The following is a 121,896-nucleotide window of genomic DNA, read 5'->3' as shown; positions in this document are numbered from 1 at the left end:
CCTAGGTTATCTCTTTGCTCTTCACCCAGCCCACAGGTTTGGTGTTTAGATCAGGGGTGTCCAAAATGTGGCCCGGGGGCCATTTGTGGCCCTTTGACTGAGTTTTTGTGGCCCCCCAACAGCAGTCTGAGAATGATAGAGATTTGGCCCATCCAAATTGTCTTTACTTTTAAATCATGGTGAAATTACGACCAACATCATGCTATAATAATGGAAAAAGTTAGGTATAGCTGAAATATTTGTGTTTTCATAAGCAAGTTTGTTTAATAACCACATTCACCCAGAGATTTTTACTGTCCAAAATCAGCTTTTATTTAATTTTCTGAATTTGGCTAAATATGCAGGTGGAAAGCATTTTCACTTGGATAAACTTGACTTGGTTACTTGTAACAAATTAAGTTTTGCATTTCTGAATTTATTCACATGGCACTAGTGACTCAGGGAAGAAGTGGAAATTTACAGAATATCTGTAACTATCATGACATGTTGACAATTTGAACAAATATGTAAAAAATATAGAGCTCTGGAAAAAATGAAGAGCCTACTGCACTGAACCCCATTGAAAACCTGGTTATTCCACCGTATATTGGATCTGAACTCTTCCTGAGGTAAAACATCAGTATTGTTGTTTCCAAATGAATATGAACTTGTTTTCTTTGCATTATTTGTGCTCTTTTTCGTTACTCTGACCTTTTCTCGTTTTCTGCTAATAAATACTACATTTTTGCTTGGAATTTCGGAGACATGTTGTCAGTAGTTCATAGAGTAAGAGAACAATGTTCATTTTACTCAAATATATACCTATAAAAAGTAAAATGAGAGAAACTGATCATTTTAAATGGTCTCTTTATGTTTTACAGAGCTGTTTATTTTAAGAAAAGTTACATACTGAACCTTTAAGTTTGACAAATGACCAAAAACACTTAGTTTTTCATGGCATTGTTCCCCACCAAACAGCTTTTACTGGATATGAACGACTTCATACCAGCAGAGTGTTTTTATGTTTTCTTCCCCTCTGGTATGAATAATCAGTCAATCTTGGCAGGTGGTTTTTTGGTAAACACCAAATCCTCAACACCTGTTGCCAGAAGCTTTTTCAGCCTGGCTCTGAGCAGCTTTGTTTCAACTGAAACGTCGTCCCAGAGAGCAGTGAGACATAAATAACCAACTGTGCCACGGATGGGCGTTATTCCCCGACAGAAGCTGCACACAACAACCAGACAACTGCAGGAATTCCCAGAGGTGCAGCTCATCTCCAAAGACATGTTTCACGCTCCCGCCGCACCCCGTCCGAGGAAGAGGTCGAAACCAGGAGAGGACAGTGTCTCCAGGCGTGAAGAAGCGACGTTCCAGGATGTTAGAATATTCCTGGTAGAGCGGAAAATGGGCCGCAGCCGGAGAAGCTTTCTGACCCAGCTGGCCAGGTCAAAGGGCTTTGTTGTGGAAGACATTCTCAGGTTGGAAAAAAAAAAGATTTTATTGTTCATGTTGGGCCCTAAAAGCTTTTTCTTAGAGTGATGCTTTTCTAAAAAGGTTCTGATGGATTTCCATGGCATTTCCTAACCTTGAAGAAATAATTTAAAGGCCTCCTTCAGTCGGTCCAGCAGGCAGGCTTATGGAGATGCTAAATTAGGGCTTATCTTTTGTCACAAGCTTCTGCTTTTGTGTCGTTTTTATCTAATTAGCCAGTCACAGCGCCACTGATGCCTCATGAAGATCTAATTATGAAGGATTATGGAATCATGGTGCATTATGATATTCTCACTGTATGATAACCTTGAGCAAAACTACGGCATTATCACAGAAATTACAAAAACCCCTCATAATTCTCTACAGATATTTATATTTTTCTAATATAAACCTCCAAGAGGATTAGAAAAAAAAAGACTTTTCTCAGAATTTTGACTTTTTTTCTTTAAATTTTGACTTTAATCTCAAAATTTACTGTTTTCTTCAGAATTGTTATTTATTTTTATTCAAACTTTTTACCTAAAATTCAGACTTTTTTTGGGTCATAATTTGGACATTTTCTAAAAATTCAGACTTTTTTTTCTCAGAATTTAAATTTTTTTATTCAAACTTTCTCAGAATTTTGGCTTTTTTTTTTTTCTAAAAATTGACTATTTTCACACTATTTAGATTTTTTTTCTCGGAATTTTGACTTTTTAAAATAAAAGTTATGAGTTTGTTTTTCTCAAACTTTTCCTGTCAAGTAAAGTCAAAATTTTGAGTAAAAACTTTGACTACTAAGACTCTTTTTTTTCTCCGATGGCCCTAATTGTCTTCCGTATAAACCTCAGTGAGTATTTAAATGCTGAATTTAGTAATTATGAGAAATGCTTGAAGCAGTGAATATTTGAGAAAAACTCAAAAGCAAAAGAAATGCCACTCTAGTGTATTAACATAAGCACTTTTACTATCCCGATAAAGTGCATTTCTTTACAGACATGAAATCTTAAACTGACCCACGATTATTGGATTTTGACAGATTAAAAAATAAAAATGTAACAGCATGTTTACAAATATTTACAGAAAGCCATGTGAGCTGGTGCAGCTTTTTTTAGCCTTATATTAGTCGCCATATCACAACAGGAGCTCGCTGACTTCCTGCTTTCTGCAGAGGGAAGAAAAGAAGCAGAAAGGTAGACAGACACGAGTCTGAGAGAAATACCAAAAATAGAGACGAAAATCTGCATGTCTGTCTAAAAACAGAAGAACTGGGAGGGGAAAGAAAGGCCTTTATTCAGAGTAAAAACCTTAATATTCATAATAAAGAGCTTCCTGAGTTTAAACTTTGTAATGCAGAGAACTGCAATCACATTAAACACATTTTACATTAAGTCTGAGTTATTAAAGGAAACAATCCAATTTTCCTTCCTTTCTACAAATCAATAACAGATGTGATTATCTTTTTTTCTTCATTACTTTGGGATGAAATGTGCATTATCCCCATTACATTTGGAGCTTTGCTCTTTTTCAACCACAGAAAAACTCTGAAACTTTGCATGTAAAGAACTTTAAAGCAAAAGTTGCATCTGGTTTGAAAGTGCAGCTGGTTAAAACTTTGATATATTTTCATAGAGCCGTAACACTTTGCTCAAAAAGAAAGTAGAAATTGACTCGACCATCTGCAGATTGCTGGCAGTAAGAAAACAGCACAACAGAGGTAACAAAGCGCAAAAAAAAAACTTTTTTAATGACTTTGGTAACACATTTTTATGCCAAGTCACACTTAAGAACAAAAGCTTTGTGTGCCTGCTCCTTGGAGCGATGAATCCTCCATTGTGTGGTAATTATGGGAGCAGCATGCCCCGTTTGTTTCTTCCGTCTCTGAATGAAAGTGTCTTCAAATCACAGACTGTGAGCGCAGCAGAAGTCCTCTGCTTGAAATCAGCCGCGTTTCAGAGTCGCTTTCCTTTGAGGCTGGTTGATACTCTGGATGCAGCCACCTCGCTTTTTTAAAATATCGACAGTTTTGTAAAGCCGACACTTCAGGTTTTAGCTTTCGCAGCTTCGCTTTCATTTAAGAGGGAGGGGATAAAAATGAATGAAAATGGGCTCAGTTAAAGCGTCCAGACATTTATACAGTGCTACATTAAAAGTGCATGTGTGAGTAAGAGATTGTTTGAACACGTTTCTTAGCGTTCCTGCCAGCCTGGCCGTGGCAGCATTCCCAGAAACACAGCTTGAGCGTTCCTACGGTTACACTTGGCTTGACACACTCGTCTGAAACCAACGACAGGAAGTGGAGCCCGCCTGCCTCAAACTGACATTAATCCTGCAAGCTCACCAAACTGATATCAGCTGCAGTTTGATAGCAGCACCTCCCATGTCTGGTCCTGTGCGCGTTGCAGGCAGACAGCCTGGAGCATATGGCCTGACACGCTCGCAGACTCCAGCAGCAGACACACACGTCTCCCCGCTGGTCTGGCTTTCAGGTCCGATGCACATGAACGTCCGTCCAAATATCGACATGTTTTTCCTGGTTGACTGATAGGCTGCTTCAGAAATGGGAGTAACCCAAATGTTCACACATGCTGTTTTGGTGTCATGTGCCAGCAGTCGTACTAAACTAAAACAATAAGAAGAATTCACATTTTGCTACTAATTTGAGATAATCTGTGTATTTATATTCTATGTATTGTCTTTATTATTATTATTATTGTTGTTTTTCAAAATGAAAAAGTTTTTTTTTTTTTTCACATTTTCTGGACTAAAAATACTTTTTGTGTCAGCCAACATAAAAGATATGGCACCACCACACACGGATGGTGAGGCTGAATCTGTGAAGCCTGTTGCTCTACGGATGTAGACAGATTTCTTTCTTTCTAGGATTAAAAAAACCTTTTTACCTGGAACATACAGTATTTATAACCCTTCTATGTTGGTCTCAGGTCCAGTAGGTCGACTTCCTGACTGACACATTAAGACTCTCTGTATTTATCCTAACAAATTTTATTTATTCAAGTTGGTGGTTAACATCAGTCCAGCAGCTTCTGCCCCTATACATTAAATAAAATACAATAAATAACCCTAAGCAAACTACAGAGCGATAGCTTCAGTTAGCACCAGTTAAACAGCTAGAATGGACATTAATAACAGCTAAAAATGTTTACAAAACATAGCAAAATTACTGAAGAAACTGTGTTTTATTAAATTTGTCTAAAATATATGTTAAAATATAATACTGGTCAAGAAAACACAGTAACATGTACCACAGTTGCAGACCAACAGAAAAAAGGGGGAGGAGCTGTCAGTTACCGGTTGCTATGGTAACCACCAACTGTCAGAGCAGCAGGACAAAACTTAAAACAGCTTGTTTACCAAACAAAATAAATTCAAGGGAAAATTTTTTGACGAATTTCACATCTATAATACTGTATTGTAAAAATAAAACCCTGTTATGTCAAATGGATGTATGTTTACTTGCTGTAAAACAGAAATAATGCCGTTAACAGAAGGAGAAAACAGATTTCTTCCAACATAAAGATTATCTGGAAATGGATTTTGCTCCAGGATTATGGAATAATAATTTAAATATTGAATTTATATAAAAGCAACCTTTTGAGCTTTACCTCATGTCACAATGTCATTCCCTTATCAAAAATATACCTGGAAAGTTTGAGAAATGTGTGTGTGAGAAATTATTTAGTCACCATGGCAACCATTCAGCTGTTCAAAATGCCTGGTTGGACCTAGCCCCGCCTTCAAGACGCAGCTCCTCCTCTGAACTTCAGTTTCCAAGCTTCTGAGCTTCCGACTCAGCTCCTACAGACTAGCCAGCCACAATTAGCAAACTTCTCTGAGTAACACTGGTTAAAACATGGTTAAAGGGTTAACAGAGGAGCCATGTTGTTTTGACTTCCTGAAGGCAGAGTTTTTAAACAGAGATCCAATGTCAAGGTTTTACATTTCTTTGAAGTAATTTTTGATAAATGAAACATTTATAAGAGCTGAATGTAACAGTCACTTGATTCTGCCATAAATGACGTCTTAATGAGGTGTTTGTGCTATTTGATTTAGGCACTTTCTTTCAAATATTAAAAAATGCTCTATAAAAAAATCCATAACGAGCCAGTTTTTTTGTGAATTTTTAGTTACATTCTACAGAAAAATTTATGAATTTGCGAATACTGAACCGTGAACATATTAAGTTCCTCTGTATCTCTTGGATTCGCTCATGGCAATGAATAAAACTATTATCTACAAGCATAACCACAATTAAGAGAGAAAACTTATTTAAATTAATGATATTGTGCCTGGGCTGCACAGTGGCACAGTTGGTAGAGCTGTTGCCTTGCAGCAAGAAGGTTCTGGGTTCGATTCCCAGCCCCGGTCTTTCTGCATGGAGTTTGTATGTTCTCCCTGTGCATGCATGGATACTCCAGTTTCCTCCCGCAGTCCAAAAACATGAGGTTAATTGGTCTCTCCAAATTGCCCCTACATTATTCAAAATCCTACTCGTTTAAATAGTTGGAACATGCAAACCAGATTGTACACTGAAATAAGTCTTGAGACAAATCTAATGTAAGGAGACCTAGATTAGTCACTTCATTAGGAAATAAATTGCAGCTTCTACTGCTCTTAAATGGAGCCGTTAGCCAGACTCTCACCAGCTACTTCCTACTGTTTCTCTTTTATGATTCAATTCCTTTGGCGAGGCATCAAAGCAAGTGTAATGGAGAAAATTAAGTAATAATCCCATGTTGATTTATTAGTATTAACATTTACGGTACTTACAGTGAGTCTCATAAGATGAAGGGGATTATGTACAATAGAAAATAGGTGAAATTAGTCCGGGATGTAGTCTTTTTTTTTTTAGCCAACTATTGATTTTAGCTGTTAAGTTGTCAACATAATGCGTGACATACAGGGACACGGTGCTTTGCCACTATTTGTCAACACTACGGCAACTAGATATCAAGGCAAGGAAAAAGTTTTAAGAAGGAAAAATAACAAGGGAGGTATGCTTGCTCTACTTTGACAACCTGAAAATGTAGGTGTGATGAGGAATTCGGTGTGTTTCGGTTCCGCTCAGTTACAAAATAAAAAATAAAAATGGTGACCTACACACCAACTCTGACAGATTATCAGTAAAGCAGGTGCGGAGCGCCCTGAGAGAACCCACGCATGCACACGGAGAACATGCAATCAGTAATACTTTTATAACAAATTTATATCAGTAATGATTTCCAGCCGTTCAAATAGAAAGAAAGATAAACGTTATTTTCATGTTTATTCCGTGTTTTACTGAAAAAAGAGGAAAAAAGTGGATCAACAATCAACAAAGAAAGTTATTGCTTTGAAGCATCATGGGGCTTTAAAGAGATATAGCTTAATATTATCTACATATGATTAATAATAAATGTCTTTGAGCACATTGTGCGAAAGAGGAAGGAAATATCATAGAACTATAAAGGGCCCAAAGCAGGAACTTGTGGTACACTTGAGGCAAAAGAAATGGAAGAAGACCTAAACTGCAGAAAAGGATTATTGAGTCTAATATGAAGACAAACCTCCACCTTATCAAAACTCAGCAAAATATTTTAGAGACTCTTAAAAGAGCTTTAAAACTAGCCATGCTGAAGATAATCAAGAAATGTTGAACTAATCAAAAACAATTTCCAAAATCTGACCAATAAACAAACATTTTGAGATTTTAATAAATTCGACTACTTCAGGAAAAATAGTTGATTGTTGATCAGAAAGAGGATTAGCTTTGGTAAAATCAAGGCGCAGCCTAAAGTCTCTCCAATTACTCCGGGGGGTCAGAAGAGAGGAGGAGGAGGCTCATGCTTGGGGTAATTATGCATGACTGAACGCCTTGATTGGGTGCGGCACTTGAAACAGATCAGAATCAGGAAGCAGGAAAAAAAAGTCTCGTGAGATGAAGAGGGCAGCGGTTCAATAACTTCAAAACCAAAGTATGAAGGGATTCACTGAGCTGATTCTTATTTACCCAGAGTGGATCTCCCAAACAACGCACACAAAGACCTGAACTGCATTTAAAAAGTATTCTTTCACTCTGCTGAGACCATGATGGAGATACACTTGGTGTTAAAATGAGGAAAATATGCTATAACTAACAATATGTGATCAATGTTCCATTTGCAGATTGACTTATAGCGACTTATTCATCATGTATGAAATTATTGACGTATTTCTTACTGAAAAGTTACTTGTAAATTAGATTTGTCTTATTTCAAGTGTATTAATATTTTTACACTAGAAACCAGACCAAAAAGTACTTGGTAAGATTTAGTGTTTTTGCAGTGTACCTTAAGGAAGTCATGGGCCAAATCTGATCCAAAGTTTTTAACTCCTTCAGATGAAATGTTTTTATTCTTTTGTAATTTAATAAGTTTTCCTCCAGTCAGAGGGTAGACCCATTTAAATCAAAACTAACAACAGCTATGTCATTCTGGTAAACAAGATAATCATGTGTTTTTGTCCGATGTGCACACGGGGTTCTGGTGGTGCTTATGCAGAGGATCATGTTGAAATTAATGCTTTCATTTAGCATGTTGTTCCCAGTGATACTGATACCGACCATCCGGATAATGATGACGTCGATATCAAAAGAGGCGCCGTCTGGGGTGGTGTGTTTGGTTCTGTGGGAGCGAGCTAAGTAAGAGTGATGATAGATCATTGAACCCAACTGGGTTATACTGGGACCAACCCAGTCAACTCAGTGTGTGTGAGAGAAGCTGTGTCCTTTGTTTTTATTGCTGGGTCAAGAATATCAAATTAATGGGATTTTTTTGAAAAACAAAAAAGAAACATAAACACCTGGTAAAATAAACTAGTTTTGAGTTATAATTAAGAACATTTCAGAAACTTTTTGTCTTCATTTTGACTTTAATAGCTTAAACTTGAGTGTTTTTTGTAATATTTGTTTATATTGAGGCTAATTTTCTAGTCTGGCTCAAATTTGTGTTGAGGTCAAAACACATCATATTATTTTCCACATCAGCTAAAATTAAAGGGGAGGTTTTATTCAAAATCAACTTATATCATGTTTTAAAGTCTGTCCCTTGTCAAAAACACACCTGGAGTGTCGTTTCCCCACTCAGCTCCTCCAGTCTAGCGGCAGCAGCAATTAGCAAACATCTGCTGAGCTTAGCATACAAACGACTTCTGAGTCCAGCTACATTAATAATGGTTACAAACAGTATCATGGAGAAGTATTGTGAGGCAGAGTGTTGGAAAGACGAGGTGATTCTTAAAGGGACACAGGTCTAAACTTCCAGTCGTCAGATTACAAAGTCAAACTTATTTTAAGTTATTCTTGACGTTTACAGCATTTTTATCACAACTGACTTGACTGTGCTATAAAATGTCATTATGTGCCTGGAAAATAATACAGCCACTCTGGAGGATTGGACTTGGCCATCCCTTACCTATGGACTTTTAACAGTTTGGGTTTTTTGTTGATCTCCAACCAGTTGTTATGATGTTATAACTTTAAAGGATTTTATGCAGAATGTTTTTAGCATCTGAAATGACATGTAGAGAACCTGAAGAAGCTCTGACTGAATTTGTTCCTCTCTTCACAGCGATGCGGTCACCCATGTGGTGTCGGAGGACAGCCAGTCGTCTTCTCTCTGGGCGTGGCTTAAAAGTCACTCGTTGTCGGATCTTTCCACAGTAAACGTGCTTGACATCAGCTGGTTCACCGACAGCATGAGAGAGCGAAGACCTGTTCCCGTGGAAACCAAACACCTCATTCAGGTTAGTCTAGGCCAGAGGTTCCCAAACTGTGGGGCGCGCCCCCTAGGGGGGGCGCCGTGTCATTGCAGGGGGGGCGCGGGAAGCCGTCTGGATGAAAAAACAAAACAAAACATGAACACTGTATGCGCTGGGTTTTTACCTTATAATGGCCAACTCTCTGTTATTCCTATGTCAATTTGATACAGTAGAGGCTTCCACACTTCCCATATCTGTGACCTCTGTCACTTTTATCAGCAGTTAAAACTGTTTAATCCGTTGTTAACATGTTGTAACCTGTTTTTCCGAGCCGCCTTTAAACGCAACATGAGCGCTACGACGCTCGCGCTGGGTTTCCACCTGTGAAGGAGACCTGCTGCTGCTGGGCGGAGCTACGTAGGTTTGTGTTAGAATCACGGCAGCAAACCAGCAAAACGCAAAGAACTTTTCACAGTTTTTCCCTCCAAACTAACCGACTGAGTTGAGTAAAGATGTTGGATGCAGGTAATGTTAGCTAAAGGATGACTAGCTAATATCAATACAGAACCTTAAGCTTAACAAGTACCTTGTAGGCTACCGATGTTGGTGTCTATTTTCAGCTACGTACATTCATTTTGTCCCCAAAAAAGTCGATTTCCTCCCCCCCCCGTCACACGCGTCGTTTCAACCATACAGCCATTTGTAATCCATAGGGGGGGGTGCAGAAAATGTTTGGAAACCACTGGGGGGGCGCAGAAGAAAAAGTTTGGGAACCACTGGTCTAGGCCAATCATGCACAACTAAACAAATGATTACAGGTTACAAATTAACTAAATTTTTTAAAGTTAGAGCTCCATTGTCTTGTTCAGTTATTGTAAATAAGAATTTGTTCTTAAAGTGTAACTATCTCCCTTGTGAAAGCATAACCTCACCCCCTGAAAAATGTCAGCAAAGTGGGCGGAGCAAACAGACACTGAGGGATGTGGTCACGTCTGGGGACGCGATACAAAAGAATCACTGTTGCTTACTTATAAACTTTGTCGCTTTATTTAGCGACTTTCCGGAAACCTCTCATGACTTTTCACACTCACTATTCAAACTCCTGACTCGCCGTGTCTGAGGTAAGGCTGGGCAATAAATCATTAACAATCTGCATCAGGATAAATGCATCATATGTCTGATAAAATGTTAAATAATTTCACTGATCTAGAACTAGATCTAGAACCCTGATCTAGAACTGCACAGCATTCTGGGAGATGTAGGCAGAGGAACGGCTTTAGCCTCTCAACCGTAACAGCTAGCTAAACTCTTTGGTTACTTAGCAACTCACTCGCTCTTTGGTTACTTAGCAACTCATTCACACTGGTTACCTAGCAACTCACTTGCTCTTTGGTTACTTAGCAACTCACTCACTCTGGTTACCTAGCAACTCACTCACTCTTTGGTTACTTAGCAACTCACTCACTCTGGTTACCTAGCAACTCACTCACTCATTGGTTACTTAGCAACTCACTCGCTCTGGTTACCTAGCAACTCACTCACTCTTTGGTTACTTAGCAACTCACTCACTCTTTGGTTACTTAGCAACTCACTCACTCTGGTTACCTAGCAACTCACTCACTCTTTGGATACTTAGCAACAAGCTGTTGAGTAACTTGTGCATTAGCAGTTTAAAGTTTCAGCAGCATGCCTCATAACTGCTCAAAAATAGAAAAATAATGGCGTGGAGAAAAGAGAAAATGAGTCCAACAGCTTGAGAAGAAACTGCAAATGAAACAGGAAAGGTCACGTCACCAGTTTTTCCAAACATCTTCACCTTGGTCGTGTTTGTGTGCTAAAAAGTGTATCCCTGAACTCTTTTGCAAGTCCGGCATGTAGCGAATAGATTTTTTCAGCTATCTAACCTCAGGTTGAACTTGTAACGTTCAATATTGTGGAAGATTATCAGCTTTGCTGAACGTATTCCTCCTGTCTTTGAAGGAACTTTCTTACAAGGCCAAACAGAATCTGTCATAATCTTTTCACAGCGCTGATGATCTGTTACTACTTTACACCACATAGATCTCTTAATCAGAAGACTTCTGGTTTCCAGTTAACATCATGTTGTTTGATAATTATGTATGCTGACTCACTTTTAAGACAGTTTTGACATTTAGCAAGCAGATTAATATATGAATCATTCAAAAGATGCTGAAGTTTGATGCCTAGCTCCAGATGTCTCTGCTCAGTACTCATCTCTTCTCTGATAGTAAAAAATAAAAAACAAACATCCTCCAGATTGTGTGGGAGTGTCAAATGAACCCATCAGCTGTATGTCAGGGCTCATAGCAGCCCACTAACAGACACACATGGATGTATATATATCCATATTTTCATGGCTGCTCAGTGTTTTCTCTCCTGAATGGCAGCAGCAGAGCCTGGGAGCCGATCAGGCCCTCATACATAACACTCAAGCGTTGCCAGTTTGACAGCCATGATGTTTTCTCTGTGTAGCCTGCTTGGACAGTAATGAGAAAATAATACAGCGCAGATTCTTTATATTCTTTGGCGGTGAGTTGGGGGTGTCAGGAGAGTTGTTCCCATTCGTCCTTAAAATGGACACCAGCAGAAAGTATTCACAGTGTTTCATTTCTCTACATTTTGATATGTTACAGCATTATTCCGAATTGAGATAAATCAGTGTCTTCTGCACTTAAATCCTTAAAAGGTATAATTTACTCAGATAAATATGGAAAACCAAGAAATCACATTAATATAAGCATTTACAGACGTTGTTTATCTACTTTGTTGATCCACCTTTAAATCTGAATCACCTACCTTTAGCTAGTTTAAGCCATTCTTCTTTGCACCAATATGATGTTTGAATGACCTAAATAACAGATTAAAAACAATACATGTCTTTATTGTTGACCTTATATGTGTATTTGTTCATCAATTTAGCTACAAAAACAAGTTTTTAATTTAAAATGTTGGTTATTTTGTTGGTATGTGGTTTGATTAAAATGCAATTAATTCCAATTCATTGATTAGACGCTTCAATTTACTCAGTTAAAACATTTAATCGAGTACCACGGTTAATTTCTATCGAGCTGTATGACTAGAATTTATTCAGATTAACTGGATTTATTTAATCTGAATCTAGCCTGAATTGGAATCTATGTAAATTGGAGTTGAATTAAACTGGTTTGTCATGTAAACTGTCCTGACATCAATTTGTTGTGGAGATATTGCATTTAAAGAGGCAGTCTTATGTAAAATTGACTTTTTGAGTTTCACATGGTGTTATAATGTTTTTCCCTCATCCAAAAAAGAAAAACAAACGAAAAACACAGAGTGCTGCTTTAATCCTTTCATGCATGTTAGAGAAATCTTTTAATCTCCATGGCAACCATTCACCTGTGCAAAACACCTGGTTGGACTTAGCTCCGCCTTCAAGACGCAGCTCCTCCTCTGAGCTTCAGTTTCCAAACTCCGCCTCCCCCACTGAGATCCTTCAGACTAGCCAGCACCAATTAGTAAACAACTGTTGGAGCTGAGCTCATTATAAGAGCTGCTTATCAGTGAAATGCTGCTAAAAATGTTATTAAAGGGTTAATAGAGGAGCCGTGTTGTGATGACTTCCTGAAGTTGGAGTTTCAGAAAGAGCAGGCGTTTTAAAGAGACTAAAGCTCAACTTCAAGGCATTAAATTACAAAGTCAAATTTCTTTTAAGTCATATTTTATATATACAACAACTGAAGGTGACATAGTTACTTGGTTGAGCTATAAAATGGGAATATGTGCCTGGAAAATACATATTACTGTCCCTTTAAAGTCAAGGACATTTCTGGTATTAAATCTGCTGAATTGGGATATTTTCTTTTCTTCTTTGGCTGATTAAGTGGAAACTGTGTCAAGATCCACAAATTCCTCATTTGAAAAGAATGAAAATGGAAAAACGACCCAGAGAGGAATTGAGTGTGTGAGGATGTGTGTGCTGAGGAATAGGTGCAGGGCCAAAACAGGAAGTGGAATCTCATGGACCTTTGCCCTGATTGGTGGCCTTCGTTAACCCGCTCATTTGGCCGTGTGACGGGCTGCAGCGCGGCAGGAGCTACAAGCCTGGATCGTCTCGACGGTTCCAATGCGAACACGAGACTGTGTGAGATGTAGCAAAGCTTATGTTGGCCTTTCATCTCAGCATATGGTGAGTGTGGAGCAGCGAAGCCCCGGTGTGCAGACTGTACACATTAGATTAGTTACATCTAAGTCACAGGGTAGAGGTGAAGAGGACGCTGGAGGGAAGCCCAGTGGGGGATGTGCTACCTCTGCGCTCTGGCTTCCTCCCTCTTGTACAATATGGCTGCATAATAACTGAGCCCAGATGGGGAACCAACCTCAGCATGCTGAGGCACCGAGGCTTTTCTCCATGGAGCCACAATGCCATATTACATTAAACCAACTGCAGTTAAGGTGGAATAGCAAAGGAGAATCCCCTCCTGTTGGGTTTTAAGGAAACACAGACGGGAAATAATGAGGGCAGTTTTAGTTTTGGCTGCCAGGGAAAAAATTTGGCGTGATATAAATTCAGAGATGTTATTTTTCAGGAGGGAAAAGAGGAAGAGTCCTAGGGGAGAATAAACGCTGATCATGTTTGAATCCAGCCCAGTGTGTGATGTGATAAATCATTTTGTCATCTATTAAACACAACACTTTCCTCTCTGAATTGATTCCTGGATGAGGGTTGTCTTTCCAACAGAACAAAAGGATTTACTTTTAATGTTTTTCAGCCTCTTTATCTTCCAGAATCACACTGTAGTTAGTTCAGTGTGAATAAAAGCATCCCCACAGAATCATATTGCCTCCACCGTGCTTCACAGGTAGGAAAGTGAATTTAGTATGCAGGTCAAAACATTTATTTTGGTCTCAAACCTCCTGCATAAAACCCTGATTGTCCTGTCAATGCTGTCGTGTTTGGTGATATTTGCGATGTATGGAAAAGACATTTTGTCTCAGTAGAAACAAATGTTTGTAGACATTGAATTTATAACACTAATTTTTATTTATCCTGTGCAGTTATGCACATGATTTTACTTTAAATTAACAAGCAAAAATTTCCCCTTCAGAAATTTGACTGCAAATGTGGCCTTTTGGTGATAAAGTCCAAACAATCAGCATTAGAGCGAGTTGAACAGATTGCAGCCAGTCAAAATACTCTGATCTGATCATGTGACAAAGTGCTAGCTGGTTAGCACAGCTAACGGCTAAAGGGCTTCTTTACGGTTCTTTTAAATGGCAGAGATGCAGTACTGAGATAAAATGGTGAATTTGGTTGCTGCATTAGGATTGTTATGTTTTAAATTGTTAAATTGAAGAAAAAGTTTCTAAAGTAAAATGCACAGCTGTCATTGACATGACAGGAGGTTTTTGCTAGTGAATTTAAAGTAAAAAAAAGTCATGCATAGCTGCACAGGATAAAAAATTGGTGTCTATTAAGACTTTGTTTCTCCCATAAAGCAGGAGCACAAAGTGGACAAGACAGATTAATAAATGAACAAACTAAAATGTTGTTGTTTTCTGGAGAACCACAGAAAACAACAGGATTTTAAAAAGTCTAAGCAAATAAAAAGAGAAATAATCAACAAACAATCGAATACGAATTTCTGCAGCTCCTCCAGAGTCACCTCGGGCCTCCTGGCTCCTTACTTCCCCAGCCTGGTAGGTTTGGAAATGTGCTCTGAAGGTTGTGATATTATTTTATAACTCCATCCACACATTATATTGCTAATTGGATGACTTTTGAAAGCAGTTTGATTTTATTTCAGGGTGAAAGCGGTCGTATATTTTGAATGCTGAACTTTCTTTCACATTTGTCCTTTCACATTTTGCCCTGCTTTGCGTTTGTCTACCACATATAATTACAATAAAAAGAAGCCATGAATATCTCTCCACCCACATCTACGGATGATTGTCACAGCACGCCATGTTACATTTTATGATGTGTAATTGTCTCCACGAATATTAAAAATTACTTTGGTAATCCGTTTGCAGCTTATTTCACAAACGTGGAGCGTTTTATTCGTGGAATGAAAAGGCAATTTACAGGAAGAAAATTGGATGATGACAAGCAGATTTGTAATGCCACGGGTTAGGTAGTGTAATGGATTTGGATGCCACCAGACTGTGAGATGAGTGTCATTAGCCTGTTGCCCCGGAGACACATAGTCATAAAAATAACTTCTCCAAGGCAAATGGCTGCATTTAGATGTAATTGAATTTGAACTCTTGGCTGTGGGCTCATCAGAAAGTGACCTTACACACTTTTACACATTCAGACCATCGGTGGTTTGGACTCAGAGGAAAATATGACCATGGGTTTGAGCGTGAATGAGTTTGTGACTCTGGTTATTTATGTTTTTACATTTTCTTTGTAAACAGGACATCCTGCCAGAGGCTCCTAAGGCCGCTTCCGTGAACAAGGTTTCACAATACGCCTGCCAGAGACGGACAACCATAGAAAACAACAACAGGATTTTCACAGTAAGAAACACTTAGTGGCTGCCCTGCTTTGCGATGTAAAACGCTCCTCTAATCTGTTCTGCTCTAATTGGATAGCTGGCTTGCCTCACTCACCAGCAGACTGACACAAAAAAACATTAACCTCCGAATGAGCAGCATCTGCAGCCGCGACGTGCCGGAGGCAGAGCAGCTGACATGCCGGTGATCCCTGCCACAGGGGGGCAGACATGGACACGCCCTGCAGCCCTGCCGCCGTATCAATCTCCTGTCTTGTCAATGGGAGCGATGGGTCTGTCTCTCTGCCATCTGTGGGTTTAGGATCACAGGAAGGGGAAAATCAGCAGTAGAAGAAGGGGTGACTCAGGTTTATTAAGTTAAAGCTGCAGGGTGTGACTTTCTTGTGGTATGAGATGGATATCTGTGAAAAAACTCAAACCCCTTTGCCTTCTCCCAGTGCTAACTGGAAACAACCAGTCAGAGCCAGGAGGAGGGTCTTAGCGCTGTCAATCAAACTCTGTGTGGTGCTGCTCATCCCCTCTTATAGCTCTCTGCTGCAGAGTAAAACAGTAAAAGTACTTCACTACTGTTCATATATTTGAAAAATCAACTTTTCAGAAATACAAAATCTTACCAAGTATTTTTTGTCTAGTTCCTTAATATACTTGACATTAGACAAAACTAACTTTTAAGTAAATAATTCCTGAATATCCTCCTGACTACCAGTAGTTCATTTTTGTCCTCTGTAGAAGACATTTCTAAACTTGAATATCTCCCACCCCCTGCATTCTACTGAATTAATTCCTTTTGGCATCTGGAGAGGACATTTAGGGCTTTTCAATGATACCACATGTGAAGGGGTGGGACTTTTGTACGTACCTTTTTCTAATTCATAAAAATGGCATTCAACAGTAATAACACATTTTATGGGAAGAGACAAAGTAAGTGCATAAAACCTTTTATTACCTTACAAAGACTGTGGGATCTAAAAAAAAAAGGTGATTTTTGCTGGTAGTCAGGAATATTGATGAAGAAGTACTTGTTCCACTGGTAGATTATTTTATTTATGTCACAGTCGTTACCTAGCAACACTGGCTAAGCCATGATCTGTTGCCTAGCAACCCAGTTCTAGTTCCACCGGCAGAATATTTCACTTACATTTTTTCCATGTTATAAATTAATTTATATTCCAATAGAACTAGTACTTTTTCATCAATATTAAGGATTTACTTACTCTCAAAAAGCCTATGTTACTGAAAAATTACTTATTGTTTTGTTGTATTTCAAGTTTACTAACTAGACCAAGAATATTTGATAAGATTTTTTTAGTGTTTGTAGTGCTTTAACATTTATCTTTCTGAGAACTTTTTATTTTTACTCCCTACATTTTAAAATAAATATCTGTACTTTCTACTCCTTATATTTTCACATAGCACTGAAAAAGATAATGATAGAAAAAATCCACCGCTCACACAAAAGCTGTGTTATAGTGTCAGTCATTCACCATTCAGCTGGATGAAACCACAGCAAAGCAGAAGGAAAACACACTGCGGCAGGAGAAAACAGAATCAATGGAGACTTTAACCTGAATAATGTTGCAAACAACAGAGGAAAACATTCAGAGAAGCAAAACATTCCCCATCTGTTGCCTTATTTTAAAAATCCTTCCATTTGTTGGCTCAAAGAGCTATTAGGGACGAATTCTCTGTCTTGTGCAGTTGAAATGATAAGTATTTTGTAAAATTTCTATACGAATACAGTGCAAAAGAGAAAAAAATAATACATTTTGCATAACTAGAACTTTTTATTTATTTTAGACTTATTGAAAGTCATTTTTTATTCTTGAAGGTGAAAATTACATTTTACTTTTTGTACCCCCAAACTTGTACTTTTTCACTTTTACTTGAGTAAAACCTGTACTTGTACCTTCACTAGAATATTTTTCAAGTATCTGTACTTCTACTTAAGTGGAAAATGTGAGTACTGTTGACACCTCTGGCTCTCAGCCAGTCATGAGTGCTAAGGCTAGTTAGCATGATAGATAAACAGTTTTCCTGCAACAGTAAGTTGTTTCTCCACCATTAGCACATTTAGCAGCGCATTCATGACTTTGATTGACAGCGCTAAGCCCCTCCTCCTGACTCTGATAGGTTGTTTTCAGGTGCAAGTCTTCAGACGGCAATAGCAGCTCAGGGAAGAGGTGGAGGAGGTCGATCTTTTCCCAGATTATCTGTCTCATATTAAACATTCACAACATAATGACAGTTTTAATAGATATCTTAAAAAAAGCATATTTTTTTAAATCAAAGTTGCATACCGTAGCTTTAAGAGTTGGTGAGCGGGAAAGGAAAAGGGAAAGGATGTTGCATTTATGATGATAATTAACAGCAGCTGCAGGTGGTGAACGAAACATTAGTAGAGGAAAAAGGAAACAAGCTGGTGTCAGCATGTGGTCAATGTATTTCCCTGGTGAGGAATAATTGACTTGTATGCTGATCATTTAATCACGTTCCTTTCCACTTAGATTAAATACTAAATTAAAATGTATTTCAAACAAATAATTCAAAAACTCGACACCTGTCTGGCATAACATTATGACTAGTTTGGTTGTATACTGGTTCTTTGTTTGGTGTTAAAACATTCCTGACTCTCTGAGGGAAGGACTATTTTCATAACTTTGGCCAAAAATGATAAAGAATCAACAATTAAAAAAATAGAGATATAATTAAAAATGCAGGTGTTAGTGGTTTTTCAGCGTTTTCATGGAATAATTGCTTTGAATTAACACAACAGAATGACACGAAAAACACCAGTAATAAATATTTTATCTTTTTTTCTGGTCATTAGGTTAGAAACTATATAGTTTTTCCACAAAAAAATGGATCCATCCTCTTTTTGCAAAATAAAAAAGTAATAATAATATAAATATCTTGATTATAAAACTTTAAAACAGAAGGGAAATCATGTTTAAAAATAAAACTGCATCACATTTCCTATTATAGATATTTATCTAAAATTCTAAGTTTTTAAAAATATGCAACATTTGCAGCTCTAGATGTGCCTTATTTTGCTGGACGAGAGTAAAAGTGTTGCAGATTTCTGGGTTAGTCCTACAGACACTCTCAGCAGTAAAATCTGGGGGTTTCTCACGTTAAGTCAGAAACCCTGAAACTGGTCGTTGTGCTCCTCAAACTCTTCCTGAACTCTTTTTGCCATGTGGTAGAACAGACTTCAGGAAATATCGTCTCCATCAAAGGCTTGTATGGTCTGCCCCAATGCTTAAATCATTTATAAAGCACTATAAAAACAGCTATTAACTGCACCAAAATGCTGTACTGTATTCATGAAGACCTTGGTTATTCTTGTGCTATAACACTTTTTTTCTTCCACTCAACTTTCCATTGATATTCCCACTTTGAAAAGCCAGACTTGTTGTGCTTACCCTTAATGAATGTCTGCTGGATTACTCGTGAGTTTATCTGTAAGCCATCATCATTAAAATTCCAAGAAATAAAGGCCTGAAATATTTTTATATATTATGCAGATTTATCTTGTGAATCTACATAATATATGAGTTTTTGAAACAAATGACAAACTTCATCTCAACATTCTAATTTTCGGAGCTGCACTTGTCCTTGCAGTGAACTCCTCCTCCTCCGTGTAGGAATCCAGCTTTTTGCTTTGTTGTTCTTATTTTGCATTTTGTTGCATCTTTCAAGCAATCTCGCCGATTTATTTTTGCCTCTGATTATGAAGATGGGAATCTTCTGTGTGTAATAAGGTGAACCAACTGCCAACTCCAAGTTTGCGCTTGTGTGGGAGCACGGAGACCCCTTGATGAGTTTTTGTAAGACCTATTAAGCACTGCTTATGAGGGCCTGTGAGGCATCTGCTTCATAATGAGTCTTTACTTCCCAGAGAGGCTAAATGTTCATATTCTTGGCACACGTGCCACGCTGCTTGCCCACGTGTTTTTGCATGTGTGTATTAAAACTCTTTCAGACTCTCACACGTGTTTGTCCACATGGACGGGCAGGTGCAGATGTGCACACCATCAACACGTTCTCACCTGAGGGAGGCTGCTGTTCAAGTTCTGATCCACGGTTTCTTTCCACGGCATTAACTCCATAATTAGCAATCCCCCTCCGTTTTCCTATCCCCATGATTAACTCATTATCTCCGCATAAAGCCACACGGAAGGAGAGTTTCTGATTAGAAAGGTTGTTCTAGCTGTGGACCTGAGAAAACTACAGGTAAAACACTTCACCAGGGCAGAAAAAAGCAATTACTTTGACTAGCCAAGTCAGACAGGAGTAGGAAAAAGAAAGTGTTGCATTGCTCTTTGACTGTAAACCAAATCCCTGCTTAGAAATTATTGCTAGCCAACCACCCAGGAGAACTGTGATAGGATCGTGTGATAATGCTAATGAGGAGAAACCAATTGATCCATATTGATGATCCTGAATCTGCTTCACTGCCTGCTTGGTTACACAATATCTCTACTAAATGTGCCTTCCCTGCTATACTTGCATTTAGTTTTCTGCATATTTGTTGAAATACTCACTACACCTAGTTGCTTAACTGCATCCCTTACACCAATGGGGTCAAACACCTTTTCATTTTGGGCAATATCAAAAATCTGAGTGTCCTTATATGGCCAGTTGTACCAGGATGTGCTGATAAAACACATTAAACTGCTAAAAATATGAACAAATATCTCTTCAATACCATTCAGTAGCTGTTTTTTTAATGTTGAACATCTTTTGACACCGATCAGTCCATCAAGGATCTTCTGATTGTTTTTGCAGTTTTTCGCAATCAAAATCACAGAGGCAGCAGTCACTTAAGTGGCTTACAATATTTCACATTTCACACACCTAAGTTGGATTTAATTAGGACTTTATGAGAGATAAATAAAATTTGCGCACAATCGTGGCAAGGAAGGAAAATGAGACATAGTTTTCAAAATCTGTTGCAAATCAAAATCTGAAAAGTGGCTCAAATTTATATTTAGCTTATTTTCCTCTGACATGCTAAATATGTTCCTCTATACATTTCAGCTTCACAAGTTGCATTTTCTTTCAAATATTGAAGAAAAATCCACCAATCGGCACATTTTCCATGACGAATTTTGAGTTATGTACCGAAGAAAAATCTGCAAATGTGGTGTAGGTCCACTATACAGACCATTTATTAAAAGCAAGAAAATGCTTTAACATATAAAATATATGAAACGTAGCATAGCCTCTCAAATTGTACTGAGTTAAATGGACATATTAAATTTTAGATAATGAATAAATGATTAAGTTATTAAGAACCTAGGGTTTTTCACAATTTTGAAATGATTTTTTTTCCTGTCTTGTTGCTCTGTTTTTAATTTGCTGATATTTTTCCTTGACATCATTCAACACTATTTCCCAGCAGTTGTGAGTCACGGTTATGAATGGCATCTCCACAAATAAGCAGCGAGTCAGTGGGAGAACTGTGAATGTGGATGTTATCACTAAATGCAATCTCGTGGCGAAAAGCGAGACTGTGTGGACTGAATTTGTGTTCTGTGTCTCAAGGTTCGCTCTTTTCATAAACTAAACGCCGACTTTTGTGAAACTGACCCGAAAGGAGAGAAGGAAGTTACAATCGGTTGTCTCCCTGGGCAGCCGAGTCAATTTCCTCTCTGACTGATTTCCTTTTACCTTTACACTTTTCAAACTTTACTTTCCCCTCCTATTTCTGCACTTATTTGTCTCTAATTGAGACTGTTAGTCCCTCTCCCAATCATGTGTTGAATCAACTCGACTTTTTTCCATGTTCTGCTCTGGTTGTGGCAACGTCTCTTAGCCTAGTAGCTGATTTATTGTAAAAGCCACTTCTGGTCCTAAAATGAAAAAAGCCCTTAATTATAAATCACTCAACTCAACCCCCCCCCACCCCCCCAAAAAAACAAAACAAAACAAAACAAAAAAAAAACAATTGGGTAGGTGGAAAAAAGTCCAAGCTGTTGAAGCACAGAAGGAAAATTCATGAATAAAATCGATTTTAACTCTTTTCATGGATGAAACTAAAATGTGTTAAGATGGAAAAACACATTTTCTTGATACAAGGAAAAGATTTTAATGTCTTTGTATATAGATGAATTCATAAAAATGATATAGGAACCATTAGAGAGAGAAAAACTCAGCAACAATTTATGGCTTGAGGGGTTGAGAGGCGCATCCGGCGGAGTGGGGTTTTCTGGTGTAAGAGCAGGAAGTAGGTGGTGCAGAGAGGTGTCAGGAACACCAGGAGAGAGAGGATGAGCATCATCCCAGCAACACCCTCTTCCAGCCGAGGCGTCAATCACACACTGGCAGCGAGCGGCCCGCCATTCCACAACCATGCACTATTGTTTTATTCATCCCTGCTTCCTCTGCCTCCCCTCCCGCCTCTCCTTTACACCCATATTACTTCTCTTTTCCCTTTTGTTGTTTCCAGTAGCATCTTCCTTCAAAATTCTTCCTCTCATTGTTCTGCTTCTCTCCACACTGTGTCTACACACACACACACGCACGCACGCACGCACGCACGCACGCACGCACGCACGCACACACACGCACACACACACACGAGTCAATCACCAACCTATGTTTTTCCTGCTCACCCTCGAGTCGACTGCTGTCATCACTTCACCACATGCTGGACGTAAGGAAACACAGAAACTGATGTTTGTTTCCTGGCTGATTGATGTGTAGTATGGGCAAAACTTTTCTCAAATGGCAAAACACACGCGCATGCACAAACACACACACACACACACACACACACACACACACACACACACACACACACACACACACACACACACACACGAGTCAATCACCAACCTATGTTTTTCCTGCTCACCCTCGAGTCGACTGCTGTCATCACTTCACCACATGCTGGACGTAAGGAAACACAGAAACTGATGTTTGTTTCCTGGCTGATTGATGTGTAGTATGGGCAAAACTTTTCTCAAATGGCAAAACACACGCGCATGCACACGCACACACACACACACACACACACACACACACACACACGCACACACACACACACACACACACACACACACATACATATATATATATATATATATATCAACCTGGTTCTGTATGAAAAAACATTTGTCCCAAAATCTTGTACTTGTGTTTTCAACTGATTAACTGGTAATTGGCAAAAGCAACTGTCAAGTGTTTTCTTTTCTTTTATGTTGCCGTGGAAGAATTTTATCGCATTATTTATTTTGCAAAATTGTTTTATTTTCAACATTGAAGAGTTTTCCACCAAGAACTGCCTGTTAACGGTTGAATCTTAATTGAACTTAAGTCTCGTATTTGACTAGACCTCTCCAAATCCTACCTTTTTTTATTTTTATTTTTTTTGTTTCATTCAGTGATGGATTTTCTAAATGCTTAGGATTTAAAGGGGATGTATTATGTACAATTCATATTTTGTTTATTTTTGTGTTTCCATTTGTGTTTCTACTGCTTCTAAAAACAACTGAACAAGCATTAAAAAACACTCAACTGTTTTTTGGCAAGAAGTTAATATTTTTTGGTGTCTGGAAAACATTACGTCAAAGTTTGCAGGCACTGCCCGTTACCTAGCAACCCATTGGAGTTCCAGCATGTTTGGTCAGCTGGCCTTACCACTGATGGTACAATGGCTGCTGGAAAAGACAAGTGTTTTGTCATACAACCAATAAGAACCATCAAGATTCTTATTGGTTGTGCAGGAGGCACTACTTCTGCTTCTCAAAGGTGTATGGTTGTATGATTGCGTGAGTAGAAGATGATTTGGGTGTGCCAGGCGGATTTAAATTGGATTCAAAGTGATAAGAGACCCTTAAAAAGCTCAACCTGAAAGAAACTCAAAGCTGGCAGAACTGAGCAGATTAAAATCTAACTATCTTAGACTGATTTTATGCAAAAAATGTGACAAACATATTTTATAGTGCATAGAAGCATAGTGGGTCACATTTGAAGACTCATCACTTGTGGTTTTATCTGCGCTTTTAGTAAAACACAGCATGACACTTCATAGTTATCTCCAACAATGAAACATGTATATAACCTTTGCCAATCTGGGTCAACTTGGGTCCCTCATTCTGTGTAGAGTTTTACAAAACACACCAAGGCCTGCAGAGCTTTTATAGATTTTTGCTTGGTGTGAAATGCAGGAGGCAGTTTGAGCTCTGTCCTAGATTAATCAATATTGCAGCTGTCACTTTATGGCTCCAGCTAATTAGGCACACATCATCACAAGACATGATCCACAGGAGCAGGTGACGTGTAAAAGGGCCAAGGAGGCTTAAAAGGGCTCCTCCTGGTGGCCGTTGATCAGATTTTATAAGACTCATTTAGGTTAGGAACTTGTTTAAGATTTACTAGTGAGCTGGAAGAAGGATGTAAAATGAGCTGGCATAATTATTTTTGCTGTTAAACATCAACAACAATAGAAGTACATAAGGTCCAGAATCAAATCCATCTGTTCTCTGTTATTCCCCCCTCATGCATTGAAGCAGAGAGAAAAAAACAAAAACGTTCTTGAAGGCATGTCCATTATAAGTTGGTGGTGGGGGGTAAATGGCTGCACTATATCAATGTCCCCACACGCTGAGCCTCCCTGCCTACCTTATCTCCTCATTAATCAGATAAACGCATATGCAGGGTGTAGCCTGGAGCACGAACACCGCAGAACTGCTGCAGCAGCATGACAGCTGACAAAATGGCAAAGATCGAATGCCTGTATGCAGTTCCATTTTTCTACAGGTTAAGCAATTACATGGGAATGTTGGGTTGTTTTCTCTGCTCCATTAATTTAAAAAAGCTTAAGGGTCACCAAGGCTTAATTACTCCAATTAATTTTTCCTCAGTAATATAAAAGAAAGTTTTATATCAAGAGCTCCTTGGAAAATTTTCTTGACAAGAGTTAAAACAGCTATTGGCTCATGCAGCTCGTTAAAAGCATGACTGTGTTATTTGTTTTCTACTAAAACCTTTTGTGTGAAACACTGGAGATCACAAACAAAACAATGTAAACTATAGTCCCTGTTAACTAATGCCGGGGTAATATAGACAGGCTGAAGGCTTGTCTGACGGATTAGTGTTGGTTTTTCCACCAAATCTCACAGATTTTGAGAAAAGATCTTAAGCTTTTCTGGTTTAAGAGCTTAAGATCAGTTATTTTATAAATGTAATCAATTTAAGGTCTTAATCTGAACTTTGAGCAAAAACAGTTTTATGGGAAAATTAAAAATGCACGGGACCAAAAACTGAGCCTTGTGGAACACCGTAGTTTAATTCCTGTAAAAAGTCCTCTATTGGTTATGAGAGTGGGACATTTTGGGGCAGATTGAAGAATTTTATAGATTAGATTAGGGTTGGGACATCGTAATTTCTACTTCAGCCAACAGCTTGAATACCTAAATGTGCGTAAATGTTTGTAAGTGTAATTTTATGTTTCCTTTCTCTGTACAATACTGTGCAGATTGTTACATATTCAAAAACAACTAAATAAGTAAAAAATATTACTAAAAAGTAATATTTTTAGTAATATGTAAGAAAAAGGGCCAAAGGCTTCACTGAAGCTGTTCTGAAGTTTTTGTCCCGTTCATGTTGCAAAAATGTTTAAGATCAGTAGAGATTAATCTGTTGATCATATATTTTGAGAGTTTTATTTAAAAATCTCAAGTGATAATTATCCAGAAACACGATGGCATGGAATGTTTTATTTTTCATGGTGAAAAAAATGCCAAACTTCCCAACCTTTATTTTTTCCCTGAAAGTGTCTCAGCAGGTTGATGTGTTTATGTCTAACATGCATATTTCTTCACACTCTGTCAAAAAAGTTTAAAAAATGAACAGAATCTGCCACCCGACAGCAGCAATTAAAAACGTTTGACAGGTAAACCACTGGTTTATTACTTTGTTTACTTGGGCTGCATTATGATTATGGCTCCTAATGAAGATATAGGCTGCAGTACTTATGGAAAATCTTTGCTAATCCGCTCAGTCCATGTGTGCATGTGGCATCTGGAGTAGAGAAAACGTTTGTGCAACAGATGCAAAGTGTTGTCGGCTCGGCTGGAAACATCTCCTATGTGACATCAGGTTATGCTGTTAAGTTGGAAAACATTACACTGAAAATATTTAATTTATAAAAAAAAAGCGAGAAATTAGCATACTAGATCATCTTTTGCGTTTGAAAATGACCCAATTACTGTGTTGTACTTGCTGTTTGGGATGCAAGGTGCTCACAGCACAGCCCTCCACAGCACCAGTCAGCCGTAAAACCTATTGAGTAACAAGCTTGAATTTCCTATTTGTTGCACGCTGAGAGGAGAGCCCAGATGTTTGTGTGTGTGCGTGATGTAAAGGGTCGTTTTCTCCCCATGTGCAGCAGTAAACGGGTCAGCGCCTCTCAGGGGTGAGCCGGGCTGAAGGCCGCAGGTCTGCGCTGGACCACGGGCGCCGCAGTGACCTCACATTTCAGCTTGGCTGGAGGAGAGGAAAAGCAGACGTAAATATGCTAAAGGCCGAGTTCGTGGCCTGAATTTCACTCTCTTCAACTTTAGTCCTCATGTAGCAGCAGCCACTATTTTTCATTCAGGCGAAGTGCGCCGGTGGAATGGTTCAGCTGGCTGTTATTTTATAGATTTGTTTCTTTATCCAGTCTTATTAACATTCCCTAATCATATATTTTGTAAGCTGGCTTTCCTTTTGCTAACCTCAGTGTCCAGAATGGAGGAAACTAAATACCCAAACATATAAGACCTGATACTCACTCCTACAACAAATACATTGTTAACACAATACATGTAATATTTCAATGAAAGTGAATGGAATGATTTTGTGCAGTTTTCAACTGCAGTTCAAGAATTATTCAAATTTGTCTAATTATTAGTACTGATATTACAGTACAACAAGTAGAACCACATTCTGAGATCAAACCAGCTTTTATTTAATTTATTAAACTATAGAAAGTGTTTTCAAAGAAACTGATTTTATAACTGAGAACAAATCTGCAATATGAAAACTGCCCGCCTTTCTTTTGTGTAAAATCCTTTTAAAGTTGTGGCTCTACGATGAATTACATAAAAAACAATAAAATAAGACTGTTTTATTTGCTTGTTTTTGTAGTTTTCAACTGAAATGCATTACACAAGGTAAAAAAAGTGATTTTAGATGAATCAACATAAGTATGTGGTGAAACATAGCAACATGTTCTTACAAATTAAATTAATTAAAGACTGTTTAATAAAGCTGTTTTTATCAAATCAAAATGTTAAACAGGTTTCCTAAACATAATGTTGCAAAGTTACAATTATTTTAATTTGATACCAGACACATACACACAACTGGAAGTACAGTTTTATGAATAAACTGAATCACAATTTTAAATAATGATTGAATGAACTTAATTTTCTTTCACTGTGATGTGGTCTAGTCAAATAAAGCATCAGCAGCCAGCTCCAGGTTCTTCTGGAGGATTTTATTGTTTAATAATTTTGTTTTCTGACGTCTATCCTGAGCAAAATAAATTTTAATGTTTTTATTTTAAACCAATCTAACAACACATCTACACTTCATTAGACCATACCATGGCAGAACAGGTCAAACCAAACAACAAAATCTAAACAAAGTAACAGAAATGAGATTATTAATCTAATTTACAAACAGGTCTGCATAATAAATGATCTGCAAAATAAAACATGTAATACAGAGCAACTCAAAAGGTTAAAGAAAACGATACAAAACAAAAAGAAACCCCTCCATTTGGTAGAACCCGGTGACGCAATCAGTGACGTCATCACATATGAATTTAAACAGGAAGTGCTGGACCGGTCCCTCCCAGACACCAGCTCAGGTTTTAGCATCTGAATGTTCAAACAGTGGTGAGTAAAAAGAAAAAATTATATAATTTACCACAAAAAGAAATATTCACATTTATCTAATGCTAGTGTTGGGCAAATGAAGCCTCGTGAAGCAATGAAGCTTCCAACCCTTTGCTTTGCAAAAGGTTCATTACTCAAAGCTTCATTCATCACTAACTAGTGACATCTGCTGGTGAAACTCTAACAGTCTTGTCACTCAGTTGGATCATACTTCCAAAAACTACTAAATGCAATATTGTCACAAAGTTTTCATAAAACTCATGTTTGGTAACGGGAGAATCAATGAAACCATATTTGTCATATGTTTTAATTATTAAAATTTAAGCTTTCCTTCGAAGTGACACTAAAAGTTGGTCCCCACCGTCTGTGAAAGCGAAGCGTTTATAGCTGGTGAGGCACAGACTTAATTATAATCGGATTTACAAATCTAGACCCCCTGCATGTTGTTGTTTACATGCGTACAATGCTGAAGGGCAAAATGACTATTCTTTAACATGTAATGCTTAGCTGCGCCGCAGAATAATTCCGTTATCTCAAACTTAGACATGTAGATATTATTAACTTTGTGCTGTGCTTAACAGCAAAGGGAGAAACCTTAAAGTGCGACTCAAAACCTCGTCTTTCTCGCTCTCTGTATCAGCGCAGCTACTGTATGGCTAGTTCGCTGTTACCATCTCTTACTCTGCAGTTGTGGAGTCACAATATCTGGGATCATGAGCGCCCCCAGCGATGAGGCACGAGAACTGCCTGCCTCACCTCGAGTCTGTTCTCTGCCGTTTCTGACCGCTCCTCAGCACACGGAACACGTTACACACAGTTAGTGACAATAAAAACACAGTACATTAAATACATAAGCTAAATTATGGAAAATCAGTTCATACATTAAATGTTTTTAACCATTTTATTGCTCGCGTGCAGACAGGAGGAGCATGCTCTCATAGAATGGCAACCGGTGCAGTTAGCGAGAGGTTGCGCAATCCTAGGTGAGGCTCAGCTCACTGCTGCCTCACCGGCTTCGCTTCAAAGCATTTGAATGGGAAAATGCGAAAAATCTGCAATTTTGAAGAATGAAATAATCAGATTTGGTTAAATTAAATGAAAAATAAGTACTTTATAAAATGATTTTATAAAGATAGCTGATATTATTTTTCCATGATCGCACGTCACTGCTTATGATTTATGCAGCGCTATTATATTACTGACGATCAGACAGACATCTTCTCCCGCTCAGAGGAAACCACTGCGCATGTCTGGAGCTCCGCGTGGGGACGTTTTGTTCTGAGCCACTAACAATAAACCCTAAAAATAAATTGTTGGAGGGAACGGAACAACCACACACTAACCTGATTTTCAAAAATGAGCAATTTGAGAGGAGACACACGTTTCTGTTAAAATGATGCATTAGAATCACTGCAGTGTGCAGATGGAGCAAATTATAACCTTCTGTTCAAACCCTTTATTGCTTTTTCTTCTTCTTCTTGGACATGAAGGCAGCAGGATATTAATATCTTGACTTTATGTCCATCTCCAACGCTTTTTTTGTTGTTCTATATTTAGCAGGTGTCTTTTCCTGGAAATTGCTGACTATTAGGAATAATTAATAACTCCAAGAATTTTCTCATAGCTCCTTTTTTCATGTTTTTTTTCAGTTTGTGCTTATGTTTTAAAATTGAATTAACCATCTAGAGGTGCATGACATGTTGGTCTTTACCTCGTCTGCACTCTTTGGTCTAGTGTTTTATCTTTTTCTTTAGAATACTCCAAAGATTTTCTGTAGGCTTTGGTTGGGCCATTTGGCTGACTAATTAAGAAAAGTGAGGCACATAGCCATTAATGTCCTTCCACTGGCTTCCTGTAGCTCAGAGAATAGACTTTAAAATACTTTTAGCTTATAAATCACTAAACGGCTTAGCAATAAAATGCATTAAAGATCTGCTGTTGTTGTACCAACATTTCAGACCAATTGGGTCTTCTGGTTCTGGTCTGCTTTGCACCACAACCAGAACCAAACATGAAGATGCAGCATTCAGTTTCTACGCACCACAAATCTGGAATATACTTTCAGAAAACTATAGAAACTGAGTACCTTTAAATCTGTTTCTTTAAACAGCCCGAGTTCTTAAAACAACCACCCAGCTGTTTTTTTTGGTAACAAGTTTCTGTTTTTTAGTGTCTGTAAAAAGAGCCGTTTCAAAAACCTCCAGAATGTAGCATCACAAATCAACCATTACTTAGCAACCCCAGAGAAGAACTTTCCGTCGCCCGGAAAGTTCTGCCCGTTAGTAATAATTCAATAAGTCCAACCTGTTCTTTCATTAAATCATTTTGCTTCACCTTAGAGACGTTTCTCATTGTCCAGCTGCATGTGCTGGACAATGGCTGCTGGAAAAGACAATGTTTTGTTGTTGACTTGCCATTCAGAAACTACTCTTGTTGGCTGTGCAGGAGGCTCCACTTTTGCTTTTCAAAGATGCACGGTTGTGTAATTGTTCATCATTTTCATGTGCGAGTGTAAACTTTGAGGCGGGGGGGCGTGGCCAGTTCTTCTTATTTGGATTTAAAGTGACAAACTCCCTGAAACAGCTCAAAACAGGCAGAACTGACCAGACTAAAATCATTATCTATGAATAATTTTGTGTAAAAAAAGGTAATGAACATATTTGTTATTGACCACAGATCTATCCTGACCTGTTCACGAAAGCATAATAGGTCACCTTTAAAACTCGTTGTTATCCTGTAAAATGTGAATGCATTACCATCACATTGCTAATGTTAACATTTCATGTTAACATTAGATTCTACCTTTGGAAAAAAAGAAGGTAATATCACCAAAGAGCCTCTTACAAACGTGGAAAAAGACTGGAAACCGTCTCCTGTATCTGTGTGTGTATGTAGGTGCGCGTGTGTGTGTGTGTGTGTGTGTGTGTGTATGCGGGTGTGTGTGTGGTCATCCAAGAGAAAAGCGACATGCAGAAGGTCCTAGACGGGGACACTGATGGAGAAAAGACAGACTGAAGACAGAGAAGTGAAATGGAGCGTGCAGTTATCTCTGTCTGGTTTTCCTTTATGGTTGAGTGAAGAGAATCCTCACCTGGCATATTTTTTGCGCGACGTCATTTTCTCTCCTTCTCTTATCGGCCCCTCTCCTTTTAAAGCTTCACAATGGTTAATATGTCGTATCTTACGGAGGGAGGAAAAAGCTGCTCCTCTCTCCTACATTTTCCTGCAGCCTGCCTTAACCTGTCCTTGCCTTCATCCCTTTAGGATGCGTTTGAAGTTCTGGCGGAAAACTACGAATTCAATGAGATTGAGGGGCGGTGCTTGGCCTTCAGGAGGGCGGCCTCCGTCCTGAAGAGTCTTCCCTGGGCCGTGCGGAGTGTCGGGGCCACGCAGGACCTGCCATGCCTGGGTGAACACACTAAGGCTGTGATGAAGGTAAGACCCAAGAGGCTTGCTTCTCCATGTTATCTGGGCTTTGATACAGACACTTTCTCATCTAACAGCACAGCAGGAAATAATTGGCCAGTGGAAGGAATATGTAAATGTTTTTTTTTGAGAATTTAAAAAACAAGTGTGACATGCATTTGTATTTGAAGCTGCAGTATATAATTTTTATTAAAAATACATGTTTTTTTACATGTTCTGGTTCTGCTCTGCATCCCTGGACCCAGAACCAAACATGGAAAAGCAGCATTCAGCTTCAATGCATCAGAAATCTGGAACAAACTTCCAGAAAACTGCTAAACAGCCGAAACACTGAGTTCCTTTAAATCAAAGCTGTTTGGAGTTGTTTTTAAAACATAATCCATGAAACATTAATCAACCTTCTGATGTGCAACGATGGTAAAACGTCTCAGTTGTTGTCTGTGTGTTTTATGACTTTGTGTTTTTATGTTTTTCTGATTTAAAGCTCTTTGAAATAACTTATTACTGAATCTATGCAATAAAATTTGGTTTGATTATGATGTTTGTTGAAACTGTTATCATTGTGTGACAGTATGGTATGCTGGAGATGATCTGTGAAAAGCTCCTCTGCTTTCTCCCAGTGCTCCCATTGCTAACTAGAAACAACCAATCACAGCCAGGAGGCGGGTCTTAGTGCTGTCCATCACAGTCTTGTCTGGCATTGCTCATCCATAGCCTGTTGTTTGCATAACCACTGGAGAAGTTGGATAAACGGTTCTCCTGTTTCTCCTCAATTAGCACATTTGGCAGTGCGTACATGAGATTAATTGGCAGCGCTGAGACCCGCCTTCTGGCTCTGATTGGTTATTTTTGGTTGGGAGCGGAGCATTTCTTCAGACAGCAACAGCATCTCACGAAGGAGCTGGAGGAGATCAATCTTTTTCACAGATTATCTGTCTCATAACAAACCGTCAAGACATTGTGCAAATATGTAAAAAAACAACATTTTCTTTAGTTTCATGCTGCAGTTTAACTCGTCAGTACTTTGGCGCCACACCTACTTCAAATCAAATGACATCTGTGTCAAACGTTTGTGCAGCAGAAATTTTCATAGATATCATTTTTAAGATACTAATCAATGTTTATGTAGCTCAGTTGATTGGCACCATGTTTTGTTTGATTTTGCAGCTGTAGAGTGGCTGGCTGACCTTTGACCTCTGGAAACATTTATTAGTAAAATGATAGGAGCACAAAGAAAACATTTTGTTGCACAAACATCTGACACCAATTTCATTGAATTTGAAGAAGGTCGGGGCAGGTAGCTTCACTCAGGTTCACTGTTTTTGGTGGGATAGTTCTGTTTTAACGCCCTAAAAAGGCACAAGGTGTAATAAATACATGCACACAAAAACTACTAACCACTTGATGTCGGTAGAAATAAATGCTTTTTTTTTATATAAAAAGAACCAACACAGGGAAGCTTTAAGCTTCCTCTGTCTTTGTGATGTTATTTATTCACATATTCTCTATCAAACCTCTCAGATCTTCAGAAAACAGAGGCTAATTACATGCACATAGTTTTCTTAGTTTGTACTGAATTAGATTTTTTTAACCCTTTCCCTTTTCAGCCAGGGTTTGTGATGAAATGAGTAAGATTATTCTGTCAGTGAAGTGTAGAAAGGATCCTTTTTATGAGCTCCGGTCCATAAATGTTATTTGAGAATAACATTAATTGAAAATATCAGCCGCTCAGAGTAAGATATTCTCCTCTGTTTAGTTTCTTTGCTAATTTGGTGTCAGGAATCAAATCCGAAGGAAAAGAGCAGAGAGTGGTCAGTGGTTTTGCTAATGCGTGTAATTCAATCAGTGGTGATGAAGGACCCACAGGAACAGTTGTTTTTGTGGTAAAATGTGACCTTGAGTGTGTTTTTAATAATTCATTAGAAGAAGAAAACCATGATTTTAGTTTTAAACCTCATCTGACTCCTGCATCACTATTCGATCAATTATTACATTAATATAGATGTTTAATAGTGTAATATTAAACTAAAATCATTCCTTTACTGACACACTGATTGAAATTATTTTTTTTAACCTACTTATGGTTTTCTCTGATAAATTAAAGGGAATTTTTTTTTTGGTTTTTCTTAATTTTCCTTTCAGTTGTAAGTATTTTTAACAAATTTGATCTGTTTGGTCACATATGAATGTTTCAGATCGTAAGAAAAATTTAATATCAAACAAAAATAATGAGATTAAATTTAAACTGGAGGTTTAAGATGATGACATAAAACAAATCCTAAATCTGTGTGAAAGAACCAAACGTCTTAAAAACAGCTCTGCATGATCACAGATCACAGAAATGCTTCTCTGTGTTGAAAATTTATTGAGGATTCAGAGTTGATTGCACAAGGTCAAGTCACTGTACTCACAATGTCCCAGAGAAGGAGCAACAGTCATTCAGTGACGTAAAACAAAACCACAGAGCGGCTATGAAAAACGTGGGGAGGGGAGCCGTGGGTTAGACACCATGAAGGCCGAACCGCGCTCCGTCTCTGCCTCGTGTTGACCTTGATCGCTGCTGCCGCTCGGACTGCTTTGTTAAAGTCATCCAGACTGTTGACGTGCAAGGCAGCCTGCGCTGAAGCGAGTCAGTCTGTGTCAAAGCGCCGTCTCTCACAGTGCAGCCGGCTTCTGGTTTTGGCCTTCTGAACCGAACTGACACCTCATTTCAAGTATTCGGAGCTTTCTTTAATCCTAACACCATCTTTGTTTGCAGCACAAAGTAAACCACACAGGCAACAGAAGGAGAACTTAGTTTATGGAGGGGCCTAGCCAGCCTGCAGGCCTGAATCATAAAGAAAAACTGGTAAAAGGCAAAAGAAGAAACAAAACCTAAAAGATTTAGAGCTTTTCTGTGCAGAAATGTGGTTCTGGGGACCAATTAAAAGTGCTGTTTTGTCTCGTTTGACCATAAAATGTAGCAATTTGACATTTTGAAATTAAATCTGCTTAATCGAAACATGTGAATTTTGAAGAAATTGTTGATTAAAAAGGATGAGGTGGTTTTTTTGGTCGTATCGAAATCGGTTAATTTCACAAAACTGCAATGGAAACACTTTTTTTGGATCACACCAGTCACATGCTCAACAACCAGATGTTACTATTGGTGCAAACCAAGAAGAGAACAGGATGAACAGGTTGATGGTGCGGCATGTTTTTAATGATTTACTACGTGAACAGACTTATTCTCATATGATTTTAATTGCATATCTAATGGAAACATCACAGAATATTGACAACATTTTGAGCATATTTGTGATGGAAACATGCCACTGCTGTGGTTATCAGCCTTGGTACTCAGGGAACGTTGTTCTGTGTTTTTGTTTAACATAATGATTGAGTTACTTCCTCAGAATGCCATTAAGTTTTCCAGAAACCTGATAATCACCAGTCAGGAGTGTGCTGCAGAGAAACTCCTAACCATTCTGCTCATCAATTTCAAACATTGTTTTATCTTTTCTGAATTTCTAGTTTCAGAAATGTTTCATTTCTTTGTAATTGAGCAATTTTAAAACAAATCGGATCTCCAAAAATTCAATTCAGTTTATTTGTGTAGAGCTCGTTCACAACAAATGTCATGTCAAAGTGTATAAGGGAAATACATTGACTTCATTATAAATTCAGCGTATAGAATTACACAGTAGAGGACATGTATAAACCGCTTTCTGTGTGAAAGAAGGCAGAAATAAAATGAAGAATAATTGACTGAGTGAAAGTGCAGCTGTCCTCTTGGTTGCCACACAGTCTGTTGAGTTTCTTGCTCTGTAAAATGAATACCAACACAGTAATTACAGTCATTTGGGCCCAAATTGCTGCACGGGTTGGACAGTTGAGGATGGAAAAGGCTACACATAAACCACACACAGAAAGATGAAAACATGCAGAGATGACAAGCACACAAAGCCAATCGATGGTGTTCATCCTTGGAGGAAGAGGAGAAGTCATTTCAGGGCTGATCCATACAGATCCAAACACATAAATCACAAAATCTTTACTATTTGTACTCCATATGTTTATTTGGTTAATGAAAGCGGAACACATTCAGAGCTGGTTAGATTTGTTGCCAAACAAAGTAAAGTGTAAAAATATAAAAACATGATATAGACGACGTTTAAAGCCACAAATAAAAACGTATGAGAGATAAATTTACATAAAAACAGTTAAACCGGTGCAGGTGGGGTCTGGACTGCAGGGACGGCTCGTAATGAGTGTTGAACAAAAATATTTATGGCCCCATTTGGACGTTTCATAAACAAGGTGCAATTATTGGGGCCCCCACTGTTAATATTTCTTGCCAACAGGACAGAACTCAGTTTCATGCTGTAAAATTTCACAAATATTCCTCTTTGCACAAAATATCTTAGATCATCAAGAGTTTTGGGTTATTTTCTGAACTTTGCTCGTCACCGTTTCCTTCCTGCCATCCCAAACAAATTTGCTAAATAGAGATTAGATCTGATATTTGGGAATTTAGTCAAGAAGCTCTTTTCTTCTTGACTAAATTCAAGGTGTACAGACAGATGTACACCTTCTGAGTGAACATCTGTCTTTCCCATGTTGAAGAAAGACAACATGGAAACAGTCATTACTTGCTAATTAATTTTTTAAAGGAGCAAAGTAAAATTGTAAGAATGCTTCAAGGATTTTAAAAAAAATTAACATTTACATATTTTTAAGACAGCATTGACTGAGTTGCAAGTTTGACATTTACATCAAAATAGTAAAACTAGTCAACCGTCAACATAACAGGGATGTCCAGCTTAGAAACCAGCACTGTTGGCTACAAAACTCTGAAATACCTTTTAACTCTAACAGGGAGACTTTAAGCCCAGAGAACCCAGAGGGTTGCTAAGCAAGGTGCAAAATAAGAAAAGGCAGTTCAGCCTTGTTCAGGGAAAAATGGTGGTAAACGCCAAACAAAAAGCAACTCAAGGACCGAAAGTCACAGCAATGTGTAAAGAAAGCATTTACAAAGGAGGGGAGTTTAACCCAGCAGAGCTTGAATGAACATGTTCTAGGAATCAAACATCAGTCAAGAGGATTTCAAAAATATAATCTGAACAAGATTTTTCCCTATAAAGAAAGATCCAGTCTAACTTTCAGCGTTTTTATTACCGTATTTTTCGGACTGTAAGCCGCTACTTTTTTCCCTCGCTTTGAACCATGTGGCTTGTAGCCCGGTGCGGCTTTTCTGTGGATTTTTCTTCAACCACCAGGGGGCTCTTTAGCAGCAAGTGAATCATTGGAAGTCAAAATTAGAAATCAAAGAAGAACGCGCTAATTTTACATTTAGAACAAACACATGCTAGCAGCAGACACGACTGAGAATATTTGACAGAAAGTGCCTAAATCAAATAGCTCAAACACCTCATTAGGATGTTTAACCAGTATTGCTCAGAGAAGTTGCTCCTGACCTCATAGTTCCAGCAGGTGTTTGCTAACTGCAGCTGGCTAGTCTGTAGGAGCTTAGTAAGAACTGAGTCGGACAGGGACAGGATTATTATTTTTAGTTTTTATTTTTTGTGGAGGGCCCCTGTCTGTCAAGGGCCCTTGGAGTTGTCATAATTAACCCCTCCCCCCCAAACGGGGCCCCTGGTAAGGTGCACTCTGTAGTCTGGAAAATATGGCAAATGTCCAGTAATTATTCTGACTTAAAAGTATCCTCTGTCTCCCTGCAGCATAAAAACACCAAAGTTTTACATGTACAACAGGACAAGGTTTGAGCTTTGATTTAAAGGAACTGATGTTTTGCAGTTTTCTGGAATTTAAAGCCTTCCTAGTAAAATTTAGCTTAGTAAAATTTGGTGTTATCTACTTAACTATGCAGTACATAGTTATTAAAATGTCATCAGTAAAAATGGAAAAGAAAACAGGATTTGAATGTTGATCGCTATGCTGCTAGCACTTAGCTTTCGTCAACAACATAAATATAGTGGCGCAACATGAATAATCACCCAGCCGTAACACGATCTGCTAAATAATAAAACATAGTTTAGTGAGGCAGGTAATTTTCCTCGAAATTTTAATAATCGAGGTACTTGAATCATTTCAGGAATCGGTACAGTTGCAGATTCTTATAGCAAAAAGAAGCTCAGTGTACATGAAAGGTAACTGTTACAATGAACCAGTTTTACTGAAGTTAGTGTAATCAAATGTATTGGACAGACCAACGAAAGAAGAGGAGTGATGCTTCTTCCTGTACTAATTATGCTACAGTTTCATTTCATAACATTCACTCAAATATTCTGAAAGTAAAGGTTAAAATTTTCTTCATTTCTTTGTGTGACCTGAAGCTGTTCCAGCAAAAAGTAAATTCATTTTAAGGCGTCTTTTAAAATAACTTTCCAGGGGTGTCAGTAAATGTGCTGTACAGTTTTGTTTAAAGCTTATTTATAAACTCTCCCCAGCACACATGGATCACACCGCAGGAGAAAACAGACAAATGTTTGTTTGAGTGGAAAAAGTCTGCTAAAGCTACTTCATCCTCTCACTTTGTCAAGCTCAGGTCAGAAATCATGGCAGCTTGTCAGGGAAAGTTTGCGTGGAGAGAGCGCAGAGTCCCTGCAGATGAAAAAGTTAAAAAAGGGCAATCCAACTTTCTGACACGTTAAACCTAACATCGTCACAGCGGGTCTAAGAGCAAGCCTCCAGATCTGTCAGAGCTGTCAGCGCTGAGGCAGAATTATAAAACAAAGTAACATAAATGTGCCGCGGAGACCAAATTAGACAGTCTGCGGATGACCTCTCGTCTTTGTTGTTTGCGCGCGACGCAGACACCCACCTCACTCCGAGCTCTGCGCTCCCAGTGTTGTCTCTTTGAACGGATTGCAGCGCAAAAACAGGAGAAATGACATGAAAAACAAAGTGAAGCCGAACGGAGTTAAAACAGAGAAAAACAAAATGCTTGATGTGGCTGTGAACATCAGAGTGACACCATCAGCGGCGACTGAGCTCCTCGCTGACAACTGGGCATCCAAAGTGGGGAGAGGACATAAGCATAGCGACATAAAAACGAGGTGGCGCTGAGGGAAGCGTGGGGATGAATGTGTGCGAGGCAGAAGCTGCGCGTGTGAAGGAGCATATCTCTCCTGGAGCAGGAAGTGTGGTGAAGCATTATCCTCCCGTTTGAGGTTGGCCTTAGCTGGAGGCTTGAAAAGCAGAGGTGGACGGTTGGATGCTTCGCTGAGCAGTGAAGGCTGCTGCACACTGCTCTGTACTCACAGCCTCGACCTTTGGATCAATAGTTCATCCATGCTGGTTGCCTTTCCTTTATGCTCAAGCTTAAAATGAGCACTAAACCCTGCAGAATTGAAAAACATATCAATCTCAAAGCTTTTTTTTTAAACTAGCCAGGTAACTGCCACTTGGTTCACACAATGGAGACGTTTAAAATGGAAGTGCAGACGATTTCATTTAGAGCAAATAATGGAGTCTGGGGAAAAAACCCGTCACTCTGGGCGTTTAATGATTGTCATTAAAGCTGGTGTTAATCCCAGGTTTCATGGCAACAAAGATGTTATTTCTGGGAACAAAATGGAAATGACGACACCTGAGTTAAGTGGAAATGGTTTGCAAATGAGCAGCAATTTGAGGGCATTTGCTGACAGCAGACAGAAAACAGAAACCTATGAAATCAGCGCTTTTCTCTCTAATCTCATTTGCTTTTATGTTTCACAGGAGATCCTTCAATATGGCCGCTCGTTTGAGGTCGAGAAAATACTCTCTGATGAAAGGTGTCAGACTCTCAAGGTTGGTAAATGAAAACCAACTTCAGTCAGTCATCTTTTCCCGTCATTTAAATCGCACCTCCTTCCCCGACAGCTGTTCACGAGCGTGTTTGGGGTTGGACCTAAAACAGCCGAGAAGTGGTACCGCAGAGGGTTTCGCTCATTCAGCGACGTTCTGGCGCAGCCCGACATTCATCTGAACCGGATGCAGCAAAGTGGTACGTCAAAATTTTCCCCCGTCTTCAGAAAACCACTTGGCAAATTGTAGAGCAGGGAATTCAATCCGAGCTTGCTTCAAAAAACACTCAGCAGCCTAATCGTTAAATTTCCACAGTGTCTGTATCTCAATTAAACTTTAAGAGGTTTATACAGAGGCATTCACACGTTTTGATCTTACACTGCAATCCTCTGCCTGTTGAAGGTTTCCTCTGATGAACATGGAGCAGTTTAGTGTGATCATAAGTCTGCATTTATGTTCAACCCCTTTCACTTTAGTACCTCTAAGTAAAATCCAGGGCAATTTAAAACAATATCCAAAACTTTGAACACCCCATAAAGTTGTGTTCAATCCATCATCTAAATATGGACCAATTGCAAACAAGACATATTTAGTGATTGATTTAGTTAAAATAATTTGACTGATTTAGTTAAATTTAGTGCAGCTCAGCGTTGTGTGTTCCTGTCGGTGTATGAAATGGAACAGGAACCAGGTCTGGGTTGACCGTCTTTTATTTTGCAGTGAGCACTCTGCACAGTCCGGTCCAAAACGCCTCTATTTGCAAGAAAATAACATCCAACATAAAGAAAAATTAGTCAAATAATAATAAAAAAAACCAAACCAAGACAAAACCACCACAACTGCATGAAATCAAGCTAACTTAACTCACAGCTATATAACTGCAGCACAGGAACTCCTATTAGCTTGCTTTGCATTGAAATAAAGTCTTATTTCGGCTCATATAGACCATACAACTTTCCACGGTAAAAAGAAAAAGACGTCATTCAGCCACCGGTATAAATATATAACTTATGAAATGTAAATGTTTAACATCTGGACCGACAGTGTGCCGCTGTTCTGTCAGATCAGCATATGTTGTCAGATAGTCGTACGCTTAGCTCAGACATGCATACGCAGTCATTACCATATGATTTTATTTAATCATCAACATAGAATCATGATGTAGATCATCATACACTTAACAATTGTATGGCATCCTGACTTAGCGGTTAATGAGTTTTACACAGGCCTGTGTTGTAGTTGACTGCAGCTGCAGCCAGACCTGCTTTAAATACACTTTGAAACCACAACGCATGTATATCTATCTAGTTACCATATTATGTCATGTTATAAACAATTTAATGACTTATTTTCGTCATAACTTGCTGCGTATGCTGAACTGACAACTCCTCTGAGGTCGGTCTTCTTAATGCGGATGCGCTGGCATGGTACTCACTGCATGTTTGCTATCGTGACAGCATATGGCTATCTGACAGAACACCGGTCTTTCCCATAGACATAATATAAGGATAGACCCTCATGGACCGCTCTCGCCTATTGTCGCTGACGAGATTTAGGCCGGCCATCTTGGAGCGGTACTCCACTCCACTCAGTGTTATGTGTTTAGCAGCACAATGACGTATCAGCGGATTTAATCGATCATAACACACTTTTTTGTTTCTGTAAACCATATTCAAACATCTATCAAAGCAACATTTATAAACAATTGTATTTTTAAGTATGTTTTTAATACATAGTTCATCATATTTAAATATGCTTAGTGGCTATAACAATAGAATAGGAATGGAATATTCTGATATCGATGTATGAAGAGCATATTACAAAGCACACAGCCGTTCATAATGTATTTAATAAATTATTTAGTAATATCAATACATATTTATATAACTATATAAACAAATATAAATAATGATTAATACTGAATAATATATATTGGATACATGTTTATATATATATATATATATATATATATATATATATATATATATATATATATATATATATATATATATGGAAACCAAGCTGAAGTTGGTTTCCATTTCTATCTTCCAATAGCTAAAGGGCGATTCCACTTAATTTTTCACTACCTTCCGTATATTTAATCGACTCTAGTTTAAAAACTACTACACCTAGAGACTTGAAACTTGGACTGGATTATTCTCCGCTTCAAGCTGAATGAATACCATGTTTGGGATTTGTGAAACTTCAATAAAGTTTGATTATCACCATTTTTTGCATCTCTTTCATACTAGAACTGCTCTAATTAAAAAATTAGAGCAGTACTAAATTATTCTGCTCTAACAGCAGAATATTTACAACCATGATTGTGATTTGTGAAACCTTTTTCTGATTTGTGAAACCTTAATAAAGTTCGATTTTTACCATTTTTGTTGAACTCTTTCATACTAGAACTTCTCTACTTAAAAAACTACGACATCTAGACACTTCAAACTTGGGCTAGATTACTCTCTTCAAGAAGAATCTCTATAACCATGTTTGGGATCTAATTCCAACGCTACAACACCTAGACACTTCAAACCTGAATCAGATTATTATCAATTAAAAGCAGAATATTTAAAACCATGTTTGGGATTCGTGAAACCTTTTTCTGATTTGTGAAACTTCAATAAAAGTTGATTTCAGACGTTTTCTGAATCTTGGTCACATGAGAGCCACTCCAGCTCTAAAACTACAACACCTAGAGTCTTCAAACCTGGACTATATTATTCTGCTCCAATAGTAGAATATTTTAATCCAGGTTTGGGATTTGTGAAACCTTTGTGTGATTTGTGAAACTTCAATAAAGATCAGTTTACTATTCATACATGTTCCATGCGGTTTTTTTCAAATTCAATTATAATTCAAAACCACTTTAATGAACCACTTTAACCACTTTAACCAATGGGAAATTAAAAGTTGTTGTAACTCATTAATTCTTCAACGAGTTATTGTCGATCATGCTGGCTGTTGGAAGGAAAGAACCTTTGCAGGGGTCTGTTAAGTGAAGTGAAGTTTCACAAATCAGAAAAATGTTTCACAAATCCCAAACATGGTTCTAATTATTCTGTTCTTAGTTGAGAATAATCCAGTTGAAGTTTGGAGAGTCTAGCTGTCGTAGGTTTGGAAATGGAGCAGTTCTCGTGTGACCAAGATTAAAAAAGTGGTGAAATCACCCTTTTTTAAAGTTTCACAAATCAGAAAAAAGTTTCACAAATACTAAACATGGTTTTAAATATCCAGCTTGAAGAGGAGAATAATCTGGTACAGGTTTGAAGAGTCTGGGAGTTGTATTTTTTTAATTAGAGTAGATCTAGTGTTATCCAGATGCCAAAAAATGGAGAAAATCGAACTTTATTGAGTTTTCAAAAATCAGAAAAAGGTTTCACAAATCCCAAACACGGTTATAAATATTCTGCTATTGGAGCAGAATAATCTAGTCCAGGTTTGAAGTGTCTAGGAGTTGTATTTTTTTAATTAGAGCAGTTGTAGTATGAAAGAGATGCCAAAAAATGGTGGTAATCGAACTTTATTGAGTTTTTACAAATCAGAAAAAGGTTTCACAAATCCCAAACACGGTTTTAAATATTCTGCTATTGAAGCAGAATAATCTAGTCCAGGTTCGAAGTGTCTAAGTATTGTAGAATTTAAACTACAGACGATTATTGATGCGGAAGATAGTGAACAATTAAGTCGCCCTTTAGTTATTGGAAGCTGGAAATGGAAACCAACTTCAGCGAGCGACGTAAACGTCATACGCTGTGACGTCAGCTCCAAAGCTCTACTGAGATCCTAGCAGTGTCTGAACTGGTAACTTATTTACATATTGTAAATAAATCATATGTGGGGATTTATTGACCACAGCTTCATTTTTATAATACTATCATGAAAGATAAGAGTACCGTCTTTGTGCTGACAAGAAAACAACCTGCTGAATAATATTAATCAATCACTAATCATTTTTGTCTAGATTAATGTCAAGTTGTCAAAACAAAGACATTTTCAAAAATGTCAACTTTGTATTAAAAGTGTCATGATTTACCGAATGACGCTTTATGACAACAGTCATAAATATTCATGAAGGCTTATTCATGTTCATGACAGGTGTTTATGACGGTGTCATGTCAGTCTTATTCACCCGCCTTCAAATAAAGTGTTACCGGCTGGGTTTATGTAGCATTTGATTTTTAACAAAATATTTATACCTGTATTTCATAAAAATAATCGTTGACTTTCGGCATTTATTTTGAATTATGTTGGTCCTGTTTACAACTATGATTTTCATGTTCAAAAGCATTTTTTATGTCCCATCTTATAGTATAATAACTGAACAAAATTATTTATTTGACTTCAAAGATTAGAGTTAAGACTGCTTTACATTTAATTTATATGTTGAAAATTTGTATAGTAAAATGCAATAAATTAGTTGTGATGTACAGAAGATAAACATTAGCAAACTCAAGAATATGTTGAGTTCTTAATATATAATAGTAAAGGTTAGTTGTAAAAACTAGATGACACGTCAATTTATGGTCTTAAATTGCAAAATAAAGTCTGCAAATTGATTGTAGAATGGTTTCATTTTTACATCACTTTGCATGAGGTCAAACTAAGTGTTTTGTGTTCTACAACTACATTTCCTGTGGACTTAGAATTAAATTTTGTTTCAAAATAATGTTAAGAATATATTAAATACATTAAATGTAATATATTTTACACTATAATTAACATATGGTATAGAATACAGACTTCAATGGTTTGGAGGACAAAAGTATTTGGAAAAGTCCAATGTTTTTTTTTTTTAAGTTTGTGAATAAATCACAAAAGACAGAGTAAACAGAGAGAGAATTTCAGTTTTGGGTTAACAAAATATTGGTAAATTTGACATAAAAACTGTTAAATTATGGAAAATATTTTGAGGGAAATTCTGAAAAAAAAAGTATATAAAAATACAGTAAATGTCCTGGTAATTCTCTGCCAGGATATTTTCAGTGTTTTTTTTACAGAATTTCCATCAGAAGTTTCCCGTAATTTAACAGTATTTTATTTCAATTTTTCCATTAAAAAACAAGGAAATGTCCTGGTAATTTTCTGCCAATACATTTTCTTGTTTTTTACGGAATTTCAACAGAATTATTCCATAATTTAACAGTTTTTTTCCCCTTAATTTAAAATATACAAACTGTTAAATTATGGCCCACCACCACCACCACCACCACCACTTCAGGCCACATTTCCCATATTCTCAAACTCAAAGCTTGATATGTATGGGGCAACGTGACAGTTCATCTGACTGACTACATAAACTAAAAGCTGGATCATAGACATTTTTAATAAGCATATTTGTGAGCCTGCCTCTTTTTATTAAATTGAAATTAATTTTAGATTTTTGTGTTACTTTTTTCAGGTTAACTTGGAAAGTGAGTTGTTATTATTACAGGTTAGTTTTCTAAACTACAAAAAGTAGCTGTTAGGGAAGCTCAAAACTGAAAAATTGAACTGATATTGATATCCGATAGTAACACTGCTGTTATGCCAGATTTACCAGTACTTTATTTCGTCAATTTTTTTTATATGATTACTCGATTAATCGTAAGAATAATCGATAGATTATGCTATTACTAAAATATTTGTTTACAATAGCCCTAAATATATAAATAAAATAGCATTTATAGGGGGATCGGGATCGCCCCAACCCTCTTCGACCCCTCACATCTACCTCTACATTGAGTGGGGGCTAGTGTACCATGAGAGGTACACTAGCCCCCCCTCAATGGGGCTAGTGTACCTCTCATTGAGGGGGGGCTAGTGTACCTAGCCCCCCCTCAATGAGGTGGGCTAGGTACACTATGTACATCTCATAGTGTACCATGAGAGGTACACTAGCCCCCCCTCAATGTCTCTCCTTCGCCCCCCTCCTTCTACAGCCAGACCTCCTACCCCTTTTTGCAATACGCCGTCCGTCCGCCCCCCCCCCAGCACTCAATGGTACACTAGATCGCCCCCCACCCTCTTCGACCCCTCACATCTACCTCTACATTGAGGGGGGCTAGTGTACCTCTAATGGTACACTAGCCCCTCCTCTACATTGAGGGGGGCTAGTGTACCTCTCATGGTACACTAGCCCCCCCTCTACATTGAGGGGGGCCTAGTGTACCTCTCATGGTACACTAGCCCCTCCTCTACATTGAGGGGGGCCTAGTGTACCTCTCATGGTACACTAGCCCCCCCTCTACATTGAGGGGGGGCTAGTGTACCTCTCATGGTACACTAGCCCCTCCTCTACATTGAGGGGGGGCTAGTGTACCTAGCCCCCCCTCAATGAGGTGGGCTAGGTACACTATGTACATCTCATAGTGTACCATGAGAGGTACACTAGCCCCCCCTCAATGTCTCTCCTTCGCCACCCTCCTTCTACAGCCAGACCTCCTCCCCCTTTTTGCAATACGCCGTCCGTCCGCCTCCCACCACTCAATGGTACACTAGATCGCCCCCCCACCCTCTTCAACCCCTCACATCTACCTCTACATTGAGGGGGGCTAGTGTACCTCTAATGGTACACTAGCCCCCCCTCTACATTGAGGGGGGGCTAGTGTACCTCTCATGGTACACTAGCCCCTCCTCTACATTGAGGGGGGGCTAGTGTACCTCTCATGGTACACTAGCCCCCCCTCAATGTCTCTCCTTCGTTCCCTCCTTCTTCGCTTACCTCTAAGGATACGTCAGTCCCGCTCCTTCTCTCCTTCTTCTTCGAACCTCTTCTAGCCTTCCAGTCCTCCACCGTTCCCTCGGCCTCCCATTCTGACTCTTCGGTACATCCTACCCACCTTGCTCTGACTGTAACAATGGATGACTAAAGGTTTCCGGTATTCTCAGATTGAAAACTTGTACGCACTCTTAAAGCCATAATCATCCGCTCTGGTAGGTTGCGAAGTTCTGCTGAGGAAACGCATCCAGTTTTGACACTTCTGACACGGTGTCACTCTGTTGGTGAGAAAAAATCCTGAAAACACCATTAGACATGAGGACTCAGAGGTCTGTCGTGAGTCGGAGACAGGTCCTGCTCAGACATCTGTCCAGACTCATAAACTGGTCCTAACTCAGACATCTGTCCAGACTCTGAGACAGGTCCTGACTCTGAGACGGGTCCTGACTCTGAGACAGGTTCCTGACTTTGAGACAGGTTCCTGACTTTGAGACGGGTCCTCACTCGGAGGTGGGTCCTGACTCAAGGCAGGTCCTGACTCTCAGACAGGTCCTAACTCTGAGACAGGTCCTGACTCTGAGGCGGGTCCTGACTCTGAGGCGGGTCCTGACTCTGAGGCGGGTCCTGACTCTGAGGCGGGTCCTGACTCTGAGGCGGGTCCTGACTCTGAGACTGGTCCTGACTCTGAGACGGGTCCTGACTCTGAGACGGGTCCTGACTCTGAGACGGGTCCTGACTCTGAGACGGGTCCTGTCTCGGAGGCGGGTCCTGTCTCGTAGACTGGTCCTGTCTCTGAGGCGGGTCCTGTCTCTGAGGCGGGTCCTGACTCGTAGACGGGTCCTGACTCTGAGGCGGGTCCTGACTCTGAGGCGGGTCCTGACTCTGAGGCGGGTCCTGACTCTGAGACTGGTCCTGACTCTGAGGCGGGTCCTGACTCTGAGACTGGTCCTGACTCTGAGACTGGTCCTGACTCTGAGACGGGTCCTGACTCTGAGACGGGTCCTGACTCTGAGACGGGTCCTGACTCTGAGACGGGTCCTGTCTCGGAGGCGGGTCCTGTCTCGTAGACTGGTCCTGACTCTGAGGCGGGTCCTGTCTCTGAGGCGGGTCCTGACTCGTAGACTGGTCCTGACTCTGAGGCGGGTCCTGACTCTGAGGCGGGTCCTGACTCTGAGGCGGGTCCTGACTCTGAGGCGGGTCCTGACTCTGAGGCGGGTCCTGACTCTGAGACGGGTCCTGACTCTGAGGCGGGTCCTGACTCTGAGGCGGGTCCTGACTCTGAGACGGGTCCTGACTCTGAGACGGGTCCTGACTCTGAGACGGGTCCTGTCTCGTAGACTGGTCCTGACTCTGAGGCGGGTCCTGACTCATAGACTGGTCCTGACTCTGAGACTGGTCCTGTCTCATAGACTGGTCCTGACTCTGAGGCGGGTCCTGACTCTGAGGCGGGTCCTGACTCTGAGGCGGCTCCCGACTCTGAGGCGGGTCCCGACTCTGAGACGGGTCCTGACGCTGACACGGGTCCTGACTCTGAGACGGCTCCCGACTCTGAGGCGGGTCCCGACTCTGAGACGGGTCCTGTCTCAGAGGTCTGTCCCGACTCTGAGACGGGTCCCGACTCTGAGACGGGTCCTGTCTCCGAGGTGTGTCCTGAATTGGAGACGGGTCCTGAATCGGAGACCGGTCCTGACTCCTCCGAGTCAGTACTGATCTCTGGGTTGACCAAATTTACAGGCCCAGCTAAGGGTGGACCAAACTCAACGTTTGGTTCACTCTTGGCGGGTTCTTGCCTCTCCTCTTCGTCAGAATCTTCTCCACCACACGCAGCCTTTTTGATGAGCCCCCATGCCTTTTGTAGAAAGGTGTCTCGGAGATTGATTATCCGCGGTCTTGCCAGGGTTCTTCTGAAGCACTCTACAACCTTGTGAATCACAATTGGGTTGTTGCTTTTGATCATTTTGAAGAGCAGTTCTCTAACTACATCTTCATTGCCACAGAGAAGCTGTAAGATGTCTCTGCAGACTTTTTTTTGCATTTTCTCAAAAAACACAAAATCGATGTCTTTGACTTCTTTCCATATTTCTGGAGCAAGCTTTCTCTGGACCGGTTCAGTGTCCTTCTGTTTGTAAGCCCCATAGCTAGATCTGTTACTGGACTTGTAAATCAATCTCCACAGGATCTTTTGCACCATGACTCTCCTTTCATCTTCTGTTCCTCGCCTGAAGCCCATCCTGTTTGCGTCCCTCAAAAATTGTTCTGGGTCCATGGTTGCCTGAGTATAATCTTCACTCAGGCAGTTTTCATCTGCGTACAAGTCCTCGGTAGGAAAGAACGTCTTTCGGAGCTTTCTTTTTGTGGACGTTAACATCTTCTTTGGGCGAACGGGATTCTCCAGGTGCTTTTTGAATTTCTCCACGATGACTTCGTGTCCTTCTGGATAATCCAGCAGTGCGATTAAATGCAGTCCACTGGCAAAGTGGAATGCATCTCTCGCTACACTTTGGAAAATCCTTTCAGCAAGCTCCTCTGACAACTCAGAGAGTACGTCCACATTTAAATCTCCAGTTTTTCGCAATAGCAAAATCAAAATTTTGCTGTGTTGCTCCTCAAACGTGGGTGGGACAAGATGCAGAGTTGGTTCATCTGCAACCTTCTCAATGACCTCCCACAGAAGTTCGCTGAGAAACTTCCTCTTTTTATAATCTGGGCTTCTTTGGCCAGGATGGACTTTGTTGGAGAATGTCTTTTTGACTTTCGTCCAAAAAGAGTCCTTAGGCCTCACGTCCATTTGCCTCTGTGGACTTTCGTCAGTCATTTTTATTGTGGTGAGCTAAAACGTTCAAACGAATCTTGTGTCGACTGATTTGTGGCAACTGATCAGAGAATTAACTGATCAGTTGGTTATGTCATGGTCTCTATGACATCATAAAGTCATCCTCAGAAGGGCCTCATGACACAGACATCATTTGAAGTCATGCTGATGACATCATTGTCAGAAGCATGGCAACTGTTGCTAAGGGTAAAAATAGCACGCAGTGAGCATGCGCTATGAAAAAAAATTAATCTGTGTGCACTAAATGCATTATTCCCACAAGTCTGAACTGGCAGTGATGTGCGCAGCTTAACAGGAGGAGTCAGGGAACCATTGGACCCTCCACTTTACCGCCCTACCCATTTTTATTTGTTATTTGGGTTCCATCTCCTAACAGGCATAGAGCAAAGTGTCAATGGAACCACAACACGACCTGGTGGGCCGGTCTATCAGTCTTGTGATGCCCACTGGTGTGTGCCCACAAAAGTGAAAAAAGAGCATACATTTCTTTAAATGTGTATGGGATTATGATAAGAAGATATTTTATTTGTTAACAGGGGTTAAAGATGATGGGTGCAGTAACGGTGTTTCACCAGTAGGTGGTGTATTGGGACTCTGAGCTGCCTGTTGCTCTGCCGTTTCTCATAAGCTGAGAGAAATTGGAGTAACACAAACTGCGTCTCCCGTGTGCTCATTTACTTGAGGTGAGAATAACCCTAAAGTTTATTTTAACTAAGTACTTTTATTATTTGGTACTGTTCAATGATTGTTTAAGGAAATGTAATGTGTTAAAAGATATTATACGAGTTTTGTTGTGTTTCGGAGCCAGCAGCGGCTAGAGGAAGTAACTAGATGCTAGTTGGTTAGCAGACACTGTAGCGGTGGGAAAGAGCAGGCTACTAGGTGCAACCATAGACATTAATACAGGGGTCCCCAAACTGTTTCCTGTGAGGGCCACATAACTTTTCCTTTCTCTGCTGGGAGGCCAGAGTCAGTTTGTAACAAAAAAAGTGTGACGATTGCAGGAGTGCCTAAATGTAAAAATGTATTGTTTTCCAGAAAGCACAACCAAATACCCCTCTCTTGGTTCTTCACAGAAAAAATCCAGGAAATAAATAATAACACTATTAATGAAATAAATACCGTATTTTCCGGGCTATAAGCTGCAGACATCTCTGCCGCTCCAGGTTTTCCACAACGATGCAGCAGCATCAGAGGGGGCGGACAGCCAACATTTGAGTCATAACGGGTCAATTGAATATCACATTTGTTACGGTTGAAAAAGAAAAAGTTGCCAAGTTCAGATTTAACTGAACTGATTGCGGTAGTTTACGAACGGTAGCTGTAGCAGTAAAAGTGCTGATCCTTCGTGTCTGCTACTAGCATGGGCTAAATGAAAATAGGGGCTTCTTTCTTCATCTTTAGATTTCAACGGCAGCTTGCATCCATTATTGTTGCACTACTGCCATCTATTGGATCCTAATATCTATACCTCAAATTCTCATAATGATCCCAGTATTATAAATAAAACACTGAAAAATCTTCTTTTTCCCCTCAATGTGATTTAACTGATCAACAACATTCTCAAATTTCAATTCCCTATTAAAACCTAATTCTGTTTTAATAGGCGCTTTCTTCTTTTATTTCCAATTTTGACTTCCTATGATTCACTTCTTGCTAAAGAGCCCCCTGGTGGTTGAAGAAACCACCAACGCGGAGGCGGGCCGGATCCGGCCCGCGGACCGTAGTTTGGGGACCACTGCCTTAAACTCACAGAGCAACCTCACTGATATGCAGCAAGGTTCAAAATGTTTTTATAAAATATATATTGGTATGTAGAGATCACAGAGGACTGAAAAGTGATTTTTGGGGATAATGTGCTGAGCTGGAGCAAATAAATCCGGTAGAAATCATCAAAATGTTTTTGTTCTTGTCATGTTTAAGTGTTTAAATGCACATTTTAAATTTAGGTAAAGATGATATGAGTAAAAATCTAAATGCAGTGTTTGAAAAAATTAAATAATAATAAAAGTAATTTATTAGGAAAATGTAACCAGAAATAACTGGCTTATGGAATATTTTTGCTCATTATTTTTCTTCTTTAAAGATTTATTTTTAATTCAGTCCCACCTGCTTAAGGAAAAGCCAAACCATCCATCCATTTTCTTACACCCTTGTCCCTTAGGGGGGTCAAGAGGGTTGCTAGTGCCGATCTCCAGCTAACGTTCAGGATGAGAGGTGGACAGATCGCCAGGGCAGCACAGAGACACACAACCATCCACACACACACCTAGGGACAATTTAGACAGGCCAATTAACCTGACAGTCATATTTTTGGTCTGTGGGAGGAAACCAGAGTACCCAGAGAAAACCCACACATGCACAGGGAGAAGATGCAAAGTCCATGCAGAAAGACCCAGGCTGGGAATTGAACCCAGAACCTTCTTGCTGCAAGGCAGCAGCTCTACCAACTGTGCCACTGTGCAGCCTGGAAAAGCCAAACCAATCAAATTTAAATCTGGGCTTTAACTAGGCCACTTCAAATCCTTTTTTTTTTTCATCCATTCAATATCAGACCATCTATTGTGCTTTTGATCAAGTGAGTGTTTGAATTTCTACTTTATGTTAGATTTATGCCAGATGTAACGAGATGCACACCTTTTATTCAGAACTCAGACGAACGGATTTAAGTTTTAAAGTCGTTTTATTTGAGATTATTAAGCATCACATATCAGAACTTTTCTTTGTCACCACATGATTCCCCAGAACAAACGTCCTCTTCACAAAGCCCAAGTTTGGTCATTCTTGGACAAAGAATAAAGAATAACGAGAGGGAGGCAGAGGAGGTGGAGGAGGACACTCGTATGTTTTGCAAAAAAAAGTCAAAATAAAAACTATTCTCTACTCCTAATCTCCCACAAACTCACTCCCACATGCATGTGAATACAGAACACTGTAAACCTGAAAACTGAATATTTGTGAGTAAGAGACACAAAGAAAACCAGGTATAAATGTTTCCATGTGGCTCTAGGAGCATCAGGCCAACTCTGTTGGGCCCTTCCCAAAAAGCTTTGGGAATGGCCTAGTCAAAGTACAGTTTCTTTTTTACATCCCCTAAAGATGGCTATGTAAACTTTTTAGATTATCAAGTGAAGATTCTTTTGTTAACTTATAAAGTTTTAAGTGGGTTAGCCTCCCTTATCTTCGGGACCTTTTAAGTTTCCGGTCTGTGTCCAGAACTTTACGATCAAATAATCAGTTATTACTGACAGTTCCTCAGACTCGACTTAAGAGGAAAGCAGATCGAGCTTTTTCTGTTGCTGCTCCTGTTTGCTGCCTTCTGTTTTACATGTTTGAACTTAAATGAACTCTTACTAATGATGTTAGTATTTATTCCCATTACTAGTCAGATTAATTATTTTTATTTTAACAGCCAATCAGAGATGGAATCTGGGACAGAAACAATGTCACATTAGGCAGCCAATAATAAAAAAAGTTGTTTATTTTGTCAGGCAGAGAGATAATGAATTGATTTATATACGACAATACATAGAAATATAACATGTGAATATTTACTGTAAACTAAATGAATTTAAAAGTAAAAAAAAACCTAAACAAAAATATATAGATTATAAAAATCTGATAAATAAGTTGAAATCAAATCATTTCCAAAGCATAAAAAAGTATTCAGTTTAAAGATGATCAACAAAGACGGAGATCAAACTGAACATATTCTAATAATAAAAGCTTTAATAAATAATAATAAAAAAACATATTTGAAGATTTTGGGACCTCCTACATAAGATTAGATTTAGATTTGGCAAGAGTTAGTCATGTTTAAAAGATTTGGTTCAAGTAATTGAACGTGTGTGAGAGGACAGATCTGAGGCTCTAGATGGTGATGGCTGTTGGAAGGAAAGATCTTTTGCAGGGGTCTAAGTGAAGTTTCACAAATCACAAACATGGTTATAAATATTCTGCTATCAGAGCAGAATAATCTAGTCCAGGTTTGGAGAGTCTAGGAGTTGTGTTTTTTTTTAATGAGAGCAGTTCTAGTATGAAAGAGGTGCCAAAAATGGTGAAAATCGAACTTTATTGAGTTTTCACAAATCAGAAAAAGGTTTCACAAATCCCAAACATGGTTATAAATATTCTTCTATTAGAGCAGAATAATCTAGTCCAGGTTTGAAGTGTCTAGGACAGGGGTCACCAACTCCAGTCCTCGAGGGCCACCATCCTGTAACTTTTAGATGCATCTCTGCTCAAACACACCTGGATCAAATAAACTGCTCGTTTCCAGCCTATTGCAGAGATGAATGAATGCTGGTGAGGGAATTCAGACGGTTTAGAGCAGAGGTGAATCTAAAAGTTGCAGGATGGCAGCCCTTGAGGACTGGAGTTGGTGACCCCTGGTCTAGGAGTTGTAGTTTTTTAATTAGAGCAGTTCTAGTAATGAAGGAGGTGCCAAAAATTGTGAAAATCTAACTTTATTGAGTTTTCACAAATCAGGAAAAGGTTTCACAAATCACAAACAAGGTTTTAAATATTCAGCTTGAAGAAGAGAATAATCCAGTCCAAGTTTCAAGTGTCTAGGTGTTGTAGTTTAGTTTTTAAACTAGAGTTGATTAAAGATGCGGAAAGTAGTGAAAAATTAAGTGGAATCGCCCTTTAGCTATTGGAAGCTGGAATTGGAAACCAACTTCAGCTTCATAGCTGAGATTGAGTCCAAAATCCGATGTGAGATTCATCCGTGCTGCAGTGAATCTGTCTCTCCTTATAGATTTCTTCCTCTTCTTCCTCACATCGTGTCTTTAGGAAACTTTCAAAACAAAAACGGAAGATTTGGGATGTATCTTACTAGTGAAAGAATTACATATAAATAATAGTCTTGACCACCTGTGTAAACTTTGCTGGTGAATGTTATAAAACACAATATAAGTTTTATAATATGTGTTACATCGTTTCATTTCTAATATAGGCCCTTGTGTCAGATAATCTAAGTCAAATGTTGGAGAATAATTATTTTTTTTAGATTTACAGAAACTCAGCCTTCATAGCGGGGCTGAACCCGTATTACACCAAGCACTGTAGCTAATATTAGCTGGTATCTCGCCGGTGGACATAAATACAGTAAAGTAATATCCTAATCACAATATATACACAATAATATGTCCATCTTACTTGTGAAATGTTGTCTGTGGAGCCCTCGCATCAATAGTCCGTAGATCCGAACAACAACATCCCTCAATGCTGAGGCATCTTCTGCTGTTTTGATTGAGCAAAGTAGGAGGGTATACCGCTCCAAGATGGCCGCCGTATTTCCTGCGCCAGAGCGGCCAATGCGGGGTCTACTCTTATGTCTATGGTCTTTCCTCCTGCATTTAACCACCTCCGCATGCGTCAGGCTACGTGATTACGCTGCATGAGGTGCGTTCAAGTGCAATAGGAAAAACTTCAAACAAGTACTAATAAAAAGAAAGAACTGATTTACATAACAAATAATGACTGATTTGGTGGAATTCGAAGCTTAACTTAAACTAATATAATTAACTTGTTAAACTAGCCTTAAAATTACTTTCAGTACTAGGCCCACTGGCAGATTAGTAGACATTTTTCCCATGTTATAATGAAACAATGTGCGAGTGGAACTAGTATTTTCTATCAATATTAAAGGATTATTGAGCATTATTATTATTTCTAAGGTACATTTAACACTGAAACAGATTTTATTTTTAAGTATTTAAAATAAACAACAAATGAAATGGAAGCAGAAGTTTTTGTAAACAAAATTCTCGTTGAGACCAGCGAGCCACATTGAAGACTTTTGTCGTCCAGTCTTTGGTAGAAAGAGACGCAAATGGAAACTATTGAGCTTTTTTAAATGTATTATGTGATTAATTGATTTATTACTTGTTACGACAGGGTTAGTAGTTTGTTGTGGTCACAAAAAAGCTGAACCAAAAAGCAAAGTTCTCGATTTATTGGTCCATCTACATTTCAACCCTCGTGGTTATGAGATACTGGCTGAGCGTGAAAAGTCGGTTTAGAATTTATTTCTTTATTAATTATTTTCTTTATTTGCCCTTATGACTTGTTTTCTGTACACTTCCTACTTATACATTATTTCAAGCTGTGTGCATACTTCAGTATGGAACTGCAGGTGAATAAATCGCAGCGTTTCAATAGCTGAGACTTTCCAAAAGATGCTGCCAGTTGCACACAGAGTTACACTTCATGACCGGGTGATTGAAAACCTCAAATTGCAGTGTTCACAGGTTGCCATTCATTTCAAACTCCATTCAATAGTTTATAATGCTGACAGACGCGTCCATCAAAACGGTCACAATCCATCATTCGGAACGCCGGATTCGTCACTTTGAACGGAGAAATATTGCAGGTTTTTGAAGTGGAAAATGTCTTTGAACCCTAATCGCCTCGCTGTATTCTGGAAATCTTTACTGAGCAGAAACAAGAGCCATCCCATTAATTTTCTGCAGCACCGACAGAAAAATCATTAAAGGTTTTGTAATTAATTGGAGGTGCATCGCTGTTCGTCTGAGGAAAAGAAAGGAGAATTAAGTGCTTTTTAAGTGGCACAAAGACTGGAGAAAATGCAAAGTGAGATGCATAAAATGAGATAATCATCAATGCATCAATTATAATTAGGAACAGTTTGTAGATACAGTAATCCTCTTGTGTCTGCAGCCGGAGCACGCTGTTAGTCGGCTCCTATCAACAAGCGGAGCGTATCACATTTCTACCTTTCTTTTAATCCACCCTGACTCTGTGCTTCCCCAGAGCAAATGGCTGTGATTGATGGCTAGCTGCCAGACTAATAACCATGTGGTCTTTTCCCTGCAGGTTTTCTGCATTATGGAGACATCTCCAGGGCTGTCAGTAAAGCGGAGGCACGGGCCGTGGGGAACATTATTGACGAGGCTGTCCATGTGATCACACCGAACGCCATACTAGCGCTGACAGGTGGCTTTCGGAGGTACAAGGCTTGTCTCCTTCTTTCAGCGATGAAATTGTAGATGAAATAGAACAGCGCCTCTGCCTTTTTCTTCCCTCCGCTTTTCTTAAACATCTTTCTTGTTATGCACAGGAAAACACGGGTCTCAGGAGGTGTTGATTCCCATTTGAATATCCCTGCCACCTTCTGTCAGAGCAGTAACTGAAGGAGTTAGTTTGGCGTTGAAACTGGATTTTTGGTCTTTTTAAAGGGAAAAAAGAACAGGTCAGTCCTGTTCCGCGCCGAGTCTGGGTCACTCAAATGCATTACATTGTCAGTATCAGGGCGCATGGCGAGTGTTCTTGTAAAGCAACCTGCTGAGTGCAACTTTTTGGTCACAGACAACACCTCCCTCCGCTCCCACCTCTTTGTGCTGCTCTCTTTTTATGTGCGCTGCTTTGTGCCCGAGTAAGCACGGAGCACTCTGCTCTGTGGCGCTGTAAAAATCCAGCCATAACCCAGCAGCGTGTGAGGTAAATAATTCAAAGCGCAGTCTGGCAGTGAGGACATGCACTTGCTTCTCAACGGGGGTGAGAGAGCTGCAACGACTTAGCTGATGACCTTTAATGCTGTCTGGGCTACAAACATAATATACACTTTCTTCTCTTTCCTCCATAAACCTTAGAAAGGTTCATGTTTCATATTCTACCTGGTTTTCCTGCTTAGCAGAAAAGGACTTCAGATTGAGCATTAAATGTAAATAAAGCAACTTGCTTAGTCTACATCTCAAATCATCACAATCACTAAATAGTAGCATGCTGTCACCATCCATTCATATAAATATTAATAGTTTTTTTTCAACCTTTAAAGGGATCCATGATTAGTTGTAGACTTTATTTGAGAAATATGTATTTTAGATGTAAAAACAATACAGTTATAATACTGTAGACTGTTTAGTTTTTTATAAATTGTAATAAAATATTGTCACATGAATGCATTCTAGGTAAATTATGTCTAAAGGTCCAACAGCCAAAACAGCGGCGAGTAACGTCATAAAGCCTTTTTAATTTGAACCGGAGCGTGTTGAAATCAATGGGAATGTATAAATCACAAGAGGAAATGAAGGTGAGGAGGACCAAGCAGAGGAAGATCAGAGTTGGTCGAAGAAGCGGGTGTTTTGCTGCTGCTACTACCTTCAGCTTCGTAAATGAATCAATCATATCTCTGGTCAGACTGCGGGATCCGGTAAGTACTTGATTAGCTTTGGGTCCGGTCTTTGTTTGAACGTAAACGGCAGTAGTTCCGCTGGTACTAGAGCTCCGTTAGCATTCAAGAGCTTCCAGCACTGCTTGTCTGATGTTTCTCCCAGCGTTTTTCGCTCGTTAGCTGGGTGTTCTGTCATAAAAACCGTCAGCATGGCATTTATTTTTAGCTCGTTAAGGTAACGATCACCTGTTAGAGCCTTTGTCGGTTTTGCTCGTGCAAATGACTCAAAGTCTTCTGGAGAGAAATGTTGAGGGCACAAATGTAGGACCTTCAGAAGTTTTGTTCGGTTCTTTCCCACTGGACTCTTCTGTTTTGTTTTTGTTTTTTTTTCATGTAGGAAGCGATCCAGAATGTTTTTTTAATTACAGCCAACAGTGACACAGTGTGGCATTATCTAAAATTACACCAGTCACACGCAGTATGATAACCAGCTACTCTGGTGAAGTTAGCCTTCCTGTGTTTACGCTACAGATTCCAGTACAGAATGGACCAAAATGCGTCTTCAGCCCATCGGGTGAAAAAATGGAGACCTCCATGGGTGAAAAATATAACAAAGATTACATTTTATTGAATTAATTCTGAGTTTTGGTGTATCAGAAACAGGAATATTTTAGTTCATAGGAAAATTACAACATATTTAGGCCCAACTAATCCTGGTTCACTTTAAGGTGTATTTTTTGAAACACTGAATTTCTATTTACACTCTTAACATTAAAATTTTTTTCATAACATCTAAACCGCAGTATACACAAAGAAAGTTTACAGCATTTTCAAATTAATACAGCATCAAACACCGCCAGAGGAGGAAAAAAAAGGCAACATCCCTAATCTACAGAAGGACAGATGACAGCTGGAGAGATATCTGATTATGTAAATAATGGCTCCTCGATGAGGGAGTGTTGTAAAATGAGCTGGGGAAAGTGATTAGCGCATCATGGATAGTTAACATCAAGAACGAAGGGGAGGAACTACTTAAGATTTATGGGCCAGCAGCTCGCTGCAGAGTGTAAAGGGGCCTGTGAGTGAGCCGTTACGGATTCAAACTCCACCAGATGAAGCACCCATTTACCTCGCTTTAGATTTATGCGGACTTAAGGAGTCACATGAGACTTCATTGGAGCCGTGCAGAGATGTAGCTGAAAAGTAATGACTTTTACTCCATCAGCCACTAATTTAGCATGTTCTTGCTCAAAAGCAGACAACGCCTAGAACAGTTCAAACACTCCAAGCTGCACCACTAATAATCGTCTGGTTCTCTGCAGTGGGATATATTAGATATCTCTTTGAACGTACTGTCAAAGCTTGATTTAATAACCTATAATTTGAGACTCTCGTTAGCTTTGTGGCCAATAGCCCTTGTCAAAACTTACAAATACAGTGTATCGTATAGCTCCTCGGATAGATATTTTCGGCTCTATCACGTCTTTTATCTCTGGATAAGATGCACAGAAAATAACTCTGCTCCCAAAAGTTTTGCAAAATAAGGGCTGTGCTTCACAGGCTGGAGTTGTCATCCACTTCAGAGGAAAGCAGCATGGCGGGGATTTGTTGATGCCACTGACATTAGGCTTATTGAAAGGACAGCTGTGGAAGGCGGGTGACAAGCCTTAAAAGCGGTTTTGTTGGGGTAGGGGGGGGATTAAAAATAGATTAGGCGTGAAAATGCAGCTTCTACCAGCACTCTGCGTGAAAAGGCTCGCACAGTGTCAGTGGAGCGCTGTATTTATTTCAGCATGTTGCCAGCGATTCCCTGCTGTGGATCTTGTGCAACATCAGATTGTCTGGAATATTAACTCAAAGTGACACTGATGAGGGGGGGCGGTGGTAACTGCTCTCCAACGCCTCAAACAGGGGCTGAGTCTTGTGCTTTGTTTGCCTGCAACTGCAGCTCAGATAAGGATTCCTTATCGGCTTAATTCATGGTGTCATGATTGTTCAGCCCAACTCTATTATCAGCTCACAGGAGGGGAGAGCAAAACAACATGTCTGGTCTTAATGTATGATCCAAAGTACTTGGTGTGTCTCTATGGCTTCATGTTGGATCCATAAAATCAGGCAGAGCCGGAGTCGATGCATTGCTCCTGCTGATTCAGCTGCTGGAGCGCGTTCCCGGTAAACGTCGGACTCTGCCAGGTCTGCCCCTGGTCACTGATCTTGTTTGCGGTGTTGAGCCATGATCTTCAGTGAGAAATGAAGATCATGAGTTAGCTCCTAAGCATGAGGTCATAGTTCACTGTTGGGCTGTGACGATTCCTCGAATGATTCGAGTTCCTCGATTATTCACATTTCTTGGGGCAAGTTATCTGCCTCAAAGCTTCGGTAAATTATGTTTTATTATTTAGCGCACCGTTTTCCGGCCAGATGATTATTTATGTTGCACAACACTCTCACTTCCGCCTCTTGTTGTTGGTAAGTGTTGGCAGCATAACGTCCAGTTTTTAAGTTTGCTCCATGGAGACTCTATTGACTGATGATAATGCCAGGGATTTCATCGTTTTTCTGGGGACCAATAAGCCTCCTTAAATTAACGGGCCCAACGGCTGGAGTTCGGCAGCCTTTCTCCTCCTGGAGCAAGGCGAGAGTTCATCTGTTAAATTTACTGAAGACGAATTCATAAAAGCTGTGCTCAATGCTCAATGGAGAACCTTGAGTTTGTGGTTTTGATGCTCTCAAATAAACCCAATAATTTCATTTTGTCTTATAGACTTATAGACCAAACATAATGAAAACAATCCCAAGACTTAGTGAAGGAACTATTCAACTCTGGACATCTGGGTTTCCATCTCACGCCTGTTACCTTGGTGATCACAATGCACTGAATAAAGATGGTTCTGATTTCTTTTCTGGTACACTTTCTGCTGACTGCAGCTGACTCTCTCCCTCCTGCAGATGACTTCATTCTGTGGATTTTCCATCAGCAGCAGCAACACTTCCCACTTCTTTATTATTCATACATGTCGCCTTGTCGTCCATAGAAATTTGTAAATAGCTATGTATATTTTATAGGCCTAGAGCATACCTGTGAATAATTTAGCACTTTCCCTCACGCAATAAAAAAGTAGACATGCTGAATTCACACCAGGTGTTCAAAATGTTGTTCACTTCGGCTCTGTGTGGCACCACGTGCTGAGAAGCACATGGCTGCTTCTCTACACTTCGCATCAGTGAACAAGCGGAACCTGTTTCAGCCAACAATAAAGAGGAAAATATCTGCTTTGCTACCGAAACGTTGCAATGTGACGTCACGATTTATAATGCAAATATCTTAGCAAACTTGAAATAAGACAAAACTAACTTTTTCTTTTTTTTTAGCAAGATATATAAGCTTTTATTAAGTAAATGATTCCTTAATATTGATGAAAAAGTTCTAGATCCTTTGGCGGCTTATTTAACTTATAACAAGGCATTTTCCCATGTAAGTCAGTGGAACTAATGCCTTTTCATCATTATTAAATATTTACTTTAAACAATCTTCGACATCTTGCTAAAATGTCACTTTTAAGTTAAAGTTAGATATTTGCACTAGAAACTAGACCAAAAATACTTGATAAGATGGTGTTTTTGCAATGCAACATGAAAAGCTAAATATTAAATGTATACCTGATATGTAAAAGAAAAAGGTACAAAGTATTACACTTCACATATAATTAAAAAGCTTTAAAAAGTAGCGAGGGAGAAGGAAGCAGGTCAGCTATGCTAGCTTAACTTTGACAACCTTAACTTGTAGAAGTGCTGCGTTTCACTGTGTGTTTCGCTCCAGTTAAAAAAAGAACAAAACCCACACAATCAACCGCCACTGTGCTCAGACGATCACTTACTGATAGTCACAAAAGAAACAGACCCTTTGCTACGGCAACAAGTGGTTTTGAATTGTTCCTCAGTGATTTTTATGTTTGTTTTCCCTTTGCTGTTGCAAACTGCACTAAGTTAATAACATCTCCAGGTTTTATTTGGTTAACAGAATTGTATAAATGTGCAAAATTTCGGGATATTAGCAATAGCTTGAAATGTGTATGCTTGAATAGACATTTTTAATATCTGAAATTAAATAATATATTTGCATTGACCTGACAGATTTTACTAAAAGAAGTTAAAATGTAATGTCAGGGTGTCTTTTCCACAGATTCGTACTGAATAATCACAGAGATCAGGTTGTTCTTGCATCATGAATGTTTTTTTCCCAGCTTTCTCCTCCATTAATGAAGCACATTTAAGCTGCACGCTTGAGTGAGTTTTGCCTGAACAGCAGAAGCCAGCAGTAAAAGTAATTTAACTACATGAGCACACTGTACGTGCTGGAAACATTAGAGAGCCTCAGCTTTGCCAATTAAGCGGGTTGAATTAGAGGAATGACTCTCGCTCCACAGAAAGAAATCTTTGATGCAGTTTAAAACAGTTCAGTCCTACCAGTCAAATGCTTGCATCCTTCTGTCTTCCAGGTGGAATAAATATTCAGAAATAAAAGTCGGACATGTCATGTTAGCTAAACTTCCCATTCTCTGCTTCTTTTTGCTTGTTTTCGTTTCTTTGTCGTTCTTTTTGTCTCCTACTTTGTTCATAGATAAAAATTATAACTCATGAGCTACAAGCATGAGCAAAACAGCAGAAAAAAAACTTGTAAAAATGATGATGTATGCCCTTTATCCTCTGCCGACTCGTGCCGATGTTCCATTAATGCCACCATAACTGTAAGGGCTCAAACTTTTCTTATTTCTGACTTGCTACCTGATTTAGCCGTGTGAACCTTTGAAGCTTTCGCCCGCAGCTATCCTCAGCCTCTCTCCATTCCTTTAATGTCACTCACACTGACTGCCGTCAGTCATTTGCCAGTGGCATGAAGGAGAGATCAAACGCAGAGCCTTGTGGATGCAGAAGCTTCTTTGGAGCCGTATCGCCCACAACATTCACTGACATTTTGCTTTGTTGTAGCAGTGACACTGGAGCGTACTTCTGCAGGATTTCGCCTGTTGTTCATCAAAGAGTTTCTGTGGTAAAGTGTGTAATGTGTGCGCGCTACGTAATGATCAGCTTGAAATGAGTCGTTTTGTTTTTTTTTTGGCCGGAAGGGCCAAGTTGATGCGGACAAGTCTATCATAAGCTTTCTTGCCCCCCCACACAAAATCCTTGTGCGTCATTTCTATTAAAGCTGCTATTTTTCTGTCAACTTACTTAAATGGGAGCCAGAAACCTACAAAGAGAGAAAAACATCCTGTGAATCATTGTAGATCATTTTACACTGTAAAACACTTGAGCCGCATTTAGTCGTCTATCTTCTGCTCTTTAATAAATTTATCGAGTTTTAGATTTTGAACAAAAATGTGAGTTTGTGAAAAATTGAGGTTTTTATTCATTTTGTCAAACCTCCAAGAACTTTTAGGTTAGCACTTAAAAAAACTGAAAGGAGAAAGACGGGGGTGGGAACTTTTTCCCAGAATGCTTAGCGGCATGTGTTTTATCCTGAGTGCGTTACATTGATCTGACTCTTGTGTTATTAAGGCAAATGTTTATTTTAATGTATTAAATGTTTCTGAGCTGAATTCATTTTGATAAATAAAATTCATTTTCAGATCAGAATTTTTGTTTATTCAATTTGAAACAAGAATTTAAATGATTCTAAAGTAAAATAGGTATTTATCTTAACTTGACATTGTGAGTGAAAATAATAAAAAAGACATCTTAAATCGACTTCATAAACTTTAATTTCTGAGTTAAAACCAAAACAATTTCCCTGTTGACTTAATTTTCACTTTCAAGCAGCAGGTGAACTTTAGTTTTCAAGTTAAAACACCTTCAAATGTTTTACAGTGTAGAATCATGTTATGGATCAGAAATATTTCAAACATGCAAGTTTTTTTTCATGATATGAACAACTATATTAACTTTTGCAGAGTTTCCGGATACTTCAGTGCCCTGCAAAAAATATTCATAACTCTTGAAACTTTTCCACATTTTGCCTCTTTGCCTCCACAAACTTAAATATATTTCACTGTGATTTTGTTTACCAAATTTTTGCAAATTAAAAATGTGAAACATCAGGCATTTAAATGCATGCAACGCCCTACAGGAAAATTTCTAACCGTTATTTGTCAGATTGAACCGGAAGTATCTGTGACAGCCATTGATTTTCAAGTTTTTTCTTGATGATTGAACTTTAACTAGACCAATCTGACACATGAATAACCTTTGATTTAAATAATTTTAGTGCTCCTCTGAGCACTAAAATTATTTCTGAGGTTTTCACTGATTCCTGCTCAGATCAGATTTGTCTGGTCTTGTTTTGCTTGGATTCTCTGCTTGTTTAGTGACATTATTTTACATCTTCAGTTTTTACTAAATGCAACACATCCTGACTCAAAATAAAAACATGAATTATTCAAAGTCTATTAAGTTTGGAAGCAGTGTTGTTGGGTATGCCCAGAGAAATGGAGGAATGATTTCAGAGTTACTGATCCAGGTGCCAGATAGACGCTCTCACACACCTTTTGTGTGCGTACGGTTCCTGGGGGAGTTTTATCTGACATCTGGTCCTGCAGAAACAGTAATCCTGTCATGATAACCTTACAGGACTGAAACCTCCCGTGAACACAGCTGTACTGATGGATAAAACGTCAATTCAAGCAGAAAAAATTAGAACTGTTTGTACAGGAAGCAAACAAAATATTTAAAACTACTCTGATGCCTGCTGCCTGTTTCAGCCACAGTAGGATTCGTTTTATTTTGAAGAGCAAACACTTTATTTACTGAAACAACACTTTGTGTTTTATTTTTAGGGGGAAGGACTTTGGCCATGATGTCGACTATGTAGTGACCACAACAGAGCTGGGAAAGGAGGAAAACCTTCTGATCAGCATCATCGAAAGTCTGAAAAAACAAGCAAGTAGACACTTTCAGTTTCCTGCAAAAGTTTGGGGATTTGTGGCCAAAAAAGCAACAGAAAAAATAATTATTTTCAGATGTTTAGAATATTTTAATGTTTGCAAATTTACTATAATTTGCAAAGTGAAGTTGGAACATCACTGCTCATCTGACAGTTTGCTGTGTCACATTGCTTCACTTTCGATGTGCAAAAATTTATTCCAAACATAATAGTCCTAAAAGGAAGTGAACAAGGAATACAAAAGACACATTTTTGTACCACAATAATCTTAATATGCTCTAGAATATTTAAGATAACAATTGTTTAAATATTATTTTACCTATCAAATGTACAGCTTTATATATATTGTGTATATATTGTGCCAAACTAGATAAAGGTGAAAATATGTTGAATATTATTTAATCTAAAGAAGTTCTCATCGAATGCAAAAACAGCTTTTTATTAATATTTTAATAGTTTTATCAACACATTCCTCCACAAACGGCCCTTTAAAGACATTTGTGATCTTTATGTGAAATAGAGTTTGACAACCCTGCCATAAACTCATATTATGTTTTCCTCATTATTAAATCAAAAAAGGAAAATTAAATTTTAATTGTTTTTTTTTGTCATGGACTCGCCAAACACAGATATGCCTAAATATTTGCATTTACACATTTGTGCCATTTCTCACCCATATTTCTATATCTTATGAAAATGACTTCCTTAAATTTTGACTTTAACTCCTCATTTAACTTCTTACATAATTTTACACCATGAATTATAAAACAACAGCTATTACAAATCCTTTAGTTTAAATAATTAAAAAATAAAATAAGTTGTAGGCAATTATCTTCAACTAAAACTTCTTGATCTCAATTAATATTCCACTCAATGCGTCTCTAAAAATTACATTATAAAGCAGAAAGAAAAGAAGCTCTGCTGTTTCAGAGACGCATTGAGTGAAATGTTTGGAAAGGTGAGACGCGTGCAAACAGTCAACACATTTGCTCTGTACCTGGAACCTACACAAAATCTCTCACGTCAGCAGATGAGGCAATGCATGAACTGAGCCGCAAATCTTTCAGACACGTTCACAGACAAAGAGAACGTCTGCAACACTGGATGCATTCAAAAACACTGTTTCATTATCAACACCAAAGCACTGCTGACTTTAAGAGATGTTAATAAATACTGTGATTTTCCTGCATCGTGTGCAGCGGCGACAGCTGCTCCTCAGCAGACACCCCCCCTGTTCTCCAGCTGTAAGAGCACATCTCAGACTCTCTGGAAAAAACAAAAAATATATATATAAATATATATAAACCTCCCCCTGTGATGCAGATGTGTGAATAGTAATGTGCCAAAAAAAAAAGGTCTAAACCAGATTGTCAGCACCTGCCCTGGAACGTCTTCTGTGCTGATGTGTGAAAATGGAGTTTGTTACAAATGTTCACCAGCCATGTCTGTCTGCCAAGAATAATGCAGCTGAGCACTGATCATGTTCGAAGCTCAAATCTTTGCTCCAGGCTTTTTCTTTTTTATTTTCAAACCGAATAGCCAAGTTTTACCCCAGATTGTGTGAAAGTAACACAAAATTTTAAACTTTCACAAACAAAAAATTTAAAGCGGCGGAACATACTTTCAAATATTCATACTATATCTCGCCTTTGAAGTTTTATTTATTTATTTTTTTAACTTAGTTGGAGTTTCTAAGGAGTGAAATGTTAGAGTTCATGCGATCATCAGCTATCAAAAATCCTGAAATAATTTTTATTAATAATAACAAAGCTGGCCTCTTATCACCTGAAGAACATTTCCAGGATTAGCGGACTAATGTCTGCTAGATCGAGAGCACATGTGCCAAACTCGAGGCTCGGGGGCCAAATCTGGCCCGCCCATGTTTTTTATTTGGCCCTCCAAAGTCTAGCAGGACACGTAAATAAAACCTTCAAAATAACAGTTCTGTGCTTAAATATTGTTTTATTAATAAAATTTAATCAGTTTTTATCTGTAAACTGCCAAATTACATGAACGTGAAAATATATTTAAAATTATTTAACTTAATTACCGTAGGCAGGAATGGCTCTTCATTCACATTTTAGCAGTTCTGATGTTAACATTCTGATGTGTAACAACAGTTGTTGGATGTTTTTGTAAAGCACTTTGAAATGCTTGTAGCTGGAATGTGCTAAACAAATAAACTTGACTTGACTTAAGCTGCAGGGATGGATTTGACCAGAGTTCACCTGGTTGTTAAATGGAGCGAAGCAATTTACAGCTATTATAGCAGATTCCCATTGAAGCTTTCTTTTTGTTCAATTCACTTGAAGGAAATAACAAGAGTTGTGGTACTTAAGTTATCTGAAATTGAAAGAATTAAAAAGATGTGGCTGAATTTAATAATAGATAACACACAATTGGTTATTTCACAAACTTGTTGCAGAGCGTTTAAGGCCATAGATCGCTCTGGACACCCTTTAATGGAAAATGGATCCTTTAATCGAAAGTGGGCCAGATGGAAAGGTGGCTGAAAGGATGAAAGACGGAGAGCATGAATGTAAAAGGCAGGCAGCTGATGAAAGCAGAGCCATTAGAAAACGATAAAGTGAGAAAATGTGTCAGCCAAAGATAAAACATGGAGAGTCACAGTGTTAATAGCAGGTTATGTTTACATACACTTGATGTTTTAATTAATAGCTGCATTAAAATGACGACAATTACTTTATTCTAATTTAACAATAATTTGACAAATATCGTTGTGCCGCAGGGGAGTCTAATTTAAGAGCCGCATGGAAACACATTCCTCTACGCTGAGAACGGGACGTAATTGGAAATAAATGAGACTTTTTAAAAGACTTAGAGAATCTGTTGAAGGGATTTGTCACAAATCGTCTGTTTTTATCTTTAATTTGTTGCCATAAATGTTCAGCTGGGTGGTCAGAAATGTTCAAAGCACACCAGTACTCCAAAAGTACTTTTATACATTACCAACACAAAGTAGGGTGTAGTTGTGGAACAAAACATGGCATAGAAGCGGACTACAACGCAGGGAATTCTGGGTAATTACAACCAAAAGAGCCGCAAGAATCGCTGGGTGCAAAAGAGAAATCCCACAACTGCTGAAATCTAACGCCACTGCATTTTAGTTTGATTTCATGAAGAAGGGAGTTGCACACATGTCTTCTTCTGAGGTTTTTGGTTTTTGTTACCTTCAGCGGTTCTCGGTGCAGCGCCCCCACAGGCGAGGAGGGGAACAGGATTTTCAATTTGTTTTGTTTTTATAGCATTTATTTTTGGTTACTTAGCTTACAGGTATGGGTCATACATGCAGAACTGGCTCTCATGAGGTAGTTTATGGTCTGATCCAAGTATCTTGCTCAGAAATCAATTCTTTTTAAAAAAATTTTGTTACATCTGACCAGTTGACAGACTTGTGTTGCTTTGTTTGTGTTGTGTGAATTGAATGAATCTGAGGCTTGTTTCTTGGTGTTGGTGTGAAGAATTACCAGGTATTGTTTGTTTCCGTCTTGCCTGCAGGTGTTTTCCAAGCCACAGTGTTAAACCCGGAGCAGGGAGAATCCTTACATAGACAAGCTTATTATGGGATGTTCCATTTGTGATGCTCTGCCTAGTGGTGTTTGTGTTTGGTACAACATTAAAAAGAAGAAGAAATGCATGCATTTGCAACCAAACAACTTAATTGTATTTTAGATACGGGCATTGCTACATATTCTTTGTGTTTCTGTTGTCTGTAGTTAAATTGTTTGTGACTAAACTCCAATTAATGTTAGTTGGTCTTGTGGGAGGAGCGTCCAGCATAAAGCCTGGAGTATTTGCTCACTTCTGAGTGCTACACCTCCACAGCTGACTTTCTCATTTAATGTGGTTCCAGTTAAAACTTTTGTTTTTGTGAATATTTGTTTTCCATAATCCATTACTCTGCAGTTTGCACCTTACTTGCCAGGTAGAAAATAAAACAAGCACCATTTTCTTTTTTTTTTTAGGATCGACTGTTTAGCCATCTTATTAAGCAGCTAATGATGTGTTGCTAATGTTAGATCCCGTTCTCTATGAAGTCAAAGCCGGTTCTAATTATTCCCAATGCTCCCTGTATGTGTGTCTTCTTCCTGTGTGATCTTTAAAACCACATAACCTGAAAAGAAACTGGACTTGGATGTAGTAGAGTTAACCCAGCATTAATCAGTGACAATCTTTATTCATTCATCATAGCCTTATTCTAAATGTAGCCAAATTAATCATCAGTTATTTAATCATCATTTCAGAGCCCATTAAACAAAACTCTCCTTAACCAACTGACTGTCAGAATAATAGATCTTACATTGTTCAATCATGACCTTGAAAGTTTGCTATAAATCTACTAATTCAACAGTAATGAAGTATATTTTTGCCTTTGTATGTTTCCAGTTGTTTGAGGGTGGAAGACCATCTTGCCATCATCATAATTTTACTTTCCCCTTGTCAGATTAAGTTAAGACTCCAGCTGGGTCACTCCAAAGCATTAAAGATGACTCTTGAAAATGAAAAAGATTCAAAATTATACAACTGTCAATATTCAAAAAGCAGAAATGAAGCCTCCTGCACAAACAAGAATGTCGCAAGTGGTTTCTGGATGGTAAATCAACAACAAATCACTTGTCTTCCAGCAGCCATTGTACAGCGCGTACAGCGGTAAAACCAGCTGGAGCTCAGTTTGGGTTGCTATGCAACGGGCTGGGCTTTGCTGGGGTTGCTAGGTGATGGGCAATGACTTCTGGTTTGCGACGTTACATTTGGAAGGTTTTTGAAACAGCTTGTTTTCCAGACACCAAAAAAACATTAACTTACTATCGATGCGCTTGGGCTGCTTTCAGAAGCAGGAGAAGCCCAGACCGAAGTACAAAAAAGTTCAAAGTGTTAATGTTTTGCATAATAGTTCCCGTTTTAATGCTATTTCCAGCCAGAAGAACTAACTGACTTAAAATCACTTAAGTCATTTTCCAAGAGTTGGTCTCCCAGGAGCTTTGTTTGTCAGCTTTGACACTGATCCAGAGTCGTGTTGAGATGTACAGTATGAAACGGAGCGGTGAGGACTGGGGGGATTGTTCTCACTGAATGCTGTTCTATACATAGTTTGAGACGGTTATAACAGGAGATAAGTGCTTCACAGACCTGCACTGTCTAGCTACTCTCGTCTTTTTGCACTCTTTGGGTTTAAAAATAAATCCCTCCATCTTCATTCTCTGTTTCAACCACTGCGCCTTGTGTCTGCACCCCACCAGAGGTCTGTCCTTATGATAATTACCTCCTACTTACCGTCTGCTATCACTGGGAGCTCACATCTTGCAGCCATTTCCATTCACGTAGGGAGACAGAGCAAGGTGAAGGTGTGAAAGTGTGTGCGGATATGCGAGGACAGTGAATTAGATGGATAGGGCAGGTGTTAAAAAGGCTTTCAGAGCCTAAGAAAGGACAGCGTGATACGACTGGAAGCTTTCTTCTCAGCGGTGCTGGCAGAAAAGGGATGAGGAGAGAGGGACTGCTCTGCAGGGACGAGGACACGAGAGGTAGTGATTAAGTGGAGGTAGCAAAGGTTGACTTTAAGTCGTGTAACCTTGTCATCTGCAATCGAGCCCCCGGGGGCCGTCGTGTCTTCACTCAGGCCTTGTGTCACAGAGAGGCCTAACACATCCGCACCCCGTCCAGTCCATCCAGCTCCCCTTGTACAGCCTGAAGATAAAAATACTTCCATCTAAAAATGTCCTTTAAAAAGGGGTTCATCATTTTTACCCGCCCCCTTCTGATGCTGGTATTTAGGAAGCATGACTTGGGGGCAGAGTCAAGGTCAGCCAGGAATGTCTTTATCAGACGGATGAGTTTCAGCTTCACCTGGCTAATGGCGATGGACGTCCATGTGACGCCACCGATCATCTTTGTCTCTAAATATTGTCCTCTGTGGCACCAAGTTACTTCTGAAGCCTTATCAGTAACTGAGTTTCAATTACAAAACTGGGCAGAACTTTGTCTCTATTCTGCTACTGTCCAAAAAATATACAATTTTGCAATTATGTTGTTTCTATTAAACACAATTAAAATCACATGATTATGTTTATTTACGTGATAAGTCATTAAAGAACATGGCGCGCCACCGTCCACTCGTCTTCTTTTTGGTTTGTGCCAGTGGCAACATCCAGTTGTTGATCACAATTCATGATGGGAAAGTGTTTCCAATACAGCCAAAAAAACCACCTGAGCCTAGAACCCAAACCTTTGTCAACAAACGAGGATTTTTATTTTAATTTCCATGGATCCATTAAGAAAAATTATTTTCAAAATATCAAATTGTGCAGTTATTGCTCCTAGATACTGAGATCTTAGTCTGGTCACTTCTGCCTATTTTGAGCTCCTTTCAGAATGAGCCATTTTAGGGACTCTGTCACTTTAAATCCAAATAAGCTTCTCCTCGTTGTGAAATTATGAAACCGAACATCTTTGAAAAGCAGAAGGTACGCCTCCTGCACAACCAAAGCAAACACAGCAAGTTGTTTCTGAATGGAAAGTCAACAACGAAACACTTGTCTTTTCCAGCAGCCATTGTACAGTGGTAGAACCAGTTGACCAAATGTGCTGGAGTTCTGCTTGGATTGCTAGGTAACAGACTAGGCTTTACTGGAGTCACTAGTGGCACTGTTACTAATTTGTGACGTTACATTTGGAAGGTTTTTGAAACGGCTCATTTTCCAGACACCAAAAATCATGAACTTAATGCCAGAAAAATGGCTGTTTTTTTTTTTTTTTTTTTGAAGCAGTAGAGATCAAAATGGAAGTATAAAAACATACAAAATGTGAGTTTTGCACAATATTGGTCAAAATTTAAATATTAATAATATATTTACGGATGACAACTTAAGCTTAGAATATGGAACATTTACGTCATCGACTGAAGTTCGGTTGTGCTGTGTCTGTTTTAAATGAAAAAATCTAACATTTTAGTTAATATAAACCAACAAAAGCTCTCCACACAGCTGGGGTTGTTTAATCAAAATGAATCTTTTTAGGACCTAAATGAAAGTTACAGTTACGAAATGTTCCACTTTCATTCCAGTAATCAGCCGCTTTAGTTCTGGCAAATCTCTGCTTCAAAGTCGCAGTGCAGTTCAAACAGTCCTGGCCAAAGCACATTAATCTACAAGGCGATTTTTTTTATTTTATTCATTTTTTTAAGCCTCAGTTTTTGTGAGTCAGAGGGAATTCGAGATGAGATCAGAGCGCCTGGCGGGCCCTGACGACGTATCGCTCATCTTTTGGTTCCAGATGGCTGCTGTGGCCTCTCGTCATCCTCCCTGAAGGAAAGGACCCGGGAAACCAGGCTAATACAACACCGTCGTCTTCAGATCACCTTTTCAGAAGGCTTGTTTACTCAACTCTTATTATTATTTATTTTTAAACCACTGCTCAAAGAAAAGGCTTTAGGGAAAAGTTTATCCTCCCGCCGAACTCTTTTATGATTCTCTGTGTAAACGGTTCTGGTAGAATAAAATTGCGCTCGGATGCTGGCTAACGCTACCTGCTGTGAGTGAGATGATTACAGAGAGCTGTTGGGCTAAACAGTTGCTGGAAATGCTGAGATGGAGGAACTTCATGACATTTGTTTTATGGTGGATTTCTTGGTGACCGACTTAGAGCTGTTAGGTATTGAACTGTGTTGACGGTTTAGTTTGTAGAGACATAAAGGTTAAATCTCACAGAACAATCCAGTGAGTTTTATATAACAGTTTGAACAGTGTCTTGTGTGCATTGCTGATGTTTCAGCTGCTGAATATTCTGCTTAGTATTTTATTTATGCACAAAGCCTTGAAGAAGTAAACATCCGTCCATCTACACTGGCTCATCCTTGCAGGGTTGCATTGATGCAAATCTGAAAAATAATGCTGCATGATTTTTTGTTTTACTTTTAGAAATTTCTAATTTTTTACCATTTAGTTAAAGATGCACCTTAATCTAACTCCAGATATCTGAAGAGTTCTCTTGATCAAAATTTTATTTCAGCTATTTGCTTAAACAGTGTTTGTGATACACTAACTGTGAAATATGTTATTCTGGATATCTAAAACATAATTTTTTAATATCAAACATTTATTTTATTATTTCTGTCATGTTTTAGGTTTGACTAAAGTTTTGATATTTTGTTATTTTTACATGGTTCTGTCTTATCTTTATGTTTTTATTTAATGCGATGGCTCGTCGTCTTCGTGTATTTCGGTGTTGCGTTGTAAGGGAGTGACGAGTGCGTACAACCTGGTGCTTTACAAATAAACTTGCCAGGATATTATTCTAAAGTTTTAAAATCATATTTATGCCTGTAAGTCACATATATAGGAGATATAATGTGCTCTCTTTGGTTCACTTTCTTTCTAAGTAGAATGTTTTCTTTTTCACTTCAGTGAATTCCTCTAAGATTTACTTAAAACTGCGTTGCAGACCAGGTTTCGTTTGCTTGGTCTGCATCAGTATGTGAGTTTTCACATGTGCCTGAATGAAGCGAGAACTCTGGTTTACTGAAAGTGAACCAAACGGATATAATGAGAAAGATTTAGGACTACGGTTTTGGTTTTCTTCCAACAGAACAATGATCCTAACCATGCAAGCAAAGCTATAGTGAAACGTATACGAATGGCCAAGTCAAAGTCCAGAGCTAAGTTATGCTTACTGTCCAGTTTCACTGTAATTTAGATGTTTGCAAAGCAAAAAGTGCAAATGTTTTGTTTTCCAAAGATTAAACACAAATGCATTCCAGTGTTTTTATATTGTACTTAAAATTGCATGATTTACTTTCCACACTATAATTATGTGCGACTTCATTGCACAAATTGCAGTAAAATACATCACTTCAAAAAGTTAAAGGCTTATTATTCCTTTTGCAAAGCATTGTGTTTTCTTAATACTGCCCATGTGAAATGCTCTGCAACTTTGGTTGGTTCTGCTGTCAGACTTGGGGAGGATTTTATTTTCAGATTTGTCAGTATTTTCATGCTTTTATGCCGTCATCCCAGCCTCATCTCAGTTGGTACTTTTAGTGCCGGCAGCTACACTGTTATTGAGCATCAGGCGAACTTTAAGAATCCCAGTCCTGTCCTATTATTGGAGGGTGAATGGTTATCTTTAATTGCAGAGAGTTATCAGGGATGCAGACAAGGGGTGACAGGGAGAATTTCTCCCTACAGTTGCCCAAGAAATGACTCCACTTAGAAAGATAATTAGAGAGTGGAAGTAAAGAGGGCCTGCCGGTTTCTTTGAGGTTTTTCCTCCCCATCTGTCACTCAGGTTTTCCAAACTGCCCTGGATTTCTCATCGCCTTGTGAGAAACATTGTTCCTTTCCAGTGACCTGTGCTCAGGAGCAGCAATTCACGCTATGCTGACACGGTGTTAAATGTTTTGTAATTACCCTCTCTCATCAGATGAGCAGGCAGAGAGGCGCCCCCCAGATTTACTTCCTCGCTTATTGGTCCTTAAGGAGAATGTGGCAAGTTTATGGGCAGCGTGAGGAAAGTAGCATCCAAACAATCATGGTGGCTGCTGGAATTAAATGGAAAATGTGTAATCTAAAGCGCACTAACTCTTTTGGATCTAGGAAAAACCTTAATCTTCCAGAGAGCGTCCCTAAGGAAATCAGTCTATTGACTTTTTTTGTTTGTTGCCCCAATCTAAGTTGTACACTTTGTACTCAACTGTGCTTTACTTTTTTCTGCAGTGCTGAGCATTTTAATCCTTAAAAACGATGTTTTCAACTTTAATTTACTGTTTTTATTGCATCATGTAAAAAGAATTAAATCCATGTATGTTTTACCTTTTTTTAATACTTTTACAAATCAATCATGGTCGACAAAGTTTGACTTATTTGACAAAAGAAAATAATGACAATTAAGTAATATTTTGCTTCATACCAAACGTGACTTGAGTGTCAGGAGCGTCTGGTTTACATTCAAGGTCTATGTGGAAACCATCGAGGGGCGCTGTGACGCGTTTCGTACGTCTGGCACTGCGCGATCGGAGCGTTTTGAGTGTCCAGGGCCTCCGACGCAGAAGTTAGAAAATCTGAACTTTTGCCATTGGAAGCGGAGCGTCAACCAATCAGAGAGTCTCTATGTGAGGCAGTGGCCTGTCGTTGGTGTCCTGCCAGGAGATGCAGCCACCGTTAGCTGGTCATCAAACTTTACTCTGGTCAGACGAAAAGCCCAGCTGGCTCGTGAAGCTCACAACACCTCTGAATTATCTGGTGAATTCAAACACTCACCCTAAAGGCCACATTCTGTTGATTTCAGTAAATAAAACCTGCATACTATCAATATTTTATTTGCCATTTTTCAAAGTAACCAGGAGAGGAATAAAAGGCAAGAGGTTCCTTCTGAAGAGCGTTAGGCCGTTATCAGCTGTCGTTGCTTATTCAATAAAAACTGAACACAAAATGTTCAGCAAAGTCATGTGAGCCTCTGTTGTGATGCAGAAGCTTTCACTACGTAATATTTTGGTGCCGCTCTCTCAACTTCATCCACCATTATACAAGGAGAGCGGCAACAGAAAACATCGGTTCGTCTAGAGCAAAATGTCAAGCGTCTGACTGCAAAGTCAACTTGAAGCGTCAGATGAGTTTTTGACACACGAAACGCGTTAAATGTGAACGCAGCAATATGCAGCGTCAAGCATCTTTACAAGCCTTTTTGCTTTTGTTCTGATGCGTTTGGGTCACACAACACATCTACTTCCTGAACAGTCTGATGGTTTGGCATTTCCACGCTTTTCAAACTATTACGTAATGTTTGAACAGATGAGCAAAGTACCTTCAAGACTCTGACCACTTTTAAGGCCTTTAAAGTGACCATCATCAACTGCTGTAATTATTACACATTCTGTAAAAAGACCTTCCTTCCTCTTTCCAGAAGTAGTTATATCTTTAGTTCTTTGTCTGAAAAGTCCACACATACTATCTCTATGATAATTACTGTCAACAAACTCATCACTCATACATATTTGTTTGGTTTCTTTTCTGAACCTTGTGGCAACACCAGATAATAAAAAAGAAGAAAAAAACTAATTGCCTGCAGCAGTGACATCCACTGGATAAATTAAAATTAGTTTTGCTGGGAGAAAAAAAAACGCAGACCAAAGTTTTTGTATAAATCCTGCGGCAGTGTAATTCACAGCAAATTTCATGCCAGTTATTTGAATAATTATCAGTCCTACTGACCATCAACAATAAACAAATGTCAGTCTAGACACTGGCTCTCATTTACAGGCCTCAGTTACTGAGAGGATGTTGAGACTTCATCTTTATTCATCAGCGCTCACAAGAAAAAAGAGACAAATTAACCTCAGCATCACTGCATCCACTTGTCAACAAGATTTTGTCGCTGAATTCTGCTCCTTCCTTAGTTCACTGCTTTAAAATGGTAAATATATCCAGCCTCGTTTAAAGAAACATAACCTTGATGCAACCACTTCGAACACCGGAGGGTCTGTGTCTGAACTGCCTTTTATCTCCAAGATTAGACTCGGTCCGGCTCTGAAACATTCCCAGCTGCAGTATTTTCTAGGAAAGCATTCGAGTTTCCAACAAAACTGCACTTCTCTCTCTACAGCTGAAATTTTACAGCAACATGAGATTCAGTAAAATTTCTGTTGCTAGAAGGCAGGACTTTTTAATAGTGTTACGGTACTTACACAAACATTCTTGCCAAAAATGTGTTACATAACCTAAAAGCTGTTAATAAAACCTTTTGCTTCTGTATGTAAAACGTTGTCAAAAAACTGCAAGTCGAAAGTTTGGAGCTGAATCTAATTGCAAAGTTGTTGCAAGACTTGAAAATTGTTGACGGATGCTCTCCATCCTCTCTGATATAACTAGAGATATTTTACAAGAGAAAAGAAAAGTCTAAAAGGTCACTTTAAAGCTTTGAGAATCTGGGAGCTTTGCTGCAAAATGTGCTTCTGCAAAGAACCGACTTGGTGACATGAAATGAATGCTAGCCACTATTTTCAGAGTTTTATTCATATGTAAAATCGTGTGCATTATTTTCCTTCCACTTCACAGTTACACACAAAAATAAAATCACAAATAAAAGAAAATTAATTTGAAGTCCAGTGGGTGTTTAAACTTTTACAAGGCAGGTTTTTCTATTTTACATATTAGGGCCATATTAAAAAAAAAAAAAAAAAAAAAAAAATATATATATATATATATATATATATATATATAACTAAAATTATGAGAAAGTAATAAAATTACGGGAACAAAGTCAAAATAAAGTTGAAATAATGAGAATAAAGATATATATTGAGAATAAAATAGTCATATTAATAATATTAAACCAATAAAGAAATTATATATTTTTTAATGATCCTTTATTATTTGAATGTAAACTAATTACAACCCCCAAATTTGAAATCTACAGCATGATTTCATTTTCAGAGTGAATCCACTACAAATGAACAGTTGAGTATTTTGGACCAGAGAGGAAACCTGATGGAGTTTTCACTCTTTTAGCCTCAAGGCTGAAAGAGTTGTTCATCCTTTCCATAAGACGCAGTATTTTTTACTTAAACTCTTTGTTTCTCTCCATCAGGGTCTTCTACTCTTCTCTGATTACCAGGCGTCGACCTTTGACTTATCGAAGCTTCCCAGCCACAGGTTTGAGGCCATGGATCACTTTGCGAAGTGCTTCCTGATCCTGCGTCTGGAGGGCAGCCGGGTGGAGGGAGGCCTTCAGAGGGCGCAGGGCGACGGCCGCGGGTGGAGAGCGGTGCGCGTGGACCTGGTGTCGCCGCCGGCGGACCGCTTCGCCTTCACGATGCTCGGTTGGACCGGCTCCCGGGTAAGGAAGCTTCTCACCGACCACCAGGTAGACGTGGGTTTTTAGTCTCCTTACTGATTATTTTCTAATGAGGGCGTCATATTGAATGTTAGCCCATCATAAGGGTAAAAACTTATTTCTGAATTATACGTAAAACAAAGTGTTGACTTTTAATTTCCACAGATGTTTGAGAGAGACTTACGAAGGTTTGCTCGACTGGAACGACAGATGCTTCTGGACAACCACGCCTTGTTTGACAAAACAAAGGTACTGTTTATTTTAGAGTACACAAAAATATGCTTTCAGTCTAAAACTTTATTTATTTTCATGTTTATTCATACTGGTTGTTTCATTTGGATCCAGTTCACTGCAAAAATAAAATCTTAAGTATTTGTGGTTTAGTTTCTACTGCAAATATCTACACTTGGAATAAGACAAAACGAACTGTGAAGTAACTTTTCAGCAAGAAATAGGAGCTTTGTTAAGTCAATAATTCCTTAATATTGATGGAAAAGTACTAGTTTCATTAGTAGGTTATAAAATAAAATAATCTGCCAATGGAACAAATGCTTTTTCGTATATATTAGGGAATTATTGAGTTAAACGAACTCCTATTTCTTGCTGAGAAGTTACTTCATAGTTAGATTTGCCTTACTTCAAGCATTATTTGTATTAAAAATTAGACCAAAAATACTTTTGCAGTGAAGAACTCGCTTACAGAGAGATCTGTTTTGATAAAACAAAATTACAATCACAGAAACAAAACAAGAACGAGCCAAAAACAAGAGCAGGTTTCATAAGACGGTCTCTTGAATTTCTCTTCTTCTTTAAAAAAATGCTGATTATAAGAGCAGTCATTTAAAAAAAAGACACCGACATTTTAAACAAAATAAAAACGATCTGGTCGACGTCTGTAGCCACCGTGAAGCTACATGCTGTTCCAGTTTTTGAATTGATTTAGATTTATGCAAACTGTGTTGGTTTCTGAGATCTTTTATCGTTCCTTTTGTTATCAGACAGGTTTTTTTTTTTATGATTCTTGATTCTACAGGTCCAGTGATGTTCAGGCCTGGGTGTGGCTAATGAAATTAAACCAAAAACTGTTTATAATTGCAGTTAATTCATGATCTCATCAATCATGAAAACTGATGTCAGTCTGTTATGTTAGCCTGGTATCAATTTAACAGAAGCGATCTATAATGGGAAAATACATTTTTAGATCATTCTACCTGAACTGAAATGGAAGAGTATCTCATTAGAAATCGTTTTAAATGCAGTTTGTTGTATTAACTGGTTTAACAAGGTTTTGTGTCAGTAAAGATCATGCAGGCTTTAAATCGATCAGCTGGAAACAACGTCTCTGCTTTCTGTATTCTTAGATCCTGAACCAGCTCATGTCTGCATGGTAACTTTAAGACGCCAACATTTGGCTTATTATTCAGTAAACTGACGGGAGAACAAAGAAAGACACGAGAACCATCAATCTGGCTGACGGCCATCTTGCAGCCTCGGTCTTTTTCCTGAGCTTGCGACTTATTTCCGATGCATGGAGCAGACAGGCGAGCCGATTGGGTTTGGAGTCGAGTGGGACAAGGGTGTTAGGTGGATCAGCGTGCAGATCGACAGGGAAGAAACCCTGTCACTGCAGCGTCCCGTCAGCGGCTCCCCGGGGACGGAGGTCAGAGTCCCGGGATCAGCGGGCGGCAGCTCCCTGACAGATATTATACACGGCCAGCCAACTCAGATGGCGTTTATTCAAATGCAAGGGCAGAGCTGCGCCTGCTGACAGTGCAGTCACCCATGCGCTGGGGTGGGTAAGAGGGTAAAACACACAATCTTTCCTTTCCTTCCCGTTTTGCTGAGTTCTTTACTTTGTCTGATGCAGTCGCCGCTTTGTCGACGGCTGAAGCGTCACTTCTTCTCTGAACCGCCAAGGTCAACAGAAAGCTCCACATGTTGCTCTCAGAAAGCTCTTCACGACCCGTTTCTCATTCCGAGCCCAACATCACAGCCGTAATTAACCTAATGAAGATCAATTAAGTGTCTCTGCGTCTGTCCGTCCTCCGCCTTCACACAGCTTGGCTCGTGTTCGTTCGTTCTCACTTTTTTTTGTCCATACTGGCTGCAGTTAATTGGTTGAACGTATGGCTTAGGACAACGTGATAATAGGGCTTTCATCTTTTCCGTGTCCTTTCTAATTGGCCGTCAGTTTTGAAGGGACTTCTGCATTGCTTGTGTGACTGGTGTCACAGAAACAGGGGGAGCGATGAAGACTTATGTCTGATTAAAGGGAAACATCTCAGCTAAGGACCAAAGGCGGTCGTTTAGAGGACTTTAATCATCCGGGTCTCTGGGAGACTCTCAATGGACACCAGCTGGTCTCTGTCTTATTATAAAATGCTTTAAAAAAGATTAGAAGTCTACAGCATCCTAATGATCTCCACTCAATTACGAACAGACTCCGGGGAAGTCCTTGAACCGCCCTGGGAGTGTCGCACAGAAACACGCTGACTTGGGGTTCGTACATGTCGGATACATTCCTGATGTTACACATTCACTGAGAGTCAGTTTTACTGGCAGAGGAGGCGGTTATTGGCCGTTGTCGAAACATAATCCAAACCAATTACAGAAAATAACACTGCAACACAAAGCTTTATGAGCGCAAGGCGACGGATGTTGACAGCTTTACTCATAAAGGTTCACATTACACAATATTCACACTGGTGTTGAGAGTATGAGCAGAGAGAGGAGAATACTTCACAGGAAAGCCACTTAATACGGGGGGATAATAGAAAGCAGTTCGTCTTAGTAAGGCAGGGAATGGACCGCAGTGTAATCGGACCATTGTAGATAAAAAAATAAATAAATTTACACCAAAAAAAACCAAATGCATCTGAGTTTGAAAAGTCAAAACTTGGCTAGAAAAAAATGTAACTTTGAGATTTATCTTTGAAATTTTTTAGAAAAAATTTTACTTTCAAAAGTCTAAAATTTTTGACATTTAAACTTTCAAATTTCCAACATTAAGCTCAACATTTCTGACTTTTTTCTTATAAATTTTGGACTTTTTAAACTCAGACATTTCCATGTTTTATTTTTCACTATTTTTTTTTTTTCTTGCAAATTTTCAATTTTTGCAGCACAGACCTTTTCAGTTTTTAACTAGAAAACTTCTGATATTTATCTCAAAATTTCTGGGATTTTTTTTATTGCAAATTTTAAATTTTTGAAGTTCAGAATTTTCCATGTTTTCTTTTTCTAGAAATTTGTGAGATTAATCTCAAAATTGTTTAGTTTTTTGTTGGAAATGTTCTCATTTTTTTGAATTATCTATAATGGCTCTAATGGTTGAATCCATTTCACTTTTCTATGTTTATTTATTTTTTTATTCCAAAAATCCTAACAGATTTTCGGCATCAGAAACTTTCTTGAAACTAAATGAAATTGTCATAATTAGTCGTTTATACACGTGTGAAATAAAAAACCTGAGAGTTTTCTCCATGATTTATAAGTAAGGATTCGTTGTGAGTGGACATAGATACACACGACTGACATTTATTTGTCCTGTGAAAATGTCTGTGCCTCAGACGTCGGAGGTAATTACTCCAAACGATATTTCCTGAGCAGCTCAGCTGATGAACTGAAGTCTGAGTTGGTGATGCTAGCTTGGGTAGTGGACCGTCGACTGGAGGCTGGTGTGTGTGTGTGTGTGTGTGTGTGTGTGTGTGTGTGCGTGTGTGTGTGTGTGTGTCCTCTGCTGTAACTCTGAAGGTTTGTGATAATTAATATGTGTTGTGGGTTTGATGAATGAGGACAGGTGGAGGATTTCATCATTCCTAGACAGACTGACTCCCTCCCCGGGCAGTAGGGATCCATGACCCTGCCCAGCACCTCCAAAAACACACACACACCTCTGTGCGTGGCTGGATCTACCCTTGAAACTTGCTGCGTATGTGTGTGAATGATCAGCGATGTGACTCCGCCATCGCCTCGATCAAAACCCAGGTACACTTGTTAAAGATGTTTGAGCTCATTAGATTCGCCGTCGTTTGTTCCGACTGTTCATGCATGCTTTCACACGCTGAATGCTCAGAGTGCACTGAATGCAGTGGATGAGGGTGTGTGCATATGTGTCTTTCTGTGCAGGTAATTACTCTACGTCATGTGCAGGAGTGTGATTAATGAGGCTCTGGTCAAAAGGCTGTGAGCGTAGATGTCCTGGCTTTGGTCCTGAAGCACATGTTCAGATATGAAAGGTTCATTTATATTTTCTTTCTTTTTACGCCGACATCCTCCAGCTCTGCAGTTCAGCTTCAAACGAACCATCAAACATGAACAGAAAACTGCTGAAACGACAGCCAGGCATCAAATCGGAACAGGGACTCAGGCAGACGGAGGAAAGTTGTGTTTTGGCTTCTCAACATCTTCTTACAAATTGTTACTTCTCTGGTCTATAATAATTTCCAGCTTAACTGGATTCACTGGGAAAGTGTTTCTCTTTTCTAAGTTCAGTTATGTGTAAAATACTTTAAATTTATATCTAATCAAATTAGGTTTAGTTGCGTTAAATGAGTGTGATTACATGTAATTGGACTTGAATTAAAGCTTTCTGTTGGATCCCTGCACATTGTAACCAAGGCTTGAATATCTGGAACTAAAATAAATGTGGCATATAGGCCATTTTATAACACAAACAAGTAACCATGTTAACCTCAGTTTTATAAAACATAACTTTAAAGAAATTTGACTTGATGCCTTGAAATTGGGTCTCTGTCTCTTTAAGAAGCTCCCATTCAGTTTCCAACCGTTCTTAGCAGCGTTGCTGCTTGTCTGATAAGCCCAGAGCATTAGCAGTTCCAGCATAATTAAAATGATCTAATTAATTAATTTAAAGTGTTACAGTCTTTGCCTTAAAATTAAAATTAATACATCAAATCCAGTCAATAAAAAAAAATATTTGCACATTTCAGGAAGAAGGCAGTTCAAACATTACATACACATGAAAATGACTAAACGTTTCAATGCACTCTACACTTTATACAAAATCACACTGCAATAATGTAATTAAAATACTCAATGATTCTAAAAATCTCAACAGTCTAAGTTATGAGCCAGCCACTCCAAAATATAACAAATAACTCTCCTTCCTTAGTTACCAGCAAAATTTGTTGTATTTTGCCGAAATACAAAGAAATCCTCAGAAATATTGGCTGTTATGAAAAGTAAACACAAAAAGGACATTTTTAATTAATCATTAAACACCAGGAATTGCTTCAAGAGCTACTGGAGATTTTTTGGAGGAGTTTTAATTGGCTAAATGGAAATCATTCTGCAAGTTGGTCCCCCAGTTTTTGATGAAAGTCATAAAATCTTTAATTTAAAAGTGCTGATAATTCTAAGTTAGTTCGGTTATCCACAGGGCACTTCAGTACGACTTCGTCTGCGTCAAGCACAGGGCGAAAAGCTGAATTTAATTCAGCTCTCTCTGTCAAATTATTGAGTCTTTGATTTGAAGTTCCAGCATGCTGCTCCGCTCCTCCGCCGCCCTTCCAGCAGCGGATGAGTGGACAATAGCGGGGCAATTGCACTGGGCTTTGGGGAGCAGCCGTTTTGAAAGTTCCCCCCTCACCCCCGGCCGGCTGGTTGGTGCTCACAGGTGGCGTCTGCATCGAGGACAGCAGGCCCGCCTGGAAGGAGGGCCGCGCTTTGCTAGCTGAGAATGAGGGAGGAGAAGTTTAATTTAGCTGTTGTTGGCATGTGGACTCTAAGGGGTGTCACAAGCACACTTCCTGACAGACAAGTCAGCCAAAATGGGGGTAATATTGGGGCTTCTGCCCTCTAAATACCCTGCTGGCATGTGAGGAGAGATGGGAAAATTGCCATTCAGACAGACACGAGGTTATATTTTGACACCATGCCCTGCAAAAGTTAAAAATGGTTTAAAAGTTGTTGCAAAAAGTAAAAAAAAAAAAAGCTAGATTTTTTATTTTAAGTTTATTCTCTTGCTTTGTGACACTCAAAATTATTGTCTGATTGTCGATGTGAGGCCCAACAAATTTTCCTTCACACGCAGAACAAGGCGGGTTTCGCCATGATGCTCCACTTGATACATTGCTGAGTTAAAGACATGTGACCTGGATGATGCTCGACATTCAGAGCAGGACGTGGAAAATAACACGGAAATAACGTTCATCTTTCTCTCCATTTGAACGGTTGGAACAACCGTACAGGACATTTTGAATGTGGGTGAACAGAAGTAAACAGGCTGCATTTACTACTTCCTGAAACCATCTGCACTGCGTGACGTCGATGCTGCGTCATCTGAAACCCAGCGATAGCTGGTTAACAAAGGTGGAGTTCATGTCTAACTTCTTCCACCCTGACTCTTTTTATTTTACCAGTGGTAATATTCAAGGCAGAATAGTGGAGCAGAAAAGCACATCAACAAATCAACAAGGAGAGGAGACGTAGTTATTTTAAACCTTCAAACACGTTGTTACATTTAGATCCACTACCTGAACGCAGACGACCACGTCTCAAATTAAAAGCTTGCTGCAACAATCCAATAAGCTTTAATTCAGTAAGCTTCATGATATCTATTTATAGGAGCTCACATGTTTACCGAACTCATGCAATAGATAAATCTGTGCGAAAGTCAACTTAGTAAATAATAAAAACAAACATCGAGCTGCTTTGTCTATAAATCATCCGATGTATGAAATGGGGCTGAGGAGGGCGGTGTGCAGATAATCAAAAGCCAGAGGGAAAGTTTATTTTTTCCTCTCCATCTTGTCTTGTATTTGCCAAACAAGATGCTGCATTTCATTAGACGTACTTAGCGGCTCTCAGGCCGAATTATTGTCAGTGTTTATTACTGCTGAGTATTCCTGGAACATTAACCTGGTAATTGCTACATGGGCAAAACTATTTTCAGGAACTGAAACTGATTTAAAGTTTTTGCTTCCTTCCTTCCCTTAGACTTTCCCAGTTTGGTCTATTTTATTATGGGCTGCATGCGGTTTGTTAGTGGTTCATTTTGCCCACTGAATTGAATTGTTTTCCCTTTTGCTTGACCAACTACATGAAAGCTTAGAGTGCATCTAGGCACATCAAGATTAGACTAAACAGGCAAGAGAACAAATCCGGTGCTGCTATTGTTCCTTTTTTTTGAGGAGTGGTTAAAAAATCATAAGTTTGCAGAAGGTCAAGAAAATTATTCCTGCATGGGTTTACAGAAATCTGGAGTGAGTTAAAGGTTAAGGCGATTTCCAACCAGAGGGTCTGAGAGGTCGGCATCAAGAGAAAGAGAAAAAACTGGCCTGCAGCTAAATACACAGAATCAAACCCGTATTACTGAAATGCCATTTTTTGAACTCTCCTGACTGATGGGTTATATTTAGATCAGTCTTTCTCAAATTGTGCAGCGCCCCCTAGTGGTCCACAAGGCAACCGTGGCGTCAGTTCAAGGTGTGAAGCTACAGGTAGCTTATCACTCAAAAGAAAAGCTGAAGATACGGGTGGAAAGAAAACGGCAGGGCTGTTTATATGATCGGAGGACGGCAAGAGAATGTCGGAGTATCGTTTACGAACGATTCGATTCTTTTGAACGGTTCTATGCCGACTCATGGCTCAGTTAGTGAGAACTGTTCTCTACTTTTTACGACTTTTGCTTATGATTTGCTTTTAATTAAAATTATGAAATTAAATTAATTAAATACAACAGATAAACAATTGATAGAGTTTATAATTTTTATCTTTAAAGGTGCAGAAGCAACTCCAGTACATTTATCTTTTATTGTGCTTCTAAATGACATATAGGCTTAAATGTTATTAATGCACACAACAGGTTTTTTGACTTCCATGTATTTGACATGATTAGAAACCGTAGAATCTGTAAGTAACTCAAAGCGCCCTGAATGTAAGTGTTCATGACTTTTTTGTGTCCATTCACCTTTACTTAATGCCTTTGTTCATTAGGATGAACTAAAATAGTTTCATTTTAGGTTATGTTGTTGTTGCAGGGCAGTTTTCATGTGTTTGTTAAATGAGTTAAAAGGTCCTCAGCCTGAAACAGGTTGAGAAACACTGATTTAGATCCCCTCTAACAGTGGATTTAAAGTTTAGAAAGATTGAAAGACCTTTCCTATAAAATCTGAGTCAAAACATTGAGGTTAGTGGCTGTAGTTTGACAAACTGTGGAAAAGTTCAAGGTGTCTGAATACCTTTGGGAGGCAACATATGGCCAGAGGCAAACGTCAACCTTTACCTAACGGCTATCTGCTATGCCGACCTCTGACCTCAACACAAAGTAATTACAGAAGGTGTTAAATTATAAACTCTGTATTTTCTTGATGCATTTGGAGGGAGTGTCAGAAAACCAGCGAGAATCCACGGCTGTTTGTTATTGAGTATGTAAGACCAAGCAGCACCAGAAGGGAAAGAATAGAGTCTCAAGTGAGCATTAATGACAAAATTAAAGAATATACGCAGAAAAGGAGATTTGATTGGTTTGGTAATTTGTGTTAAAATATTGTCACCATGAGAGGAATGTCTCTCACAGTTTCTCCTGTAAACTCAAATATTATCTCTGCAGATAGAAATGTCATCACCGTAGGTATCAATGTCAAAACTACAGGTGAGGATATCACCTTGGGTAATAACAGGTCTTCAGCTGCTTTTTTCTGAGACGTCACATCTCAGAAAATATCCAATTATTACCCCCAGAGCCAGCTAAAGACTTAAAAAGACACGACTCCATGTTGTGAAAACACTGCCCAGTAAAAAATGGGCATCTAGAAATGGACCGATTCACCGCATTTAAGTCGTCTTTAAGCAGAGGTGGATGAGGAATAGCTTCCTAAGCTGGGATCAGAGTGGAGGATTTAAAGAAACTCAACATATCTCACATTTTCAGGCCGTCAGCTGCAGATTTAACTCATAATACCTTGTCTTACGCTCCACAAGAAGCTTGCACCTACCAGGGAGATAAGGACAGGAAATGACAGATTACAAGAGTCACTCGGATTTGTAAATAGGATTTGGAAAATTGGACCACCTCGAATGTTGCAAACATGAGCTTTCTCTCTGCGTGCCGACACAAAGTTAAGACGAGTACGGCGCTAACATTTCCAGCAGATATGAACTATGTGGAGGAAACGGAGAGGAAAACTTAGAAAGCTGACACCTGTGACCACAAGGTGAACAGTTTAAAAAAGAAAATGTATAACTCATTGTTCTTTATAGTCACATTCCTAAAAAAAGGCTCGTCATTTTTCACCAAAAGTTTTTTTTGCTATAAAAAACAAGTGATTTTTTTTTTCAAAATTCCCTTTTTATTAGAATGTCCTAGTCAAAGTTTAAGCCAAAATTCAGGTCAGAAGCTTTACAAAAACTTGAAAAATAAAATGTTTGCACATACTCTCCATTCAATCTAAGCTTGAACGAAAGGTTTTCTCTGAATGTTCACTTCTGTACTGAAACTCCCCAAACATTGGATTTTCTTTTGAGATAAAATCAGGTGTCAATGTGCAGATAATTCACCAAATCATTCATTTCTGTTATCAGTCATAACATACAAATGATTAGCTGAAAGATGTAATCCTGACCGCTCCATGCAGTTATTTATGTGATCTTTTACAAACTGCTGTTAATGTCTGCCATTTTTTATATATGTATTATATTAAGGAATCAATCAGGACCATAACATAAAATCATCTGATCAAACAACCATTCTGTATTCTACATGTTTGCTTGTTCTCCTCTGTTTCTACATGCAAATGTTTTCTCTTCTTTCACCAAAGTCAAACCAGAAACAGCAGAAAGTTGTCAGACGCAGTGCAAAACAAACGATTTATTGATCTGAAAAGTATCCATGGATGCACACGGCATTTCAAAGTGCAGTGGAAGGATTTTTTTCTTGTTCATTATAAACTTTGTTTAAAGAAACGGGCAGCAGCAGGTAAAAACAGAGAAGCTCCTGTGGAACATTTCGCTGCCCTTCGCCTTGCTTGTCATTACTGATTCCCATTCATTCGCCTCCAGTCTGTGTCCAGGCGCCGTAATTAGGATAAATGTGTTTATCAGTTCCCTGTCCATGTTAATACGGTGGCCGCGCAACAGGTCTGACTTCATTTTTTCTGCTTCCTTTTCCTCCTCTAAGAGAACTGTCACTCAGCATTACCACGACTGGAGTTTCTTTGTTTGCACAAATTTCAATTTTTTTCTGTGTCAGTCAAAAACGGGTTTAAGGAATTTTTCATTTCAGGGATTTGCTTTGATCAGAGCGGTCCGAATGGTTTCTCCGGTATGTCGCTGAGTCGGTTATGAAAGACTAGGAGCCTTGCAGAAAGGTAAATCAAAGTGGACTCAGAATGGATAAAATAGAGGCAAAGTTGATGATCTGTGATGTTAAAACGTGCTTATCTTGCACTCCAAATATTCTCTGAAATGTCCTGTCAGTTTACATTTTCTCCTATAAATATCTAAAAGACCTGTCCCACCCTCCAGATGAGCTGTTGAATTAACTTCATTTTGCCCTAAAACAAGATGACTGTCAGCTGCAGCTGCCAGGAAACGATGTTCCCAGGACAGGCGGACAGTGCAAATACGAAACGTTAATTTTAAGGTAGAGTTGCCATGTGACCGGGTCGTCTCTCTTAGAGGTCAGGGAAACAATTAAGAGACTTTAATGAGGAGGGTTGGGGAGTGTGAAATGGGAGGGCTGCTGTAATAATGGAGGACTGTGATGGAGAAAGGCCGGTCATGTGGAGCCAGTTAAAAATGCCCTTACTTTGCTGGTTCCATTCTGTTTTACTAACATCGACAGTTTTACCTTTAAAGCAGATTGGAGGCTGTATCTACACTTAGGATTGGGAGAATGGGAATATTTTGGTCAGTTTTTGTTGTGATGACGCTTCTTGGCAATAAATCCTACACCGTTAAAAAAAGATTGCTTAATTCCCTTTAAATGGTGCCACGTTTGAATGGAAAATGCATTTCTGGATTGCGTCCATGAAGTTCTTGCCAAATCTTCTCTGCCAAAGCCAAAAAAACGTTTGCTGGAGGCGTGGTGGGGCATCGTCTCCCTTTCTGGAAAATAAGGCTAATCACCACTGGAGGCAATCCCAATCCTCAGAGACATCAAGATGAGATATCGATAATTATTGATACATATCTTCACTCTTAGGGACCAGACTATCGTCCAGGATGAAAACGGTCTTCTCCACTTAGTGTGGTTAACTAAAGTATCTCCAGATTAATTTAAGCATAAGGTATTGATTATCTTCATCACTGGACTTGTTTGTGAGTGGGATGTATTTTAGTGCAACGTATTACTTGAAAAATCTTTCAAGTGTCGATACAAGCATAAAAATCAGCATATGTTTTTCATATTTCCCATTAGCAACTTAAATTTACGGATGACAGCCAAGATGGCCGCCGTTTTGGAGCCAATTATTGTCTTAAAATGTTACCCATTTTCATGACTTGGATGAACTTTGTCATATGTTTTAAACTTTGGTCATCTTATTCATAAACTTTAAAGTGGTAAGATGAAGCAAATTCAGAAACCTCCAGTCGTCAACTGGAAGGTGATGAAGATGTGAGACATATACTGAGACAGTCGTCTTAATGGTTAGCGTTAGCTCCTGCTAATGTTTTACGTGTTTAGCGGGTTAGCATTAGCGAAGCTAACATTCTTGTTTACCAAGTTAGTAGTTAGTGAACTTCCCTTTTTGTTTGCTGTGCCTAACACTTGCAGAGGAATAACTACTGTCGATTTTAGTGCAGCCGCATTATTCTCCATGACAACCATGGTGGCCATTTTGAAAAAAGGAAACGCAAATCAAGAAGATGTAACTGATTTCTATGGTTCTAACTATAAAGTCAGATAAAATAAAGTCACATTCATCTAATTCAGTGTAAAAAATTAATTTTCCATGACAACCATGATGGTTGTTGAAAAATCAAAACATCGTCAATAAATATGATTTCTATGTGTAAAATCAGGTTTAATTTGACAATAAAAGTATTCGTCTGTGATAAATATTGGCAAATTTAGCGCAAAAATTAATTTTCCTTGATGGCGATGGCGGCCATCTTGAATTTTTTGCTGTTGGTAAAATTACAGGAAGTTGTAAAAAATCTGTCATTCTGTTGGATGATTGGCCCTGTTTCTCAGCTACAGTTGAATATTTCATGACTTTTAAAGCATTAATGTGTTTACATCATAAAAATTGGGGTAAATTGATTCTTTAGATAGGAAGAACTACTGAAATGAACTGACTGCGCCTGTATTTATCACCGTAGTTCAGCAGATCTGGAGATTCTGGACAGGCTACCACTTCCTGTATCACAAGAATTAAACTCAGCTTTTCATCGTTTCATTATGTGTGTTTACCAAGTAGCTGTTGAAGAGCTGGGGAATTAGTCAAATCAGATATGGTAGCCCCAAAAGTGTCTCAGCTGGAAATGTCAGAGGTTGTTTTCAGAGGAATGATCTCGACTGGATAAGCAGAACGTATCCAATTTCTAGACAATCCATTCTGCTCAGACGCTTCACTCAAATTCAAAAGAGGAGAAACCAGCATGTTACCAGGATTCGTGTCCTCAGGACTCTGAATGTCTGTATTTGGTTTCAAACATAAAATAATCGTTGAGATATCTCAGTCTGGAGCAAAGCCATGAAGCTATCACTTACCAACACTATTCATGTGGAGAAAAGGCATCTTTCTGCAAACAATACTGCAAAAATCAAAGCAGAATGCAATCTTAATTACCAGATATAATCGGATATCCTTCGCTATCAAAATAGATGAAAACAAATGGTGAAGCAAGTGAATGAAGAGCATTTTGTTGTTTAAATAAGATAAAATCCAGAACAAACGTTGGTCGGTTTGTTTTTACCAACAGTTTTCTTCTCCAACATCACCTTTTGTGTGTCAAACAAGGCAACCCTGTAACATCAAAGAGAACGGAGTAAATACAGAAAAAAATAAATAAAATAAACATGAGCTGCAATTTATATGCTAACAGGATGGGAGTATTTCTGAATAGCTTCCATGTGAAGCATGAAAGGGGAGGCAGCTCGGGGCAACAGCATTTAATACGGACATATAGTGGAGAAACAAAGGAAATAGACTACAGGAAAGAAGAATTAGCATTGGCTCAGAAGGAAGATCGGATTTAAGAATGTTGATTTTTCAATCCTAAGCTTCCTTTTTATCTGATTTACTCATTTCTGTAAATTGACAGGGAATGATTCTTTTGCTTCCAGGTGTACCAGGCTCCAACCGAACAGATGGTCCGACAATTCAGCCAGTTAATATCAACGCTAGTCCTTTTTCTAAAGGGTAAAAAGATATGATATTCTGTCACAGGTAATTTATTTATTTATTTTTTTTGGAGGAGTCAATGTCTCAGAATCTAAAAACCAATAAATACATAAATATTATTATTTTGCTGTTCGGGACACGGTTCAGATCCAGAACAAAACTGCAGATTGTTGCTCTAATATCAATGTCATTAATTGATGAATAAAAGGAAAACTTCTTTTTTACTTTTTGCTCTAAATGTGCTCCATAAACACAACTTACTATAATTTTAACATGTGTTTTAGATGAAGTATTATTAATTTACTGAATTAACCTATGCCTAGTTCTGGCAGCTGAACTAGATATAAGACAAACAGAAATAACAGTAAAAATATTCACATTATTAGCTAGCATGCTAACTCCACATAGGAATCCACCAGGCTAATATTTGGAAATGCTGATATCTACCACCGTGCAGCTTTTAAATAATGAAGGAAAATGAGACATTTACTAAAAGTTTCCAGCAAATATAAAGAATTCATGTAGCTGCTGCATGCTTGTAATTACACAGTTGTTTTCTGCAAATTGGTGGGTAAAAATGTTGAAAAAATTATCACTTTACAACTAAAAACAGAGCAGCTAAGCAACACAAACAAACCGTTGTAGGTATTCAGAGGAATTTCTTTTGCTTGAAAGTTGTAACAAAATGTGATTAAATGGTTTTGGACCTTTGAATATGGAGGAGGTGATACAATTTTGAATTGTAAAAAGCATTATATATTTTTTTTAAATAAATGCAATCAGTGTATTCTATGGTGTTTTTTTAGGCTTATGATACAATAATGATGTCAAACTGTCCTGACAGGTCTGTGGTTTGCTGTGTGAAAGTCAGTCAGTCTCTAAGAGCGACTGCTAAATAAATCAGAATGGTCATCTGTTCAGTTTTCACAGCAGGACAAGTAACCTCAGTGATAAATCACATTGCTTCCTGCTGCGCAGTGAAGGGAAGGAGTGCTGGCAGCGCGGCGAGCTCGGAGCTGTTGAAAAATAGACCAAAAATTAAGCTGAATTACAAGCTGAGGAAGAAGGATGAACACATGTAGCAGAGGGGAATTTGAGTAATGTAAAAGAACATTATCTTTTCCCTTAAACTCTCGCATCTCTTCCCCCCGTCACCGTCCCCAGCTCAGCCGCCCATCCACCCACATGCTGCCTGTTACCCCAGCCTAATGGGTGAAAATAAAGGATGGGAAGTATTTATAGATCCCATTGAGCTTGTGTTTTGCATTACTAAAGAATGGAATTCAATAGCAAGCTATTATCCTCTAAATCCACCAACCTGCAGTCTGTTTTTCTTTTATTTTTCTCTGGGCTTTCTGCGTGAAGACGAGAAACGGTTTGAGTCTGTGAACTCCTGGGAGAAAAGATCGGAGGTTTGGGGTTGGGAATGCTCCTGGACAACGACGTGAATCGGTTCGTTCGGCAGACGTGTCCACTTCCATTATTGATGAAACCAAATGGCAGAGGATTTTTAGGAAGGCCTGGTGGTTAGTTGTGTCTGCCTGTCATGTAACATTAATTGACACTGCTGCTGCTGCAGCTCTGAGAAGCCCTCAGTCCAGAACTCCTATTTCAGTTTACCCCATGATTTATTTACAGCAACACTCAACTGAACAGTCATTAGGTTGCTTCAGGTTGGCTCTGTAGTCTCGGCTCTGACTTGCTTCTGAAAATGGACAGAATCACTCAGGAGCCTGGAAAAGAGAAAATTCACCATAAAACTGCCTGAACTAAACCACAGAACATCATCAATAAGCAATCAATCAATTAATCGCATGACAAATTAAAACGAGCTCCATAATTTAAATTCTGATTATTAATATTTTCTGAAGGGGAATTTTATTTATAATCCATTTTATTTATGGTTTTGCTTCTTTGGTGGTTTTTATTTATTTTTATCTATTATTGTGTCGCAAATCTTCCAGTTCCAGTGTGAAGTCTTTACAAATTTACTGTTTTTTATTTGAGACAGTAAATTGACTTTATGCCATTATCAATACATTGCTTGAAGTTGGTTTCAAAATTATTGCGATAAATATCATTTATCGCAATAATTATTGCCGCAATTTATTGTTCAGTAAAATTTATCGTGACAAATTTCAATAACAAAATTGATCAAAGCAAACTTTCAATTTTGTTTCAAGTTTTTGATATTTACAAAAATACTTTTGATTGATCAAAAATAGAAATACATTTTGTATGAAATATTTTGTAAATATTTTTGTATTCTATCAATTGCACCCCATTGGGGTAATTTATCATCCACCAAAATTTATTGAGACAAAATTCAATGACAGAATTGATCAAAACAAGCTTTAAATTGTGTTTCAATATAACTTTCAATTAAAATTAAAAGTTTTATTGGAATAAAATTGTTTTAGCAAAAAATATTTCCAAAAATATTCCGTAAATGTTTTTACAAAAATATTTACAGTTTGCAAAAACATTTACAAAAATGCTTATCTTTCAAAAATATTTTAGAATCTTACAAAAACATAATATATTTTTGTATTCTATCAGTTGCAGTACAAAGTAGCCACTTTGTGTTTATCTCATTGTAAATATCACCATATTTCTGTTTTTATTTTATACTTTTCTTCCACTGGGTCTTTTTGGCTTTAATCTCATTATAAATTAGTAAATTAACAATAAATTCATTCCTTCACTTTCATCCGATAATATTTGTTCCATACACTCAAACTCCTGACAATATAAATGCACGATTCCCTGAATGTCATCCCATAACATATTTATATAAATGTACATGAAATCACTCAAGGAAGCAGCACAGCTTTTATCTGCTGGTGTCACGAGGCAGTGATTCAGTCTGCAGCCGATTCATAAAAGGTCGAGCAGAAGCTATTCCGAGTGCGGCTTGCTGATTGGAGTCCGTCTGCACAAACATGAGAGCGAAAAGCAGAGCAGCGATGTGATGCTCTGCTTCACGCGGGGCGCCGCTCTATTATGATGCAGCTGCACAGGATGCGGCTCGCCACCTTCTGGCCCCAGTGACCGAGACAGTACGCAGTCTGTGCTAAACAGGAGTACGTTAATCAGGCTCCGTGGGCTTTGACATGAGTCAGACCAAGTAACAACCTTTTCCCCTTTATTCTTTTCAGATGCAGTCCATTCATAACGACAGTTGAGTGATTCAGAGAACAGTTTAGAAGAAAAATCCCCACAATCACTGATGCATCACTAAGAAACCTGTGATTTATCTATAAGTTTCAAACTAAACGCATTTCTGTTCAATTTAACAGTGAAAAATTGAGGTGATAATGGGATTACTGTTTACCTTGTCTTGTCATGGCTGTTGATTTTTCAGTCATAAGGAGAAGCAAACAAATGCACATTTTAAACACTGAGGGGGAAATCCTGTCAGCACCTTGTGCTCGTCTGTGCAGCAGCTTCACTCTGCAGGCACAAACAGGTCCAGCAGAGAGCTGCACCTGGTTGCAGCTCTTCAGCCTCCAGTAAAGGAAATGTCATTAAGTGAACATAAAGTTGGAATATTAAATGTTTAAGAATTATTTCATGTCACAGAAAACACTTGGTTCTTACCATCAGAGGCTCCTTATTGTGTCCGAACAGTTTCGAAATCAGTAAACGATGCTGCAAATGTAAAAGAGAGTAGAATGATGCATCCTTTGTTTATTAATATAAAGAAATGAGTGAAGTCAAATTTTGAATCTGTGAATGTTTGCTGAAGTTGGTATTTTTTCCACCATACCTGCATACAAGATTTAGTCAAACAGGCCTAATTGAACTGTTTCTGAGGACAGCTGTTAATTTCTGCCTCTTTAAGCCAGTGTTACACATAGTGACTTTAAACAGCATGATCCTTTGAATGTCTCATGTGGAAACACGGTGCATCGCAACAATTAACAACTCTCAGCATCTTCCAACTTGCCAAACTCGGATATGATGTGATTCCCAGACATGTCAAATGCAACATAAAATAATGCATCATATTATAAAATATTACACGCAGTCTTTAGAAATGCACTCTAATGTTTTGTAGTTATGTTAGGATAACAAAAGAAACACTGTCTTTGGTTTCTCTTTGGAGTGGTGGTTGTGTGTCCTTTCTGGCACCAAATTATTTAATTTTTAGTGAGAAATCTTTGTGATGTAAACAGTTTTATTTAAATGTGTCGGCACACAGCGATGCTGTTTGCTCAATATCAGTATCGCAGGAGCAGCTCTTATCCTGTCTTGTTTGAATTTAGGAGGGCATAAAAATTAGGTTTGCCCCTCTGGCTCCTCAAACTTTATTCCAACATTCAGGTAATAATGGACTCCTTAGAGATTAGGAGATTTCTAACGAGGCAGGGGAAGGCTACAAACGTAACACAATTAGCCGCTGCCTAAATTAGTCATGAAATTAAGCAGTAGCTGTGAACAAGAAATCTGACAAGGTGATTTATGGGAGATCAAAAAAACATTTTGAGTGAGTGCTTTTAGTTTTACTGGGAAGATGAATGAAAGCCCTTGTTTACAGCCATCAGAGAAATGCAGCAGCTCTGATAATGACCTGTTGCTGTGCAACATCAGTGCAGATGGACAGAGAAATGAGAAGAAAACCCGTTTTTATGTTCTTACTGCAAACGTTTTGATCAGTTTCCAAAATATTTGACCAAATACACTCCATCTTTTTGCACATTGTAGTCTTTTTACTTGATTTAAAATTATTTGATGTGAATTTGTGAGACTAGTAGCGGCTCTACTTTATTTCCCCGTGATGACTGAGCTCCTAATCCTGTATTCAAAGCTAAGCCCATCTTATTTCAGCTGCTTGTATGTTGGATTTATTATTATTTTTTTTGGTCATATCACCATCTTGGAATTAAGGCTGGACAATATGGCTGAAAAATGTATCACGATATAAGTGTTTCATATCAGTCAATATCGATAATTATTGATAATTTTATTTTGTTTAATTATCTACAGTACCGCCAAACTGGTGTCATTTTATCCACAGTTTCCTCTGTTGTAATATTTCTTTCTTTCACTTCATACTGCCGTTTTTTTTTGTTTGTTTTTTTGTTTTTTTTAAGGAGTTACTACGGAATCATAAACTGCTCCTGCGCCAGTTACTGGTTGTTGCTAGGTAACCAAAGAGTGAGTTAGTTGCTAGGTAACCAAAGAGTGAGTTAGCTGCTAGGTGACCAAAGAGTGAATTAGTCAGTTGGTGCCGCCAATCTTGCTTTGCTGTTAGATGTTGAGATGTTGAGTTAGAAAACTGCAGTTCTGGATCAGAGTTCAGTGAAATGACTGAATATATTCTATTAGAAGTATTTTTTATATATATATATATATATATATATATAGACGTGTTAATTTTAACACTGGGTGACCCATTCACAACCCAACTGGCTAAAGGAGTTTTCTTATCCAATATTTTGTGGTGCAGTTAAGCCCATCATCATTTATACTCCTAGCAGACGTCGTTTTAAGCAGATCCGGTACGCCGGTCTCCTACATGAGGTGTTTTTGGAAACCTGGTCAGATTAATACCAAACTGCTCCTGGGCAGGTCTGTGCTAATCCCTCACATTTCACAGTACAATCCCTTTCGACCTTGTCTACTTCATGTTTTTTTTTATTTGTTGATATTCTTTCTCTCTCTGCTAAAACTCTTCTGTTCTTCCCAAGTCAGCAAACTTAATAAATCAGCAAAGATGATAAACTAGGTAGTAAATCTCCTTTCATCCCTTTGCATGGTTATCATGTCTATAACACATAAAACAGGTTTATATGTTATGTATTTATAACATATAAACATGTTTATATGACTTTAAAATGGCTTTGCAATGGCCTTTGCTGTGATGGATGTGTTTTTTCTGGATCAGAGTGAAACATTAGAAAAACGCAAATTAGATCAAACACAATCCTTAAGCGTCCCGGATGGACCTCGGCGCAGCTGAACCCTGGGGAGACATTCAACCTTTTTGAACTTGAGCATTTTAACCCAGAATGAGAAAAACATCAAGAAGAAAAACTTATTATGCAGAAGTTCACTGGATTATTCCCTGGAAGACTTGAGGCTCCCATTGCTGCCAAAACGTTGCAGCAGAAGAAGAAAACATGCAAGTATAACTGAAAGATTATTCCAAAGACCTGAATTCTTTTAAGTAAATCAAAATGTCAGATCAACACAAAGGTGAGAGGATAATTCACAAACCAAGCTTAGATTTGCCAGTGGGTTGCTTAAATTAGGCAAAATGAGAAGAATGCTGACGATGCAGGATCCACTCGCTCTGTCTGAAACCGAAAGCTAATTGGTTGTGCAAAGTTAGCTCCTCTTCAACAAGCCGATTCATTATTTATAAGCTTCAGTGGAGCGGAGAAAGTTAATTTATTGTTATCATTAGAAGACTGTTTTGTAAGGGTCCGTTTGAGAGGAAGTGAAGAGACGGCAACAGTTAACGCCACGCTGCAGACAGTGATGTCCGTTTTAATGGAAAAAGTTTAGCAAAAAACAACAAATATCATCACAAGCCAACTTTCAACACAAATAGAGCCAAGTGTACAGGAGTAATATATATAATCAATTAAATCTGTACAATTGGATTCATATTTCATTGCAATTCAAGCCTAATTCAATCCTGCTCCAAGAATTTAAATTTAAATAAAAGTGAGAAATATTTTAAATCATGTTTCATATACAGTTCTGGGAAAATTTGCGACCACTTAAACTGATCATTTTCTCATTTTACTCTTTATAGTTATATTTTTGAGTAAAATGAAAATTGTTCTTTTATTCTATGAACTACTGACATGTCTCTGAAATTCCAGGCAAAAATTTAGTTTTGCAAACAATGAGAAAATGTCAAAATAAGGAAAAAGATGCGGTGCTTTCAGACCTCAAATAATGCAAAAAAAAAAAACAAAAACAAAAAAAAAACAAGTTCATATTTATTTAGAAACATCAATATTGATGTTTTACCTCAGGAAGAGTTCAGAAATCAATATTTGGTTGAATAACATCAGGTTTTCAATGGGGTTCAGTGCAGTGCTAGCTTAATTCGTACCTGAGCTGTTTATAACATTTTTATGACAACTGAAGTTAACATAGTTACATGATTATTGTGTGCCTGGAAAATACACATGTAGAATACAGCACCATGAAAACAATACTTGTTTCTAAATGCCTGTGGTCAACAGGAGGCGTTGTGCAGCAGGAATGAAGGACGTCCTGTTAAAAGTGGTTAAAATTTCTGTTTTCTTTTCAAGATTTGAATGCATCCAAAGGTTGGGAGACTTTCCAGTCTGTCTGCAGATAACGACGTCTACGCTCAGCCAAAGCTCTGTGTTATGGGTTGAAATTAAAGTGAGTGAAGATGGAGCAAAACTTTGTGTAATTCAGCTCTACATATAACCTCAAAAGTGAATTGGATTTTCACCTTAAACATAACTATTCTGTTAGAGGAATAAAGACCTTTAATGTGTCAAACATGTTGTCTTCGCCTTCACTGTGAGGATGAAAGTTTCACCAAGGAGCGAAATGTTGCAACGATGTGCAATGCATTGTCATCGCTTACTTCAAGTTCCTTTTATCAACGAGGATGTACGCAAATGGAAGCGTGAACTTTGAAGTTTCAAACTAATGCTTTGGTGACATTAGGAAGGCGCCGAGGAAACATTAAGCTTTTATTGCACCTCTCCCCGGCGCTTTATGCGTCTGCTCATTGCCTCTGGGCAGCCTAATCAGCTAAATAACTTTGATTTGCAAATGTTTACTCCTCCATGGGAGCAGAGCACCATAACACCGCAGATGTCAAGTGAAGATCCCATTGTTTCTGATTAGAAAAATCATTATTTTCTACCTGTCTGCCTCTCTGCCCCGTGCACCGGCTGATTAGCAAGCCAGAGAAGAATAAGTAATGACGATAACACTAAACTCGACAGCTCTTTTATAGACAGCAGTGCTTTATGATGCTTGCACTAATTGCTGGTGTGATTAGTGAGGTGTCTGTCCCCTCCTTGGTCTCTCAGGCTGTCCTGTGAGCTGAGGGCTAGCAGGACGCTGCCGCCGCCGTGGAGAGACGGGGGCGTTTTGTTACGGGGGGAACACACTGGGGCATAATTCACCTCCTGCTTTTTCTGCCCCTGTCAGCCTTTCCTGCACGCTGCAATAAAAACAGATTTAGTTAGTCAAAATCAAACACTTTTTTCCTAATCTCCTGACAATAGTCACCTAATAGAAACCTAAAATTAAAGAAGTGGGTACATTTGTTGACTGTGCAATTAGCCAGGCTTTTTTAATAAAAGGTACTAAACCTGCATATGAAATACAGCCTCTTGAACTAATAGATCTATAAAAAGACAAGCTGAAACGTTTGGGGTATAAAAGTTTTATGCACAGCAGATCTTTGACTTTTAATATCAGGCTCTTAATGATTTCTGCTGTGGACAAGCAAAGTCAAAGCCAGAAGAGAGATGACCACACATGATGAAGTCTGAGTGCAGATAAATTTTCTTGCTAGAGAACTTCCAAGAGAGCATTTGCATAGATTTGAGTCGTGTTTGCATATTTATTTGCCTGACCTTTAGCTCAGCTCCCTTAGCTGACTTCCTTTTTATTTTGTATTGCAGAGTTTTCTGGTCTTATGTAACGTGTTTGCAGCAGAGTGCTAACGTTGACATGCCACTGAAGATGCAGCAATATGTCAAAATTTAAAATTATTTATGGACAGAAAACATAATTTTTTTTTATTCAGTCAGGAGACGGATGATGTCAAGACTGACTTACAGGTTTCAGGTTTTAAGTTCAGCTCCAAGAATTATCATGAAAACCGTTTCTTATCATTTTGATGGTTACAGCCTACAGATAATGAGAAATTTAGCATAAACCAGGTAGTGCTACTTTGCACTTCATGCATTTCCTCTCGCGCTATTATTCATTCTCGTCAGTGTACCATCATGTGACCATAAAGAACCAATCAGTGGCTTTGTTACCTGTCGAGCAAAATGTTGGTAAAACCACAGAAAGAATAATGAACCTGATTGTTTGTCTATTGTTTATTGTTGTTTAATTTTTCACTGTATGTATTCATCAGATTATACGGCCATTCAGAGTTTGCATAGTTAATTTTTTTTGGTGGTTGCACAAAATTCAAATATGTTGCATAAAAAACATAAATTAAGTCTGTGATTCTCTTTATTCTTAAATACTTACATCTTCTGATAACTAATTAATAAGACTGATTAAGTTTGATATTGGCACAATTTACCTAAAATAGCTTTACAATAAAAAAAATAAAGGATATTTTAAAAGGCTTCTGTAAAATATGTTCATTTCTACACACTTGCACATCTAAAATGGCTACTTTTTGATTTTGTTGATTTAGGCCTTATATTCCCACATTCCTCATTTTTCCATGGAGATATGAAAGCATCTCCTCCTCAACATGCCAGGCAGTGATGGTGGTGTCGTCACTCCCAGCCGGCTGCTGGTGAACGAGCTGGAAACAAGCAACCAGGCAGCAACCTCATCCTGACGTGAGGATCTCTGCAGCTTAAATAGACCACCCAGATTGGGAAGGTATGCTAGCAATCTGGGCTAGCACAGCTAGAGCTGCTTCACTGAAATTTATCATCAGCTTATTTAACGCACATTAAAGACCTTCTGGACATTGTGTGTCTAATTTCAGGGCATCAAATAGTGAATCTCATCTTGAATCCAAACCAATAATCGAAGCGTTTGGCGCCGTTGAGATCAGAGGGAGACTTTAATGTACAGGAGAATTGTTTCAAATGATGCAAAATATGCAGCAGCTCAAATAATCACTCACTACGGGCAGCAAGATGGAGTAGCTTCTCTGTATGCACAGCAGGTTCCTGCCTGAAGCATTCATGCTGAAGTAGACCACACTAGACAATAAAACAAAAAGCACAAGAAGAACTAAACACCTGGTAAATTTATACAAGAAGGCTTGAAGGCGTGTGGATGAAAATGACAAACACCCTCATGAAGCTCTTCAGCAGAGGAAAGCGTGAAGAGCTTTACATTCCTGGCTGATTGCTGCGCTTACTTTAGATTTAATAAAATACTCTGGACTAACACAGCACATGACATGACTCCACAATTCGTCGTTAACTGTGGAAACTTCACAAAAGACCTTCAACAGCTTTGATTCTGAGTTTTTCTGCTTTCCCCCAAACTTTTTAAGACCTTGCTTTTCAAATAAATGGCAAGATTTCTTGTCATCTATTAGGAATCTCACTTAGACCATAAATTCAATGGTTAGTAAAACCATACAAGTTAGTCACAGGAAATTAGTTTGTTTGCTTAGAAAGTTTTGTTCTTCTGGGAAGCTGAGCGCAGCTCTGATCCGGACCAAAAACTCTGATCCGCCTACAAACCTAATGCTACGTTCACACCAAACGTGATTTGAGCGTCAGGAGTGTCTGGTTTACATTCAAGGTCTATGTGGATGTGCATCGAGGGCGCTTGCGGCGTGTCTAGCGCTGCAGGGTTGAAGCGTTCGACGTGCATCTGATGCTGGAATTACAAGATCTGAACTTTTGCTGCTCTACCAGGAGAATCAACCAATCAGAGACTCCACTATGTGACGTAGAGGCGGCTGTAGTTGGTGTCCTGCCAGGAGATGCAGGCACCGATTCGGGTTAGCAGATCATCAAACACAGTTGAGTTTGATGATCTGCTCATGATCTCAATATTTCATCCGCCATTGTTCAAAATAACCGGGAAAGGAAAAAACGGCAAGAGGCTCCAGCGCGCATCGTGCCGTTATCAGCTGTCGTTTGTTCAATAAAAACTGAACACAAAATGTTCAGCAAAGACGTCTGAGTCTCTGTTATGATTGCAGAAGCTTAATAATAATTTGTTGTCACTCTCTCAATTTCATCCACCATTGTACAAACAGACCGGAAACAGAAAACTACGGCTCCTCTCATTGTGCATCTAGTGCAGTTTTGATGCATCTGAAGTGTCTGATGTGCATCTAGAGTAAAATGTCCAGCGTCTGACTTCCAAGTGCACAAGTGTCAAACTTGAAGCGTTGGATGAGTTTTTGACGTGCAAATTGCGTTCGGTGTGAACGCAACATTAGTTTTGACCTGGTTGAAGTGAACTATCAGGTGTAGCATCTAGTTAACAGTCTTAATCTAAGTTTAAGTTTGATTTCTAAGTATTTTCATCTTGTTCTGTGTGGAAACTCACTTTTTTTACTCTCTGTGTCCTACATGCCTTCCCATTTGCCCCCTGGTAGGGTTAGCGTTGAGCAGCGATCCTAGTTTTCCTCTCCATCGCTCTGTCAGCTTCTCCCGGCTTCATGCGTCAGTTGATTCGTCCCGGAGGCGGGCAGCCGGCCATGTCCATCAGCTCCTTCCATCAAGCCCTACGCCGGGTGGCAGGGAGAGGATGACGGGCAGCAGAGACGCAGCAGATGTTTTGCAGGAGCTGATATGTGTTCGCGTCCATGAGGGATGTCATTATGCGGTGGACGGAGGAACGTGTAGCTGATTAGTGCCTTATTAATTCAAGGACACAGGCTCGCAGGAACACACGCTGCTGCCTCTCTGGCATGTGGCGCTGACGGTTTGCCAGTCGCAGACAACATGAGTGTCTTAGACAGATAACCCCTCTTCCTAATTAACTGCCTCTCTGTTCCTCAACTCTCGGCTCCTTCTGATACGCCGTAAAGCTCTGAAATAAAAGCAGCCTTTTGCCGTTTTAAGGGCTGGCTTCCTGTTTGTGCCCAAAGGGGAGAATTTAGAGGTACAGGGGGTTTGTGGATTCATCTCCCATGGAGCCTGTGCTGTGTTGTGGTAAGTAAATAAAGCAGCTTCTACCTGAGGGCATGTCAGGGTTGTGGGAATTGAGGGTCTGGGACAGCACAGTGAACCGAGGACAATGGCTAAACTGGTGATGTTAGAGTCTCGCCTGTGCTCCTGTTTTCTCCTTTCCCCCCCAATTCCCTTCTGTACAACGAGCCTCAGCACGTGATGTTTTCTCCCCAATACACATTGACCTTGTCTTATACTCTTATTTGTTCCTGTTTTCTTTTATTCTTCTTCCACTACTTTTAATCACGTGTTTGTTTGATGCAGTAAACTGTGGCAATGTGTGGATTTGCTGCTGTGTTCGGCGGTAGGAGCCAGAAATAGGCTCAAAGTTATGAGAGCAATAAAGAAAACACGGCAGCGGTGAGGAGGTTAATGGACCTCAGGATGGTTTTAGCCAAACCAAATACCAGCGGTTCGCTGTTCCTGTGAGGGAAAGGGCAGCTTTCATCTGGAAAATGGGAATCCAGAGCCGTTGTTTAAAAGAACAAATGCTAAAACTGGTGGTACGACTTGATTCAAATTTGTATTTCTGTTCATTGCAGGCTCTGTGATTAATTAATAACAATCATATTTCAATCAAAAATAAGAAACATGTTCAATTCAAAAACCATTGTTGCTGCTAGGTTATTGATTAAATGGATATGTGACCCCATGACTTCAACACAATCTTTTCCAGCGTCCAATCAGATCGGTTTTTGAGGCAAAAATTACAATTAAGTGGATTTATCAACACCCCTGCATTATGTAATCTAATTTTCAATTTTATGATTTTATTTAAAACAAGCTATCATAATTTTGGCTTTTGCTTTTTAAGAAAACAGATATCAATCCAACATACTCTAGCAGTTACTTTGTGATTATGTGACAAAGCATATACATCTTACCTACAAGCAGTTTGTTTCCAAACAATCATTGACTATATGTGGCAAGTCTGAATTTTAGCTTCAGTTTTCTGTTCTTGTCCAGCAGGAAATGGACCTGGTTTGGTCTCCTGCTGCTGTAGTTCAGCTACTTCAGGGTCCAACCCAGGTTACATTGGTTGTAACATTTGAATTTCTGTTTGCTTTTTATCAACTCAAATGAATTTGACAATCCTCTTCTGGCCTCTGATATGAAAAATTAACGGTTTTGTGTGAGAAACGTAGAGCAGCGTGTCTGGCATCATTAACCACATCACAAAGTCACTTCAGTTCCCTTCCTTTGCTTTTCTGATTGAATAGTTTGAACTTCGGTTAGTCATTTCCACTGAGCCTGTCTGAATGAATGACTCACTAATTTATTAATTTAACAAGCGGAGGCTCAGTTGTGCAGGAAATACACACATTTCTTTTTTCAATAAGTTTCACCATCATGCTTGCAGGACAAACCTGGACAGTCTGAGATATATTTGTAATGAGGTCCTCTGCTTTCTTTAACCACACATTGCATTATATACGAACACAGGCCAGTGTAAGGTCAGAAAACCGAATCAAAGTGAAGCCAAACGCCTACAATGTGCCACACCTTGACCTGCACAGCGTCGTCAGGTTTTCTCTGATGACTCTACATACATGTTTGTTAGCAAAACGCTAAGGAAAATGTAGAAGTGAGAAGTTTGGTGGAAGATGTGATTGGTTGTAAAATGGCTGATTAAATTAAATGTTTCCACTTCACATCTTCCTTTTTCTTTAAGAAAATGTTGTTTGATGACTAGACAGCTAAAATAATTTTTTTTTCATGCTTGTTTTAGGGCTTTATGCTGTGTCAGGTTCATTATTGACTTATATTTTCTGTTGCAGTTATGTATAACAAAAATACCAAATTAAAGTTATGAGAAGAAAGTCATACAATTACAAGGATAAACTAGAATTAAGTCCTATGAGAATAATTTGAAATAATACAAGAATAAATTATAGTATTACCGTAATTCTCAAAATATTATGACTTTATTCTCATACCATTACGAGAATAAAGTTGTACAAGAATATAGTCAACATATTATGAGAATAAAGTCATGACATTACAAGATTAAAGCAATATAAAAATAATATTTCAACTTTATTATTGTATTATTTCCTCTTCATGCTCAGAGTTTGACTTACCATATTTCTTATAAGGTAAGTATAAGAAATATGCTGTATATTGTAATACTGTTTCATTATTACAATTTTAATCTCCAATTACTTTTTTTTTTTTTACCTTTTATATGAAAGGTTAAAACTGACAGAAACTAAATTTAATGTTTTAATTGTATGACCTACTCCTCGTAATGTGATTATTTTTTACATTTTCTCAGCCTGGCTGTGATTCTCCGTCGTACCGATGAAAGAACTGCAATGCAGTTTCCAAATATAAACGGTGCAATTTCAGCCAAACTCCCATCTGGAAGAGATTTAAGCAGGTTTGATATGAGCAGAGTTTCCTGCCGAGCGCTCGACTCTCCCTGCAGCACGACCAACCTGTCATTTGCATTAAAAATAACAAAGCTCTATGGAGGGAGACGTGCCTTGTGGTGGTTTTTCCTTCTCCTGCCCGTCTGCTAGTTTCCCTCAGTTAACTCTGCCTTTGGCTGGCAGTGGGAGCTGACAAGCTCTGGTGTCAGGTCCAGTTTAGCACTTGAAGGCAGCGCGTGTCACAATCACAGGCCGCTTTCTCTCCCTCTCTCTCTGCAGGCTGCTTCTCTCCCAAGGTGAGTCATGCCTCGTCACCACTCCTATAGAGACATAAGCCTTCACATCGTGCTGGTAGACGGCCGGCACCTAATAGCCCTGCCGTGATTTGTCAGGGAAAATACTCATCTGCTGAAGAGAGCAATCACTTAGAGCAAGGTTAAAGTGTTTATGTGTTGGAGGAGAGTGGGATTCTAGACCCACGCTGCCTCGGCATGTCTCTGTGTTTGTGCAGCCAGGGTTCAAGTAGACCTGAAGTGATATTCGCAGTTTGAAATCAAGGTAAAAGTCCTACGGAAATAAAGGGAGAAGTTAAAAACGATGTTTGGAAATGTGTGGGTTTTTTCCGTCTCTGTGTTGGTTCAACTGTTGGTGGTTTGATTCTGGCCTAAATGTTCAGATCATATGTTTATTCATATTGACCCTTTGCAACTACGTCACTTAATCATGCGAGCCGCCATGACGGGGGTTGGAAGGGAGGGACGGGAGTGTCGCACCGAGCGTCTGAAAGTCCATCCATCCGTTTTCCCTCTGCGGTCAGGAGGGAAAACGCTGCTGCCTCAGTTCTAAAACCAAACATTTCCAATAAAGGCGGTTTGGGTTTTGCACACGGTTCCAACGTGATTGAAAAAACAAAAAACAAACTTTAATCTTACTTTAATATTGAACCATATGGATTAGGAATGGGATGTCACTGAAGATCATATGAGGTAAAAGGCAGGTGAGTGAATACTTTTGGTGTTGGTGTATATTCTAACTACCAAAGAAAATCTAAATTGATAGAACTTACTATTTACAAAGAGTCAACATAAACAGTCATCCAAAGTCTCAATGAAATGTATTAAAACCTTTGCTTTGACGTTTAGGAATGATTGCACATTTCTGACCAAGCCGGTGACACAGTGTTTGCTTGTCCTGTCTCTAGAAGGAGTTCCTGACAGCAGCGACTGAAAAGGACATCTTTGACCATCTGGGCCTCGAGTACATCGAGCCTTGGCAGAGGAATGCGTAGGCCTCGGCTCCTCCCTAGACGGATGGTACCCTGTGCGCACATCAATGATCGCCCCATCTGCTTGCTGCTCTCAGGCCTCTCCCGTGATTTACTTTCAAACGGCTTCTGATTCCCGTGTCTCCTTTGTGTTGTTGTTGCTGTTGTCGCCTGAATTACACGCTGATGCATGATTCATAATTCATAATTCGCCCTTGTTCGCTATTGTCTGACAGAGAATAAAAATTCTCTCATACCATTCACGGCCTGCTTGTGTCTAAGTGTTGTAATCATGGGCAGGACAAAGAGGCAAATCAGCCGCTGTAGGAAATCGCCCGCAGTGCCTGAGAAGACGCAGGAAAGAGGGAGCAGAAACAGGGTTGACCAGTCGGAGAAGAAAAGGATGAGGGAGAAAACAGGAAACGACGCGAGAGGCGAGGGGGAGGGGAGCTTTTTTGTCAAGCAAAATGTTGTAATCACCCTCCTCCTGGCAGGAAAGTGCTCAGTGTGAAGCTGAGCCAGGTCTCCGGGGGAATGGAGAGGCGGGTAATGAGCATCAGATAGAGGAGTGCTTCGCGTCACATTTAGCTTCCATTTAAGCTTTCGTCCACTGGAGATCATTTAGCTGACATTCCCCAATCCGAAGACCCGTAGTCTCAGCTCATTGTTCCACAATGAATCCCTTTCCCCCGGTAGTCGGCTGAATTGGAGGTAATCAGCTGCACTGGGAAATCAGGAAGAATTCAGATGGAAGTTAAATGAGTCCACTGAACACATGCGTGGATCCTGGCGCAGCGGATTCCTTATCCCACTGCTTTCACCTATCCTGCTACACGCATCGTGATGGTTTTTATGAATTTTGTCCTCCTTTATCAGGATTCACTGATGAATAAAGTTGATCAATCCTGACCAGACACTTCAGCAATGACAACGCCGGAAAAACACAAAATTTTACCAAGTTTTACTGCAAAAATACCAAAATTTTACCAAGTATTTTTAGTCTAGTTTCTAGTCCAGGAATCTTAGTTTTGTCTTATTTCAAGTTTAGTATTTTACAAGTAACTTTTTACTAAGATAAAGGAGCTTGTTGAAAGTAAATAATTCATTAATACTGCTGGTCAAGTACTTCTTCCATTGGTAGATTATTTAACTTATAACAAGACATTTTCCCATGTTGTAAATGACTATCTGCCAACAGAACTTTTCATCAATATTAAGGAATTATTTACTTAACAAGCATCGACATCTTGCTGGAAAGTGCTTGTTTCCAGCAAGCACTAGTACCTAGCGCAAGATATTCTAGGTACTAGACCAAAAATACTTGGTAAGAATTTGTTTTTGCAGTGTAGTATCTCGAAATAAGACAAAACTCATTTAAAAGTACATTTCAGTTTGATTTAATGTTTAGTATGGAAAAAGTTCTAGTTTCAAAGGGAGATTTTTTAACTTATAACAAGACATTTTTTCCATGTTATAACTAAAATATTCCCCCTATTGGAACTAGTATATTTTAAATCCCATGTATTAAGGAATATGGTTAAAAAATAGCAGCTTTCAGCTTTTATGCACCACGAATCTGGAACAAACTTCCAGAAAACCGCAGAACTGCTGAAACACTGAGTTTCTTTAAATCAAGGCTAAAAACCAAACTGTTACTTTTGAGTCATAATAAATGAAACGTTGACCAGCATATTTGATGTGTGTTGACAAAATATAACGTCTGTTATTTGCTTTCACAACTGTTGACTACATGACGCATTTATGATGTTTTTAGTGTTATTGACTTAAAACTGCGTTTTCAAGTCAGCAGGTGGACTTTAAACCACCTTCAAATGTTTCACAGCGTCTACAAATTAAATCGGCTTCGTCTTACTTCAGGTTTGCTAAAATACTCGGTGAGATTTTGTGTTTTTTTTCAGTGGAGATGCAGCCTTCTGTTTCCAACTCAACCCATTTTACCATGACGCCTGGCCCCCAGTTTATCCCATGGTGCCTCAACAAGAGCAGAGACAGATGAGAGCAAAGCATTCTTGTGAATAACCCTATTTAAAGATCTTTAACTAGAACAGTCCTCCACTTTGAGGACTTGACCCAGGCCTCAAACTCTCCACCTCTTCCTTCTTGCTCCCTCTTGGTCTCTTACTTTCTCTCTCTCCTGCGGTGTAGCTCAGCTCTTTCAGCTTCACAAGCACAAACAAACTTTATAGCTTCCACGCTGCAAGATTAACCAGGTGGTGCGAGCTCCAGCGCCCTGATGTTCTGGGTTTTTATATTTTTTATGTTTGGACTTTATAACGAAGGAAAATCCTGCTGTTGCTTCGCTCCCCAGAGTGAAATGAAACCAAGCTGACCTCAGTAGGTTTGCATCAGTCCTGCTCTCTTTCCCCTAATTGTTTTTCAAGTGCAGATGGGATCTCCCTCCACGATCACATTAAACATTCATTAAAATAAAATCGGGATATTTTGGGTTTAGAAACTAACACAATTTCTGAAAATTAAAGAATTAAATGCAGTATAGAAACTGTCTGTTCCTGCAGAAAACCTTTGGAGCAATTCACTTGTTTCAGTTTTGCCCTAAACTATTAGATACAACAGGAGATAGCTCTGAATTACACTTTATCTTTTTTACATAGTCAAGTTAAATCCACGCACTTTAATATATTTTAAAAGTGATTTATGTGACAGAAAAACACAAAGTAGTGTGCAATCGTAGAGCGGAAGGAAAGATTTTTAAAATTTGCCTATGTGTAATTTTATTCCAGTATAAATCCTACCGTTGTTCGAAAGTCTCAGAAGTTTGTTATAGAAGATTAGAGGACAAACAGCCTCATGCAGGAACACAGCAGACAGGTCAGGGAGGAAGAATTAGTTTATAAAACAATATCAGAAACTTTTCGACATCTCACAGAACTCTCTAAGTCTGCCATTAAGCATGGTACACCTCCACAGCACTTCAGGACAGCTATGCTGTTAATCCAGCTGAGAAGACAAGCAGACTATTATTACTCTGAAGGAGCTGCTTGAGGTCAGGGTTAGTCACAAATCTGGCCTTCATGAAAGAGAGGCAACAAAAAAAGCACTACCTGATAGAAGAAAGTCTAATTTCTTATGAATTCTGTGTGGTTGAGCCAAACTTTTGAAATCGGTTCTCATTTTCACAAAATACATGATGAAACTACTCCCCTTCCAGAAGCCAGTTTTTCCAGCCTCAGAGCAGAATGGGGTCGCTTTGAGGAGCTGTTAAGTTCTGGCCCCATGCAGCGAGCTACGGCTAAAATCTTAGCCCAGTGCTAAAATGCTAGCATCTTTGCCTGATGCTAAGATGTTAGTATTGGCTAATAAGACGTTGGTGTTGGTTTATAAGATGTTAGCATCTTAGCGCACTGCCGTGTTGTTAGCCTTATCAAACGCTACGATTGTATTTTTCTGACATGAAAATATAAAATGAGATTTTCCAGCTCATCAGTCATTGTTCTTACTTGTGAACTTGTGTAAGGGTCGTCCCTCTCTATTATGATTGATACTGTAGGTTATAAACGACACACACCCTGATGTTACTGCAGCAGCAGGAGTTTCCAACCATGCTGGCTCCTTTCAGTGTTTAGGAGACACTGCAAACACGTACTGGAAGCTGCTCTGGTCAGATGGAACCACAATATCTTTTTGGCCTCAACACAAAATGCTCTCTCTAAATGCATCACGCCCACAATGAAAGACAACGGAAGGATCTGTTCGTCCATCTTCGTCTCAGGAAGGATTGCATTCAAACTTCTAAACATGCAGGAAAAATAAATTTCAAATGTTCGGAGCATTGTCATCCCGGATGTAGTTCAGCCTAGAAGCAATCAGATGACCAGCATGAATGTTAGCTCCAGGTCTCATAAGTCAAGCACCACCACAACACAGGTACAAAACTTAAGAGCTAAAGGGTTCTTTAGTTAACCCTGTGGCACATTGAATCAGCCACTGACACACTGTAGCAAAAAACGCTTTCTGAAGGTACACTGCAGGAATCCTCTAATGGCTTCTTTATTGCACCTTGGTGCAAGCTATATTTATTGCACCAAGGTGCAATAAATAAGCCATTAGTGGAGACGGGCACTGTGCAGACTTCTTTTGTATTTTTGCTACAGTTGGATCTGAGGTGAGCAATTCATCTCAAGTTTTAGGTTTTATACTGGTAGCAGAAATACTCCAAATTAACCCCAAGTGCCAAAAATAATCAGAGTTTCTCTAATCAACATATCGAACAACAATTGATCGGAGTCACGCCCCTGAGTGCTTTGATTCGGTCTGTGCACAATAAATACTTGAAGAAGCCTGTTGTTTTGCAACAGAGTGAAACCCTGTCATTATTTCCAGCTCTCACCAGATCTGACTCTTTCGTTCTTCACCTTTGGTCAGTCGCATGCGCCTCCAGCTGTGTTTCCATTGGATTGTCATGCAAATTTGAAGTGGACTTTTAAAATTTTGCAAAAAAGAAAATAGAAGAAATCTACTGGTTTGGAGCGAATCCACCTGGGTTTATCAGTTTTCATGGATATAATAAACAAGATGACATCTCAGAAAAATGCAGAGTCCTCTCCTCTGTTCTGGAGGAGATTAGAAATTTCTCCACGTTTCGTGCCTCTGGTAAGGCACCAGTTAATGAGAAAGTTCATTATGTCAGAACTTTTTCTACAAATGTGTTTCCATCTTCCTCTTTTTCGGAAAAGCAAAAACCACCTCAAGCGAGCGTAAAAACAGTTTTTCTTTTGCTGCCAAATTGAAGAAATAATTTTGAATTTTGACGTTTTACTTAACTGTTTTTAACGAAACAAGTCAAAATGTGCACAAAAAATGTTGATGGAAACACAACTAATAGTCTATATTGATCATTTCGACTGACTCCTCTAACAACTGACCCTTTTTTTTACATGCTCGATGTTTGAGGTCTGACTGGAATGAAAGACATGTGGGGAAATGAATAAACAATCCTTGCAGAAATTTGCATAGGGTGCTTGATTTGCTGACGCCATGTTTTTTCCTCCATTCAATCAGTTTTTATTTCTACCTATGCAATCATTTTCCTCCCCCAGTTCTCTTTCGTTCACTGCTTAAAGCCCTCAATCATCTCTGTCAGACAACCAATTCTTTAACTTGCACAGATCCATCACAACACAGGAGTTTCACATGGACATTTCAGCCTCACTCTCTGACCTTTTAGTAAACATGAGCTCTGTGATGCAGACATGGACGGATTACTAAATGGACTCCCTGGACGTTGGGACGAATGGGGCGATGAGACGTTTAGGAGGAGGCATCAGCGATGATTTGAGCAGAAACGACGACGCTCGGGTCATTAATTAAAAAAGAAACGGGAAAAAAACTACAAACTAAAAGAAAGATGATGCTCTCAAAGTGTCAGTGAGTCGCATTTTCAAGGCAGCAGGAGGAGTTTCATTTTCAAATTAAACCACCTTCAAATGTTTTACAGTGCATCTAACCCAGATTTTAACCAACATTTCTTTAAGTTACATCAGAAATCCACAACTAGTGTAAATGGCAGATTCTTTTTACTGACTTTAAACAAACTAGTACTCCTGCTGAAATGTGAGTTAGTTTTGTCTTATTTTAAGTGCAATAAGACTTTTGCACCAGAAAGAAAACAAACAAACAAAAAAAAATACTTGGTTAGATTGTGTGTTTTTGCAGTGTATGAACAAATACATTTTAAGGTGGTGTGAAAGTCACTATAATACTTAACCGGAATAATTTTACTGAATTTGCTAGATCGAATGGGAAGACGGATGCAGAGACAAAGAAAACAACAGGAGAAGTTCGAGAACAACTAAACGTCTAAACAGCACATTCATGTGCAGGTTGTAACTTCTTTAATTAACTGAAGTGATGGATTTATTTTCTCAGGGTGAGCTGGCAGAGTCGGTTCGAAAACTGAACCAGAAATATCATCATTCTCACCCAGTGTGAGGAAAAAGTAAGAGCAACACATTTACAGACACAGAACCGCGTGGCAGAAACGTTTTACTTATGTTTGTTTTTTGCTCCGTTTAGAACAGAATCGGATGATAACTCAGCTGTGTGCTGATGCGTCTTCTGATGAAAGAAAACCCTCTGAAGCAAAGTGAAATATTTTCCAATAAGACGTTCTCATTCACGGTTGGGTCAAAGCTGCACAGTGGGTCAGTTTTGAACTTTGTTACTCTGCAGCCGAAACATCTCTGGTTCAAACTCTGGATGTTGCTGTGTGTGTGTGCGTGTGAGTGTGTGTGTGTGCGTGTGTGTGTGTGTGTGTATGTGTGCGCGCGTGTGTGTGTGTCTGCGTTTGTCTGTAATACATTGTGGGGACGATTTTCCTGACATATACTACGTTGTGGGGACCAATTGCTCCTCGTGGGGACCTGAGCCTGGTCCCCACAAGGGGAAACCCTGTTTTTGGGTCAGGGGTCAGATTTAGGGCTAAGGTATGAATTGAGTTTTGGTTAGGGTTAGGGTTAGGTATGTGATGGTTAGGGTTAGGAAAAGGGTAAAGGTAAGGTTTAGGCTGTAGAAATGAATGGAAGTCAATGGAAAGTCCCCACAAAGATGAAAATACGCTCTTTTAAACTGATTTTTGAAGGGAAGAGATCCACAAATTCCTCTAAATATTTTCTCTTCAGCCATCTTGCCAAGCTAACTGCATGAGCACTTTAAAAACTGGAAAACTACGACTGCAAGAAAATGCATAAAATATGTTATAAGGCAGGTTTGACAACTAAAATGTTGATTTTTGATCGAAACCCAATGAAAAAAATCTGAGTTTTCAGAGCAGATATAAAAATACACAGATTCAGGAATCAAATTGAACTGACTTCGTCACTCACCCATGGCTAATCTGAATTAAAGTAACTAAAATATAACTAAATATGTAACTGTAACCAGTTGCATATTGCATTGCTTTACATTTTCCCACATATTCAGAACTGTGTTACTTAATGTTTCATTCATACATTAGTTAGTTAGAAGTAGTGGGAGATATAACCAAAATAATGATATCATGACATAAATACCTCAATAACAGTATCACAGATGATATTTAAAAATTTCTGCTTTGTTAAAATTAGATCTGGTCAAACTGCTCTTACCTGAGTAAAATTTCTGGATTTTCTTCCCACTGAATGAAAAACAAACATGTTTTAAAAATCACCAGACACACACCTGCAGTTTCTGTTAATGTTTTATAAGTTTTTATATTGAAAGAAACTGATTTGGAAAATGTTGTGTTTTTTGTTACTTTTATGAATTCATTTTACTCTAGTAAAGATTTGTTGAAGTGGTGCTACTCTTACTTTAGTGCAGTTTTTGTGGATACTTGGTTGTAATTTATCCTGTTTCTGTCCCACATTCGTAGTTTTGTCTGTTTATATTTGTCGCCATGATTTGGATTATCGTCCCGGTAACTGATTACCGTCAGCTGTGCAACATTTTCTCTCCTCTTAAACATCAAATCTGCCAAAACACATAAAAACCACGTCTCATATGTCATCCACAGACACATTGCAATGCAAACTGATGGAAGGTCATTCTCCAGCTCCATCAGTTTGTCACTGTATATATCATGAAGCTGACTGCTGATGATGTGAAGATGGGTTGCGTTTATAAGAAGCGGTCAAAGATTAATAGGAGGCTCTCAGAGGAGGAGAAATGCATCAGCAGCAGAGTTTCCCCAGAGATGGGAGTGCCACCTCTCTCCCAAAGGTACATTATATAAAGGTCATTAATAGTTTGTATATGCAATGCATCTATGAATTAAATTACTCGATTCTGTGTGGCGTGAAGACACCATTTGAGTCAACAGCATATTTCTTCTTTTGTGAGAAATGTGCTGAAAGGGAGAAGGCCAACACATGCAGGGACCAAACATAGACTCTGTCTGAGCTGCGTTCCTTCAGCTAACTTTTCATTGTGTTGTATCAGAAGACAGTGATTTATTGGCTGTGCTGCAGAGGCTTTAAAGCAAGTGTTGGGGCCAGTCAAAGCCAGTTGGGAAAGGTGACAGAATAAGGACGCCCGCCGTTTCTGCCTCTCTGTCAACGAAGTGAAGCCGACGCAAAAAACCAAAAGAACAAAACGGGCAAGAGAAGAAGACATTTTAAAGCTAATTTAAAAACATTATCTTTTTTTTTTTTTGGTCCTTTTTTTTTTTTTTAAAGAAAAGAAACATAGTCTCACTGAAAACTTGTAATTATCAGAGATATCTGCATCAGACCTTAGAGATAATTGCCTTGCAAAGAAAAACTCCCATCGGTGTCACAGCGACTTTCAAACTGCCGAGTGAGGAGTTGTGCACAGAGAGCGAAAGAAACAAACTGTAATTTGAGGTCAGCTGCTCCTTTCATGATGAATGACCCGCCTCACAGCTTTCGGGAGGGTGGGCGGTTTTGGGAGTGAGAGCGTCCACCTCCACACGTGGCACAGGTACGGGAGGAAGACACAGAGGATGAAGAGGAGGAGACGGCCCATCTGCTGCCGCCTCCCATCCCATTCCTTCTGCTTTTGTCAAAAAGAAACAGGAACTGACCTGATCTGCTTGTCTTGAGTAAAATTGAGTGAAGTTTAAACATTTTAAAACATTTTCCCCACAGTATAAGTTAATTTGTCTGCCAGAAGAAGTACTTTTTCATGAGTATTAAGAATTTATTTACTTAAAACAAGCATCTACATCTTGCTGAAAAGCTACTTGTTAGTTTGTGTAATAAGATATTTGCACTAGAAACCAGAGCAAAATTATTTGGTAAGGTTTTGTGTTTTTGCAGTGTATGTGTGGAAGTTTGGAAATGAAAACATTTCTGATGTTGGTCCAATAAATGACAAAGTAGATAATTTATTTTAAAACATATCACTGTCTTCCTTTTGTCATTGAAAGCATCATCACCAGGGAATAAATGGTGAAGATAAACCACAATATTTGATTATTCATTTAAAGTCCTGATGGAAATGTTTAACACTGTTTATGAAGCTAATATATGAAGGATTTTAATCTAACTGGTATGTAACTGGAGTATTAAGTGCTTACTGGGCTTTTATGGGACTTTGTATCTGGTGACCTTATAAAGACACGACTCGCTTTGCGACTGAGCCTAATAAATGCATCGTTATTATCAACTGTACAAAATGCAGATGAGGTAAAAGGTAATATTTATGAGTTTTATTTTATTAGGGTGACAATAAAACCAGCTCAGAGAACAAAACAATACAAGATGGAGGATTTATGAGACCAGATTATTGTGATATGTTTGAGAAAACTAAGAAATCACACAAACACAAATCAGATTTTGTAATCAATGTTGAAAATATCCATCTATATGTTTAACTAGTTTCTGAACTGCAGGTTTAATTTAATGCAAAATGTCACTGAAAAGTTGTTGGATGATCCTTAAAATACAGTAAATATCAGAAAACTGGAATAAGTATTCAGATCAGGCTTATTATTTAGACTAAAAGTACTTTTAAAAAATAATCTTTAAGCAGGTGTAGAACATACTTTTCACTAAGCAGAGGTTTCTGCATTAAAATTTCTGCATCTTATATTCATCTGATATAAGATTCTAAATTGAAAAAAATAATGTTTTTATTAGCTTTAAGTGGAAAATCATCACTATTAGCAGAAAGAAAAATATCAACCTGTGTGTAAATAATTTATATGTGTTTCACTTTGTGTACTGAGTCACTAATTTAAATGAACTTTTTATTAATATTCTGATTTATTTAGATGAATCTGTAGATTAATGCTGCATATCAGACTAACTGAAAGACTCTTATAGCCATTTAGTTAAGAGATGCTAAGTTTAACAGTTACCCAGTCACAGTTCAAATTAAATTGTTGCCAGCTTGCCGTAGAAGTGTTCCTCCAGCCGGGCGCTTCATGAAATGCTTGTTTTCTTATTTCAGAATGAGAGTCTCAAACATAGAAATGGAGCATCAAGCTTGAAGGTGTCATCTCCATAACAGTCATTTACAATTACTTCCCCAGACTGACACTGCTGATAGCAAAGGGACGGCACTTTGTGAGACTGAAGTTTATCCAGTCACAGTGGCCAAAGTAATGAAGCATTACAGTACTGGAGTGAGATCTTTTAACAGCTCTTCTAGCATTGTTACTGCTGCAAATGTAAAAGAGTATTTAGAGCGAAGGGTAGCAAAGGTATATGATTTAAAATGCTGTAAATGTTTAAATTGAAACTATTTTGAACCCCAGTTACTGTTGAACCATGGTAACCGAAACACTAACCAACATTTTGATGCGTAATGATGTAAATGTAATGTCCAGTTGTTGATTTTTGTGTTTCTGTGACATGAAGCACTTTGAACTGCTTTATTGTTGAAATGTGCTATACAAATAAAATGTATTTATTGATTAAATTTCTATCTGTTGCTTCAATGAAAAGCATGTTTTCTAAGTTATTTGCATTTTAATGTGAGTTTCTCCATAAAAGGTGACAAAAGGTAAAAAGTGTCATGAGTTTGGTGATGTGGAGAAATTTTCAGGAAAGCTCAATATAGTGAAATGAGTAGTTTTCAAGTCGCTCTAAGAGGCCATCTGTAAGGATATATCTCTGCACACACCCGGTTGGAGGAGCCACTGACTCTCCAAACAGATGCATCTGGAGATGGCTTCAGTGAGCCATTGTTACTGCAGAAGTAAAGCCACTCATGTCCCAGAGATGCACAGACATGCAATATATTCTGCTGCTGTAAAACGTGTTTTAAACCGTATGGCCTGAAACTCGCCCTACACAGGATGCAACAAAGAGCAGAAGGTAATCTGTAGATGGAGGGATAGTATCCAGCTCCCTCATCCAGTAGTTTCACAACACAATGTAGATAAGAGAAACCATACACTGTCTGTTGATGCTCTGTTTATTTTGAAAAAGAGATGAGAATTACACCCGAGTTAAGCCATTTCCAGTTGTAAGTCCCAAAAGAGTGGGAATTAGATATAAAAGCTTAAACTTTTGCACGTTTAACCGTAAAACACAATACATAATGTACAGCATTATTCAATGAGTGTTAGAACGAGGTACAAGAAAAAGTGCAAATGAAAAGCTAATGTGAGCAAACACTTTCCCACACTGAGCTTTATGAAATAGTCACGTGAAACACAAACGCTGTAAAACATTTGAAGGTGGTCCAACTTGAAAATGAAAATCCACCTGCTGCCTTGAAAATGCAAGAAAATTGTTTTGGTTTTAACAAGAAGAAATAAGTTGTCTTGAATTGAGCTTTGACTTTTAAACCAAATAAAAAAATTACCAGTTAAAGAGCCACATTTCTATATTATTTCACTCACAATATCAAGTTAAAATAGCCACTTATTTTACTTTAGAAGAACTTAAATTTTAGTTTCACTGCATGAACAAAATTTCTGATCTGATCATGAATTTTATTAAACATCACAGTAAATTCTGCTCAGACATTTAGTGAGAACAGGACATAAAAATGAACATTTGCTTTAATAACACCAGAGTCAGATCAATGTAACGCACTCAGGATACAGAAACACGCCGCTAAGCATTCTGGGAAATAGTTCTAGTGTCTTTTCTTCTTTCAGTCTTTTAAAGTGCCAACCTAAAAGCTCTTGGAGGTTTGACATAATTAATAAAAAAATTATCACAACTTACTACTGTTAAGTTTATCTGCCACAAACTCACATTTTTAGGTTCAAAATTTAAAACTCGCTGAATTTATTTGACTTAAAGTGTAGAAGACGGTAACTGAATGTGGCTGAAGCGTTTTACAGTGAACTTGTGTGTCGAATAGTTTTGGTTTCCTTACTTTGTGAAACAGCCCAGACTCTCAGGTCAGAAAGCCTTTTTTTCGTGAGCACTCATTGTGTCAATCCCGTTGATTGCTGCCTGCTAAATGGATGTAAAAGAGGAAACTGATGTTATAACTTGGAGAATCCCAAGGCATCTTTAAAAGTCAATCTGGCACAAAATGAGCCCCTGTCCTAATTTATTTGACTTAATTTATCAACACACTGGCGTTGCGTTCACATGGGAAACGGCAGCAGTTGCATTAGTCTCTGCCCACATGCTGTTACACTTTGCTTTTAATAGTAATCGTTCTTGAGCTGACGAGACACTTCTTCCTGCTCCATTTCATTACATCCATTCAGCACTGATCACAAAGTAAAGTGTTATTTAGTCCATCAACTTCAACGCAGCCGATGTTAGGAGGCAATCAAACAAGAAGGCCAACATGGACCAGACACAGCAGTCTCAAATCTCCCACTCATATTTTACTTGTCTTTTTTTCCTTTCATCTCATTTTCTTTATTCTTCTCTCTGTCTCCTCTAATCCTTTTTGCAAACACAGATTAGCCGAGCAGCAAGAGCTGATAATATTTTGCTTGATGCAGTAATGGCATCCTCAAATCTTTGGCTCTTCAAGGGGACAGAGCAAACATTTTCTAATGAGAGGGATTTTGTTTTTTACCAGCCCTCTTTGACAGTTATGGTAACAGTAAGTATGGATGAGTGTTTCTCAGTAAATGTGTGTTTATTTTTATGTTTGAATTCCATCCAAAGTTGAAACTCCCCACAAAACTGATCCAACATTAAAAGCAGAAACAATACAATTATTTTGTGTACAAGGAAAGAACGTTTCTATAAGGTGGAGATTAAAAACATTAATTTCACATGGAGATCAATGGGCTCAATAACTGGAGTCTTGGAGGGGAAATCAAGAAAACACACAAAAGTCATGTGGACGCCTCGAACTCCTTCAGACTAACAGGAAACACCAAGAGGTCACTGGTTCTGGTAACTGTTAAATCATGTTTTCAGTCGTTATAAGTAAGCCGTGGTTTGTTTTCTAGGATCAAACTTAGTTAAACACAATGTGGATATAGAGATAATGAACTCTTAAAAAATCTTTAGACTTAAAAATGCTTTGTGCACCAAATCGATATCAGAAATGAGTAGTTATTGTTCCAGGCGAGCAGTAAGGTCTCCTTCACTTTGTCTTGAGTGCCGCTCTCTCTGCTGATGTTTCAGACTGAATGGATTGTTGTAAATATGTTTCTCTGCTCCTTCCCCATCACAATGCCAGCACCAAAGACAGCACAGAAAAACAAGGATGTCTACGTTACACCATAGCCGTGGTTGTTCTCATTCCTATGAGATAATTTCTCTGCCATAATTTGAGAGCACACACAGGATTTTCTAAAAGCTTTAGGTCACGGTTTATCCCTACATCCAATGGGCGGTGCAGGTTGTTACAATCGATAGTAGCCACACAGGCACACCCACTAGAAGAAAACAAACACACCCTGTATAATGCTTTCATTCTATTGGCTGAGAGGTTGCCAGGCGACAGCTCTCTTGTTCCAAGCCAGCAGAAAATTATTCACAAGTGAGCAGAGAGGTTTGCAAGCAGAGCTTTGATCCAAGTAGAGACAAGTTTTGAGAAAGCACCGAGAATATTAGAAAGAGACCAGAAGAACTTTTGAGAAGAAAGACATGAAGTTCTGCTTTCAAACTGAAAATGTGTGTTCTCGAATTACGGCAGAGAAATTCCCCCACACGTTTCCAGATATATGCAATTTTTATGTGATCTGCAGTGTGAAAAGCAAACAACCTAAACGTATTCTGCATGTGCAAGTAGAGGACAGAATAAGGTCACACATAGCGAGCGTGCTCAGTGTTTGCAGAAGTAAAATTATTTTCTGGTTTTTAAAGTTGTTATCCAACCACAGGCATCACGTCAAAAACTTAATCTGCCTGATCGTCCAAACAGACTCAGGTCACATGTGAATAAATCAGACGTGTCAGATTTAGATCTACATATCCAAGTGGCCTAAGTCGCATTTGTAAAAATCAGATCTATTTTGTTCAGACTGTTATTAAAGTATCAGACATGGGGGGAATAAGAGCAAAAGAAAGTTGGATTTGGTGACTTTATGCTGCAGTGTGAACGTAGCCTCAGATTAGCATCAGTGTCTTTGGTTTCCAGTTTCTTTGTGTTTAGTTCAGCTCGTTTTGTGTTAATTATTCACATTCAGTCGGCCTGTTTGCTCTCCTCGTTCTCCACTCTTCCCTCACTGGTTTTCTTTTTGGATTAATTCATTTTCATTGTCATCAATAAACAATTTTGTATTCTTGGAATTTGGGCTGCTTTGTTTAGTGCCAAATTATGAGGACGTTTCTCCATTACATCGTCACTCTACCTTGTCACTTATCATTAATAGTGTCTTTTATGTCTGCTTTTGTGCGGCAATAAATTCCTTTACAATAAACCATAAACTTCACTCGGACTCATATTTCTTTTTTACAGCAGCAATGTTTCATCCCATAACTGTCAGATTTTGCTCAGCCGTAAAGTTTTGTGTCATGAACGCACGCCTCTCAAACTAGTCAAATTGAAACTTATGCTTTGCTGTTTTTGTGGTTTTTCCTTCCTGGTTTCTACAGATTATCAGAGCTGAAATAAAACAAAGACCATGTATAACACAGTGTAACATGTTAACACGTATAAATACTTCCTTGAATCCCTCGGTAAAAACACTCAGTGGCAGATTTTCCCACTCAAGAACAATTGATCCTTTTCCTCCTTTCAAAGCTATATATGTGCTTTTCTCGACTTCTATCCGTCATTATAACTGTCATTATAATCCTTTGCACATTACGGGCCCTTGACTGTGCGTCTGCAGGCTACTGGGTGACAGCTGAAGGTAATTCACTTTGCCTCGTTTAGCTTGCTGTTAACAGCTCATGGGATGATAACGGGAGAGCAAGAACTTTAATCATATTCCTCCGCCTTCAAGAGAGATATTGCTTTTGCTTGGTATATTGAGCGGGTGGGGTATGTGTGTGTATTACAGTAAGAAGGCATGGCAGAGTGGATGGTGTGTGTGTGTGTGTGTTTGCTTTGTAGGTGTCATGAATGGCCTGGGGACATGTATCATTGATCCGTTTCTCCAGGCTTCCTGTACATGGACTGGCATTAAAATGATCCATGGCCCCTTTCCTGGGCTAATACCGCTGATATTAAGATATCAGCCTGCTGCTTTGGGTGGACAGGGGGCGGGTTGGGGGCCAGAGCGAAGACACAGAGCAGGACAGGAGATTTCTCAGGTAACAATCTAACAGGGACGTCTCGCTCTCGCTTTTATCTGCGTTTGGAAAACAAAAGCTTTCTCCAACTCCGGGCTCCCTGCTGCCCCTGTGGCGGATAAACAGCCAGGCAGCAGCAAAACGAGTGTAACATACACCATCTGGCTCTGCACCGGTGTCTGCCGCAGTCACAGAGATAGGCAGGAGTCGTGAAAGGAGGGGGAGGCGGTGGATGAGCTGATCAGAATGGCATCTCCTCCTCACCTCGACAGGGATGCCACACCGACGCCAAATTCCTACTAACACAAAACATGCAACTCTTGGATGCTTAGCAGGGAAGTCAGTGGGTTAGCGAGAGTTCATTACAAGGTGTATGGGGTACATCTTCTGCCATATGTATGATTACTGTTGGCTGCAAATCAAATGAGTCTCCGTAAATCTGTCCACAAGCAGGATGTGAGCTGGCAGCCTGCTGCCCACATGCAGTGGAGTTTTCCACATTTGTGGGATTAACCAGGTAGCTCTCCTGCTGTTTTGGCTGAAAATAGAAGCTGGAAATGAAGGATTTGTGTTTATTTTTGGTTTTCTCCCGCTGCCGTGTTCCCTCTATTTCTACTCCATCAAGTCACACCACAGAGAAGCAGCAAGAGCTCACTGTTCCCACCTGTAATTGTCCCCTAACATCATCTCCCTTAAATATGTTACCCAGATTGTTGCTCATCACTTAAATCCAGATCCATCCCTTCAGCAGAGCATGTTCCACTTGCAGACTTTCACCCGTAGAAAGATGTGATATATATTAATCAAATCACGCTTTTGAGGTAACAACCTTGTTATTCTCTCACAGCCAAGTGAAATTAGAATCTGTTTGTGTTTCAGGCTCACTGGATGTAGGAGAGCAGCCATTATGCACAGGTATTGATCATATGTGAAGACAGGAATACATAGTCAATAATTGCAGGTAATGGCTGCATCCTGTAAGTCTGCCCTGACATTTGTGCTATGTGAGAGCTTATCTATCCTGTTTAAATTGCTTGTTTGCTTTGTTTGCCTCACTCATTTACAAGGACGCTGCATGCAGCCAATCGTATATAAATAGAAATAAAAACCTATGAATACAGTGTGTGAATAGAGTGAAAATAGCAGAGACTTACAGTTGTGATCAAATATTTACATCCACTCATCAGCATGATGAATGCCGTTATTTTAATAATTTAGTTTAACCATTGCCTTTCGTTTTTCAGTTGTTTAACCGTGAAAAAGTTTCTATCGTTACTCTGAATATTTGATCACTCTGCATGGTATTAGCTAAACATCTTACAAACTTTCATCCCTTACAGTACACCAGCCATTACCACTTTGTCTTTATTTCTCAATCTGACAGATTGTATTACTGATAGAAAGTGCATGTAAGCACTCTCACAGCTTTTCTGAAGCATTGCAAGCCCTTACATCTTTATATTCAGCTGAGATTTTTATCATATTGCTTAAATCAGCCAAGCAGGAAAAAAAAGAGACTTCACATCCTTCCACACTTTGGGTAAAGAGCTGCAGCTGCAACTTCTCCTGGGTGTCTATAACAGGACACAGCCACACAGCAATCAGCAGGGAGGAGGCAGTGCAGACAGCACATTTAGCTGAAGTGAACATCTTTACCAGACTCATCACTGGAAGGGCTATAAAAGCCTCGCTAATGAGAGGCCAGCCCGAGTCCTTGGAACAACAAACTGGAAAGAGT

The 121,896-nt window shown here is 38.9% G+C and overlaps 1 protein-coding gene across 1 annotated transcript; it reads left to right on the top strand.

Moving 5' to 3' along the window:
• Positions 1-1,179: 1,179 nt before the first annotated feature.
• On the top strand, positions 1,180-105,324 carry dntt (deoxynucleotidyltransferase, terminal). Its single transcript, XM_088013206.1, has 11 exons — positions 1,180-1,457; positions 9,057-9,231; positions 15,604-15,705; positions 30,857-31,027; positions 38,738-38,809; positions 38,882-39,005; positions 55,183-55,315; positions 63,310-63,412; positions 76,017-76,265; positions 76,428-76,511; positions 105,001-105,324. Exons 1-11 carry the CDS (start codon positions 1,180-1,182, stop codon positions 105,085-105,087), a joined length of 1,578 nt encoding a protein of 525 aa, XP_087869332.1. The 3' UTR covers positions 105,088-105,324.
• Positions 105,325-121,896: the final 16,572 nt, after the last annotated feature.

Source organism: Poecilia mexicana, unplaced genomic scaffold (assembly GCF_051168715.1).
Source record: "Poecilia mexicana isolate PSO_F unplaced genomic scaffold, ASM5116871v1 scaffold_15, whole genome shotgun sequence".
NCBI classification, from domain to species: domain Eukaryota; kingdom Metazoa; phylum Chordata; class Actinopteri; order Cyprinodontiformes; family Poeciliidae; genus Poecilia; species Poecilia mexicana.
Note: the sequence above shows the minus strand (reverse complement) of the source record. Positions and strands in the feature narration are given on the sequence as shown.

What these genes read in the sequence shown, in the direction of transcription:
- dntt (XM_088013206.1), top strand. Translation starts at nt 1,180, where the DNA reads ATGGGCGTTATTCCCCGACAGAAGCTGCACACAACAACCAGACAACTG. An exon ending in CTGACAGGTGGCTTTCGGAG is followed by an intron (nt 55,316 to 63,309) that starts GTACAAGGCTTG and finishes TTTTATTTTTAG; the next exon opens with GGGGAAGGACTTTGGCCATG. An exon ending in CCTTGTTTGACAAAACAAAG is followed by an intron (nt 76,512 to 105,000) that starts GTACTGTTTATT and finishes TCCTGTCTCTAG; the next exon opens with AAGGAGTTCCTGACAGCAGC.